Here is a 144,179-nt window from a genome sequence, read left to right as displayed (position 1 = left end):
GGGAAGGGTAGGATAATAAAAAGTTACAAAAATGCTTTTTACTGGGCTATAAACTATGGACACAAGAATAGGTGGATTTTTTTGAAAAGTAATTGGCTCCTCTTCATGTATAATAATTAAAAAAAGTTGTAATATAAGGGAATTATTTAGATGATAATATTAAGGAAGATTAACTTGGGAAAGGGAAAAAAGAGAGGGGGGGGGGTTGGGGAAGAGTAATTATTTTAGATTAATAAAGTAAAAAGTAATATTCATATTATACAAAGAGGATGTATATCTGATATAATACAAGATATACTAAAATTATAAAAAAAGAGGAGATGATACAAAGGTTAGCTTGTCATCTAAAATACGAGGGAAAAAGTATGTGACATTAAAGATTAATTTGTTGACTTACAGTATTGTGGTTATTTCTAATTCTTCGTTGATGCCTCCGGGTTTGAGAGTATCCAAAGAGTAAATCCAATAAGTCTCTCTCTCACAAAGTCTGTGAAACCTTTCGGCTTCCGAGAGTTTGTTGCAAATTTGTTCTACGACCCAAACTCTTATGCCGCGTACACACGATCATTTTTCGGCATGAAAAAAAACAAAGTTTTTCCACCTTCATCATTAAAACAACGTTGCCTACACACCATCGTTTTAAAAAAATGCTCTAGCAAAGCGCAGTGACATACAACACGTACGATGGGACTATAAAGGGGAAGTTCCATGCAGATGACGCCACCCTTGGGGCTACTTTAGCTGATTCCGTGTTAGTAAAAGACGATTCGCGCTTTTCTGTCCGTTACAGCGCGATGAATGTGCTTACTCCATTACGAATGGTAGTTTTACCAGAACAAGCGCTCCCGTCTCATAACTTGCTTCTGAGCATGCGCGGGTTTTTGACGTCATTTTAGCCCACACACGATCATTTTTTACAACCCGAAAAACGTTTTTTTTTAAAACGTCGTTAAAAAATGCAGCATGTTCTAAAAAATATGTCGTTTTTCAGAACCCGAAAAATTATCACGATCATTTTAAATGACATTTTTTAAAAACAACGTTTTTTTCATGCCGAAAAATGATCGTGTGTAGGCGGCATTAGGCCCTCAGTAGATTTGTTATGGCATTCAGCGAAGTGACGTGGCACACTGTGTTTATCCCTGCCACCCTCTATTTTTCTCCTGTGCTCCCCAAATCTTTGACGGAGTGGTCGTATCGTACGGCCTACATACAGGAGCTGGCAGGGACAGGTCAGGGCATAAACAACAAAATCAGAGCCACAATTGTAAAACTCGCCACATATGTACGTTTTACCTTTGGTGGTGAATTGTTTTTGCCCATGGTTTATAAAAGGAACATGTTTTACATGAAATCTTTTTACATTGGAACATCCCTTTTAGGGGAATCATAGGGACCTACTGTATTGAAGAAACTGATGATGTTTTTAATTTGCTAGGTGCTATTTTATTTTTCAGATTAGCGGCTCTTCTGTAAGTGGTTCTAGGAATGTTGGGAAGAATTGATTTAAGATGAGGGTCTTCTAGAAGTATAGGCCAGGTGTTTTTTAAGGATTCCTTCCATTTTTTTAAAATCAGTATGAACTTTTGTTATGAAGCGAGTAGATTGGTCAAATAATTTTTTTTTGATGGTTAGCAGTTACTTCTGGCTCCAGGTAATGGTCACATGCTTTATTGACCAAAGAAGCAGGATAGTCTTTGCCAAACAGTTTTTGTTTAAGAATAGTGCTCTGTCCTATGTAATCGTTTTTTTTAGTACAATTTTGCCTTAATTGGCAAAATTGGCCTCTAGGGATATTATTAATCCACTTTTTATAGTGGCAACTGTTATAATGCAGTAGAGAATTACCAGCAGTGGGTTTAAAATGTTTTTTTGCTTCAATATTCCCATCAAGATGGTATAAATCTAGGTCAAGAAAAGTAAGACTCTTGAGATCCTAGACATGGGTAAAGGACAGGCCGTAGGTGTTACTATTGCAGTGACCAACAAACTCAGCGATGACATCGACACCACCATCCCAGATGATGACAAAGTCATCGATGTATCTGCCATAGTACACAAGATGTTATTGGAAAGGGTTATTGGACCAGATGTGCCTGTGTTCCCACAGGCCCATGGCCAAGTTGGCATATGAAGGGGCAAAATTCGCGCCCATGGCAGTGCCCTGGATTTGTAGAAAAAATTGCTGGTCAAAATAAATAAAATAATTATGAGTGAGACAAAATCTGGTACAGTCCAATATGAACTCTGCTTGTCCATTGCTCATATATGGATTGTCAGACAAAAAATTATCTATGGCCGCCAGACCAAAATCATGAGGAATCGAGGTATAAAGTGAAGCAACGTCTAGTGACATCCAGACATAGCTGCTTTCCCACTTGTATGGCTTCAATAGGTCCAGAAGATGCGTTCCATCACGGATGTAGGATCGCAGTCCTTGCGCTAGAGGTTGTAAATGACAGTCAATATATTTGGATAGGCCTGAAATGACACTATCCATAGCGGCTCAAAGAACTTTATGGAAAATTATTTTATCATCTGTCAGTGTGCGCCATTATTGTAAATATTGCCTATGCTCCCTGCTGACCACTATTACTTGAAAACACAAAAGTCCAGATTCTATGCTTACAAGGGAGAGCTTGTTCCCCAACAGCTCCCACAGATCAGATCTCCTGAGTGGCTCCCAATAGGTGAAGTATGGGGACAAGGGAGATGCAGGTACACGGGGTGCAGTGCAAATGCCAACGTCACCACTGGATTATCTCCCTGCAAGTGAGAGAGGTGGAGCCAACTATAGTATGCAGGGAGGTACTAGAGCTTGTTTGATTCTTCAGCTCAATACAGAAACAAAAATAAGACATGTGGAAGATGGTGGAGCTTTTAGGGAGATGGGGAGAAGATGGGAGCAGTAGAGGGGGGTTGTATGCAGAGGTCAGATCTGAAGAAGTTGTGGATGGGGGGATGCAGAGGTAAGCAGCTGTGGAAGAAGGCTGAAAACTGCACTCTGTATGCAGCGCACCCCTGAACTCTGCACCATTTACATAGCACACCCTGAACTCTGCACTCCTGGTATTTAATGACCCTGTTAAGACCCTCCTACAGTTAGTAAAATTTGACCACACCCACTATTTAATGCGGTTTGGAGGGTATATGTAAGGGGGGGGTTGTGATTGAGTTCCTGTACCTATTTTTCTGAGGAAAAAAAGCTCTGATCATATCCAATGCTTCGCAAAGTAGATTTTTCAAATCTTATTTCAATTGAACATCTACAGGTTAGCTCGGCATGTTTCGAATGCTTTAACCACTATACTACCAGCAACCGTCAATTGACGACAGCAAGGTAGCTCAGTTATTCTGACAGGACGTGATATGACGTCCTCGTCTTTTAAAGCCCCTAGGGGGGTTGCGCGCTCCGGCGGCGCGCACGCACCCGTTGCATTACTGGGAACACGATGCGCATGCCCAGCGGCCGCGATGGCCGCCGGGCAACCGCTATTGCCCAGTAACTGAGCAGGACCGTGGATCTCTGTGTGTAAACACAGAGATCCACGTCCTGTCAGGGAGAGGAGACTGATGCTGTGTCCCTTTTACATAGGGACACAGATCGGTCACCTCCCCAGTATAAATGTGAATGGTCCCAAAAATTTGTCAAAAGTGTCCGATATAATGTTGCAGTCCCAATAAAAATTGCAGATCGCCGCTATTCCTAGTAAAAAAAAAAAAAAAAAAAAAAAAAAATCATAATTATGTCCCCTATTTTGTAGGCGCTATAACTTTTGCGCAAACCAGTCACTATACGGTTTTAACCATTCCCTTAGAACAGTGGCTAAGTGGTCCACCATGCAGCACTAGAGTTGTTGGGTTGAATCCCAAACACAACACTACCTGCCCGAAGTTTGCATGTTCTCCCTGTGCCTGCGTGGGTTTCCTCCCACACTCCAAAAATATGCTGGTAGGTTGACTCCTGTCCAAATAGGGCTAGCATATGTATGAATGTGAGTTAGAGACCTTCGAATTATAAGCTTCCTAAGGACAGGGACTGATGTGAATGAACATTATATATGTAAATTGTTGGTGCTATACAAGTACTTGTAATAAATAATATCCCTAGTTTATCTAAAAAAATAAATTGGTTTTAGTTATACTTTAAGTCCATCTGATGAATATACGCCACAGACAATAGAGCGGCTTTTTATAGTTCTAGCTTACATTTCTATGCCGCAGAGGCTGATAAGGCAAATTCAGAATTCCATTACAAGGCAAGTTAGCAAATCTGACATCACCTCTTTCTTCCGATATTCTAAGGATATATATCACCAGTGGGTCAAGTAACACTGAACCTAATAGTTATTTATGAAAGATTTTAGAGTTCCATCTATACATTACCGATACACACCACCCCCCCCCCTCCCCGCAGCTGTCTGGCAGCTTCTCAGTGAGGCTCCTATGTAAAAGGCACAGAGGACTATGTCACGCTCACCTATACACAAAGGTCTGTCAACACAACACATGTTTTTATTGGTTGCTTACAGCAGGTGAACCCTACCTCCCTTTCACATCACCTGCCAGTACCTGCAAAGCCTTTGTTTTACATCCTTCCGTGGACTGGCAGCTGAGACAACACCAGGCTACTTTCACTTAAATCCTTATTTCCTAAACTAAGGCTTTGAACAGCACATTTTAAAAGATGACATTAGAACATTACGAGTAGAGCTAAACATATATTGTAAATACAATAGTAAAAGTGATTGGAAAGCTGCTTGATAAAGCATTATAACAAAAAAGGAAAACGTTCTAAACATTGCAATCCTATATTCCCACAAATACAGACCAGCATGTGGGCACCACCAGACTTCTTGCTGGTTGGGTCTCCATGGCTTTCTTTCAACAGGTATGCCGCGTACACACGATCATTTTTCAGCATGAAAAAAACGTTGTTTAACAGCATGTCCAAAAAACAACGTTTTCCCAACTTCATCATTAAAACAACGTTGCCTACACACCATTGTTTAAAAAAAATTATCATTTTAAATGACGTTTTTGAAAAACAACGTTTTCTTCATGCCGAAAAATAATCGTGTGTACGCGGCAGTAGAGTTAAGGCAATAATGGCACTTTACAAAAAGCATTTCAGAAACTCTCCCTTTTATTATTTTCGGATCCTATCTGGATCTGAGAATAAAACAATTTCCATTGTGGAGGTAACACTTTTTCCCCAAACACAAACATACTAGAGAAAACCTAGTCAAGTAGTTGGCCAAACACTAAAATAAATAAATGAGAAAAGAAAAATCTTGGCACATAGCCCTTGGTAAATAATCCTAAAGGAAACGGAGGGTAGAAATATGGTCTGACACAGCGAATGTGTATGAAAATGGTACAGGATCCAGTACTGTTATTCTGCTCCTGTCTTCACTAATTAAGGGTCTGTTTATCAATGTTTTCATCCAAGAAAACCCAAACTTTCAGTCAAGATTCATAGATTTTCCTAATCAAATTCTACATCAAAAAGCATGCAAGACTTCCAGACTTCATGATTCTTCCAGGTCAGAATGGATAAAGTTAGTAATGACATTTCCCACATTTCAATTCCACTTTTTGGCACTCATATGAACTTTTATAGCAATGGCAACATTTAAGCACTGGTTCCTCTCCTTTTAAGTGGGGTCCTTTATTTTTTGGGAATTAGGCTATAGAAAATTTGCTAAATTAAACCTGGTAAGAGTCTTTCTCCTCTAAAAAAATGATGGATTTTGTCTGTTTATCTCAAAGAAATTGAAAAGTATTATAAATGTCTTGTAGCTGCTGTAAAAATGTTGTGCTTAAAGTGATTGTAAAGTCAGAAGTTTTTTTTATCTTAATGCATTAAGATAAAAAGCCTTCTGTGTGCAGAAGCCCCCCTAATACTTACCTGAGCCCGATCTATATCCAGCGATGTCCATGAGTAAATCGGCCGTCCAGGACTCTCCCTCATGATTGGTAGAAACACAGCAGTGGCATCATTGGCTCCCAATGCTGTCAAACTCAGTTAGCCAATCAGGGGAGGGGGGCAGGGCCAAACCACAGCTTCGTGTCTGAATGGATACATGGAGCTGCAGCTTGGCTTGGGTGCCCCCATAGCAAGCTTGCTGTGGGGGCACTTAACAGGAGGGAGGGGCCAGGAACTCCAGCCAGGGACCCGAGAAGAGGAGGATCCAGGCTGCTCTGTGCAAAACCACTGCACAGAGCAGGTAAGTATAACATGTTTGCTATTTTAATAGAAAAAAAAAGACTTTACAATCACTTTAACTCAAGTGGCCTTCACATACTCTTTAGCCCACAGAGCAAGACTGGTTGGAATTTGAAGATATGTATCATGGCTCAGTGATTTCTTCTCATGGCTCAGTGATTTCTTCTAAGGACAAAGTAATATAACTGAAACCGTTCCATCACGGCCACTATACATCTGCTAGATATCATGAAGTGTGTCTTCGTCCTTCCATAGTTTGCTTCTGAGGAGGTGGAGATACTGATATTTTTTTTTCACTGCTTCTGAACCTGTCAATACATCCAAAACATTTGGCTAAGGGTCAATTACTCTCTTAATCTCTTCAGCTCTTGGACATCCAAATGATTCCCATCCTGAAAATCATTTATTGGGTATGATTGGAAGCTTACCAATGTCTAAATATGCTATATCGCTATTACTTACATTTTATTTTTATGCTAGGAAGATGATTCTCCCAAAGTGGAAAGGATCCGCTCGCCCTTCAATTGAGATTTGGAAAAAAAATGATCAAGAACAACTTACCAGAAATTCACTTACGAACTTAAGAAAAAGTAATGTATTGGCTAAAATATGGTGTAGGCTGGTTTCAACCATATAGAGAGGGAACAAAGTATTTGATCCCCTGCTAAATTTGGACGTTTGCCCACTGACAAAGAAATGATCAGTCTATAATTTTACAGTAAGTTTATTTTAACAGTGAGACAGAATAACCAAAAATTAGTGACATTTTAATGAGTGAAATAAGCAGCCGTCAAAAATTCCACTCACCTGCTCGTATTTTGCGAGTGGATTTTGAGGGCTGGTGGGGGGGGGGTGAGCATCGTCGCCATGGAGGGTTGTATGGGAGTCCTTCTCCTAGCACTTGCGGAGAGGAAGAGAGGAGAGCAGGTGGCAGGATCAAAAGAGCACAGGGAACATTACTTGCTTTCATTCCAATTGCTGTGTGTTCCCCGCACTCGTTGTCACACACAGCCCCACCCCCTGGCCCCAGGACATTGATAGACAGATCACCCGTCCCATCACAAGTGATGTGTATCAAAGTTCCCTGGCCAGGGGGTGGGGCTGTGACACAGAGTGGCGGGAACACACTGCAATTGAAAGGAAAGCTGTGATGTTCCTCAGTGATTTCATCATCCACTCGGTAATCCACTTCCTCTCCTGTTCCCCTGCAGGAAGGACACAGATAGGCAGCATGGTGGGCACAGATTGGCAGCATGAAGGACACAGGCAGCATGATAGGCACAGATAGGCAGCATGAAGGACACAGGAAGCATGATGGGCACAGATAGGCAGCATGCTGGACAGGGGCAGTCTGCATGGGTGGACACACGGGCAGGCTGCATTGGTGGACACGGGTGAGGCTGCATTGGTGGACACGGGTGAGGCTGCATTAATATTAGGAGCACTCTCTTAAAGGGAGTGCTCCTGATCTCAGCTTGTTACCTGTACAAAATACACCTGTCCACAGAAGCAATCAGATTCAAATCTCTCCACCATGGCCAAGACCAAAGAGCTGTCCAAGGATGTCAGGGAAAAGATTGTAGACCTACACAAGGCTGGAATGGGCTAAAAGACAATCAGGAACCAGCTTGATGAGGGGGTGACAACAGTTGATGAGATTTTTCGCAAATGGAAGAAACACAAAAATAACTGTCAATCTTCCTCGGTCTGGGGCTTCATGCAAGCTCTCACCTCGTAGAGTTTCAATGATCATGAGAATGGTGAGGAATCAGTCCAGAACTACGGGAGAATCTTGTCAATGATCTCAAGGCAGCTGGGACCATAGTACCCAACAAAACAATTGGTAACACACTACGCCATGCAGGACTGAAATCCTGCAGCGCCCGCAAGGTCCCCCTGCTGTCTGAAGTTTTCTAATAAACATCCGAATGATGCAGAGGAGAACTGGGTGAAAGTGTTGTGGTCAGATGAGACCAAAATAAGGCTCCTTGGCATCAACTCAACTTGCAGTGTTTGGAGGTGGAAGAATGCTGCCTTTGACCCCAAAAACACCATCACCACGTCAAACATGGAAGTGGAAACATTATGCTTTGGGGGCATTTTTCTGACAAGGGGACAGGACAACTTTACCACATGAAAAAGGGATGATGGACGAGGCCATGCACCGTCAAATTTTGGTTGAGAATCTCCTTCCCTCAGCCAGGGCATTGAAAATGGATGGGTATTCCAGCATGACAATGACCCAAAACACACGGTCAATGAAACAAAGGAGTGGCTCAATAAGCAGCACATTAAGGTCCTAAAGTGGGCCTAGCCAGTCTCCAGCCCCCAGTCCCATAGAACATATGTGGAGGGAGCTGAAGGTTTTGAGTTGCCAAATGTCAGCCTTGAAACCTTAAAGTGTAACTCCACTTTTGATGAGAAAAAAGAAAACCAATCCCCCCTGGGTGATCCATGTACATTGCAAGGATTATAACCTCCTTTGTTGAAAATTCCTACCTTTTGTTATTCTGGAGAAATCCCTGTGTGTTTGTCTATGCCTCTGGGTCCAGTGGGTCCAATGGGAGTGGTTTCATAATTATCAGTCAGCTGTGGCAGCTCCAGGGCACTAATGAGGAAAGCTACTGAGCCTGCATCCCTTTAGACGTGTTTCTATTGGAAATATCTCACCAAAAAGGACATTTTGTTGCAGGGGATGCCCGAAATCTAACTTGCATTTATAGAAAATTACAGCAGCTTACTGATTGCAAAAGAAAGGTAATTTTTAATAACATTCAATTACAATATGACTTATATCGCAAATTGCACACGCTATATTATTTTTTCGTTATGGTTTTCCCCCACGAAAGTACAGTTACCCTTTAATGAGTGGGACAAAATCCCTCCTGAGATGTGTGCAAATCGGGTGGCCAACTACAAGAAACGTCTGTTCTCTGTAATTGTCAATAAGGGTTTTGCCACCAAGTACCAAGTCATGTTTTGCGAAGGGGTCAAATACTTATTTTACTCATTAAAATGCAAATCAATTTACAACTTTTTTGAAATGCGTTTAGTCCACGAAAATATAAAGATATGTGAATAAAAGTGTCCAATTTCAAAGATGGTTCAAAACAGTGATAAAGTGAAAGAACATTCCACCACCGATGCCCCAGTGAACCACTCAGGCTTTCACACTGGGGAGACAGTTTACAGGTGCTAATTTTAGCTCTAATACGCCTTAAAAGCGCCTTCAGCATGAAACACACAGCCGTTTTTCGGGTTGTAAAAGATGACATGTTTAATGGTCTAGAAAAAAACGTTTTTTTCAACCCGATCGTTAAAAACGGCCTTGCTACACACGATCGTGAAAAAAAATACTCTAGCAAAGCACGGTGATGTACAACGGCACTATAAAGGGGAAGTTCCATTCGGATGGCGCCACCCTTTGGGCTGCTTTTGCTGATTCCATGTTAGTAAAAGACGATTCACGCTTTTCAGTCTGTTACGCTAGTTTTACTAGAACGAGCGCTCCCGTCTCATAACTTGCTTCTGAGCATGCGTGTTTTTTTCACGTCGTTAAAGCCCACACACAACGTTTTTTTACGAAGTCTCTTTTTACTTATATTGAAAAAAAAAGAAAAAACCCAGCATCGATTAAATACCACCAAAAGAAAGCTCTGTTTGTGAGAATTTTTTTTTATAAAAATTTGGTTTGGGTATAGTGTAGCATGACTGAGTAATTGTCATTCAAAATGTGAGAGCGCTGAAAGCTAAAAATTGGTCTGGGAAGGAAGGGTGTATAAAAGCCCTGTATTTAAGTGGTTAAAGGGTCACTAAAGGAAAAAAAATTTTTAGCTGAAATGTTTACAGGGCATAGAGACATAATAGTTAACTGATTCCTTTTAAAAATGATTAAAAATAGATAAAAAAAACAATCATATAATGTGCCTGCAGTGTAGTTTCGTTTTTGCTGTTGTTTGCTGGTTCTCTGATGTACAGAGAGCCACTAGAGGGCAGTCAGCCAATAGAGAGCAGTGATACTTTGTCTAAAACTCCTCAGCACCAATCCAGTTTCGTTTTACACACAGTAATCACACCTCCTTGATTAGTGACCACCATGAGAAATCTCCCAGTACTGTGGTTATCAGGAAACAGGCAACCAGGAAGTGTCCAAAACAGAGAGGATTTACAGCAACATGAAAGCAAAAACGAACAATGAGGACATGAAACCAGGACTGCAGCAAGGTAAAGGAAGCTATTTAGCTGAAAAAAAAAATTCCTTTAGTGACCCTTTAAGGCCCAAAATTGGACGGACCCCGTCCTCCGGTACTACAAACAGATCCGAAAAAAATACCTAAAAACTTTCATCCTGCGGAACGGGTAAAATTACCCCGCAACTTAGCAAGTCCTGCACCGCCCCTAACAGGGCAAACCGACGAGCCGGAAGTAGAGGGAGACTTGAGGGAAATAATCTGTTCGGTGGAGAATAAAGAAACTATCTTGTACCCCGAAGAGATCACCTCGCAGACCCACTGGTCAGGGAGCAGAGAGGTCCACCGAGCAGTGAACCTGCAAAGCCTTCCCCCCCCACCCATGAGTCGGCGGGGGCAAGACTTCATGCCTTGGCGGATTTTTGGTGCCGGCTTGTTCGGCCTAAGCACCCAGGGACGTTTCTGTCCCCCAGCAGAGCCTTTATCGGCCTGGGAGGGTTTACCCGTGGGCCCTGACTGATGAAAAATACCACTTCCGAGTAGGAAAAGAAGGACCCAGTTAACAGCGAGGCTCCTTCCCCCTGGTGGACTGAGGGAGGAGGGTGCTCTTACCCCTAGTGTCATGAAAATGTCATCCAGCGAGGTACCAAAAAACCTCCCACCTTTGAAGGTTAAATCAGCCAGGGCTTCTTGGATGCTTGGTCAGCAGACCAGCATTCCAGCCAAATCAGGCGGTGCAAAACCACCACCAAAACAGATGCTCTGGATATCAAGGGGGCTGCATACAGTGTAGCATCACAGACATATACAAAGCCCTGGACGAACTGGTCGGTCAGTCTAACAAATTTGGGAGGGAGCTATTGCTCCTCCACAGTCTGGTGCAAAACCTTGCCCATTCAGTGAGTGTCTGAGACACCAAGGTTGCGGCCATAATAGGCCGCGATGCAAACCCCAGCATGGCAAACATGAAGCGGGTCAGCGACTTGGACCTCCTATTAGTATGGTCCTTGAAGGCAGGGGTCCCTTCTATAGGCAGAGTGGTCACCTTTTCAATCGGGAGGCCACTACCGGAGGAGAAGCCCATTTTTTTCAAGAGGCTCTCCTCAAGGGGGTACCGAACCGACAGGCGCTGAGGAACTACAAAGGACTTCTGCGGCCTTTCCCATTCCTTATCAATGAACTTGTCAAAAAAAAAAAAGGACATATAAAGGAAAAACCTTCACAGAGCGGTCTGATTTGTGCGACCCAAAAAAGACAGAGCCCTCAAAGGATACCTCAGCTGCACTACATAGCTTAAGGGAGTCCCTTACAGTAGGGTTGTCCCGATACCGATACTAGTATTGGTATCGGGACCGATACTGAGCATTTGCGCGAGTACTTGTACTCGCGCAAATGCTCCCGATACTTTTTTTTCTAGAGAGCGGGTGGAGAGGGAGCGGAGCAGAGCAGTCCTCAAAGAGAAAGACAAATCCCCCCCGCTGCCGTCTAGTTGATCAGCGCGGGGAACATTACAGCTTTCATTTGAATAGCTGTGTGTTCCCCGCTGCGCCTCGTCATATATAGCCCCTCCCCCTTGTCCAGGCACTTTCATAGACAGATCACCCATCCCAGGAAATGAAAGCTGTAATGTTCCCCTCGCTGATCAACTAAGCGGCGACGGGGGCTTGGCTTTCTTTGTGGGGACACATTTAAAAAAAAAAGTATCGACGAGTACATGAAACAGTATCGGTACTTGTACTCGGTCCTAAAAAAAAGTGGCATCGGGACAACCCTACCTTACAGCATTAATAAGTGCACTGACAAGTGCCCTGTTACTGACTCAAGTGAGGAGTCCTCCTCACAAGGAAGATCCTGGTCCACTACCACAGACAACACAGAACCAGGGACCTGACAGCCAGGTCCTGGTCCGAGTCAGAGCAGTCCCAAGGGGATGGGGGGGGGGGGGAGGGGGCACTTTTCACATTGAGGCGTTTTCCATGCGGTACAGCGCTAAAAATATATATACCGCATGAAAAAACCTGCCCTGTAGTGTTCAATGTGAAAGCCCGAAGGCTTTCACACTGAAGCGGTGCGCTAGCAGGAGCGCTCCAAAAGTCCTGCTAGCCGCATCTTTACCGCGGTATAGGAGCGGTGTGTTCACCGCTCCTATACCGTGCCCTCCCATTGAAATCAATGGGAAAGCGCAATGCGGGCGGTATTAACCCTTTTTCAGCCACTAACGGGGGTTAAAACCTCACCGTTAGCGCCCGAATATCGCGGTAAATACGACGATATACAAATAGCGTGGCTATACCCTCACCACGGCTCCACGCCTCGATGTGAAAGAGGTCTAGCGCCCGCACGCCGCTCCAACACAGTGTCAATGGGAACCGCAGGTGCAGGAGCACCAGATGCCACCTCTGGCATGTTTGGGGAAGAAGAACCAGACACTGACTCCATAACCAGACAGCTCTCAGGGACCCATTCCAGACCTGAATAAAGCCCACCCTCCTTGCTGCGCTGACCGGGGGTTACCCAGGGGACTCACCAACCACAGGAGACTGTTTAGTGACGCTGCCTGCCCTCAGAACACAGCATGTGTGTGAGGAAAAAAGCTGTGAGGTAAAGCTGTGAGCTAAAATAATGAGGAGATCTGTGCTGCGCGCTGTAGAAGCCAGTACCAGAGGCCAAAACCACCTCCAAAATGGCCGCCGGACACCTCAGAGCAGGGAACGGCTACAGTAAAATGGCCGACCGCAATGGTAAGCTCCGCCAAAGCGCGACCAAAACAAAATGGCCACCAATGGGAATTCACAATCATAACTGCAGACTACAAAAAAAATGGCACAGCCGCCGCCAAAATGGCTGCAAAACGCAGCAACGTGGATGAGAAGGCCTAATGAGGCCTTTCTGAGTCAAACACACCCCCACAGAAATACACAGGCCCAGACACCCCACAGGTCCACCCCGGTAGCAGTAGAGGGAAATATGACAGAGCAGGGAAGGGAGGATAGGAGGACCCCCTAACCCCAGGAGTGCTCAGCCGTACCGACCCGCCAAAGCGGGAAGGATTGTACTTACCCATCCATGCGAAAACCCACTGACGCATTCCTGACAGGAATACACCGCGTAGGAGTAGCTGTCGGCCCGGTCCACTGTGAGTGAGACAACACCACAGCCCAGTCATATGTTGACCCTGGAGCAAAAGCTCACCGGTCACCCTGGGAGCCATGGGGTATGTCATGAGACTGGTGGCAGACCCAGCCTCTTTGCAAAGATGTGCTCACGCTCGCTGGCTGGACTGAGGAGACTACAAGGATCTATATATTCAGCCCGTCTCTCAGGCCAACAGTTGATAGAAGATTCTTCAAGAATAAAATAAAAATAAAAATTTCCTCAGGGCGCTGGGCCCAAAAGGGAACCATACATCCTTCTCCTTTGCTAGGCAGAAAGAAACTGAAGTTGCAGGGAGGAGGGTTATGTCCAGAGGGACCACCCCCTGGGCGGGGCTGTTTCAACTGTTAAAGTAACATATATTTAATTATCTAACATGTTTCTGCCTGGTCCTCCCCCGTGAACAGGAACATAACCCACTTGTCAAGATTTAAGGAGCTGTGTCCGTCCATGGACGATAAGAGAAAGATAATTTTTAAGTTGAGGGAGTAAAAAATAAATTAAAAAAAAATTCCTTTTAGTTTATGATCACTGCCCCATCTTAGTAAGTGAATTTAGGTTGCCAAAAGACTTGGATGAGGTTTGGATAATAGGCGCAATACAACTGACCCTAGGAAAAGCACTCTTTGAAACGGTGCAGCACTACTTGTAAACTAAGTTGGAGGGTAGAAAATGGGAAGTGGTGCCGGCTTAATAGTGGGATGGACAATAGAGATCAGGTCAGATGCTGTTGCTTGATTTACCCAGAAACCATGGCCCAGATTCAAGAAGCACTTGCGCGGGAGCAAGTGTGATTTGCGCCGCACAAGTACTGATTTGCTCCCATGCAAATTTGTGGCTGATTCTGTAAACCAGTTAAGCCTGAAATGCGGCCATTTTCCCGCGCACGCAGCCTAGCTGCTCCGGCGCAATTATCGCGCAATTTTGCGCGGGGTGCAAGTTGCGCCTTCATGGAATTCCCTCAGCGAATATGCAAATTAGGTACTGCCGATGATTCAGAAACATGCGCGTGTGATGCGCATCTTGCGCTGGAAGCGCGCAAGCTTTTTTCCCCGGGCAAACTTGCTCCTGCTAAAAGCAGGGGCAAGTTAGCAAAAGATGGCCAAATGTCATCTGAAGGAGCGCGCAACTTCAGCAGCACCTAGACAGACGAGCTGAACAAGCAGAGCACCCACATTTTCGGAACCTCACATCTGTGCACCAACATGCCAGGGGCAGCTATGGTTCTTGATATTCTATTGACTGAGCCGACTCGTAGGAGGGCACGGGAGAGGATTTACAGAGGGCGCTACAACCTTTTTGAGATGAGTGATAATGAGGTGTATCGCATGTTTCGCTTCAGCCCTGAAGTCATCCTTGAGTTGGTAACAATCCTGCAGGATGACATCAGCAGCCCGACCCATCGGGGACAGGCAGTGCAGCCACTGGTGAAGGTAGTGGCAACCCTTCATTTTTTGGCAAGTGGCTCATTTCAGCGCACAGGTGGAGTGGTGGCGGGGATGTCCCAATCCAGCATGAGCAGGTGTGTGCACCAAGTGATCCCTGCAATACTCAGACGCATGGGCACACAATTTATCAAACCAACCACGGCTGACCTGCGGCAGAAGGCAATCAGTGATTTTTATGAAATAGCCAGATTTCCACGCACTGTGGGTGCAATAGATTGTACCCATGTGGCACTACGCCCCCCCCGACTCCTCGAGCATATCTACTGCAACAGGAAACATTGGCATTCGATAAATGTGCAGGTTATTGTGGATGCACATGGCCTCATATGGCATGTCCGTGCCAAACACCCAGGGTCAAGCCATGACAGTTTTATTTACCGACACAGCCCCATCCCAACCGAGTTTGACCAGAACATGTATGGAGACAGCTGGCTGATTGGTGAGTGACATGGGTGTCAGGTATGACTGCCCCCCCCCCCCCCATGATGCAGACATCACAAGGGGCACATGAACGACTAACATCCTCCTGTCTTTTCCCTTCCAGGTGACTCTGCATATGCCCTGGGACCTCACATGATGACCCCATATCGTAACCCTCAAACACCAGGAGAGGAAAGATTTAACGAAGCCCATGCACGTACCCGTGCGGTGGTGGAGCGCACATTTGGCATCCTTAAATCTCGATTCAGATGTCTGGATAAATCAGGGGGGACCCTGTTGTATTCACCCAACTTTGTGTGCCAAATCGTCGGGGCATGTTGTATTCTCCACAATTTTGCTGAGAGAAGGGGCATGCACATTGAGCTACGCAATGACCTTACCCCCGAACCACGCAACCCCCCCCCCCCCCCAAGAAACACTACCGGATCTTCTGAGGGAAGAGCAATCCGGAATGGTCTTGTGGAACGTCTCTTTGCACATTAAACACACCCTGATCTTGTCACAAGTATAATGCATGTATGCACACCACTGTAGTCCCTAGCACACACCCGACACATGCACCCCAAATTGGATTAGACCCAACAATACCCCATGGTATTAGGGAGCAGCAACGCCGCGTCAAGGCTCCAATTATGTTGCTGTCCATTCATACACCTTTCACATGGCAGAGGGTGACACCCCTTTTCCAGCAGGAGTGCCACCCCCCCCCCCATTCACACACCAGTCACACTGTAGTATACACTCCTCACCGTGTGTAGGGACTACAAATATAAAAGCTCATATCCTGAGCATATATCAAAAATAAAATAAACTCATATCCTGAGCATATATCAAAAATAAAATAAACTCATATTCTGATCATAAAATAAATGTAGAAATTAGATCATTTTTTGGATTTTTTCTTTGGGCCAAGGGTGCCCCGGCTCTGGCTCCTCAATCTCCGTGGTGCGGGGATTGAGGGGGGGAGGAGCATCAACCCCTACTTCCACACTCCTCGCAGGTGGTGGCTGCATGCCCTCCATGGCGTTGGCCAGGCGGACGAGGATGGTGTTGGTCTGGGCCAACATCCGCATTTGGCGGGTGGTGGTATCCCGCTGATGACGGCGGGTAACTCTCCCCTCCTCCCGCACTGCAGCGGTGTTGGCCTGCACAGCAGCGGTGTTGGCCTCCACCGCAGCTGCCATCCTGCTTAATAAAGCGGGGGCGTTCTCCTGAGCCACCAAGCAGGTGACTATAGCCTTGGAGTTGCCACTTATTTCCGCCAGGCTCTGTGAGACATGTTTGTCCCGGTCTGCATGCAGGGTGAGGGCATGCTGCACAGAGGTGGAGGTGGATGCCATGCTGTCCGCCAGACGGCGAACATCTCCCACCATGGCCCCTATATGGCGGGTCTGCTCCTCCAGCAGACCGTCACGGAGGCTGGAGGATATATGCCTCGTTTTGGACAGAGCCTTCCTGGGAGGAGAGGCTCGGGCACGGACAGAGGGAGAAGGGGAGGGGTCCACAATGGAGGGGCTTGCCCTGGAGGGGGATGACGTGCTGGGCGGGGGGGTGGTGGGTTGCTCAGGGATGGTGGTATCCTCCTGGAGGGAGCCAGAGTCCTCCTGGATGAGGAAAAAGGAATCCTCCTCCAAAACAACTTCCTCCACCATACTTGGCCCCGGTAGGATCTCCTCCTGGACCAGCATAGCCATAATGTCCATGTTCCTTTGGGAGGTGCCATCTCTTCAAAATGGGCTGAATTTCCTTGCTCAGGGGGGGTTGGAAAAAGCAGGATGAAATTCAGCAAAGAACCTGCGCAAGTCTGCTCCTATTTATTTGCTCAGTGCAAGCAGCGGAGCATGATTTGCCCTGAAAGTATGCTAGGCACAGTTTGACGCATGCGCAGACGGCAGCGCTATAACTGCGCATGCGCGCGCCCGGCGCAAACCTCTGCTGAGCCGAAAAATCCTCATTTACATAGGGGCACACCCACTTTGACTTGCACGGCCTTGCGCCCTCAGCTTTGCCTTAAACAAGAGCAAATTAAATGAACAAACGATTCCTGAATCAGGTGGCAATTTGGCAAAATTGCCCCAGCGCAGAGAAATTCAGCTGAGCAGCTCATGTGTAAGTAATGGGCAAATCTACCTGAATCTGGGCCCATGTATGCAGCATTAGATTACCTGGTGACACACACAAATGGGTTGAACAATTTATTTTTGCAGTAGATAATGGATGGGGAAAGTGGGACAACTGAAATAATCAGCAGGGTACAGTGGTCAGTCATTCCAAATTTCTCAATAAAACATTTGTGTTGCAGTAAACAAAACATTTAATTTAAAAAATCTTTAACACAGATAAAAAAAGAAAAGTTTGTACAATCTAGGCCTATGTGCATATAAAAAGGTTTTCAGGACATTACACATTTTTTGAAACAAAGAATACCACTTTCATTTATGTACAAAATAGAGTTAGAGAAGTCCAGAATGGCTTTGGTGGACCAGTCAAAGCTGCTACATGCTCTGGAGTGGTAGGGACATGGTGGGCACATAATAGGGAGGTACAGGGTGGAATAAGTGCGAGGCAGGTGTACAGTGTCATTTACTCAAGCACGATTACCGGTAAATATTTCAACACCTAGATCTACCCAGACGCCTGCAATATAATTGTTCCGCCTTCATTCTAATATAACGGTTATTCTGGATTCACAGCTAGCTTTCATGGATATACTGTGGCTGTCCGAGTTTGACCTACAAGCTACTGAGCGCTACATAATTTTCTGTACCCTCATGATCAAGATCTAGAACAGATGAAGAACAAAAAAAACGAATTTGGTACTCACTTTAAACTGCAGTGTAAGCATCCACCTCCTTTGGTTCCGCCAGTGCTCAGTTCAAACAAAATGTGGTATATAGAACATGGCCAGCACTGCCTGTGCACTTGCCATTTCTTGGCCCCATGAGCACAAGTTACATTTAAAAGATGCTCCATCAGATGTACTATACTGTATGCAATGAACTGAATTCTCCTTGAGCAGGAGAAGGTAATTCAGTAGTGCAAAGTGTATGATGTAATGTTCTCTTCTGACTGGCATGTAGAACTGTCAATCGGAAGCTCTTACACAATTCACTATGAAAAGTGTAGCGGTGCATTGTGTTAGTGGAGTATCAGTAGCTTATATATTGAATACTGCATTTTGGATAAATGTGGCCAGAGCTAAGAAAGTGTATCCTGGGAGTATTAAAAATTGGTCAGGGATGGAAAAGTTTAAGATATTTCCATATGCATAAGGACTTACCTGGGACAAGAAATGTTTACTGCTGGCAGCAAGTCGCCTCTAGGCTTTGATTTACATTGCAGCCATGGCGTTCGTATGGTAGCTCTCTACTTCTAAACACAATACCTTTCTAGTAAAATAGGAACGTTTGGATAACATGGAACTTTCAGGTTATAGGTGAGATTACATAATTATGGCAAAATTCTACTTTCCTGAAACACTGAATGTGTCCGATAATCTGATACACCACTGCCTTGACTCCGGTACACAGTAATGATGCCTCACTTCCAGGGTACATTTAAAGTATATGTAAACCCTCAGCTTATAAAACAAGCTATTTAGTTTAAAGTAGAAATGAAAGGCAAAATATTTGTGTATACATATATAAAAAATAATAATACCTTTTGTTAATAAGTGATCACGTACCCTCAGTTCTCAACTGCATTTGGATTTTAGAGAGCTGGAAAAGGGGAAACAGCAACACACTGGTATTCCTAGTGAATGGGGCTGTGTGTGTGTCAAGACAAGTCTAATCGTTGGACGAGAGAAGGCAGAGTTCTCAGCACAGCTAGAAAACTTACCACACTGTGCTCTCATGCCTGGTGTGGTCAGTTTCTAATAGAAAAGCGGAGGGACTGGCAGGAACACCAGGTATTTCACACATAGGAAGCAATACAAAAAGAGAATAGGATACTTTTTCAAGTACAAGGTACAGTAGGCACATATCAGGAATATGAACTGTTGGGTTTACATAATCTCTAAGCTGAGAGAGTGTGTAGAGGTTCAGTTGTCACTCTCTGAACTATTATGTGCAAATATTAGCTACCATTCCATCATCATACTTTTGTTATCAAAAATACTGCGTAGGAACAGTGTTTGCAGCATTTGTAACATGGTTAATTTTGAAAGAATGGAAGGTGTAGTGGGAGAGACTCCACTGATCTAAAGGACTCCTTTTACCATAAAGCCAGACCCAAGGTAAAATAGCCCTGAACATATACAGCTATGCCCGTGACAAAGGGTTTGGAGTTACAGTAGGCAATGAAGCTCAAGACATGGACCATTAGCATTTTGGCCAAATGTTGCACCCAAATAAAAGAAATAACATAGGGGTTGATTTACTAAAACTGTAGCATGCAAAATCTGGTGCAGTGCTACATAGAAACCAATCAACTTTTTTTTTTTTTTGTCATAACCCGAATTAAACAAGCCGTTCGGCTACCATACACAGCTATATCCACCCCACTGTTAACTAAAGCCTCATGCACACGATCAGAGTTACATCTGACAAATCCGTAAATTTTTGTCCGAAGGGCGTTGGCCGTGAACTTGTTCTGCATACAGACAGCAGAACTTTTTTAGCCAACATTCATGAAACTTTGTGGTTTTTCAGATTTTTAGTGCCACCCTTTGGGCAACTTCTGATATGTTGTCTTATGGTTAGCATTGGTTCGGAGCATGCATGTTTGTACTTTGGATTTTAGTCCGACCTACTTGAGTACATAAAATCGGATAATCCGACGAAACACATTTGTTGTCAGACAATTTGAGAGCATGACCATAAAACATTTGTCGGAAATTCCGACAATTGTCCGATTGAGCATACAGATGGTCGGATTATCGGACAAAATACGTCCTTCACACAATTGTTATTGGAATATCCAATCGTGTGTACGGGCCTTATACCGCGTACACACGACAGTTATTCATGTCATTGAAAAAAACAAGCCTGTCTTGCATACACATGATCGTGAAAAAAATGCTTGAGCAAAGCGCGGTGACGTACAACGGCACTATAAAGGTGAAGTTCCATTCGAATGGCGCCACCCTTTGGGCTGCTTTCGCGTTACCGCGTGTTAGTAAAAGTTTGGTGAGAGACGATTCGAGCTTTGCAGTCTGTTACAGCGTGACAAATCTCCATTACGAACGCTAGTTTTACAAGAACGAGTGCTCCCGTCCCATAACTCGCTTCTGAGCATGCACGTTTTTTTTCCCCCTCGTTAAAGCGTACGCATGATCATTTTTCACGACGTGAAATAGGACAATGTGAATAAAAAAAATAGAGCAGGTTCTAAATTTTTAACAGCCATTTTCTTCATCGAGAAAAATGCTCTGGAGCATACACACAACCGTTTTTCACGACCAATTAAAAAAAATGGCATTTTTTTCATCATGAAAAACGGTTGTGTGTATGCGGCATAAGAAGGAATGCGGAAATGTTGCGTGTCGTCCATTTTTCCCTTACAGCCTATATATACACACATACTTCTGTAAAAACACAGTTTTCTAATGACAAACTGAAATCTATGACATTTAAAATCAAATCAGGAGCAGAGCAAAGTAAACCAATTTGCTTAAAGCGGGAGTTCACCCGAAAAACTATTTTTAACATTAGATTGAGGCTCGTTTTGGGAAGGGGAATCGGGTGTTTTTTTTTAAATTGAAGCAGTACTTACCGTTTTAGAGATAGATCTTCTCCGCCGCTTCCGGGTATGGTCTTCGGGGCTGGGCGTCCCTTTTTGATTGACAGGCTTCCGACGGTCGCATACATCGCGTCATGAATAGCCGAAAGAAGCCTAACGTCGTTGCGGCTCTATACGGCGCATGCGCACCGACGTTCGGCTACTTTCGGAAAATCGTGACACGCTGTATGCGACCGTCGGAAGCCTGTCAATCAAATAGGAACGCCCAGTCCCGCAGCCCATACCCGGCGGAGAAGATCTATCTCTAAAACGGTAAGTACGGCTTCGATTTAAAAAAAAAACACCCGAGTCCCCTTCACAAAACGAGCATGAATCTAATGTTAAAAATTTAGTTTTTGGGTGAACCTCCACTTTAACAAAAGAAATACTCGTATTTACTGCCAAAACAGTGATCAGTATAAAAATATAATGATCCTCCTACTGCCTAAAAAAGCAGCATTTATAATATGATAAACATTCAAGGAATAATCTGTAAATCAAACTGCAACCCTGAAGTCACAAGACTTTTTAAGCAGGTATAAGGTCCGACATTCTTATTAACAGCGAAGTTATTCTCAGATCAAGCAAGATATCCAAGTGCTCATCATCAACACTTATAACAATGTACCATCCCCAATGAACTAGGAAACGTTTTCCTTTTTTTGATTTTGACTGAGAAAAAGGTTAAAGCTTGTGTTAGTAATTTTTTTTTGTAATTGCTAATAAATAAAAGTGTCAAGTAGGGCTACCACATCTGGGGTGTGACTTACCAAGTGATGAAATGACAGGTGGTGTGACCAATCAGGTAATACGGTAGTAGACGCGCTCTGGGGATTTCAGATTTATTTAAACAGTAATAATAGCAGTGTTCTCCCTGGCCATCAGTGTCACAGCATGAGCTTATCATTGATACATACACATTATTACATCTGTGTGTTTACATATTCTTTGGTGGAATACATTTTAAACTTGCTACACTATGTTGTATCAAATTTATTTATTTTTTACTGCCGTCTGTAGTTTACTATGAAAATTTCCCTTCATGTTCTGTCACAGTGATACAGGAAATTGTAATGACCAACTAAAGAAATTTCTATCATAGCAATGCCCTCATTTTCACCAGGAAACGGAGTGAGGGAACCCTCCCTCTAGGGCGGTAATATCCAGCAAAATAAAAACAAAAACAGGATTTTCTCTTTGGTTCCACCTTAACCCACAAAAATGTCACTACATTAAAGTGGATGTAAACCCAATTTTTTTTTTTTTTATGTCACAATATAGAGTATAAGATTTCCCATCTGTGCCCAGTCTTGCCACACAGAGTTAATCCAGCTCTGAGCAATCCTCTTTTATTGTTCAGTGAACTAAAACAGACTTGCAGAGAAAAATCTTAGTCCGTTCCGCCCCCTTGCTGTGAATGACAAGTTATTTACATATCTCCTGCACTAGCCTGGAGACAGGCGTTATTTTATAATTCCCACCCCTTTTCTGAAGTCATGTGGTTACTGTTCTGGATTTTGACTGGATGTTAGTGTAAGGAATACACAGGAAAAATGCATGTTGACAAGGGGAGTGTAAAGGTGGGCGGGGAGTCTACTAACATCACGACTCCACCCACAGAGCTCCAGACAACAGATCCACCCACAGAATCTGCAGTTTTTCAGTTCTTATAACAGACAGAGGGGAAACATTTGACAGGTAAGGATACATGCAGGAGGCATCTTTATCCATATAGATCAGCACTATGGCAGTAGTTTAGAAAGGAGGGTTTACATCCACTTTAAAGTTTATGTACTGTATAGCCAAAATGTAGTCTTAGGATAACATTTATATTAGAACCTCTGTCAATTATGAATGTGGTTTCTGTCCTGGTTAGGTGAATTCTCCCTTTTTATTGCTCTGGGTAACCACTGTCAGAGACCAGCAAGAAGGGAAATAAAAAGGTTTTGGCTGAACATGCACTTATCCGGTAAATCAAGCAAGGGTTTAGCTACCCATAGTCAAAACTTATTTTTCTTCAGGATAGACTAGGGAGTGGCTAAACAATTTTTTCCCCCCATCTTGATGTAGATCATTTGCTTCACTTTATTTTTAATAAAAAAGGTTTGGAGGAAAAATGGATGTAAATGGAGAAATGGTCCATTTTTGAATGAACAAATGGCTCCGGGACTCAAGTAATTAGGGACTGTGGGTGGAGGATGTAAAAAACAGATGTAAACTTTCCTTCACTAACAGATGTGACGGTTGGTGTGTCATATAAACAATATGTAGCATTAGCTACCTGAACACAGCACTGTATATAGCTGATGCTACATACAATTTACGAGGCGCACCAGCAGCCACATCTGTTAGTGAAGGCAATTTTATTAGTATTTTTTTCAAGTATGAACAGCGATCTGTCATCTCCCCTAGTAAGTTCAGTTAGAACATGCAGAGGGAACAGTGCTTACCCCTTAAATCGCCCGCCCAGTATTAACCCTTTCCCTGCCAGTGACCAAAAAATAAATAAAAAAAATCGCAGATCGCTGCCATTACTAGTAAAAAACAAAATACTAATAAAAATGCCATAATTCTATTCCCTATTTTTTAGACCCTATAAAACTTTTGCGCAAACCAATCAATATACGCTTATTGCGATTTTTTTTACCAAAAATATGTAGAATACATATGGGCCTAAACCGAGGGAAAAGAAAAGATAGTGTTTTTTTTAATTGTCGCTGTTCTTTTGTTTATAGCACAAAAAATTAAAACCGCAGAGGTGATCAAATACCACCAAAAGAAAGCTCTATTTGTGGGAAAAAAAGGGTACAGCGTCGCACGGCCACGCAATTGTCAGTTAAAGCGACGCAGTGCCAAATTGTAAAAAGTGCTCTGGTCAGGAAGGGGGTAAAACCTTCCAGGGCTAAAGTGGTTAAACAAAATACCCATTTGCTTAGTGATACATGTGGATCCACAATGTTCAACAATAAAGCAAATTATTGCATAGCAGCCTCCAAAATAGATGTGTACGCTGCTTATTTCCCCAATACGAGCCTATATATTTAATCTTCTGCAGTAAAATAACAGAACAGTAGAAAGACATTACCAGACCGACACCCGGTCTGGTAAAAAAAAATGTTTATAATATATATATATATATATATATTCAGTGTCAAAATTTGGACATGCTTTAGAACCCGTTTTTCCCCAAAAATAAGCCCGGGTCTTATAATAATTATGCCAACAAAAGACACAGTAGGGCTTATTTTCGGGGTAGGTCTTACCATGTAATGTGCTGTCTTCTCTCCCCCTCTCCCTCCCTGCCTGTCAGGAATCCCCAGTGTGAACCGAGTTAAAATGCTTGTACAATCCTATAATCCTCTCTTACAGTATTATATAATGTACAATGTGCGTTTCTGTAATATAAATGTGCCAAATACCTTCGTTACAGCGCCGCTCTGCACTTCTGTGACCCGCCAGAGCTCTCTTCCCCGCAATTATATTACAGAAACACACACATTGTACATTATAAACTACTGTAATAGAGTGGATTATAGGATTTTACAAGCATTTTTAACTAGGGCTTATATTGCAGCCCTTCTGGAAAATAACGCTAGGTCTTATTTTCAGGGTAGGTCTTATTTTTGGGGAAACAGGGTAAGTTACACAACGCAATGGTCTCACTGAAATTTATATGGAGCCAGAATTAATGTAGACAATTATGACTTTTTATTAGCTGTATGTCCTTTTACCCAAGCTCTGGCAGATAGATTGCAACTTTCTGTTGTTAATCTACAAGTTTCAGCAGTTAGCAATGTATGAAGGTGGCATTACAAATGCTTACTGGTTACTTTTATTACAGACATTTCACTGTCCTAAAGAGGACAAAAATGACAAATTTTCTAAAATTATAACCAAAAAAGTGTCCAGGTCTTAATTGCTAAAGTGTATGATGAATGCAACAGATAAACCTGAACTTCCAAATCATTATTACCATTTCAGTCCAAAAGTAGAATATTAAAACCACAAGAGTCTTTGCTTCCAAGGACGTCCGTTGTGTTGTCTTATCTTTGATGGCAAGAAGCTGCTCATTAACTTAAACATTATCAGTTCTCTTTTCCACAGTGCCCTTGATGTCCCACTGAGTCTTTAAGGGGTTAAAAAAGCTGACTGATGTAAGCGACGCTTGTTTTATTGAAATAAATTAAATGCTTAATGGAAAAAAAGACCAGTGTATGGGCAAAAACAAACTTTGGATAAAGGCTTGGCAATGAGTCTTGTCCACAGGAGATCCCTTCAGTGGCACAGGTCTCCCAACAACAGAGGATGCCTATAGATACTCCTGCTCAAAACACCGGGGAGACGAGCGGAAAAAGGAAATTATATCACACATTTCCTCCTTGTAACAGTCATTGCTCCAAAGTAACCACTTCCACGGCTTGCCCATCCACTGTAACTGTAGAATCAGATATCCTTGCAGTGACAGGAGCCATGGCAACTTGGACGGGTCCATTACCCTGCGTCAGGCTGGTCACCACCGTCTGATACATACTGACAGGGATCTGAACTAGACCTAAAAGGAACCAGAAATATGTTAGTACCAATAATATGAATGCATAGAAATTAAAAAATATATATAATTCAAACCAAAAAAACTAAGTTTTAAACACCAAATGCTATACAGCAACTTGTTTACAGCGAAGAAACTTCTACATACCCGGATTTACTCAAATACTCGAAGTTAAAAGGATAGAAAATCAACCAAAAAAGTTTAATTATATATATAAGAGGATATAGAAGAGAAATGCCCCAACCCCCCAAAAATAATCACATTTTGTAGCTTTGCAGCCTGAAATGAAAACAGACAAGTTTTTTGTTTTACCCAGCATTATTTACTAATGGAACTTATAACAGCCAAGTAAAAGATACAACACGAACATATCAGGAAAAAATAGAAACATTAAACAGAATCACCCCCTTGAGTCAGCATTTTGTTGGACCACCTTTTGCTTTAGTTACAGCCTTTAGTCTGTTGGGATATATCTCTACTAACTTTGCAATATTTGCTCACTCTTCTTTGCAGAACTGCTCAAGTTCAATTAAATGTGATGGTGACTGTTTGTGGACTGCAGTCTTCAAGTCATTCCACAGATTTTCAATGGGGTTCGAGTCTGACTAGGCCATGTACCCTCTAGCCTAGTCCAGAGCCCAGACTCAAACCCCATTGAAAAACTGTGGAATGACAAAGACTGCAGTCCAAAAAACGGTCACCATCACATTTAACTAAACTTGAGCAGTTCTGCAAAGAAGAGTGCGCAAATATTGCAAAGTCTAGATGTGCAAATTAGTAGAGATATATCCCAACAGACTAAAGGCTGCAATTAAAGCAAAATGTGGTCCAACAAAATACTGACTGACATAAGGGGGGGTGATCCTTTTTCCACCTCAGTGATTCCGTTTTTGAATGTTTATTTTTTTTTATGACATGCTGGCATTCGATCTTACACTTGGATTTTAAGTTGCACAAGTAAATACAGCTGGATAAACAAAAACAGTGTCCGTCTTCATTTCAGACTGCAAAGCAACAAAATGTGATTATTTTAAAAGGGGGGGGGTTATCCTTTCCTATATCCACTGTGCATAAAATATATATTTTTTTTATTATTCTGGCAATTTCGATTTAATATTTTATACCTGTCATAGTTGACCTATCTACTGAAATACTTGACTGTCAAATTAATCTTTTGACGAGAATTCTTTTTTTTTTTGTTACGGACCTGGAACAATTACGCCAAAGGAGGCATTCTGACTTCACTATTAAAGCCATAGAGTTGTATCATGGTTTTCTTTCATCCTCTCATAAAGTTGCTTTAAAAATACTAATGAAGTTATATACATACATACATACATAGATGTGTGTAACCGTGTAATAAGCCTTTGAAATTCTTCTAATTATCTTTCCTCTATAGATTCTGACAAGCTGGTACATTACACATTATAAAAAAGCTCATCTAGATTTTTATATTGCACGTTGTGAAAAAAACCACAGCAACAGGTAGTTTAGGATTTTTTTTTTTTATATCTTTTTAGTACCCAAGTACAGTACAAAGTTATATGGCATAGCGTCTACTAAACCAGTATGGTTGAAAAGCTCTTTAGAATAAGATGACACTGCAGCAGAATAAAGATGCATTGTGTACACCACAGATTACTGCAGTACCATAGGATATTGATGACATTGGGGGCGAGATTCAGTGCGCTGTAGAGGCGTGGCTGTCTTTTAATAAAACTGAAAGGGTCTTAATCCCCCACTTTGGATTATGGACATGTGCTGACTAGATTAGCCTAATCAAAGCCCCACGCCTGACCAGATGCTGTGTCGGGACAATCAGAAACCTGATTAATACTTGTCAAGGGCTTAATCGCTCTACTGTCTGTCCACTGAGCTTTAATACAGGGCACTCTTGCCCTATAGACTGTCATTGCTCCACTGTAGGAATGTGTTTCTTAAATACAAGGCAATAAAAGGACTCTTAGCTTCAGGCACATACTGGCAGAATGATTATAGATAGTAAACTTCCAGGTATCATTTGCAGCCAGTACCAGCTGCATTTATGCCCCGATTGGATCTGCATTTATGAAAGGATCACTTCACCATGCAGCCACAGAGCTCGTCAGACCTTACTTTTAAATTTAACCGCATTAGAGTGAGGTGGTTAAAGTAATAAGACAGATGACAATATGTGCGCCATATGAAAAGATGACCACAAAATGCAGACCACACATACATTTTTAAGTTGCAAAAACAAGGCAACTTACTTGCAACATATGCAATGTATATAACCACTTCAACCCCGGAAGGCCATTTTTTACGATACAGCACTGCGTTACTTTAAGTGACAATTGCGCAATGCTGTATACAAATAAAATTGAGATTTTTTTTTTTTTTTTGCGCTATAAACAAAAAAAGTCTAACAATTAAAAAATATATATATATATATATATATATTTTTTTTTACTTTTTGCTATAATACATATCCAAAAAAAATGTATTCCTTAGTTTAAGCCAATATGTATTCTTCAAATATTTTTGGTAAAAAAAAAAAAAAAAATATTGCAAAAAAAGTATGGTTTGTGCAAAAGTTGTAGCATCTACAAAATGTGAGATATATTTATGGCATTTTTATTGTTATTTTTTTTAAATAGTAACGGCGGTGATTAGCGATTTTTAGTGGGACTGCGGCGGACAGAGCGAACACTTTTGTGGGACAAGCGACATTATTACAGTGATCAGAGCTAAAAATATGCACAGATAACTGTATAAATGAAACTGGCAGGGAAGGGGTTAACACTAGGGGCGATCAGAGGCTTAAGTGTGTCCTAGGGAGGTGTTTTAAACTGTGGGGGGAGTGGACTGACTGGGAGATCGCTGTTCCTCACCACTAGGAACAGACTATCTCTCTGTACTCCCGTCAGAATGGGAATCTGCTTTGTTTACACTGACAGATCCCCGTTCTGCCTCTCTGAGGAGCAATCGCAGGTGGCCGGCGGACATCACGGCCACCGGATCAACACGCCCGCAGTGTCTCATGCAGGAAACAACGCACAGTACGTCGTTTCACAAAACAAGGCCGCCGTATATATGCGGTGGGCGGTCCTCAAGTTGTTAAAACGTAACTAAAGACAAAACGTTTTAACCCGTCAGTGAGGGAATCCTGGGGTGTCACCAAAACGTGTGTCCACATTGGAAGATTTCTCCTCTATTACAGTTCTGATGTCAACCCAAAATTGGGGATTTTCTTTCACTTTCAATCATAATGGTAAACAGGACAAATAGAGTAAGTGCCAGTTCACATATGTGCGCTCTGCGAGATCACATGCGATGTCCGTGCAATGCGATTTCAGCCATAAATTTGCATCGCACAGGACCCTTTTTTTGGTCCGCACCAGAATCGCATCGCAGGGGTGTTCACACAGTGCGATATGTGAGCTGAAATTGGGTGTCATTACCATTGTATCGACACTCCCAGCTGTTTGCATATGGCAGTTTGAACTGCCGTGCGAGTCGAGTGCGATGCGGGATTCGCAGTGTTCCTGCATCACACCTATGTGAAACGGCAGACGTGTGAAAACTATAGTCCTAGTCTAGCAACAAAATCACAAAAAAATAAGCATTATTAAGGCCAATTGTATGTATTCTGCTAAATATTTTTGGTAAAAAAAAAAAAAAAAAAAACTCAATAAGCGTATATTGATTGGTTTGTGCAAAAGTTATAGCTATAAACTATGGAATATATTCGTGAAATATTTTTTTTACTAGTAATGGCGGCGATCACCGACTTATTGGCGGGACTGCAATATTGAGGTGGTCACCATCTTACTTCTCATATCCCAGGGTGGCGCACAGGCGAGTTTGTTCCTGCCCATCTTTAAGCCTCCATTACTTACTTTTTGCACCCATCATAATATAAAAAAATGGAAAATACAATACACAAAGTGGTGGCATCTGTGTATATCCAGGAACCTAAACACTAAGATCTTAAAACTGGGGTCTTCAAAAGAAAACAACATAACTTCCCAGCATCTTACAAAACTGAAATCTTAATTTGGTATGCATAGACTCTAAAATGCAACTATGGCTTTCCAAAAAATCCAAAGTATTGCTATGCATTAGAAAACACAGAATACGTACCTCCTTTGGTGGTTGGAGAGTCTGAACGCCCTATTCAACCAGTGGAGTCGCCCCCTTACTGCATGCTGTTGCTTTTTGCCCACTAGCCCCTATAATCCAAGTTAACCAACCAGCAGTGAGGTAAGTAGTGTCTATCACAGAAGCAATGCTTTTCATTTTTTTGGGATGTGCAAAACTAGCTTTAGAGTATAACTACTAGTTTTTACTACTGTCAGCATCCCTGTTAGGGAAAATCATCCTCTCTATTGCCTTGTTTCCACTGAGCGGAACGGTTCGGTACAGTTTGGAAGGATTAGAATGGTCCGGCCTATTCAGGTGAGCGTTTCCACTGCAAATCGTCAGGGGCCATACAGGGTTTAGAAAAAATGACTAGCGTGTCCGCCAATCAGTGGAATGTATTGTAGCTCCGCCCTAACCAAACCGTACAATTTTCTATGGCCCCAAATCTGAAGCAGGACCCAGAATGGTGCGGTATGGTTCAGTTGTATGGGCCGCTTTCATAATGGAAACACTCAAAATAGCGTACCGTACTGATCCGCTCAGTGGAAACAAGGCATTAGGGTCCGGGTGATCGTTATCAAAGAACGAGTGAAAGAACACACCAAATTTTTTGTGGTCCCCAGGAGTAGAAGCTAATGGGGACATTAGTTCTGCTGACAACCAGGGATTTTACTTAACTTTCTGTCCCATAGCAATAACAAGAAGTGAGAGGAAATCCCTGCAAAATTTAAACAAAGGTAAAAAAAATGCCAGGGGAATAACCCTTCCCTACTCTATCCAAAATTTGAGGATTTTTTTTTTGGGGCTTTTGTCCAATTTTAACATAGACATGTAACAGAAGCAGAAGTCTGTTGTAAAGCATTTAAAGGAAGTAAAAAATTATATACATTTAGGTTGCCTGTGTCCCTGGATCTATGGATTGTTTTGCTATGAGGGGTTACACTGAAGGAAACTTCTCTCTGAAATGAAAAATCAACAAAGCATATTCTTATATTGCATATACTAGCCTCAGTCAATAACACCTAGTGTGGATCCTGGCTGCTCTCTCCTTCCTCTGCATGAATCACTTGACAGTTTTCCCAAAAATCCAGCAATCAATAGCGATGGCTCTACCCTCTCCAAAAGCAGCTGGGCAGTGCAATGTCAAATCCCTGCCCCATGCCTGCTGGAAGCTGAGAAATACCATCCAATCTGTCTACTTTGAAGGGCTGTGGAGGAGAGAGGGCTACAGATAAACAGGTAGAGTTTACGTGGGAGGATTTGCTTCATTATTGTGCATCACCTAAAGCCGGTCACTTCAGGGGGCTTATGCAAGTGTTTTCTTCTTTATCATTTTAAAGGGGAGTCTGCTAGTGCAGAAAAATAGAAATAGCTGGTGACTTATTGTTGACTTTGTTATTCGATTAGTCAACGACTATAAAAATGTACCAGCATCTGAAATGCACCTGGTAATTTCAGATCTGTTAATTCTCCAAGTAACAAATAAAGGAGGAGAACGCCTAAAACAAAACAGCAATTGTAATTTCTATTATTCTGTCATGACAGAATGCCTTTCAAGTAAAAGGCAATTTATATTGAGTAGTCTTTAGGTAAAATAAACTTCAGTTGTAATATTTAATTGGGTTTACATTCTAATGAAATATCCAATAAAACAAGTAGAACTTCAGGCAAACAGCTTAAAACACAGATTAACAACATACAGGAGTGAAAGATTTGTTTTTATCTCTGCTTAGTCAGTTCTGAGATTTACACCGCTCTGCCAAACAGCCCTTTCTGGCAGGGCTCTTAAGAGAGTGGCTATTTTTTTTCTCTACTGCAGTTTAGTCTACTTTAGGTTTGGTTCCTCCTTTAGCTTAAGACTTGACAGCGAGAGGAGAAGTAGCACACAACAGAGTTCATCTGTCACTCTGTTCTCTCTCTTTTAGCCCCTTGTTTTCACACGACTAAGGCAGTAAAACCGATTGGCTTTTTGTACTGCTTTTCCCTCGTTCAGTGTGAACCCTGCTGTACAGGGATTGAAAGAGGCTGATACCAAGTCAAATGTAGATAAACTGCACGGCTTGCTTAAAAGCAATGCTTAACGACTACATTAACGTACGTAAAAAAAAAAAAAAAATTATATATAAATATATAAATATAAAATAAAAAAAAGTCCTGCCCGGTTAAAAAGGGTTTTGCAGCTATTGCAGGTCCTTCTAATCTATTTATGACGAAAGGTGAGTAAAAATGAAATCCCTACTGCACCCTGGGCATGGTTCCAGTAGTAGTAACAATTGATCAGAAACCATTACACACAACCCACCCTCTACTAACTACAATCAAGCAAGGCACGGTGTTACAACAAAATGCATTAAAAGCACTGCCTAGCCGACACAGGTCTGCAGTGCGGAACAATAGGCTTGATTCATCCTGCTATGTTCTTGCACAGCTGTTTGCTGGCTCTGGATTACTGCAGTCACATGAGCTGCTTTACAGCACAGCAAGCTGTCAGGGGCTGGGAAGGTCATAGGGAGGAGAGGGGAATCAGGACAGAGACTTGCTCCATCCACTCCGCACTGCGGTATACTGGGAGGAGGACAGGAAGATGAAGGCCTGCTCCACACCCATTACAAAAGCCTGCAAGCCGAGCTGCAAAACACTACTCCAAAGTCAGATTAACCTATTGTAAACTGCACGGTCTATACAATCGGTATCTTTCGACACACTCTCTACAATGTACAGCATTAATGTGGCCTTGAATAATTCAAATTAACATTTTGCTAACTATTCTCAACTGCCTTCATTGCCTCATAATGTCCCATATAGAAATGTTAAAAAATAAGTTGATTTTAATAAAAATGTTGAAGGTAAAAAAAAATGTACACTTAGTCATTTTTGTTTTGGGAGCCTGTAAAGCATTGCGCCCACGATCAGCAGATCGCTGATCCTGTATGAACATCGCTTAACAGCACCGTGGTAGTTCATTGAGAACTACAAGCCAACAGCCACAAAGGCTGTCGGGACTTGTATTTTCTCATTCACAAACGACTGTAAATAAAATGACATGGCCGGGCCCCCACATGAACATTTTCATTTCAGAGAGTGGCAGTGGGCGCCCAGAAAAGATGCCGTTTGTCACTGGGGAGGTAAAAGGCTGCAGCTGCTGGTACATGTTACTTGTTCTACCCTAAATACAGATGTAACATGTTCCAAAAGATGAACTTATCCTTTGATCAATGATCAACCATTTACAAATAAGGTTTCACAACTATATGCATTCATAATGACCAGTAACAAAGTGGTATTTCTACATAATTGGTAATGTCATTCACTATAAAACAGACATATTCAATTGCATAGAAGAATTACTGTTACACTTTACCACAGCAACTATACTACCAAATCATTTTAAGTATATAGCTAACAAAATAGAAAAATAGGATTTTCGTATTTAAAATCTTTTTCTTTAAATCCACTGAGGGACACAGGAAGTCTTCACTAGGTTATACAGCTGTCTACAGGAAGATTGAGCATGGTCATAAAAAAATAAAAACCCAGGATAACCCCTCCTACTAATGGGATGCCTCAGTAAAGCAGTACAGAAATCGTGATCATAAATTTGAGGGGTGGGAAAATCAATATTGTTGGGATGTCCAAAACCAGTCCATTTAAGGCCCCGTACACACGACCAAACATGTATGCTGAAACTGGTCCGCGGGCCAGTTTCAGCATACATGTTCGGTCGTGTGTAGGCGCGAGCGGGCCGAATTCCAGCAAACATTTGCCCGCCGGGCCTTTTCCCAGCGGGCAAATATTCGTGGACGTGTTTTAAAACCGTCCGCTGGAATCCTGCCCGCTCGGACATGTACGGTCGTCAGTAAAGACCTATCGTACATGTCCAGGCGCCCGCCGTCCCTCGCATGCGTCTAATGACTTCGACGCATGCGTGGAAGCCTTTAAATGGCAGGCCCGCCCACGTCTCCACGTCATCGCCGCGGCGACGAAGCGGACACGCCCCGCGTATTGTTTACGCGTGGACTTCTGTATGATGGTTAGTACAACCATCGTACAGAAGCCCTCTGGCAGGCATGTACGGTGAAAATGGTCCGACGGACCGGTTTCACCGTACATGTTTGTTCGTGAGTACCCGGCCTAAGGGGTAACAGCAACAAATCACGAATAGGCCCAACAAAACAGAACTGGAGACTGCCTGCAACCCAACAGTCACCTCAACAACCAATGTCTGAATCTGACACTGAATGAGGCTGAACTCCCTGCCAAAATTACCAATGACACCAAGAATCAACCTCATGCCCAAGAACAAAAAAATAAATAAAAGAAAAAAAAAAGAAAAGAAAAAATGCCACCTACTTAACAGGAAACCATAGATCAGGCAAGAAGCTTGACAGCCTGAACCCACAAATGGGAGAAACAAAACAGCAAATCAAAATTTAGGCAAAGAAAAAATCCACAACCAAATGTGGTTAATGTGTATGTGAATGTAAAAGAGATAGATAGTTGATTCCTCCACCTGTCAATCAAACTGGTAAACTAGACGGAGGTCTGATAGCTAATCAGACTACAAGACTGTTGGCACAGTGTTTTGTAGCTCCTAAATAAGGATAAAAGATGCATACTGGCCATGTTAGGATGGATCTGCTTCCATGCCTAGCGTGGCTAGTTTGAAAAAACAAAAATGGCAAGATCACCAGGTATTTAGTAAAAACAAAGGTTACCTCCAGGGCAGGGGATTAGCTTAAGTAAAACTAAGACCCCTGGAACCAAACTACCTCTCCTGACGCATGAAGGACTCTTGTGGTTAAGTCACACCAGTACCTAAAAAGTGTTCAGCTGTGTCTGAAACAGTGGACTTGACTAAAGAAGGATCCGGAGACATAGAAGGAACCACCTGTTCTGGTATTCCAGGATATAGCTGCAATTCTTAACTGGGAGGAACCTCCGAGAAATGGGGGAGGGGTCTTTATCAACTGCTTGATGGAAGATTGGAGTGATCAGGTGTGAACAATAGAGATGGGTGAACCCCTGGCTGATCGTTTATGGTATTAGGTTAAACATGCCATAGGCTCCCTTACCATAGAACATTCCGATTGTCTCCTACATGTTTCCAGGGCAAATGCCTTTGGAAACCAGAAACAACTGGGAGAATGCTATATGTTCTTGTCCCAGGAGGTCGTCCGAGCTTCACACAATGGGAATGTCAGGCAAAGGTGCAAAGGAAAAAGACACTGGCTGGTCTACAGATTTTTTTGTTTGCCAATGTCCACTCCTCCTGTAGGTGGCATACTGACAGTGCATGGCTTCCTGTGTTCCTCAATGAATAAGAAAAAAAATCCTATTTTCTTTCTTGTCCATTAAGCGACAAAGGATGTTTTTCACCTTTGGGACATCCAAAGCAGTCCAACAGTGGGCAACTCAGCAAAAAACATTAACAGGCTCACCAAAACAAATTAAACCGGGCACTGTCTGCAGCTCAAAGAGCTGCCAGAGGGACCCTAATACCAAAGCTGGCATTTGAATCGACCTGAACATTCACCTGGTAGAACTTGTGATATGTGAACAGAAATCCAGAGGGGCAGCCTTTCAAATCTTGAAAAGAGTAGTCCGATACCAAAAAGCCCAAAAGGCATTCACAGATCTAATCAACTTTGGCTTGACAAGAAAAGGAAGGAACCCGATTCTTGAAACCGTAGGCCACTGAGAAATGGTGGAAAGAGTAGCTTGGTGCACCTCTTCAGGTACCATCTAGGATGACTGGCTTCACAGCTCGTTCCCTACTGCATATGCGCTAAACATGCTGCACTCTGAATAGGGCGGCTGCAGAGAAAAGAGGAGGAGGAGGTTGAAATTATTCAGTCATATTTTTGGCAAACTGGTCTCAAATATCAAGTGCAGGAGGGAGGCAAAAAACACAGCTGACAAATAGAAACACCCCTCATTGCCTATACAGTTCATGTGGCTTGGACAGCATATGAGTTCAATAGACTGTTAACATGGTGAGATTAATAGTGCAATAGTGACAAGGACCAAGAGAAGAAAAGAAATTGAGGAAAGGTAAAGATGAACATGAGAGAATGGAGGGGGAAGAGGGTGGGGGCGAAGGTAGTGAGGACCTCGGCCAGGCCACGCTCCTTCTAACAACTCCGAGAGAGAAGCAAACTATCCAAAACATGTTCTTTGAAGTGCAGAGAAAACCAGATTCAGATCCCTTGGGACTCGCATGAGAATGAACAGCATGAGTCACATGGGAGACTCCCTGAACAAAGGGTATTGGTCTCTGAAAAAAGGTTGTAACAGCAGGGACATGACCAATAATAGTGCTGGAAGCCAAATGATGGGCCCTTGTGCCTCACGCCAAGTTAAGTATGCCTTCAATGTATGAGGATAGACCTTGCAAGAAGCAGACTTCATAGCTTTTAGCATCACGGGAATAGCGGATTCAGAGGCCTTGGTCTCTCAAAACTGGGCTTCAATGGCCATGCCATTCATGCCAGTGACCATGAAGGAGGATGGTAAATTGTTCACTGAAACAGAATGACTAGACAACATGGACGATCTTATTGAGTGCCAGCAATTAGTCTTCGATTACTGGGCCAAATCAGGAGTTATTAGCATCACCCAAATGCCCTCCATCTTGTTTCTACGAAGCAGTTGAGATAGAAGTTTCAGGGGAGAAAAGGCATATATCAGGGTATACTGACCCCACAGTGCCACCAGAGCATACACTGCTTCTGCTAAAGAATCCTTGTACTTGGAAACCAACCTGCTCAGTTTGTTGTTGAACATGGAGATCCACATCTCTGGTAGTAGGGAGGACAGTCTTGGGTCAATACGTTGCTGGTTGAGGAAATTTGCCTGCCAACTGTCCCCACCTAGAATGTAAATGCTGGACAAGCCTGCAACAAAGCTCTGCTCAGGACAGGATCTGCTCTACTTCTCTTGCCATGGCAAAACTTCTGGCTCCCCCCATGGATTTAGGTATGCCACTGCCGTGGTGTTTATCATTTGATCCTGGATCGGATGACACTCCAACTTGACAATCCAGTGAACACGCTACAGGCACAGCCAAATCATTTAAAGCTTCAGGACTGTTGATCAGAAGATATACAAGTTCCCTGCGTAGACAAGGGTGCTAGGACCAATCCCCAGTTCGATAGGTTACAGTAGCAGGTATTGGGGTCTCTCCAGAAAAACTTCTGGCCCCTCATTCCCCTCCGTTCTGTCCTTTGCAGAATGGGATGAACACCACAATAGTGTGCGTGCAGTGCTTCCTCTACTGGCTTCAGCTGAGTATACTAGTGGCCGCTCAAACTGCGTGAATGCACAGTGTGTGGTCTTTTTCTCTAGATGAGCTCAGCTAGAAATAGAGATTGTGCATGAATGCAGTTTGAGTGGCTGGGAGTGGCCACTAGGTTAACGCAGCTGGGGCCGATAGAAGAAGCACTGTACATGCATGCAGTTTGAACAGCCTGGGGTTGCTGCTAGGGGGTGCATTGTTGTGATTTTGAGGCCGTCCTGCAAAATGCAGGGGCCAGCAGTTTTTCTGGAAAGGTCCCAAAACACCTGCATCTGTAATTTGAGCTCTGGTATGTACTATTCTTTAGACACATAATTGCATAGGGGAATTTTTGGAAAATTTTGCTGAAGATTAACTTACACCAACTACAAATGCATCCTCTACCAGAATGGGGGCTGCTTTGTTTTAATGCCAGAGTCACAGAGGGGATAGCCCACATTTTAACAAGGTCCTCTTCAAAGGTCAATAAGCTCTTGGTGGATAAAACTTATTTTCCAGGACATTTTCAATCTCCATATATGAAGACTTACAGTGGGTGCACTAGAAAGGTCTTGGCGTTCTCGGGAGCTGTAAACAACCCTAGACTGGAAATAGCGCTCCTCTAGCGAAAGAGAGAAAGAAAGAGAGAAAGAACCTTCAGTTTGGTAGTAATTGCAGAAGGACGTTCCTCAAAGCAAAGTTCAACCAGTAGGGCTGGAGGGACTCGAAATCAGAGCCCACAAACAGATCAAATACAGATTCTGCATGGGAGTGCACTTGCAGGCTCTTTGCTCAGAGTCAACAAATACCTGCGATTTGGGCCATAAATTCATGCATGACTGAAGGAAATACCTCCTATGGAAGACTCTGGAGATGACACAGACTCTAAGAACAGAGAGCACGTTTATTCCAGGTAGCATCAGTAGGCATGCTGCAGGCAGCACTGTAGTCAATGGTAGCATGCGAGCTGGAGGCACCTGGCATGGCGGTACTGTCCCCTATGTCTGTAATCAAAACAGGTTATAACATTGTGGTGGTGAAGAAATGTCGTTTAAAGTACAAGACAGGGTCTTGGGTACTTATGAATCCTAACTGCTGGCAGCAGGTGAGGTGGAATGGCTGGAGGTAACCAAATAATTGTAGGCAAGCAGTAGGAATGGACCATAGACCAGAATTTCACATGGCTCATTGCAATGCAATCAGGTAGATGCTTTGTTAATGCTGAATAGCAGGAAAGAGAGCATGAGATGCACAGGTTACACTCCACCCAGAGATGGAGCATTGAATCCGCAATGAATCCCTCAGTATGAAAGTAGTTTTAAAGGCTGAGGGTTTTTTCTATGCATGAAGGTTAAAAACCTTCTGTATGCAGCCCCCACCCTAGCGTCCCCTAATACCCGAGCTTGATATCAATCCAGTGCTGTGCACGAGAGGAGAGACTCCCTCCACTCTCTCTCCCCTCATTGACTCAGAGACAACAGCGGGAGTCATTGGCTTCCACTGCCGTCAATCAAAGCCAGTGAGGAGGAAGCTGGGGGTGGAGCTGAGCCTCGCTGTATGTGTCTATGGACACAGAGCCAGCTCAGGAAGGAGCACGCACAAGTGCCTCCAAAGCAAGCTGCTCGCTATAGTGGGAACTTGAAGGTGGGGAGGAGCCAGGAGCATCACCAGGGGACAGAAGAAGAGGAGAATCGGGTTGCTGCTCTGTACAAAACCTTTGAACAGAGCAGGTAAGTATTACATGTTTGTTTTTAAAAAATGTGTCCTTTACAATCACTTTAATATCTTCCACGGTGGCAAGGGGAACACCCAGTGGTCAACTTATTCAACCTACTGACAGAAGTAGCCATCAGAAATGGCAAGCACTGAAGCAATCTCAATAGTTCTGGCCTTGGAAGGAGCTCCGCAACTAACTTGTTACTAGACGGTCTGGAAAGTGCCTAAAAAATGAAAAAGGGTACACCCCTTCTGTAAGAGGCGGTATAACCTGAAGATGAAAGACACTGTGCCCCTCAATAGACAAGAAAAAGTTATTTTTTGGCTTCCTGCTGAGATTTCACAAGGTAATATGCAAATCTCTCACAACCTTAGTATTAGCTTCAAAGTTTAGGACCAATACAATATACCAGTTAAAAAAAAAGGTACCCATATTGTCATCTATCCACTTCCTCCAACAATGTCTTCATCGTCCAATAAACCCTTGCCCAGTGTAACACAGCAAAAACAGTACCAAAGCAAAACTCCAGGCAAAAACAAAAATATTGGTTGTTTTTCTGCTAAAGCATCAGTAATTTTGTGGAGTCATGCAATTTGCACAGCACTGTCATACTGCACAGTCATGTTACTTCCTGGACACAAGTGATTAGGTGAACTCTCTTCAATGAGTAGGCTGGAGGAAGAAACACAGGAAGATGAACTGCAGGGCCAGAAAATAAGCATGTCAACTGGCACAGGAGTATAAAATTGAAGATTGTCTTCAAGGTCCAATTCACAACTGAGCAATGCAGAATCATAAGATTCTGGATTGCACTATAATTATGGCAAAACACGCAACGCTCTTAGAGAGCCATACATTCTTAATGGCAACTAAAATGTGGTTAGCGGAAAGCATATTTGCGGAACAAACGCACATCAAACCATGTCTAAAGGAGGTGCAGTAGCATCTCTGGCGCATTGCAAAATAATGTTTTTATTCATTAATTATTGCATTTTTTTTATATACAAGCAGTGTAACCATCTGAATTTGACTTGGGATCAGTTTCCCTGTACAGCAGAGCTCAGACTAGGAGAGGAAGAAGCAACACAATGGGCCAATCAAATTGCTACTGTGTTCTCAAGGCACATGTTGACATGAGGAAAGAAAAGGCTGCCTGGGATAAGCTTGTCAGTCAGTTCCTTCTCCTTTTACTGTCCAATCTCAAACTAGGAGAGGGGACCAGACCTGTGTTATTTCAACTGCATCAGACAGAAATCTGAAGGTCTTGTATGACACTATAGCCATAAGCCCTGGTTCACATTGATGCGATTTGGCATACGATTTGACATGTCAAATTGGCGGCTATTGTCCGCAATGGAACCATCCGAATCAGTGCGACGCCGTTGGACTGACATAAGGGAATGAGATCGTGCGAGTTCAGCTGAACTTGCACAATTTCAATCCCGCAGCAGTGTGAACCTGGGCTTACTACAGGTAGGAAACTTCAGATGTGATTGGGTATATATTTCTCATATACTTTCTCTTATTACCGAAGCCAATGCAGCCATTTCTCTAATGTAGATTAAAATGAAAAGGAGGGCCTTATGTGCAACAAAAAAAAATCTTGCCATCAAAAAACCTAATGTCGCAGATCTTCTTCATCCAAGCAGAAAGAACTCTTTTACTGTGCAGGATTTTGTGTGATAAGGAAGCAGTCTTCTGGGATCACTGCCAACTTCCCTTTCATATCATATTACTTTTCCTCTATGATAGCTGCTATCTATTAATTGCTTACAGACATATGATGTTCCCATGTCTGGGGAAGGGGATTGTAAATTTTACAGATTTTTCTGAGAATCATGTTGTCCGTGCAGGCTAGGTTTGCTTATTTCGAATCTATAAGAAATATAAACTAATCACCTATCCCTTTACAAATTTGGAGGTGGGGGGAGAGAGAATAGCCTCTGTCTGCCAATACATTTAAAAATCTGGTTAAAAAAAAATGGATATGTTTGTACCGCTAGTTCACCCTACCCTAATGTGAGGCCCATGAATAGTACAACATACACATATATATATATATATATATATATATATATATATATATATATATATATATATACACACACACACACACACACACACACACATACATACACACATACATACACACACACTAGAGATAAAGATATCTATCTTTATATAGAGATAGATATAGATCTATATATCTGTGTGTGCAATACAAATAACATCGACAGCTGGTATTATGAAATCCCATGTGACTTGTGAAGGTGTAGGTTTTCAAGCCACCTGTCAAAAGTGTTGCGTGAGATGTGCAATATTTGAGGAGTTTAGAAAGGTATTTAACAAGAACATAAAAATCTAGTACTAGCAAAGTTTGTTCTGGTAAACACCAAGACTGCAATTAACCCATGAAAGCACTGAGAAGGCACCATCATCGGACACAATAACCAAAACATTGGAATGAAGAGTTAGAATGAAGAAAAAAAAAAAATACACGCCAAATTATTTGCTCACTTAAACAGAAAAGCCAAGCTACAAGACACATAATCTGTAACACATCGTGTGTATGATCTCTTAAACACTTAGGGTGATAATGCTGCTGAACTACATGTATCTTGTAGGAATATGGGTCAATATTAAAACTTGGCATTGTGCCCTTGCAGGACTAACTGAAATCCAGGGCAAGTTGAAACAACATCCCATCTCCCCCCAGCACCAAGGTCCATACTCTGTCATTCTACTGACAAACACCAAAGCCTAAAGGCTCCAGCATTCAACAATAAAAAAACAAACAAAAAAAGAGCTGCATGGCTCCATGTGAATATATAAACCGATTTGAAAACGAATGCGTGAACAAGCTGTGCCAGGTTAACTTGAATGCCAGTGGCCTTGCAGCATAGCCTGCTGTCATTTTTTGAAAAATAAACTACAAAATTAAAGATGTAAAAAACAGCTTTCCATCTTTCCTGCTCAGCTGAAGCAAGCTGCTCTTTTAGAGCGCCCTCTTCTGATCAGTTTGTATACTGAGCCAAGGCAACCAGAGCAGCATACTTACATCTGACTACCTGTGTGGACATTAGCTTAATGCTAAAAGCCAAAACAATGAAAAAAAAGACAAGAGCATTACATTTAAAGTGGACCACACCTCTACTAAGATAGATAGATACTAAATAGAAGTTCTCACGCTTAGAGCCATTTGCCCAATGTTATTATAGCCCACTAATACCAATTGTGAATAACGTATGCATCATCCATAAACTAAGTGGTTCAGTTACCTTATGCCATAAAAAAAAAAAAAAAAGACTCAGCTACTGGTCCTGCTGGGTTAATTCTGAGCCACACCTAGCCAAGGCTTCACAGACCCAGACACATGCCTTGTAATATGCCAGCTTTATACTAGCTGGTTTCCATTTTATGTGGCATCACACAGACAGCAGAGTGCTGTGCACTGATCTGCTTTGTGAACTATATTTAGTGTGAGTTGATGGGCAGAGAAGGACAAATCATTAGCAGAGCTGATCTAGTTGTTCTTTAGACAAAACGCAGCAGTGTTAACAAAACAAATATCATTCGTTTTGACAGAATGCTTTCATTTTTATGCTGGTAGATACTTTTACTAGTGCTTTGGTTTGATTACAGATCCCAAGGTTAATGCATCAGAATAGCAACAATTCTATCTCTTGAATTTAACATTTATGACAAAGAAAAAAAAAGAGTTCTGAATGCTCTGGACTTGGATCAAGAAACCTATGGTTAACTTTCTCTCTGCAAAAAATATTGAGGGATACCAAATTCCTAAACAGGCGGGCTATACCGCCCCCAGAGGAAAAGTTAGACAGCAGTATAACAGTTCAGATATTTCCTGTGTTCCTCAATAGACGATTCAAAATAAAATGTAAATTCCATATCTTAAAGTACAGTACAAGACACAAGAGATGATTCTTAGACAGTGTGCCGCTACCTTCAGGTCACTGGATACAGGCAAAAGCTTCCCCCTAGTGTCCCATTATAACCCAACCAACATGAGGCTCCAGATTTGTTCACAAGCAATAAAGAGATCAGAGCGAGCGAGAGATCAAACAGGGGAGGAACCATGTCCAGCAATATATGAAATTCACAGGCATGTCAAAATTCCACTCATCTTTACAGCACAGTACAGGACACAGGAGAGGATTCTTAGACTATTGGACATCCTTTAACAAAGGAATGGGCAACAATACAGATAAAAAGAAACACAGGGAAAAAAAACAAGAAGGGTCAACAGACAGACGCCTAGCAACCACTGGTTTTGGAAAAAACAAACAAAAAAAAACAGATTCAAGTGGTGGCTCTTTTTAAAGTAGGACTAATGATGCTAGCTAGGGTGCTGTATAGGTTTCAGAGCCTGACCTCATGAGCTCAAGCAGGGATGGGGTACTTCTTCCCAAAGGGCACAAGTTCAATAAAAAAAGGGGGCAAAAAGACCACCCCAGATGTTATGCTTGACCCATAAAAAAAAGACAAGAAAAAAAGTGTTGTGCCTACCAGTGGAACATTGGCAGAAAAAAATAAAAATGTATATATATATATATATATATATATATATATATATATATATATATATATATATATATATATATATATTCCTAGAAAACAAGATGCATTAGAGAAGAAAGGGGAGAACCCGCTCCAGGTTACCCTGTGCACGTGGAAGAAAAAGGAGGAAGAGTCCAAGGCACCACAAGTGGGAGCAGAACCAGTGACACCAATACAGTGATCAGTGCTAAAAATATGCAGCGTCACTATACTAAAGACACTGGCTGGGAAGGGGTTAAACATCGAGAACGATCAATGGGTTAAATGTGTGCCTAACCAATGTTTATGTGTACTGTTTTTACTAAGGTATGTGAAGGTTTTTCCTTCCCTGCTTTGGAGAAAGAAAATCCATCACATCCCCACTGACAGGAAGAAGCTCTGCATTGTTTATATAGGCAGACCTCCATCCTGTGCCTCTCAGCAGGTGCTGGCAGATATTCATTGGCTGGCACCCGCTGATTGACATCTGCAGCGCCGGCGGCAGAGCAGAGCTGCACACAATATATTATTACACACGTGATTCTTCACAGAACACCCGCCCTGTAGCAGTAAAGCTGCAGGACCAGGCAGAAGAATGCACAGAATAAGCAGGACCAGGCAGAAGGATGCACAGAATAAGCAGGACCAGGCAGAAGGATGCACAGAATAAGCAGGACCAGGCAGAAGGATGCACAGAATAAGCAGGACCAGGCAGAAGGATGCACAGAATAAGCAGGACCAGGCAGAAGGATGCACAGAATAAGCAGGACCAGGCAGAAGGATGCACAGAATAAGCAGGACCAGGCAGAAGGATGCACAGAATAAGCAGGACCAGGCAGAAGGGTGCACAGAATAAGCAGGACCAGGCAGAAGGGTGCACAGAATAAGCAGGACCAGGCAGAAGGATGCACAGAATAAGCAGGACCAGGCAGAAGGGTGCACAGAATAAGCAGGACCAGGCAGAAGAATGCACAGAATAAGCAGGACCAGGCAGAAGGGTGCACAGAATAAGCAGGACCAGGCAGAAGAATGCACAGAATAAGCAGGACGAGGCTGAAGGATGCACAGAATAAGCAGGACCAGGCAGAAGGATGCACAGAATAAGCAGGACCAGGCAGAAGGGTGCACAGAATAAGCAGGACCAGGCAGAAGAATGCACAGAATAAGCAGGACCAGGCAGAAGGATGCACAGAATAAGCAGGACCAGGCAGAAGGGTGCACAGAATAAGCAGGACCAGGCAGAAGGGTGCACAGAATAAGCAGGACCAGGCAGAAGAATGCACAGAATAAGCAGGACCAGGCAGAAGGATGCACAGAATAAGCAGGACCAGGCAGAAGGATGCACAGAATAAGCAGGACCAGGCAGAAGGGTGCACAGAATAAGCAGGACCAGGCAGAAGAATGCACAGAATAAGCAGGACCAGGCAGAAGGATGCACAGAATAAGCAGGACCAGGCAGAAGGGTGCACAGAATAAGCAGGACCAGGCAGAAGAATGCACAGAATAAGCAGGACCAGGCAGAAGGATGCACAGAATAAGCAGGACCAGGCAGAAGGATGCACAGAATAAGTAGGACCAGGCAGAAGAATGCACAGGATAAGCAGGACCAGGCAGAAGGATGCACAGAATAAGCAGGACCAGGCAGAAGGATGCACAGAATAAGCAGGACCAGGCAGAAGGATGCACAGAATAAGCAGGACCAGGCAGAAGGATGCACAGAATAAGCAGGACCAGGCAGAAGGGTGCACAGAATAAGCAGGACCAGGCAGAAGAATGCACAGAATAAGCAGGACCAGGCAGAAGGATGCACAGAATGAGTAGAGAACTCAGGACAAAGATCCCAATCATATCAATAGGTGGATTCGTCTTGGCAGAGACTAGAGTACAGGATCTACCTGCATGCATGCAAGGGTGACATCCAATTCAAAGGATGGCAATGTGACAATCTGTGACATCTTTCACAGATGTAGGCCAAGGAAGAAAGTTGAGCAAGGCAGACAAGTGCCAATGGTCTTATGGACAGACAGCAAATGCCATAGCAAGCAACAGGGGCTCTAGGTTTGTGGAACTAATCTCCTTAAGTAGAATGTTTAGGAACTGAGGGCCTGACAGCAATAATAAAATATAACCTGTTTACGAGGGGGGGGGGGGGGGGGTGTTACATGTTTCACGAGGAGTAACTGAATAGCGCCAACAAGAAAAACGCTTTTTTTGTAGTAGTATGAATCAGGCATAGACAAGAATGTTGTGCTGAAGAAAAGTGTCAGGAAAGGACTATGGCACATTACATTGGCAATGAAAGGTCAGGGGGGGGGGGGGGGGGGGGGAATGTTGTAAGCACAGTGTAAAGGGGATAGGTAGAGCAGTAGCTGTACAGCACTGGATGCAATAAAAACATTTCAGAGGCCTATAGTCACAAGTCACAGAAGAATCCCCCAGTTGCTTTAAGAGTGGATGGAAAACCCCTGACCAACCAGAGAAATTCTAACATTCTTAGTATCAAAAAGCTCACATGGATGCATGGTCAGGCAGGGAGAAGAACCCATCACGTTTCCTTTGCTAGAAGGGAAGAGAATTGCTGACATAATGGATCTAAAACAGGAGTTTTTGGTAAAGCCAACAATGGCTGGGTCAGAGGACAATTGGCCTGACTACTGAAATAGTTTATACCAATGCATCATGTGCTTGGTAGTATGTATGGCCTTTCAGGGCTAATTCACACCAGCTGTAGGGAAACTTATTGTAAGATGGTGGAAAAAATAAAATATGAATAGCTAAACGCAACAATAACGTTACCTATTAGGTGAAATAGTGAGATAATAAAGTTAGGTGAAAACACTACAAGTCTCCCAACACTTGCACCCTATGAACTGCTTGTGGGAAAATGATGCAGTGTATACGATAGAGCCATCAAGACATACGAGTCAGGAAACGGTATATATTAAATATATACATACACACACACACAATCTTACAAAAGTGAGTACACCCCTCACATTTTTGTAAATATTTTATTATATCTGTATTCTATCTTTTTATTTGACAACACTAAAAAAAATGTCACTTTGCTACAATATAAAGTAGCGAGTGTACAGCTTGTATGACAGTGTACTCACACAGCTGATAATGTCTAAACCACTGGCAACAAAAGTGAGTATAGCCATACATGAAAATGTCCAAATTGGGCCCAATTAGGCATTTTTCCTCCCTGGTGTCATGTGACTAGTTAGTGTTATAAGGTCTCAAGTGTGAATGGGGAGCAGGTGTGTTAAATTCGGTGTTATCACTCTCACTCTCTCATACTGGTCACTGGAACATCAACATGGCACCTCATGGCAAAGAAAGCCTGCAAACAGTTAGGACATGGATTACCGGAACCATGTCCTGTGGTCTGATAAGACCAACATAAACTCATTTGGTTCAGATGGGGTCAAGTGTGTGTGGCGGCAACCAGGTGAGGAGTACAAAAGACAAGCGTGTCTTGCCTACAGTCAAGCATGGTGGTGGGAGTGTAATGGTCTGGGGCTATATGAGTGCTGCCGGCACTGGGAAGCTACAGTTTATTGAGGGAACCATGAATGTCAACATGTATTGTGACATACTGAAGCAGAGCATGATCCCCTCCCTTCGGAGACTGGTGTACGTACAAGGAAACCGTCTCTTACCTTGCCCACATCACAGGTCCTATTCAGGGTCCAGGCTTCACCCGTCATGGTGGGCAAACCCCCAAAACATGTCTTCTGGGATTGGGTTACAATTAGAATGAAGCACAGCCCTGGGCCTTTTTGCACTTCGCACCAATTTATTTTCAGAGTCAGTTTTTTTTTTATGAAATGCTTTTTCTTTAGCTGGCGATCCACTGTTTAGTAAAAGTGATCTGGGCAACTCTACAGTTGCCTGATCACTTTTATGGTATTGAGAAGGGCCCGTCTATTTTCCCCCTGACCTGTGCTCGATTAGCACAGTGGAGACATCGGGGGCTGTCTAACTCTGACTTGGGTGTCCCTAAAGAAGGGAGGTCCAGTGGGACAGACATTTGGATCGCTCTAAGAAGTTTGATGGGGAGCTTGGCTTTGCCTGGTGACCATATTCCCTGAACTGTGAGAGATTGGACACTCCTCCCCTGCCTGAGAGACCCAAGAGACGGCATCTGTTGTTATTGGTAGTAACAACTTAACCATTGTCAAGGCTGGGTTGGAACACCATGAAGATCCTTACATAGAGCATGTTTGTTCCATGTATACAAAAATGGTGCGCTGTTCCTTTCAGTAATTGATTTAACAATATAAAAATTACTAAGTGAATCACAAATTACCACCATAAAAATGATGTATATACACAAGAATAAAGTGCAAAGAATAATTACAAGCAAGCGATTTTAAATCGTATACATCGTATACGGTAGTGAAGGGGTTAACCAGGAGGGGGCGCTGTAGGGGTTACGTGTGCCCTAATGTGTGATTCTTACTGTGGGGGGGTGTGGCTGGGCGTGTGACGTCAATGATCGTCGTTCCCTATGACAGGGAACAGACGATCAGCGACAGGCTCACTAGGAAGCACGGTCAGAGGTTTGTTTACACTCACCTCTCCCTGTTCTTCCTCTCTGAGACCCGATGGCGGGACATCGGTGGCGATCTTAAAGGGGACGTACATGTATGTCCTTGTGCCCAGCCGTGCCATTTTGTCTACGTATATCGTCGTGCGGCGGTTCTCAATCGGTTAATGGGTGACCAGAACTAAAGTCCATTAAAATCGACTCATGTGGTATAAATATATAAACACAGTCCAATATAGATGTGCCAAACACGTTTTACAAGCATGGTGACTTACGAGGCTTTGGGACACAAGTGTCTGCACATGTTAACACAAATCAGAGCATTTCCCGAGTGCCATAACTTGTTCTAGGGCATCCACACAAAAGAGCAAGGCAGAAGGTAATGGCTGGAATTGCTCAGCCAAGGTACGGTCCTGGAACAGAGGATCTGGTTGGTTGTTCATTGCCCTAGTTGAGTTAGCTGCAGTTTGACAAAGTTAATTGCAGCAATAGTTGTTTGCAGAGCTGGACCAGCTAGAGTGAAGAGAGCCTTTAAAGACCACCTCAAATTTTGTCAGCAGAATCTGGAGGAAAATCCTCAATAGGTATAGTAAGAGGTTTGTTCAAGGCTGGAATGCCAGGGTCTACTACCGGAATAGACCAGTTCTTTGTGAACATTTTTTTTTCACTGGATAGAGCTCCACAATGATCTCAAAGAGGTAAAAATCTTTTCTGGATTGGGCCAATCTTTATAGATTGCCCATTCGATTTGTTCATGAATGGGGCATCTCTTACTACCCAAAGGAGGCATTACAAAAAGGGTGAGAATCAGGTGCGTCAATGCAGAGGGTTTTGCAAAACAGCAGAGGTGAGCATATCAACATTGAAAAGCATATTGCTTTAAGCTGGAACATCAGTGGTATAGGGGCCTGGGGGTGAAAAATCTTCCATGGCCTCATGCCTACCTGCCTCTAGAGCAGGCATATCAGGCTCTGACTCAGGAAGAAGTGGTGGGAGTGGGGAAGGAGCCTGGTGCTTTTGAGCCCTGGATAGTGATAGCTGTATTAAAGCCATCCATTGCCTGAGGGATGGTGACAAATTTGCACAAAAATTTGCCTTAGTCAAGTAGGCTGTGTGTTGTATGCCTGAGATTAGGAATGGGCCCAGGAAGGTTCGGATCCTAGTTTCCACCCATCTGAGCAATCCCGCCAGGAAGCCGTCACTGCACACCGCCAATCATAGGCAGTGAGGCACTTCCCAATCCGCAGCTGCACATACATATACACATCCCTTGCTAGGCTGCTCATGATTGGCAGTGTGCAGTGATAGCTTCCTGGCGCGATTGCTGAGGTGGGTTGGAACTAGGATCTTAAACACACCTGAGCCAATCTCTACCTGAGATAATGCTAGAATCAGATGCAGAATAAGGTCCTTCTCTAGTCGAAGGGTGTCATAAGGCCTCCTGAACACTGTAGAATAAAAATTCTCAGTACAGCTTTTACTTAGATAAAAAAACAGCCTATTAATTGTAACGTGCCTATGCACACAGCAGTCACGTAAACAATTGCTGTGCATTCTTCAGTAAAAAAATTAATAAAAAAAATCTGCATTTTTGGGAAGTAATTTGCGCCCCATGCACGCAAATGCTCATTTACATATTGTGCAGAACAAAAACACGAGAATACGTTTTTGTTCATGCGCAAATGCATATGTGTGAAAATACGCGCAAGTACATACAAATAAAAATAGTAAATGCTCAAACAGGAGTATTGTGTGCAAGAGGCCTTAGTCTAAGCAATCTGAATGTTTTACATGCCTGAGAGAGAAAATGATTGCTTAAAAGCATTTGCCACGGTTTTCTTTTGCCTGGTTTCCGTCATTGCTATTAATGAGGGTATTCTGCTAAGGGCTATTCAACTGCTGAGGTGAGCGCCCATGCAGAATTCTGCACCCGAAGCAACATTACAGGCTGCCCCCCATGGTCTGGGGTCCAGGTACGGCTCCCAAGGTTGCACCGATCTGGATGCACTGCTTCTATTGTTGTATTAGAAGACAGTAAAGAGTTGAAGAGTTAATTGACGAATCTGAAGTTAAAATATTAAACTGATTGTTATAAGATGCAGGGCCCAGTGCGGTCCACGGAGAATACCGTGGATCACTTGTTGTTATGGTTAGGAACCAGGGTAATTACTCTCAGGAAAAAGTCGAAGTCTGCTAGATACCATTGAATCTGCGTTAATCTATGCAAGAGCTGTAACTGTTACTGTGCCTTTTTGATGATTGTATTTGCAGAAAACAAAGTAAAAAAAAAATAAAAAATTAAACTGATTAAAGGAGAATATCACCTGTTGAACATGTTACACCCATACACACGATCCGAATATTGGACGAAAGCGATCATCGGAGGAAGAATTGTACGATTTTCGGATCGTGTGTACACTATTTTTGAGAGCCGATCACGACAGTTCATCCAATATTATTAGATCGGACAAGCATGAACATTTTCCTCGTACGATGCCAGATCGTACAATTTTCATTTAGTCAGTACAGTTGTCGTCTGAAAATACAATACAAATACACTACAACACACTTCCGATTTTTTGTTCTGTCATATGAAAATTTGTGACTTTAGTAACCTATTTAATTTCTACTTGCGACTATTCAGCAAAAAAAGTCGTACAATATTCGGATCGTGTGTACTGTCCATTAGGGCAGTGGTCATCAACCCTGTCCTCAGGGGCCACTAACAGGCCAGGTTTGCAAGATAACTGAAATACATCACAGCTGATATCATTTGCTCCTCAGTGATTGCAGTATTCTAGTCTGCATCTCCCCAAGGTAATACATAAAACCTGGCCTGTTAGTGGGCCCTGCAGGACAGGGTTGATGACCACTGCATTAGGGCATAACATGTTCACGTTGCAAGTGTCCAATCATCTGAAGATACCAGCCTAAAACCCAGCGTCCATGAATATCAAGCCTGTGTCAGGTACTGTATGTTTAAGTACTTGATGATTTACATGAGCAGAAAGATTAATAAAATTAAGAAAAATCATAATGAGAAGCCTTAAGTAGTACTTGCATGCAATAATTAGGGGGAGGGGAGTTTAAGTGTTAAATTTAGAGGTCAAGTGTAGTTTTAAAGAGAAGCAAAATGCTGGAAACGGTGGCCAAAACAAAAAACAAAAAGTCAGGCAAAAGGCAAAGGACCAGTCACTAGTAATAGCATGAGGTCTCCATACAGCTGATCTCTCCCCCATTACCTATAATCCTGCCTTGTTCAGCACTGTATCTGTGTGGGGTCATGCAGCCACCTACAAAGAGGCCGAGATTTGCTTCCCAATACATATTCCCAACACTCAGCTAATCAATCAATCAATCAATCAGATATAACCAAATAGCACAGCATTACTTGAGACTAGAATTTAGAGGCAGCAGTACCTTAGATCTCATGAATTGTAAGGAAAAAAAAAAAGTAAGGATATTGGGTCGAGTGCTGGCCTATGCTTCCTATGGATTTTGGACACACCACAATTGGCCAAGCACCTTGAATGGCTCATGATGTGCGCGGGGATAGTTACATATGCACTTTAAAAGAAAATTCCCCTTACACTATGTCCCTTTGACCATTGTTGTCAATCACTTTAGCTACTTCTTTATACGTACCATCGTGTGCTTATATTACAATCTGCACAAAAAAGTATATATGTTTTCATGTTTGGTAACAACCGCCAGACCATCTAACATGGATATAAAAAAAAAAAAAATATGCTTTAATGGATATGACACAATTTGTTGAGGTGTCAGTCTACAGGGAAATACAATATCATTTTAGGCAGACATAACGAAGACACTAAATGATTTGTTTGAGATATAAGCATCCTGTTTTAGGTTTTGCACAGGGACTCTGCTACATTGTGCCTTAGAGAAGGATGTACATATATTAAGAGAATGGGAAAGAAGGCTTGCCAGGCACAGATTTATTTGGCCTTTCCTTATCTGAATATTAGAAAGGCACTACCATCTAGCTCGTAAATGCCAACATCTTTAATTACAAAAAAAGTTTAATTTTATGAAATTACTCAAAATTGCGGCATCTCTTAGTAGTGAAGAATTGTTAAGGGGTTCAGGGTTGTCAATAGACATTGCTGTGAGAAAATGCACCGTTTCCACATCAGTCTTGTGTAAATAACTCAACACTGTGGATAAGGGCGATAGAAATAATATATAGACTACTAGATGGAGTGTAGCTACATAACTGCACCACAGCCCGCAAAGCTGTAGTGATGTTAAAAAGCCTGAAATATCTTGCACACGTTTCTGTCTAGCTAATGAAAAGGAAGTGTTCTGTACAATAGCAGTTATACAATTCTGCAGGATGGCCTGCTCTTACCATTGGCATCTTGTACTCCAGTTAAAGCCCCAACAGCTGCAGCCGTTTCTCCTGACAAAACGATCTGCCCTCCTCCCTGAAGTGTGGCTTCTGCCAAGGTGGCTACTGCATGAGCCGCTGCTTCACTATAGCGAAACAAAAACAAAAATGACAGAAGCAGGAATTCTTTTATAGCGTAGAGATATTGTAAAACTCACCTTGTTAAACAACCCATTCAGTTTAAAATACAAATAAAAGGCAAACCATTTGTGTATAGATTAAATGGATAAAAACCTTATAAATAACTTTATTTTTTAACAAGTGATCAAATTCCCTCTGTTCTCAACTGTATAAGAGCTAGGGGTGGAGAGACATCGGTACACTAATCTTCCCAGTAAAAGTCTGGGGGAGGGGGGCATCAGACAAGTCTGATCATTGGAGGAGATCAGGCTGAACAGGATACTTTTTTAGTACATGCTACAGCAGGCACATATTAGGAATATGAAATGTTGGGCTTACATAGTCTAAGGGCTAGATTCATGTACGAGATACGACGGCGTATCTCCAGATACGCCATCGTATCTCTGATTTGCGGCGTCGTATCTATGCGCCCGATTCATAGAATCAGTTACGCATAGATTTCCCTAAGATTGGACTGGCGTAAGTGTCTTACGCCGACATATCTTAGGCTGCATATTTACGCTGGCCGCTAGGTGGCGCTTCCGTATATTTACACAAGGAATATGCAAATTAGGTTGTTACGCCGATTCAGAAACGTCCGTCCGCCCGGCGCTATTTTTTACGTCGTTTACGTTAGGCTTTTTCCGGCGTAAAGTTACCCCTGCTATATGAGGCGTATCTCCTATGTTAAGTATGGACGTCGTTTCCGCGTCGAATTTTGAAAATTTTACGTCGTTTGCGCAAGTCGTTCGCGAATAGGGCTGGACGTAATTTACGTTCACGTCGAAAGCAATGACGATTTGCGGCGGAATTTCGAGCATGCGCACTGGGATTCTTTCACGAACGGCGCAAAATACGCAAGGTCACCATTCATTTAGATAAAGCACGCCCACATCATCCCCATTTGAATTAGGCGTGCTTACGCCAGGCCACATACGTTACGCCGCGGTAACTTAGGGCGCAAGTTCTTTCTGAATACGGAACTTGCGCCCTAATTTACGGCGGCGTAACGTATCGGAGATACGTTATGCCCGCACAACATTACGCAGGGCTATCTGAATCTAGCCCTAAGTTTATTATAAACTAAAACTAACAACCTCACCGAACATTCTGAGGAATCTACCTACTACAATTCAATATTCTACAGCTAAAAACTGGGACCAATGTTATAGAATGGCTTGTGTCAGATAAATATCGAGGTGTTACACAAGCCGATATTATGCAAATACTTGAAACAACCATTGTAGCTATCCCTATCAGTGTTCTTCCACGTTTAAAATTGAACGTCCCAAAATGTATTTACTAGTTTTTTGTAAAGTGAGGAAAAGTAGAAACTGACAGATTTTAATTGTTGTGTCCCACTGAACACATTTCCAGAGAAGAAATCCTCAAACACAAACAGCAATAAAAACCTGACCAGGTTCGGTTTCACAACTATGCGAATTGTAAGCTGCTTATACTGCATCCATTTTGCAGAAACATTTTGAATCTATTAGTTTCAATGAATCTGGTGCACATATGTGCATTGCATTCGCACTCCACAATGTTCAAAAAACGTGTGTGTTTTCTAGGCGTCGCGGTGCGAATTGCAGGCACATATCCTTCTATGGGACCGCATCTGATTCGCAGATGTGTTCCCTTCTGAACATGAATTCTCTCCCCTCCTTACTACACCTCCTCCCTCTACCAAGTTACCTGATCCGCAGCTACAATGGAGAGGAACCGCTGAATAGCTGCTTTTTCTCTTTGCAGAGAAACCGGAGCTGGAATTCGCACCGCACATGTGTGACCCCAGCCTAAAAACAGTTTTATCTATAATGTCTCCAATAAAAGGATTTTCCCACAATTCCTTATTTTTGAGCCTGGTCATTATGGAAACAATTTTTATATTTTCCATATATATATATATATACACTTAATCGCATACTGCTATAATAGCATCTCATTTAAAGTCCCAACCCTCCATTTTTTATCCCCACAATTCCTTTCTTGGCAACAATATATTTCTTGTGGGGACAAATCCAAAAATGAAAAAAAATCTGACAGACAATAACATTTGGTCTACGAACTGTGGACGCCGACAACTATGGTGACTTGCATATAAATACAAGCTGTACAGTCTAGTATAGGTAAAATCACACCAGTGGCAAAAGATTGTATTACTACCATTGTTTACACTCTTCACCAGGACATACATTTTTTATTTTATACAACCCCACATATTTCATAAATCATCCGTGTTCTGCTCAAAGTCCCCAACCCTATATAAAGCTTGCCATAATTGTGGCGACTTTTCAAAAAATGTCAATACCTCTATGCTAGAGTGTAACTAAACATTGATGATATAGCACATTAAAATGGTTCGAAAGCCTAAACATTTTTTTACCTTAACCCCTTGACGCCCGCAGTACGCAAATATGCAGCTTCTTGGTGGGTCACATATTTGAGGCCCTGTGTAAACAACTTACCATGCTGAGAGCGCACTCCCTGCACACTCCCAGCGTGGTAGCCAGCGGGGATCAGTAAGCTCCCAATGCATACTTGCGATCAGGAGCTTTCAGCTCGCGTGATACTGATAGCCAATCACAGTGGTCACATGACTCGAATGCTTGCCTCCCAGCTTTTAGAAATCTTAAAGGGCCAGGAGGCAGTCAGTGGGAAAGGGTTAATGCATTCCCTGCATTAAAAAGGTAAAAAATGTTTAGGTAAATTATATTGAACAGAATCCAGTTACATCCCTTCACCCATAGAAGTACATTGCTATCCAATTTTCATCCATAGGAAGGATGAAAAATGGGCAGACAGAACACCCGTGTGAAAAGACCCTTTAAATGTATCATCTTACATTTGTCTATGTATGTCTCTCTTACAGTGGTATTAAACCCAAACATTTATTATATTGCAGCTTACCAATCATCAGATGTGGTGGCTGCATCAGGTTTTTTCTTTTGGCTTATTTCCAGTTTTCACCTGGTGATCTGGCCAGTAACACAACTCCTGTATTAGTGAGACACCACTCTGGATGAATGAAAACAGGAGGCACAGCAAGCAGCAGTATTATCAGTCCGGATGTATTAGCAGATTTAACTAATTGAAGCCAAACTCCAGCTAATACTTTTAAATCAGTTGCAGCAGTTTTTCTTTCTTCCCTTGGGATTTTACATGAATAAAAGCCGATTTTTAAGTACACCTGCCAGTGATAAATGGTTTGTCTCATCCGTGTAAAACTGATACATACTTTTGGAGAGCTTGAGCTTACGAAAAACAACATACTTGCTGGCTGGATTGACAGATGGAAATAGAACAAAGCCTAAAGCCTCGTACACACAATCGGATTTTCCACAGACAAAGCCTCGGACTTTTGTCTTGCATACAAACAGCACACAATTGTCAGCCAACAAACAAGAACATAGTGACGTACTACGTGTTTTTCAGCTCTTTAGCGCCACCCTTTGGGCACCTTCTGCTAATGTCGTGTTTGGTGAGCATTGCTTACGAGCATGCGTGTTTGTACTTTGGACTTTTGTCCGACGGACTTGCGTACACACGCTTGGAATTCGACAACCGACCGTTGTTCGCGGAAAATTTTAAATCCTGCCATCCAACATTTTTCCATGGACAACAATTGTCTGATAAAGCATACAAACGGTTGGATTTTCCGCCAACAGCCTGTCATCGCACAATTCCCGTCAGAAAACCCAATCGTGTGTGTACGAGGCTTAAAAATGAAATGCAGCCATCAAAGAATTGGTAAGCTGCAATTTAATAAAAGTTTGCTTTTGGGTTTAATACTGCTTTAAGTAACACAATCATTACGGTCTTTTAAGCATGAACACTGCTTTAAACAAAAATAAATAAAAAAAACAAAAATAAAATATGCACAAGGATACCTCTCAAACTAGAAATCAGTAAATGTATGTAATAACCCGTGTTCACTGCATGATTTTCAAAACTGTCTCAGTTAAAATTCAGCATGCAAGTATAACATTACAAATGATCAGCATGCAGAAGAATCCAAACCCAAATTACATTGCACATGGCAACATTTTTCTCAAGACAACTAGACTTTAAAGTTTGTTACATTGCAAAGAAAATGATTCATTTACATATTGTACATTGCAATACATATTTTCAAGACAGTAAAAAAATAACAGTTAACTTCGAGTACAGCTTACCCTAGTGTCCGACCGAAAAAATTGTTGTGGCAGGACCTATAGGATGTGTAAACACAAACTCAGAAGAAATAAAAATAACCATTCACATATCCAGCCATTTTCATGTAGAAAGTCTCACCGGCAGTGCAAGTCGAGTCATGGACTGCAGAATACTGGCATAATTACCTGTTTAGTGCCATGGTGACTGTAGCACCTTGTGCCATGTCATGTGATGCAGCAACGGCAGCTTCAGCTAGGGAAGCAACAGCTTGAGTGGCTTCAGATGCTTGTGTTGTCTGAATGGTCATCTCTCCACCTTGAAGCGTTGCCCAGTTTTGTTCTACCTGACAGAATAAATGTTGTACACTTCACTACACAATACATATATAGCATTTCATATTAAACAACATCATAAATTTACATTCAAAACTATTTCTCTGACCCAAGTGCACATTTCAGGTAAAGATCATAATGCAAATGTTGTACAAAGTGTATTTTTAACTGCAAATAATAGTTCTATCATGTGAATTGTTAACCTCTTAGGTAAAGAGCAAATTAATTTGTTTAAACATGGTATCATCGTCCTGAGAAGTATTGAATAGAGATAGGACTTATGGGACCCCCAACACCCGAAAGACCAGAACAAAAAAGGAGGGGCAGTAGGACTATTGCGGTACAAAGCTGAGTAGGTAAACTCACACAGAGTAGATATGATAAAGGTTTATAAATTTATTGACATGGTATCAAAAAAAATAAAAGACATCAAAACAACAACAACAAAAAACCTTGTATTGTTTATGTTGTTTTGAGGTCTTATTTTTTTGATACCATGTCAATAAATTTATAAACTTTTATTCCATCTACTCCTTCCATCTATTTTCCTTCTATCTACTGTGTGAGTTTACCTACTCAGCTTTGTACCACTATAGTCCTACTGCCCCTCTTTTTGTTCTGGTCTTTCGGGTGTTGGGGTCCTGTAAGTCCTATCTCTATTCAGTTCTATTATGTGATCAACGTGTTGACATTTTATTCTCAGTAGACACACACAAAGCTTCGCCATAGAAGTGTACTAATGACACTTTGGAATACCATTTCACTAGTCTGTTCTTTTTTATAGGCTTAAAATGCAGTATATTAATTTTTACATATATAATCACAACACAAAGAACATGCATATGCAGCTGCAAACTTTGTTCATTTCGCAAGAATAGTTTTTACATTACCAAACTTTGTGCTGTATGTTTCTGTACATATTGTATACAAAAGTGCATGTCTTACCTCACCATCACTGACTGTAGAATAATTAACTTGTGCAACAGTTACTGTAGTCGGTAGCTCTGAAGCATCTGCCAATGTGGCAACAGTAGCACCTGTGCCAACCTGGAAGGAATGAGCAAGATAGATATATTATTCAGATATACGGTTACCATAACAGCATATTACTAAAGTGGAGCCAGAGCTCTACTGTCATCTTTTATGAGCTCTGTGCCATGGGCCCAAAGGTCTTCAGAAATGTGGATGCGGTTTGCTCACAGACAATAGGTATATAACATGGCCCTCTAGACACCAACAGATAGGCTCCAATAATATGGCAACATTAGCACACAGCTCATTAAAGATGACTGTACTATTAAGGCTAAGCTGCAGCATTGCTTCAGATACATGGGATGAGTGTCCCAGAGGCAATATACATGTGTTAATACAAGATGCCATTCTTCTCGAATTCTTTGCATGTTGCTAATAAAATGTGCAGCCTGTGCTTACAACCACCGAATGTACAGAGAGAGCGCTCATCTATGCAGGTCAGTTTTGGGCACCAGTTCACCATAAGGATATTGGGGAAATGCAGAAGGGAAACCAAACTGATTAGCTAAAATGAATTTATTCTCTCTTGAAAAAAGCAATTAAGGGAAATATGAGCACCATATATCAATACATAAGTGGTCCACATAGTCATTCACTTTAAGGTCATTACAGAGAACAGGTGGGCACACTATGTCTGAAGCTGGAGGAACAGAGATTTAAACTTCACATATACAGAAAGGCTTCTTCACAGTATTAGCTGTGAAAATGTGGATTAGACTCCTTCGGGAACTGTAGACCGTTCAAAAAAATAAATAAAAGCGCTGGAAGCATTTTTAAATGTATAAATTATAGTTGGATATTAACAATGTATAGGTGATAACACCAGCAAAGGTTGATCAAGGGAAAAATACAAATTTTGTTCAGGGATCAAGAAGGGATTTTTTCCCACCACTGAAGCAAATTGGCCCAGTGATCAGGTGAGCCCAGAGTGATGACAGTAAAATCCAAGTAATATGGGGGGGAAAAAAACAATACTATGTAACAATGAATGATCAAGTACCACTAAAGCATCTTTGTGTGTCCTTTATGAAGGAATTTTCTTCATAACAGGGAAAATGATAGACACAAGGATGGAGAATGTGGGTATTGTGAAAGGCTCTTTATAGGGATTTTTTTTTGTTTAAACCCTGAGGATCAACTCTGGGTATATGGTTCTGTATATGACTTTTTTTGGGTTGAATTAGATGGACTTGTGTCTATGTAAGGCTGTTAAGTTCTGTTAAAAATCTTCCCAGCATCCTCTCACAGTCAGAGTGTGTGACAGAGTGCACTGTAGCTTACTGCTACAGAGGAAAGTTGTGCCACCTGCCCCTTTCTGCCATTCACAGAACTCTTATTACACTCCCACAATGCATCACGTTCCTGCAAATGGGCAGTGAAATCCTGCCATGCAACTGTTCCACCACCTATTCAGTCGAGCTAAAAATTATTTATACTGCTAAATTTATGCCAAGACTAGTTTATATGCACAGACAACAAACCTGAATAAGGGATACTGTGCCATCTGGATTGCTGATAGTCTGTACCACAGTCTGTGATGGCACAAGGTGAGCAATGCCATGTGCTGTTGCCATGTGGTGTGGCTGCTGATCCTCAAACGCATATAACAGATCTTCCCTTCCGTGCTGCTTGTAACAGTTCTTTACTATCGTTCTTAGTGCTTGTGTCCAAGATACCTGTAAAAGAAGCACTCTAATCATTAGAATCACCGACCAATATCAATCAGCATCAAAGACTAATATTAAATCCATTTTTAAGCATCCAATAGCTGGCATATTAAAGAGGAAGTAAACCTTCTGTAATATTGCTTTTAACAAATACACCTGCAAGAGAAAGGCATAATGAGCTAGTATGCACAGCATACTAGCTCATTATGTGTCACTTACCTGAGAACGAAGCCCCCGAAGTCCGCCTCGGTGCCGTCCACCGCCGCTGCCATGCCCCCCCCTGGAGCTTCTTCCTGGTTTTCGCCGCTCCGGCGCTGCGATTGGCCGGAGCGACGATGACGTCACTCCCCCGCGCATTCGTGAAAACACTGCATTAACCCAGTTAATGCCATTCACAAAAACGGCACCGCCCAGTGCACCATTGTCTACGATGCGCATGCGCCGTAAACAGAGGTGCCCGTTTCTGTGAAAATATCTCCTTAACCGTGTAGGTCAAGGAGATATTTCTTGCACCTACAGGTAAGCCTTAATCTAGATTTACCTGTAGGTGCAAGTTGCAAGAGAGTGTGTGTGTGTGTGTGTGTGTATGTATATATGTGTATGTGTATATATATATATATATATATATATATATATATATATATATATATATATATATATATATATATATATATATATATATATATATATATATATATATATATATATATATATATATATATATATATATATATATATATATAGCACTCTGATTGGCAAACTGATTGCAGAGTGTCGTTAACATACACTCCGCAATCGGTTTGCATGAATGGGTTGCGAATTCGCACTGCATCTAGTGTGAAATGAGGTTGAAGGCAAGAGAAAGTCTGTTTTTCGGACAGAGCTTGTGACTTTCAGGTAAACAATGACAGCTCTGACTATGTCCAGACAGAGGAGAGCAATTTCTTTGTGAAACTTAGGAGAAGAGCAAGGAAAGACAATGTCTTTGAGGTGGATGGCTAATACCATCTTAGGTAGAAAAGAGGGTCTTGGATGCAAGGCCACCTTATCTTTGTGAATTAGGAGATAGATGCCAACTCAAACATATCAGACAGACGCAATAGCCACCAAGAAGGCTATTTTGCAAGCAATAAACCCAAGGGGAGTTCCACAGTACGTTCAAAGGTTGGCAGGGGCAGAGAGAACCAAATTAAGATACCAAGAAAGCACATGGTGCTGTAATGGGGGATCTGATTTGTGAGACATCTTAAGTATATTACAAGGGAAATTAAGCTAGAGGTTTATGGAATAAATAAGACAAGGCTGAAACCTGTTCCTTAGGAGTACCTAGAGACAGATTCTGGTCAGGTCCTGATTGTAGGAATGTCAGAACGAGACATCCAGAGTAATCCCAGGGGTTCAAATGCCTGTGTTTTGTGAAGTGGCTTTTCTTCAAGACATGGGTTTTAACAGCCATACCAGTAAAGAAAGCGACTGGGTAGCAAGGTGGAATAGGAGGCCTTAAGACAGTAGGTCTGGTCTGTTTGGAAGAGGACACGGGTGGTCTCAATATTTTGAGTAGGTCTGTGTACCGGGTTCTTCTGAGCCAGGTTGGTCCAATAAAAAAAAAAAAAAAATTTTTATTGCACCAAATCTCGCAAACATTAACCTGAACAAGGTCCAGGAAGTTACCAGGAGTATCTGATGCCAGTAATAGAGGACCCTTGGTGCATGCCATAAACAGGGGTACTTTGTTGTTGAACCTGGAGGCCAAGATGTTCACATCTGGGAGTTCCCCACAGCCAACATAGGAGATTGAACATGTTGGGATGAAGAGAGAAATCTGTAAACACACAGCTCCCGGTCCTGTCAGGGGAGAAATGCCTGACCGTCTGTTCATACAATGTATGAACAGCGATCAGTCATTTCCCCTAGTGAGGCCACCCCCCCTACAGTTAGAACACACCCAGGGAACATACTTAACCCCTTCCCCGCCCCTAGTGTTAACCCCTTCCCTGCCAGTGGCATTTTTATAGTAATCCAATGCATTTTTATAGCACTGATCGCTATAAAAATGCCAATGGTCCCAAAAATGTGTCAAAAGTGTCCGAAGTGTCCGCCTTAATGTAGCAGTACCGGAAAAAAAAAAAACAAAAAAAAATGATCGCCGCCATTACTAGTAAAATAAAAATATTAATAAAAATGCCATAAAACTATCCCCTATTTTGTAAACGCTATTACTTTTGCACAAACCAATCAATAAACGTTTATTGCAATTTTTTTTTTACGAGAAATATGTAGAAGACGACGTATCGGCCTAAACTGAGGAAAAAAAATGTTTTTTTATATATTTTTGGGGGATATTTGTTAGCGCAAAAACTAAAAACCGCAGAGGTGATCAAATACCACCAAAAGAAAGCTCCATTTGTGTGAAAAAAAGGATGCCAATTTTGTTTGGGAGCCACGTCGCACGACCGCGCAATTGTCAGTTAAAGCAACGCAGTGCCGAATCGCAAAAAGTGCCCTGGTCTTTGACCAGCAATATGGTCCAGGGGTTAAGTACTGGCTCACGTACACGTAAAATGCATTGGATTACTATAAAAATGCCACTGGCAGGGAAGGGGTTAACACTAGGGGCGGGGAAGGGGTTAAGTATGTTCCCTGGGTGTGTTCTAACTGTAGGGGGGGTGGCCTCACTAGGGGAAATGACTGATCGCTGTTCATACATTGTATGAACAGACGGTCAGGCATTTCTCCCCTGACAGGACCGGGAGCTGTGTGTTTACAGATTTCTCTCTTCATCCCAACATGTTCAATCTCCTATGTTGGCTGTGGGGAACTCCCAGATGTGAACATCTTGGCCTCCAGGTTCAACAACAAAGTACCCCTGTTTATGGCATGCACCAAGGGTCCTCTATTACTGGCATCAGATACTCCTGGTAACTTCCTGGACCTTGTTCAGGTTAATGTTTGCGAGATTTGGTGCAATAAAAAAAATGATTTTTTTTTATTGGACCAACCTGGCTCAGAAGAACCCGGTACACAGACCTACTCAAAATATTGAGACCACCAGTGTCCTCTTCCAAACAGACCAGACCTACTGTCTTAAGGCCTCCTGTTCCACCTTGCTACACAGTCGCTTGCTTTACTGGTATGGCTGTTAAAACCCATGTCTTGAAGAAAAGCCACTTCACAAAACACAGGCATTTGAACCCCTGGGATTACTCTGGATGTCTCGTTCTGACATTCCTACAATCAGGACCTGACCAGAATCTGTCTCTAGGTACTCCTAAGGAACAGGTTTCAGCCTTGTCTTATTTATTCCATAAACCTCTAGCTTAATTTCCCTTGTAATATTCTCAAGATGTCTCACAAATCAGATCCCCCATTACAGCACCCTGTGCTTTCTTGGTATCTTAATTTGGTTCTCTCTGCCCCTGCCAACCTTTGAACGTACTGTGGAACTCCCCTTGGGTTTATTGCTTGCAAAATAGCCTTCTTGGTGGCTATTGCCTCTGTCTGATATGTTTGAGTTGGCATCTATCTCCTAATTCACAAAGATAAGGTGGCCTTGCATCCAAGACCCTCTTTTCTACCTAAGATGTTATTAGCCATCCACCTCAAAGACATCACTTTAAAGATGAATATCTCTGCAACGGCGGCAGCAGCTGCTGCCACAACCGAGATATCCATCTTTTCCGTGGCCGGTCCTGTAAACGATAATAGTGGTCTCCGCGGCGGATTCGCCGCAAGATCAGTTATTGGCTCCGGTAAGCGGTGGGAGGGAGGGCCCTCTCCCGCCGCTTACCGGAGCCAATCGGGTCCTTCTTGCTGCTTGCCATGGATACGAGTGTGGGCAAGATGGCCCCCACCCATCTCCATAGCATTGCAGAGCGGAAGCGACGCCAAAACTTTACTTCCGCCCATACGTCTTCATTCTTTTGTTGTAATTTTTTCAAATGACAATTTTTTTTTTTTTTATTTATTGCATTTTAGTCTAAATATGAGATCTGAGGTGTTTTTGACCCCAGATCCCATATTTAAGAGGACCTGTCATGCTTTTTTCTATTACAAGGAAAGTTTACATTCCTTGTAATAGGAATAAAAGTGACACTTTTTTTTTTTTTAAACAGTGTAAAAATAAATAAAATCAAATAAAATATATAAGAAAACAAACAAAATTTTTTTTTAAAGCGCCCCGTCCCGACGAGGTCGCACGCAGAAGTGAACGCAAACGTGAGCATCGCCCACATATGAAAACGGTGTTTAAACAGCACAAGTGAGATATCGGCGCAATCGTTCGAGCGAGAGCAATAATTCTAGCCCTAGACCACCTCTGTAACTCAAAAGATGTAACCTATAGAATTTTTAAGCGTCGCCTATGGAGATTTTTTAAGGGTATAAATTTGACGCCATTCCACGAACGGGGGCAATTTTGAAGCATGACATGTTGGGTATCATTTTACTCGGCGTAACATTATCTTTCACAACATAAAAAAAAATGGTCCAACTTTACTGTTGTCTTATTTTTTAATTCAAAAACGTGATTTTTTTTCCAAAAAAGTGCGCTTGTAAGACCGCTGCGCAAATACAGTGTGACAAAAACTATTGCAATGTCCGCCATTTTATTCTCTAGGGTGTTAGAAAAAAAACATATATAATGTTTGGGGGTTCCAAGTAATTTTCTAGCAAAAAAAAACATGTTTTAAACTTGTAAACACTAAATCTGAAAAACAGGCTTGGTCCTTAAGTGGTTAAGCATCATGGCCATTAAACAGTCCCTCACTTCCTGGAAAGAGACTATAGGTTTCTTCCAGGCTTGGTCAATCGTCTTTTTGGCTGCTATGAATAAATAAGATGCCAATTTATGTTGAGGAGTGAAAAGACCTGGAATAGGGCAATGCAGCAAAGCACATTTAGCCTCTTTTCGGACATTCAAATGAAACAGGGAATACAGCCGACCAAACATTTAGGACAAGGTTTGTGTGTTTTTCAACCTAGCGGCAGAGTGAAAGTTTGCTGGAGATTTTGCTGCAGCTCCCTTGCGCCTGACTTTTGCCACTGCTATAAGGGAGGGTATTCTCAAATGGGGTAATCACAAAGTAGTGTTTGGAAATGGGGTTAAACATATCCATAAAAGGATTAAAAAATAATCTAGTTGTTGACTGTCCTGTAGCAAAGTCCTTGTAGAAAAAGGGGTTTTCGGGGCCTGGGAACCATTTGAATGAATTACACTCAGTGCCAAGGTCAGCTCCCAAGCAGGATCCAGTGCCTGAAAAACACATTACAGGCCTTCCCTACAACATGGGGCCAGGGTACAGTTCCAAGTCATTACTAAGGTTACACCGATTTGCATGCACTGCTTCTCTTGTTATAGTAGAAGTCAGTGAAAATTGATTAAAGAATTTGAAGTAAAATAATAAACTAGTTAGGCATAGAAGAACTTCTTCATAAATCACCTAAAAACACTAGCAAGAGTGGGGTGGCATTATAGATGTACACCTAGGGGGCATGCCCAACAAAGCTTTGCCAGTATCCAATCACCATAAGGCAGCAGCTTATAAACCCCAAGGTCTATAAATATTCAAGCCTGTGTCTTGTACTGTACGATGAAGATTACAAAAAGAAAAAAAAGGAGGAACGGGGTTGGGTGGGTAGAGTTGAACTGTGTTGTACTGTGTCATCTAATAAATTGCAATTCTTGGAACAGTATAGTTATATTATAGGTAAATATTTTACCCTCTGTTTTTGTTCTTCGGTTCGGACATCACTACGAACATTAGCCCAAGGTATGTCATCGGGCCACCAGATAGGTTTACAGCTTTCTTTGCCCCAGCCTGGTTTACCTCGACCCGTAGAATACTTCAGCATCTCTGGAATGAATGCTCGTAACTGGGCCTGGAAGCAAAAAAAAAAAAAATGGAAGCGTAAGAGGTTAGGAATAATGACGTCTCTAGCTGTATATACTAACTCAACACATTTCAGTTTGCTAAAACACTCTGTAAAAGCATTAAAATTGCAATTTTTTCAACCTTTGTTGCATCTTAGTGCTGCTGGTCTCCTGCAGCCACTCCTGTTCACATGCATGCACCCTTGATGCATGAAATTTCTTTTGGAAAATTCCCAGATAGTGACAACCCGTGACAATACTTGTGTAAAATGTTGAAACAGCTACTTGTCACAGTAATATTTTCTATAAGCAGCCATAAAATAAATATCACCAAAATGTGAGGAGAAACACCTAGAGAGAAGAAATGCACACAGGTATTCATAGGAGGAAAGATCAGATCTTAATAGAAAACGGTCATAGGCCATTGGGCTCACATACATTAATTAAAAATAACACCACATAGATAGCCCCATATTATTAAGGAACGCCCCTAAACAACAGTAATGTTATACCGCGTACACACGCTCAGAATTTCCGACAACAAATGTTCAATGGGAGCTTGTTGTCGGAAATTCCGACCGTGTGTAGGCTCCATCGGAGATATTTTCTGTCGGAATTTCCGACTACAAAGATTTGAGAGCTGGTCATTCTGCCGACTTATATCTGCAGGAGGCGGTCCTTAAGTGGTTAAAAACAAAAACATGAGATAAGTATATCCCAGGACAGCACCTAAGAGCAGGACCTCAGAACTTTCTCTGCAGTGTCTCCACTTTAGGCTGGGTGGAAGCACTAAAACGATGGAGTCTGGCTGGAAGCAGTCTTTAAAAGACCATGTGATACAGTGCTTCCTGGGAAAAGGGGAGGATCTTCTCTTAAGGTGCTGTCCTGAAAGACGTTTGTGAAAAACAATTGCTTGTACCGTTTACCATTGCACAAGAAAAAAAAAAAAGGAAAAAAGAAAACCAAAAAACACAAACACCTGTGGTCTTATTATGTTTGTTATTGAAGAGGTGATGCAACACGCCGCCCATGCCCCTGGACGACGTGAATCACGAAAAGCGTAGGGAGGAGCGATGCGCTGACGTCACCTCTAGCTGTATCGCCATCGTACCTTGTAAGGACGGGTCTGGATGTGCGCCGGCAGCACACCAGACTTAAGGCTGTCTATCTTTTTGGATGCTGTAAGTGAAATTTTATTTAATCAAATAAAAGTTTTTACACTATATGGAGCCTTTATCTTTTATGCACTACTTACACACTGGTTCGAGTGGAATCATCGGATGTAAGCCGATTGGATGCTAGATGCACGATTTGAGTTCTGGCTAAAGACTAAAGGTTTTATGGCCCTCTGGGGGGGGTCATCTCCATCTGGTAAGGAGACATCTATTTTCATGTGGTGGTGGAACTCACTCGCGGAATTGGTGGATGGATCCTATGATTAAACCCTTAGTTATGAACACTGGTGGACTTTATGAACTGCTGAGCTAGGACTATGCCGAGTTTTTAGCGCGATTCTATTTTTTATAATTACGCCTCTCTACCCTGCCTCTTGCTGGCCTGAACACCATTCCAGCTTACCACCAATAAATATACCAGCAGGTTGGTTGTAAAATTTAGATGTGCTCTGCCTGCTATCCATTTTCAGCAGCTTTGACATCTCAAGTTATAACACACAAATATTACCCAATTTTGTAATCTTTCTTTATAGAAGGTATTTTAAAAACATTACAAAAAAAAAAATCAAAAGGGGCTGTGAGAACAAGGTATGTGACTTGGCCACAAAATATTGGCTTATAATACAAACCCAGTCATATTTAAGTGCACCATTACCATTCCATGTTATATACACGCCTGCCAGATGCACATTATTCCCTGGTTCTGGCTGGTGTAACCTTCCTCCCTAAGGTAACTGAGGAAATGCAAGACTGTGGAAAGATTGCACAACGGCATCATCTGGTACATGGCATATGTGCACATTTTATATTTGTATTTTGTTATCTGCTTCTCATATATAAATGTTGTGGAATTTATGCACAGTGGTGTTCAAATTACAAAACTGCAAAAAAATGCCCAGCAGCATAGGAAGCCATTACATATAGTCATATACACACACACATACATGTTTACAAAAGTTTAATCAATGTTCACTTTTGGTGGTGTATGGATCGTACTGCAATATCTTTTTCACACTTGCATGTACGTATGAATGGTGTGCAACAAGATATACTCAGTACGCCAATTACCACATACTCAAGAACTTAAATATACCTTATATACTCTAAAGCAGGGATATGCAATTAGCGGACCTCCAGCTGTTGTAAAACTACACGTCCCATCGTGCCTCTGCCTCTGGGTATCATGCTTGTGGCTGTCAGAGTCTTGCTATGCCACATGGGACTTGTAGTTCTGCAACAGCTGGAGGTCCGCTAATTGCATATCCCTGCTCTAAATTATAATCTACATTCAATAGGCCAGTGATGGCGAACTTTGGCACCCCAGATGTTTTGGAACTACATTTACCATGATGCTCAACTACACTGGAGAGTGCATGAGCATCATGGGAAATGTAGCTCCAAAACATCTGGGGTGCCAAGGTTTGCCATCACTGCAATAGGCAATATAAACAGAAATACCACAAGAAAATGAACATGATATATACTATATAATATAGACTAACATTATAAATAATATGCACTATAACACCATCTGTGGTTTATAAAAAGAAAGTACGTCAGTCAATGCTCACCATTAAGGATAAGTTCAGGCGTATTCGCAACTCCATGTGCCAGCCAGGAAGCCGACACTCTGCAGCCCCTAATTTTCTACTTCTTAAGTAATTAAACAGTACCGACTGGCATATTCAAGGCTTTGGATATCTTTTTACCCCCTTTTCCATCTTTGTAAAGTTTCAATACCTTGTTATACAGGTCTTTTGACTGTTCTTTTCTACCTCCTCATGGCTCAGTGTCTAGCCTGCTTAGTGCAGCCATGTGAGAGCTAACAAACTCATTGACTATATACACACAGACATCAAATGTGATTTAGGTCAGGTTCACACCGTAGCTGCATGCGGTTTACAGCAGGGGTCCGGTGTGCGTGCTGGTTCACCAGTTCAGGACCCTGAAACGCACCAAAAAAAAGCACGTGTTTTTCCGGCACACCGCACCAGACCCGCTGCGGAGATATGTAAACAGGCTCCATAGAGAGCCAGTCACATTCTCCTGCTATTCTAATTGAATCTGGAGAAACGCGCATTCAATTTCGCATAGTGTGACCCGGCCTGAAAAAGCCACATATGTGGGAAATTAAACTTTAATTGCAATTTTAACCTGTGTGTGCCACCCTCTGTGTCTGTACCAAGGTCAAACATTCCAGGGTATGTAAACTTTTTACCTGGGCCATTTGGGCGATTTCTGTTATTATGATTTTAAAAGGATCCAAAAAACTAACAGAAATCATCCAAATGGCCTAGATAAAAAGTTTACATAGCCTGGAAATGTTTGGCCTTGGTACAGACACAGAAGGTGGCACACACAGGAGACAGAGCCAAAGCTCTGTAAAGAGCCGATCATGCGGCTCTTTAACCATGTGATCGGCTGTGTCAGTCACATGTAAACACGGAAGTGGCGGTGATTGGCTCTCATTGCCTTACACTGACAGTGTGTGGGGTGAGGAGAGCCAATCAGCGTCATCTCCTCGCAGGGAACACCAAGACATGTAATCAGGGCACTGATCATCAGTGCCCTAACAGTAAAACCCCCCAGTGCCACCAATCAGTGCCCATCAGTGATGCCAGTCACTGCTGCCTTTCAGTGTCCACCAGTGCCACCTCATCAGCGCCACCTCAGTGCAGGCTCATCAGTGAAGGAAAACAATTACTTATTTACAAAATTTACTGACAGAAATATTTGGTCTTTTTTTTTGTAAAAAAACCCAGCAGTGATTAAATACCACCAATTTTTTTTTTAGCTCTACTTGCGTGAAGAAAATGATAAAAAAAAAAAAATTGGGTACAGTGTTTGACCACGCAATTGTCAAAGTGTGACAGCGCTGAAAGATGAAAATTGGCCTGGGCAGGAAGGGGGTGAAAGTGCCCTGTAGGCAAGTGGTTAGAAAACATAAAAACAAAATGCACAGCAAGGGGGAGAGGGGCACAGGGGAGGTGGTTCCTGGATTTGGGCCTTAAAGTGGAGGTTCACCCGGAAATGAAAATTTTTAACCTTAGATACGGATGCGACCGTCGGAAGCCTGTCAATCAAGAAGGAACGCCCAGTCCCGAAGACCATACCCGTAAGCGGCAGAGAAGAGCCCTCTCTAAAACGGTAAGTACAGCTTCGATTTAAAAAAAAAAAAACTAGCCGATTCCCCTAAAACAAAATGAGCATCAATCTAAGGTTAAACATTTTTTTTAGGGTGAACTCCCGCTTTAACTCATATAAACCAATCCTTTTCATTAGTCATGTTGCATCCAGAACCCACACATAAATCTATTTTTCTGTTGTTAATATTGTATGTGCCTTTATATTTTACACATGTACATATAATATACACTCACTTATAACCTTGCCAATAATTACAGATTACCCTTACTGATACCACTACACCAAGATTGCAAAGTAGCAATTACTGGGCCTCTGTAGTTCACAGTCTTCTTGTTAACTACAACCCCTGGAGACATGATCAGCAGCAGACGCAGACATACTAAAGCCTGTTCACCTGCAAGAACCTCTCTAATTAATAGGATGGACGGTTCACATATCAGTAAGTAGGGAAATATGTAGTGTGCAAATACAAAAATTACCGTATTCTACGCACAAACACTTTACAGCACACAACATTCTCTAAACAAACTGCTGCAAGAGAGGAAAATGGCTAATGTGCCATCAGAGAAAGCAGACTGGATATGGACCGGGTCACATGTGTTGTTAATATCACACACCCTTTTTACCAGTTTAAAATCCCAAACTAAACTGCACTTCGAGGGACAGGTGTACACATATAGCATGAATATTCAACTCAACCTGAGATTGTTACTTTCCCACCTACCTAATGTAAAGCAGACTCACAAAATACCCAGAGTTTTTCGCACTTTCCAGGCATCTCGCCCTATGCAAGTCTCTACTTCCAGGTTATGATATTCTGCAATTCCTCCTGCATGCTCTATGCCTGAAGAGGATATTTTAAGCACACCAGTGGTTGAGCGATATGATTTTGAAAGCAGGTAAAAGTCTGATCTAGGTCAGCGATTTCAGTCTTTAAAACCATTTTCATAAGAAAAACATTCCAGGGGTTAATACTGTAAAAGATCTAATGTTTTAGGCATACAAACACATTGGATTTACAAACCTGTGACACCCTGACAGCTCTGTCTCCCTTAAGACAAGGACAGAAAATAGAGCAATTAAGGTTGTGTCACCTACAGCCAGAATAGTGAACTGCACACCTGAGCTCAGCTTCACTTGTCCCTTCTAATGAATCGCACTGATGAAAGGTTACTGGCAGCTCTAAAGTTGCTGAGTAATCCCAAAGGAAACTACACTCCACTTCAACCCATTCATGGTTTATTTAATCCAGACTGCACTGAAAAAATCCAAATGTAATACTGCTAATCTCAACTCAGAAACCAACGGTAGAATTCATCACACTGGCAATACAGAATACAAACTACCGGTCTGCGTATGGCCCATTATTGTTTTGTTATCACAAAAATAGGGCTTAGGAACTAAAGCTGTTAAAAGCAGAACTTTACCCATAACAACTTGATAAAGGATATTGTTCTTTCGCAAGCAACATACATTCCACGTCATTATTTATGCTACCAAAATTATTGAGTGCTGTAAATTGCCTCCAGCATTCTTACGGTTTCTTCTTGCTGGAGGCAGCCATTTTGCTGAAAACCAGAGCCCCTGTACAGCAGTAAATCTTTAGTCTGTCAGCAGAGCTTGGCCTCTACAAATTCAGCACAGCGCCTAAAAATTGAGAGCAACGGAGCATGTGCAGTAAAATCCACAGTGTATTACTGGATTTTAAACAGCATAGGCACTTATTTCTAATGTTTTACAGTCGTTACTGCAAAAGGGGCCAGACTGAAGTCATCTAGCAGGACTTCATTTTCTGACTGGGGTTCAACTGTAAGGACAGGTTACAGAAATGATAACTGATTTTTCACAAACGAGGGTTTAAATAAGAAGAAATCCACAACAGAAAAAGTAATATCTTCCTTTCTGTCACATGGTAATAACCATCTCTCAGACAAAATTCCTTTGTTTTTTTTAACCATTACTACCTTCAGTGAAGCTTAAGTGAAACTACTCAATAGTTACCCTAGGCCAGTGATGGCGAACGCGTGGCACGCGTGCCGCTCCCGGCACGGCAAGCCGTTTCGGTGGGCACGCCACACGCCATGAAAAATTGATAAACACACACTAAAATCAATTCGTCCCCACCGCACCGCAAACTACAACTCCCACAGTTCTCTACTGCTATTGATGACATGTCCGTGTGGGAGTGACAAAGAAGAAACTCCCTGGGTGACGTTCGTGCGTGCGTGTGCACGCACGCTGATCCAATCAAAGAAGCTGTCTCATCCACACCGCATCCACCATCAAACAAATCAGCGGTGATGTGACTGGGAGCACACGCGGCTGGAATCAGAGGAGCCTTTCGGCGGGAATGAGCTGCTGGAGCAAGGTCAGACACTGGGAGACAGGAGTTAATGTGGTTATCTTGTTAGTCCTAAGCCTGCCCCACTCTCAGATATCAGGTGCTAGCTCAAACAATCAATTGTGCAAAAAGAACAGCCTCATTGGTGTCATTGGGAAATATTGTGCCCCATCATTGGTGTTATGCAGCCTCATTGTTGGTTTCATTAGGAAACCTTGTGCCCCATCATTGTTGTCATCATTGTGCCTCATTATTGGTGTCCTTAGGGAACATTGTGCCTCATTATTGGTGTCCTTAGGGAACATTGTGCCTCATTATTGGTGTCATTGGGAAACATTGTGCCCCATTTTTTGTCATCATTGGTGTCATTGTGCCTCATTATTGGTGTCCTTAGGTAACATTGTGCCTCATTATTGGTGTCATTGTGCCTCATTATTGGTGTCATTGCATGTGTCAAGTAGGTGAGTGTAATGGTCAGGTAGGTGAGTGTAATGGTCAGGTAAGTGAGTGTAATGGTCAGGTAGGTGAGTGTAATGGTCAGGTAGGTGAGTGTAATGGTCAGGTAGGTGAGTGTAATGGTCAGGTAAGTGAGTGTAATGGTCAGATAAGTGAGTGTAATGGTCAGGTAGGTGAGTGTAATGGTCAGGTAGGTGAGTGTAATGGTCAGGTAGGTGAGTGTAATGGTCAGGTAAGTGAGTGTAATGGTCAGGTAAGTGAGTGTAATGGTCAGATAAGTGAGTGTAATGGTCAGGTAGGTGAGTGTAATGGTCAGGTAGGTGAGTGTAATGGTCAGGTAGGTGAGTGTAATGGTCAGGTAAGTGAGTGTAATGGTCAGGTAAGTGAGTGTAATGGTCAGGTAAGTGAGTGTAATGGTCAGGTAAGTGAGTGTAATGGTCAGGTAAGTGAGTGTAATGGTCAGTGTATGTTGCACAATGCATTCTGAGCACAATGCATTCCTGATCCCTGCAGTCTGAGCGAATCTGGCAGAATCGTACATTTCTAGTCCCTTAGGGCTCATTTAGATCAGTCCCATCCTCTGTACAGAGACGCTGGCAGGTTTAATTCTGTGTTGGCACTTTGCACGAAATAAATTGCTCTTGTGTCGCGGTTTGGGCACTCGGGCTCAAAAAGGTTCGCCATCACTGCCCTAGGCCATTGGATGTGGCCCTCGCACCTCTCCTGCAGCTGCGGAACCCCCCCCATATATCCGCCCTAACCCCCCTTCTCATCAGTCTATGGCAGAGATGACGACAGGGCTCCTCCCACAGATTCAGCGCCTCTCTGTGCAGCCGCAGCACCACCACGTCTCTGCCTTCCCAGTCTCGGCATGCAGCGGACTCTGGTCACCATTGGGTCCTCCTCTAGACCCTGCACTTTCTGCTTCCCAGCTCCACCCCAGCTTCTTCCCGGCAGTAGCATAGGGTAAGAGGGGCGCACTGTGATGCAAGGCATACAGACAACAAATCTTTCTCAGCCAACAAATACAAAACTACGTGGTTTTTCAGCTCTTTAGCGCCACACTTTGGGCAACCTCTACTAATGTTGTGCTATGGTTAGCATCGGTTCGAAGCATGCACGTTTATACTTTGGATTTTTGTACTTGTGTACACACGATTGTATAATCCGTCAAGACACATTTGTTGTCTGAAGATTTGAAAGCATGCTATAAAACAGTTGTCCAATGGAGCGTACAAACGGTCAGATTATCCGACAAAACCCTGCCATCCCACATTTGTTGTTGGAAAATCCGATGTGTGTATGAGGCTTTATAGATACAACCGGCCCTTTGAGAGCAACCATAATGCTGATGCGGCCCGTGCTGAAATTGAGTTTGACATCCCTGCCCTAAGCCCATACTTATGCAAAAGCATTTAAATCTGCCTATGAATCAGCTATAGGCTGCAACGACAAAAACCTACTACTTTTTATGTGGCTTTACAAAATGGCATGCTTTTACATGATTCTATAAGTAAACACAAATCACCAGAATCATCTTCGAGCCGCTGAATTATTCTGATAATGGCACCTTCAATTACTTCCAAACAATTTTCATCTACATCTTATGAGGTGCACACTGTATTCATGTGTGATAAGCAACACAGGGGGAAGTGGTATTCTGGTGAGAATGGCCAAGTGTTTTGAAATGACAGAGCTGTTGTGGACAGATAATAAATTAAAGAATTCTTTCAGTTGTCATGAAGGAGTGCATTTCCTCACTGTACAGAAGTAAAAACACATGGAATCAATATTTTAGGATTTTAATATACCAGCAGCCATCTCACCTGTGTCATCTTATCCACAGATACCGGAATGCCATCTATAGTCAGGGGGGGCAGGTCAGAGTTGATGTCTTGCTGCACAGGCGCATGCTCCGCTAATGCAGTTTCCAGGTCCTCCAGGATCATACTCTTATACTTGCGTACCTAAGGGAATACAGAGGTGGTAAACAGAGATGACAGCAGCTCTCCTCTTCTCAGCGCTTAGCTACATGGCTGCCCCAGGGTTTAAAGACACCTCTGGTAACACAGCTGCCAGCTAAAAATATATATTATTCTGTGTCTCTGATGGTAGAATAGGCAAGAAATTATGATGAAACTTTAAGTAATACTATTCTACATTATAGCTGCAAGATAAGAGTTGTATAAGGAAAAATAATTATGAAAAAAAAAAAAGATTTTCAAGTGTTTTCACTTTACAATCAATTTGTTTATATATAATTCTACTTACAATTAGAAAATGACAGAGAAACCAGTGGTAGTGCGGTCAGTGCTTCTTCCCACTGGTCATTAAAATGGGGGACCTAATCTCCGGTCCAGTTTTTTTCTAGTTTGTACTATGTCCTTTGAAATTTGGTGTGGAGCATAGCATATATTTGGTAAATAATCCCCTTTTTAGAGTCACTAATTGATAGTAAAGCAGGAACAAAAATTGTCTCTGGACAGCCGCACTCTGAACAAATTGTAGCCTTTTATTAAAAAGGACAGCACTACAAGTCACAGCAAAATAAAACCTGACTGCTGACGCATTTGGCACTGAAACTAGTGCTCAGTCACCGTGCACTCCTCTTTCACAAGACCATTGTCATACAGTTGAGAGACATACTTGCCCCTTTGGCATCTAGATTCTAGGAGAGCCAAGAGGGGGTATTTTGTAGTACACCTGGTATTCGATCTAATAAGTCTTCCTTATCCCATCCCAATAAATGCTGGAGCTGTGAGGCCAAGGAGGAGGACCTGGAGTGGGGGATGCTTTTTTTCTCTAGATCAGATAACGTCAAATAATAATTTGTGAATAAGAGCTGTGCACACTACACCTTGATTAATCCTTCATGCAAAAGATATCAGACAGTGTGGGGTACAGTAAAAGTTGACGCGTTTCACACTGTGACTAGCACTTACTCCTAACCAATTTGGTATGAGGTTATGAGTAAGCGCTAGTCACAGCGCAAAACACGTTAACTTGTACTGTACCCCACACTGTCTGATATCTTTTGCATAAAAGATCAATAAGACCCCTTTCACACTGGAGGTATTTTTCAGGCACTTAAAAAAAAAAGCGACTGAAAGAAGCCTCATCTGCAATCCCAATGTGAAAGCCTGAGCGCTTTAATAAGGTGAACAGTTGCAGTGAATTCCAGATTCCTTTTGATTGCGTATCTGCAGAAGAGCTGTGTTAACACCTTTACCTTAGGCTGGGTTCACACTACTACACTACTTTCATCCTACTTTGTTCTGTGTTCAATGTTTCCCTATGAGAGCGTCTTGTAGCGTCCTACACAAGTCGGTCCGACTTTGAAAATGCTCCCTGTACTACTTTTGGTCCTACATTGATCCTACTTCAGGCCCATTGAATATCATTGAAGTCGGACCAAAGTAGTATCCTGTTCATGAAAGTAGGATGGATGTAGGACCAATGTAGGATAAATGTAGGACCGATGTAGCAGAGCAAAGTAGGATGAAAGTAGTGTAGTAGTGTGAACCCAGCCTAAACCCTGGCTATGCTGTGGATGGATGGATAATGTGTTCACCTGGAGCAGCTTTCTCTTCAGTGGAGGAACCAGGTAGCAGAGAGAAATGATTCTTAGGCCCGCACTGGTGCCACATACGCTCCGACTTTGGGAGCACATGTCGCATGACGCGTAAAAAAAATCAATTGTTTCCTATGAGAGCCGTCTTAACTGGTCCAACACAAATCGGTCAGACTTTAAAAAAGGTTCCTGTACTATTTTGGTCCGACTTTGGTCCGTTTTCAGGCCATTCAATTTCACTGAAGTTGGATCCTCGTCCTAAGCATCTGACTTATGACATCCGACATGGTGATTACATCAGCAGGAAATTGAATTTATGTCACACTGGAATTGTTTCGATTGGTCAAATGACAAGTTGGATTTTCTCTGAGCAAAATTGTATCCTGTTCATTCAAGGTGGATGGAAGTAGGACCGATGTCGCAGGGCAAAGTAGGATGACAGTCATACAACAGTTGTGTCGTACCAGTGTGAACCCGGCCTTGGTGCTTTGGAGAGACACAAGTACAATGTATAGCAGGATATGCTTTTTTTTATTATTTATTTATTTCATGCCTGAGGGTTTACAACCACTTAAGTGTCACATAATCGCGCACATCCCTGGATATTCGCCAATAATATTAATATAAGCTTTGTACCGTATGGAAGTGGGGAGCCTCCTTCAGTAAAGGGTCCTGTAAAGAATCTATGGGCAAAAAAAAATGACTTGCCCCAATTAATACAAAAGTCCAAATATATTCCAAAGTGTGAGATTAACTGCTATTATTGAGCATTGTGCATCACCAAGAAACAGGAGGAGGGACTCGTCAGCATAAAGTGCCACCTTGTCCTCTATTGTTCCCCCTCACCTTCCCCTTCTGAAGCTACGTCTCAATTTGCCTTTTAAAAATATATGTTACAGGCACCATAGACCTATTGCTTAAACCACCTTAAGCCAGCAATGTTAGCCACTTTTTTGGTTTACCGAGTAATTGTCAGTCGATTTTATCACAGCACTGAAAGCTGAAAAATGGCTTGGACAGTAAGTCCAAGCCATTTTTCAGCTTTCAGTGCTGTGATAAAATCGACTGACAATTACCGTATTTATAGGCGTATACCGCACACTTTTTTCCCCTTAAAATAAGGGGAAATCGTGGGTGCACGATATACGCCGATACCCGCGCTGTGTTTGAACGCCGCCGCCGACATATACCGAGCGCAGTACACTCGGGTACAATCGGCTCCCCTCGCGGTCATGCCCTGTGCCGCCTTCTATGTGAGAGGAGCCGAGCGTGGCCGTGCGTGCCCAAGTGTTCTGCGCTCGGTATATGTTGGCGGCGTTGTTCAAACACAGCGCAGGAAGCGGGGATCACACCACCGAGGCCGCAGACGGACGCCGGAATGGACAAGGCCGCCGATGAACGCCGGGCAAGACACCGACAAGGGGCATTCAAACTGTAAGCATTTTATTTTTTTCAGGAAATTTCCCTTCCAGGTTGGGGGTGCGCGCTATACCCCGGTAAATACGGTACTCGGTAAACCAAAAAACTGTACTTAAATGAATTTCATACTGATTGAGCTTTTTTTTTTTTTGGTGGTATTTAATCACAACTTTTTTTTCCACCCTATGGACACAGTGATGACCATGTCCTGCTTGAGCATGCACCAAAGAGCATGAGCAAATAAACGTGTAACCACTTCCATACTAGGCCTATTCTGTCACTCCTCTCCTATTTTTTTGCTAGAAAATTTTCATCAGTTTAGGCCAATATGTATTCTTCTACATGCTGTATTTATCGGCGTATATCACGCACTTTTTTCCCTGAAAATCAGGGCAAAATCATTGGTGTGCTATATACGCTGATACCCGCGCCGTGTTTGAATGCCTGCGCCGACATATACCGAGCGCAGTACACTCAGGTACATTCGGCCAGGTTCGGCTTCGCTCGTAGTCACGCTCTGTGACGTTTATGCGTGAGAAGCCGAGCCTGGCCGAATATACCCGAGTGTACTGCGCTCGGTATACGTCGGCGGAGGCTTCAAACTGAGCGCGGGAATTCGACATGAAGACAGCGTGGGAGAAGCCGGGAGGACACCACCGAGGCCGCAGACGGACGCCGGACCGGACGAGGCTGCCGGGCAAGACACCAAAACTGTAAGTAGTAAAATGTAATAAAATGTTTTTTTACAGGATTTTAGGGTCAAAATTAGGGGTGCGCGCTATACGCCGGAGCGCGCAATACCCACGATAAATACGGTATTTTTGGTAAAAAACAAAACAAAAAACGCAATAAACATATATTGATTGGTTTGCGCAAAAGTTATAGCATCTACAAACTATGGTAAAGATTTATAGCATTTTTATTATTTATTACTGGTAATGGTGGTGATCAGCGATTTTTTGCGGTATTGCGGCTGACAGATTGGACACTTTTGACAAATTTTTGGGACCATGGACATTTATAGAGCGATCAGTGCTATAAATACGCACGATTACTGTATTGGCAGAGAAGCAGTTAGGCGATCAAGGGGTTAAGTGCTTGTTCCTTCACTGTGTTCTAACTGTGTGGGGAGGGGAGTGACTAGGAGAGATAACAGATCGCTGTTTCTATTTTGTAGAAACACACGACCCGTCTCCTCTGACAGCACAGAGATTTGTGTGTTTACACACAAAAATCCCCATTCTGATCCTCGTGCATGCGATTGCGCGTGGCGCTTGAGCGCCCTCTGGTGGCTCTCCTGGGCAAAGCCGTATATGTACAGGATTTTGCCCAGGATAGCCATTCTGCCGCAGTATATCTGCGTGAGCCAGTCAAGAACTGGTTAAAATTGCGCACACTTGTGGAATGGCACCAAACTTTGGTACTTAAAAATCTCCATAGGCGACACTTTCAATATATTTTTTTTGCTGGTTACATGTATAGCATTACAGAGGAGGTCTAGTGCTAGAATTGAGTCTCTAACGCATGCGGCAATACCTCACGAGTGGTTTGAACAGCGTTTATGCGTGCGGTCGCTTCTGTGCGCAAGCACACGGCAGCTCTTTAAAAAATAAAATACATTTTTTTATTGTTTCCTCTTTGTAATTTTTTTATTTTTAAATTTTCTTTTTGAAAACAATGTTTTATTACTTTATTCCTATTACAAGTACTGTAAACATCCCTTGTAATAGGAATGGTGTGCGACAGGTCCTCTTTATGGAGCGATATGGGGTCTATAAGACCCCCACATCTATCCCCCAGGCTGGAAAGCATCAGTTCGAAAAAAAAAAAAAAAAAAAAAAAAAAAAAAAGACAGATCTGATGCTTTTCAGCTGAGATCAAAGTATTGTTGACATCCGCTATCCGGACGTGATGTCATAACTTTGTGCCCTTCGACGGTCAGAGATGACTGGTGACCATCTGGTCACCAGAAATCTCTATGCTCTTCATCTGGGAGCGGAGGATTCTTTCTACGGGTCCCCGACAGCACGGGAGAGCCTGGAGAAGCATCTAAGGGCGGCGGGGGATGTCGCCCCCATCGCCTGTAAGAACGATCAATCGGCGGAACAGCCATTATGATCTTTCTTACGGTGCACAGAAAAAAAAAATCGCCGGAAGAAAAGAATAATATCTGAATAATGCCTGCAGCTGCAGGCATCATTCAGATATCCCCACTGAAAGTCAAGGACTTCATATGACGTCCTGAGGGCGGGAAGTGGTTAAATAGGCTCTAGCCCCCGGGAGTGCAAAAAATAAAAAAGTATGGGACTTTAAATGTCCCCAGGAGTGCACCGCCCATCCGCTTATCTACAATGGGTGGATGGCAAGTGATTAAAGAAACTGGGAAAATAATCCTGATCCTAGCTTCATTATCCTACAGCAGTGTTTTCTCAACCCTTTTTTCAGCCAAGGTACCCTTTCTTTATTTTTCCAAAGTAAATACACTTTTGAAACTGGCACTGACTAGCATTCCAGTATTTCTCTTCTCCCTCAGTTTTTCACCATCACTCAGCTAATGTGACCCCTACGCTGATAGAGGGGGCAGAGGAGGGTCAAACAAGGTTACTATGCAGGCGACCGACATCCTCCTTACCAAATGATGATGCCATTGGTCGTTAGGACCCTGGCAGCTAGAAGGTTGTAATGGTGCACAATTAAAACCTGTGGCTTAGTGTAACTAAACAGCAGGCTTTATCCATCCGTTGGCTTGTACACAATTTTTGGGCAATTTTTAGGTATTTTACAAAGGCTCCCCTGAAGAAACTTCAAGGCATCCCAGGATGCCTGGTTAAAAAAGGCTGCCTTAGAGCAAGCATGTAGGCAGTGAAGTCTTAAATGTCAATTACTCAATAGTGGGAGGACAACCTCGATGTCTGCAAATTTGAAAACCAATGGTAATGTAGCTCACATATTTTTAACCTTACAAAATACAAAACAAATCTTGGAGCAGGAAAAAAAAGTGCTTGTGCTTACACTGCAAATCAATGTTATAACGGTGAATTCAAAAGAACAAATTACAGGTCATGCAACTTTTTTTTTTTTATAATTAATGCCCAATTAGACAACACTGGTAAAATTGGTAAAAACACTCACAACATTCTCCAGTGGAGCCGCTCCAAACACTTTGAAGACTGGATTGGGTTTGGAAGGAGAAATGCACAAGACAATGGCTTGCTGCCCTACTCTGGTAGTATACTCATCCAACGTTGCTCTCAGTTTCCTGCCAACAAAACCAAAGCATGAGAAAAGTCAAACAGGAGGCTGCAACACAGAAGAAAAGGTACTCGATGGAACTTATATGCATAAAGAATTACTACTAGCAAAAGTGTGCCTGCTCCAGAATGGGCAAGGTGGGTGATATTGCAAAGTTGCAAACAATGCTAAAGAAGTGTCTTTGTAGGCAGTACGTGCAAGGAGGAAAACAGAGGGCATGATGGCGGGTAGTGTATGCCAGAGGGAAGTGTAGGGTGAGAAGGACAGTTTTTGCAGGAGCGCAGTGGGAAGGGTATGATGGCACTGCATGCAGAAGAAAAAATATACGACATGCAGGACAGAAGTGCGGAGAGTATCACAGTGGGTAGTATGTGCAGGAAGGGTATGATAGTAGGCAGTATGTGCAGCAGATGAGTGTAGAGAGTATGACAGCAGGCAGTACTTGCAGAAAGAAATTCATTTTTGTCACCAGGGTCATCAGAACTAGTGTAGCTCTTAGAAGATTCTCCCTCTATTTGGGTCTGGTGACTATGCAAAATTTGGTATTGCCTTTTACATTCACTCAGTGATAACAGTAAACAGGACAAATAGAGAGGGCAGAGCAATAAAAACCTGACAGGTGTTTTAATCCTGCTTCCTCTTTTATAACTTTAGTTATACTTTTAGGCCTCATGCACACTGGTTTTTACAGCAGCTGTTTATGGCAGTAGACGTTTTTTTTATACAGTCAATAAACTCTCCATCATGTTATCCTATGTGTCCATGCACACATAGGCTTTAATCGGCAGTTTTGGGCAGTGGCGTTTTTGAGCAGTAAAAAAAACCCAAAACTAGTGGGTTCTGAGAGACGTTTTTCAGCTGTAAAAACGCTCCAACGCTGATAAACGTCCATAAAACGCTGATCAACGCTCAAAAACTTCACTCACCAGCATTTAATGTTTTTGATTAATTGAAAAAAAATATATATATATATTCAACCAAAAAACACGGAAAAACGATAATAAAACGCTAAAAACCACTATTGGAAAAAGAACGTTGAAAAAAGCTGAAAAAAACTCACTGCAAAGCTACTGGCGTTTTTATAACGTTATTTTAACGTCCAGTGTGCATGAGGCCTAACGGTCATTCAGGTTAAACAATTCTAAACCAAAATTATTTATGAAAGAGGCAAGAGCACCCAGATTTGATATACTATAGATTAGGGTTTCTCAACCTTTTTCATGTCAGGACACTCTTTAGCAGACACACAGGGGTGTCATTAATTCTTAATGGTACATCCATGCAAACAGTGCATTTTCGGTGTGGCACAAAAAAAAAAAAAGAAGGATAAAGAAGGACTGGGGTTGGTTCACACCAGAATATGGTGCGGCAGAGGTGTGCTCTGTGTGCATTTCCTTTGCGATTGCCCTTGCCATCTGCATGTGGGTGGCAATGCATAGTTATCGGCACACCAATCGCAGATTGTACATGAAGTGAATTGAAGAGCACATGAGTTCCAGTGCAATTTGCAGCCCATTCAAATGAATAGGTTGCAAAATCACATTGCATGTTCCCCTCTCTGCTGACCTCTGCACACCTTTGTATCCCAACCCCCCAGCTAATCTCTGCACCCCAAAACCCTACCGATAACCTTTGCACCACAACCCACCTCTCTCCCCCAAACCCACCTCTCTGCTCACTTCTGTAGCCCAAGCCTGCTCTCCTCTGTACTCCAAATCCCCCTTCTCTGCTACTCACCGAAGAAGTCTTGTTTGCTGTCTTTTACGTATTGAAGGGTTGGACTCGAAGATATGAGGCCTCTTGCGCTTTTTCCCTGTGGCTACAGCCGCTGCAGCAGCCATTCCCACAGGCCCTACAAAATACATAAAATACAGAATTACCACAGAGTACAATTATAACCAACAGAAAAAAAAAATCCATTAAGAGAAAGGTTTCAAACCACAAGGGCCAAGATGTAGGGGAGACATTTAGCATTAAAGGGAACCTGTATTGAGAACATACATAGGCTGCCACTGATAAACATTCTTTTTGAAAACATTAATGATATTGCGGTTATATTAATGCAAAGGATGCTATATTTCCAGAGTCCTGACTCAGAACAAGCATGCCGACTAAGATTTCTGATATTCCTCTACTTTTTGCAAGCTTGTTCCAGGTCAGTACCTTAAAATATTGAAATAGGAAAAAACCCACAGGGGGTGCAGCGCTGTGTGACCAACCGTAAGGCCCTATGTACTTGGGACGCTGTGCAAACTCTGCTGAACACACGTTTTTAAATGCTGAAACCGCCGCAACTTGTGGCAGGTGATGTGGCCAGTGGACACCTGGCCACGTCACCTGGCCCAAGTTGTGGATTGTCCACTTGCCAAATCACCTGGCCACGTCACCTGCCACAAGTGGCGGATTGTCCACTGGCCACGTCACCTGCCACAAGTGGCCGAAACAACTAATCGATTAATCGACAACTAATCGATTTCAATTTTCATAATCGATTAATCGGGCAGTAACATAATGGGGTTAAAAAAACTAAAATTGGCTCTTTATAATACAAAAAAGCAAATCGCTACAGTAAATATTACTTTCACTGTCCCACAGTAAAAAAATGAACCCCTTACAAAGTAGCGATTATTTGCTTATTTTGTACTTATTTTTGTTTTTTTAACCCCATTATGTTACTAAACATCTCAGGCCTGGGGTCACAACTGTTTTTTGGTGCTTTTTGCAGAAACATACTACAGTTCATTTACATGTTTTCCTATGGGACACGTTCACATCCATGATTGATTTTTTTTCAGTTGCTGCGTACTTGGAAAGGGCGAGGACTTTTTAACGCAAAACGGTGCCATTTTGTTTTTTTGGTACAATAAACTTCAATGGAGAAGCTGCAGAAAAGCATGTAATGTGTTTTTGTGGCAATTTGTGTTTTGTAATCTGCCCAACAACAAATTAGCCCAAACATTTTTAAAAATGCAATTTTTTTTTTTTAAGGCTATTATCCGATTAAATTGAAACAATAAATCAGCCAACTAATCGATTATGAAAAAAATCGTTAGTGCAATTAACAGGGCGGTTGATTTACTGTGAGCCCATTCACACCTAGGCGTATATACGCCTGAAGCACGACGGTCGTGCCGCTGGAGGGGCGAATTTACATTGATGTATATGAGATGGTTCACATCTCACGCCGAAACGCCGTACGCCTGCCACCTGGAAACAAGTCCCGGACCCTTTTTTTCAGGCGGCTTTCGGCGTTCGGCATAGACATCAATGTAAAATGTTTTGTCAAAAAAAAAAAAAAAAGTTTACAAATCGCGGCAAAATACGCTGCGTTATAGTAAATGCAGCCTAAAGGCAAATATACTGGGCACTGCAGGGGAATTTCTGAAATGAGGGGACGCTTTGCTGATTTCTATCCGATCACGTGCATATTTTCCTTGCATGTGATTGAGTATTCTTTGCAAAGTAAATCTTTACCTTAATTTTCCTAATTTACTAAGCTCTGGAGCAAGTGCACTTGCAGTGTACAGTACATTTGCCTTTAGTAAATCAACCCCAATGTGTTACCCATAAAACTTTGTAATTGCAATGTGTCTTTAGTAGAAAAGCATTGCCGACGAGACTATTAAGCATGTTTGTGTTCCATCTGCGCCCTCTGCTGGCAAAAATTGTATTGAACAGTGTAATAGGTTGCACTTTCTAAAGGGTGCAACAGCATTTAATCTAAAGAGCCTTCATAAAATGAGAGATGTTATATATATTGCAGTCACTGTATATGCTCTTTGGTCAAATAAATGTCATTGCCGCAAATTCAGGTTATCCAACTGCATCAGAAATTGACGGGGATATAGTAAGTTATGCATTTGTTATGTTTTTGCATTCAGAAGTTAGCCAACGGTAAGCAGAAAAAAAACATTGCAAGTCTGTGTCCGTTTTTTGGAGGAAGCAGAACACAGAGCCAAGACACGGAGGGATGGGACTTGTATCCCTAAGAAAAAAAAAAAAACTTCACGGTAAGTACAAAAAAAAAATTTTTTTCCTTTAAAGCCCATTGAGGGACACAAGGACAAATCTTATAACCCAACTGAGGGGTGGGCAAAACTGAAAGATCCCATGGATGTGGAAATATTAAAATTCAATATTGAATGCAGCAGGTCCTGTTGAGATAAATTTGCACTGCAGAAAAGCGGGTCAAATGCCTTTTGCTGCATTTTGAATTTAAACGTATTGGCTTTAGCAGCACTTTCAATGCAAAAGGCAACATTTGACAGCAAAACTCATCCACACAACTAAAACAATGGTATGACTAGGCAGAACTGGCAGTTATCACTACTTGGCACCTACCAGCAGCTGCCAGATGGGCAGTTATCTCATCGGCTGCAGTAGAGTTGAGGATGTCCGAGTCATCGTAAGATGTGTCTTCTGGAGAGGATGGAGAATCTTCATCAGCACTTAACATACTGTGTTCTGTGTATGTAGCAACATGGACTTGCTGGACTTGTTGGGCTACAGAATGAGCCACAGTGTGAGCCACTGTATGCGCTTCAATGGTCGTCAGGTTATCCGTCTGTGTAACAGTATGATCCTCCATGGTTGCCAAACTGTCAACATAGATCATAAGATTCTATAATGAAACAATATCACAATCAAAAGAAAGTCCATTATGAAACTCCATGCGATCTAAAAAAATAAAAAAACACTGCTAGAACGTGATCTTTTTAACATATGGTTTAAGGTATTGGAGATTATATATATATATATATATATATATATATATATATATATATATATATATATATATATACATATACACACACACACACACACATACATATACATACAAACATATACACACACACACACACACACAGTGGGGCAAATAAGTATTTAGTCAGCCACCGATTGCGCAAGTTCTCCCACTTAAAAAGATGAGAGGCCTGGAATTGTCATTATAGGTATACCTCAACTATAAGAGACAAAATGTGAAAACAAATCCAATCACATTGTCCAATTTGGGAAGAATTAATTTGCAAATTATGGTGGAATATAAGTATTTGATCCTCTACAAACAAGCAAGATTTCTGGCTCTCAAATACCTGTATCTTCTTCTTTAAGAGGCTCCTCTGTCCTCCACTCATTACCTGTATTAATGGCACCTGTATGAAGTTGTTATCAGTATAAAAGACACCTGTCCACAACCTCAAACAGTCACACTCCAAACTCCACTATGGTGAAGACCAAAGAGCTGTCAAAGGACTCCAGAAACAAAATTGTAGACCTGCACCAGGCTGGGAAGACTGAATCTGCAATAGGCAAGCAGCTTGGTGTGAAGAAATCAACCGTGAGAGCAATAATTAGAAAATGGAAGACATACAAGACCACTGATAATCTCCCTCGATCTGGGGCTCCACGCAAGATCTCACCCCGTGGGGTCAAAATGATCACAAGAACGGTGAGCAAAAATCCCGGAACCACACGTCGCGGGGGGGGGGGGGGGAGGGCGCTGGGCCTAGGGAATGACCTGCAGAGAGCTGGGACCAACGTAACAAAGGCTACCATCAGTAACACACTACGCCGCCAGGGACTCAGATCCTGCAGTGCCAGACGTGTCCCCCTGCTTAAGCCAGTACGGGCCCATGTCTGGGCCCGTCAGAGGTTTGCTAGAGAGCATTTGGACAATCCAGAAGAGGATTGGAAGAATGTCATATGGTCAGATGAAACCAAAGTAGAACTGTTTGGTAGAAACACAACCCGTCGTGTTTGGAGGAGAGAGAATGCCGAGTTGCAACCAAAGAACACCATACCTACTGTGAAGCATGGGGGTGGCAACATCATGCTTTGGGGCTGTTTCTCTGCAAAGGGAACAGGACGACCGATCCGTGTACATGAAAGAATGAATGGGGCCATGTATCGGGAGATTTTGAGTGCAAAACTCCTCCCATCAGCAAGGGCATTGAAGATGAAATGTGGCTGGGTTTTTCAGTATAACAATGATCCCAAAAACACAGCCCGGGCAATGAAGGAGTGGCTTCATAAGAAGCATTTCAAGGTCCTGGAGTGGCCTAGCCAGTCTCTAGATCTCAACGCTATAGAAAACCTTTGGAGAGAGTTGAAAGTCCGTGTTGCCCAGCGACAGCCCCAAAACATCACTGCTCTAGAGGAGATCTGCATGGAGGAATGGGCCAACATACCAGCAACAGTGTGCGACAACCTTGTGAAGACTTACAGAAAACGTTTGACCTCTGTCATTGCCAACAAAGGATATATAACAAAAGTATCAAGATGAACTTTTGATATTGACAAAATACTTATTTTCCACCATAATTTGCAAATAAATTCTTTCCAAATCAGACAGACAATGCGATTGTCTGGATTTGTTTCCACATTTTGTCTCTCATAGTTGAGGTGTACCTACGATGACAATTACAGGCCTCTCTCATCTTTTTAAGTGGGAGAACTTGCACAATTGGTGGCTGACTAAATACTTTTTTGCCCCACTGTATATATAAATAAATAAAGTTTGGGGGGGCTCCAAGACATTTTCTAGCAAAAAAACACAAATCAAAACAAAAAAACATTACAAGTGTAAATTTGCCATAAGATCCCTTTAATTTTTAAAAGACATTCCTAAAAGCACCTCTGCCTAATACAAAACATCAACCCCTCATATTTTCCATCCTGGGAAAAAAATAAGTTTCAGGACAAGTAGATTGGGAGTCTGATTTAGTCCCTTGGGCAAGTATTTTTGATACGATATCGGCACAAGCAGAGGACAGGGGATCATGCAGGTTTAGAAGATATCCTGGGTAGCTACATGCAAGCCTTATTATAGCGTTACCTGTAACATAAAGTGGTTGTAAAGGGGTTTACAACCACTTTAACATAAGAAGGCAAAAACTTTAAAATTATCTTCTGCAGAAAGACTAGTGTTGATATTGTAGGCACATGCTCATCAATTTTTTGCAGTACTGTAGGAAGGGGCAGACTGACCACTCGGGCACTGCCCGAGGGCCCCATGTCACTAGGGGGCCCCCTCATCAGGGTTGCCAGCGCTGAAATGTCCCTTACCGACATCCTTTAGGTCTAAAAACCCCAAGATTATAGCTGCCCCGCCTCTCCGGTACCTTTTCAGTGTGTGTAGTGTGTAGTGTGTGTACTGTGTGGCCTCATAATCTATTGCCCGGGGGCCCCATAATCTCCTATTGCTCGGGGGCCCCATGAGTTGTCAGTCCGCCCCTGGGCAGGGGTTTTTAATGGAGTTTGTTCGAATTGCTTTTAAACGTGTATAAATATATGCCAAGCTATGAGGCCCGGTTCTCACTGGTGCGACTTACACTCTGACTTTGGGAGCACATGTCGAATGAGGTTTACAAACCAATGGTTCCCTACGAGTGCCGACTTCTTAAGTCGGATCTTCATCCTAAGCATCCGACTTGGTGATTACAGCAGCAGTAAAAGGAATTTAAGTCTCACTGGGATTGCTTTGATTAGTTAAAGGCCAAGTCGGGCTAGTATCTCAAAGTCAGAGCAAAATCTTATCCTGTTTATTCAAGTTGGATGGAAGGAGGACCGAAGTAGTAGGACTCATTGTGCAGGGCAAAGCAGGTTGAGTGTCGTACAACAGTCATGTCGTACCAGTATGAACCCGGCCTTAAGGCTGTTTCTGGATTTAGCTTCTACTAGTTTAAAAAAAAAAAAAAAAAAATTGCAGTTTTGACTAGAAGCCTATATGAAAATCCCATCAATGAACTACAAAATAGGTTACAACAGCTCTCTGTGAGCTACAAAAACACCTCCCCCTTGGGTTATGGGGGAAGAGGTTGGAAGGGGTCTTAATCTCAAAACACTTGCCACTGTGACAATGCTCCCCACCATAGAGGTTGTACAGTGAGTTATTTGTCACCCAGGACATGAAGTTGGCTACTGGCAGCACCATTAGGTGAAATGTGTTAAAAAGAATACTAAACAGCCACCACACTGAAGGACAGGTAATCTGCATTATATTAACATTTTGGTTCTTGGGTTTGGATTCATTTTACCACTTAAGGACCGGAAGGATTTGCCCCTTAATGACCAGGCCATTTTTTGCGATACGGCACTGTCATTTTAACTCATAATTGCGCAGTTGTACACAAACAAAATTGATGTCCCCCCCCCCACAAATAGAGCTTTCTTTTGGTGGTATTTGATCACCTCTGCAAATTTCTTCATCAGTTTAGACCAATATGTATTTTACATTTCTTTTACCAAAAATATTGCAATAAGCATATATTGATTGGTTTGCGCAAAAGTTATAATGTTTACAAAATAGGGGATATATTTATGGCATTATTATTATTTTTTTTTCATATACTAGTAATGGTGATGGGCTACGATGTTTAGCGGGACTGCGACATTGCGGTGAACAGATCGGACACTTTTGACACATTGTTGGGACCATTGAGATTTATACAGCGATCAGTGCTATAAAAATTAGCCGATTACTCTGTAAACATCACTGGCAGGGAAGCGGTTAACACTAGGGGGCAAGCAAGGGGTTAAATGTGTTCCCTGGGAGGTGTTTCTAACTGTGGGGGGGACTGACTGGAGGAGGAGAGATATTGCTGTTCCTAAACACTAGGAAGAGGAGATCTGTCTCTCCTCCCCTGTCATAACAAGGATCTGTCTGTTAACATTGACAGATCCCCCGTTCTGTTGAGCGATCGCAGGCCGGACACGTGCATTGGCTTTGGCATCGCGCGTGCCCCCTATCGCTCTGAAAACGGCTTATGTATACCTACAGCGATTTGCCCAGGAGAGCCAACCTGCCACAGTATGGCGGCGGCTGGTCCTTAAGCGGTTAAAGTGCATCCTACTCCAAGAATGAAAATATAATAGGATTGCAGCCTACCAGACCGTTAGATGCTGTGGCTGCATTCCCTTTTCCAGGCTTTTTTCCCTTTATTTTTATTAGGTGGTCCTGCCAGGAACACACTGCTATCAAAGTCAGTCAGCCAATGAGAAGAAAATGGGGGCAGGGGTCGGGCTGCAGCTCCATGTCTTAATGGATACACTGAGCTGTGGCTCAGCTCGGGTGCCCCAATAGCAAGCCGCTTGCTGCGGGGGCACTCAACAGGAGGGAGGGGCCAGGAGCACCAAAGAGGGACCAGAAAAGAGGAGGATCTGGGCTGCTCTGTGCAAATCCATTTTACAGAGCAGGCAAGTATAACATGTTTGGTATTTTTAAAGACAAAAAAAAAGACTTTACAATTAATCACTTTAAGAGTTTATATACACTTTATCAGTTCCTGTCTAGAGCAATATTTTCCCAAACATGTTTGCCTGTCAGATTGTGCTGGAACTGGGCCACGTCAGGAAGATTTTGGGAGGTTGCTTTGGATTGGGGGGGGGGGGGGGGGTCGACCGATATTGTTTTTTTCAAGGCCAATACCGATTAGAAGATATTTACTGTATATTGCGCCGATGTTGTCAACGGAGCATGCGTTCTGAAGTCACATGGTTCAAGCCACACAGCCAGTCCACAGCCCTGGAAGGAAGATGGGCGAAAATGAATGCAGCCTGCAGCGGGGATGACGCGTGCTTCGTTTGCAGGGAAGTGTCACATAATATGCTAGTATGCCATGCATACTAAACACATTATGCCTTTACTTTGCAGGCAAGGAAAACCCACCAGGGCTTACTTCCTCTTTAAGGCCGATATTCTGTAGCCATCATTTTTATACTGTCCTTTTACTTTTTTTAAATCACTTTTTTTTTCTGTCACAAGGAATGTAAACATCCCTTGTGACAGTAATGGGCAATGACAGGTACTCTTTATGGAGGAATCTCACTTAAGTATTCAAAACGCCAAGATCTGCATTTTTGAATACTTTCCATTTTTTAAAACTGGCACCTGTAGGAGGAGAGTAATTCGGAAGTGTTGTCATTATAGCGCCTCCGGGTTACTACATCTGAGACCCGGAAAAAAGCAATCCCCTCCCGCTGTTTTTGAAAACGGCCAAGTGGTTGCTTAGCTGCATCAGTTGTTATTACAAGAAAGCTGACCGTCTGCCCTAAAGAATGGATCCCGGGGCGATGCGTACAGCTGCAGGCATCACCCCAGTACAACCACTTGAAGCAATATTGGTAAGTTTGTTACCAACTCTTCAAAAAAAGTTAAATATTGTCCGCACCGATAATAGTCAATCCCTACTTTGGATATGTTCAGATAACTCTTGTAGCACGTGGAGCAGGAGCACAAGGTCTTTATTCAGATAATGCATTAGTAAAGCAAGCTTGTGATGCTGCTCTGAAGAACCAACACTGAATCTGCTTACGTACACTATGTGTGGGTTTTATCACTAAGTTTGTGCAACATATCTGAAACTACCTTTTGTTCAATAATAAAAAAGTTAGCAAAAAATAAATAAAAAAAATCACACATCTGTTGATCACATAGGCAACACCCCCCCCCCCCCCTCAGCTTTCTGAGTCAATACCAGAAAACTGCAATCGGCTCTTACTCCACTCTGAGCCCAGGATGAATGCAGGGGAGTGATGGACAAGGAGAGGAGGTAGTTACCTCCTAGGGTAACTAGGCACTTTTGGGTTTAGAACTCTCAAGTTCCAGCGGCAGCATCCAGGAGGACAATTGTACAATGTCTGTCACGGCTGGGCTTCCACACTTACAATGGCGGCGCTGCCGAGAGGCTTCGGGCGACGGTATCGCTGGACTGTGGGACAGGCGAGTATATTTATTAAAAGTCAGCAGCTAGATTTTTTGCAGCTGACTTTTAAATGGGTGGAACTCCGCTTTAATTCACAGGAATCTGTGAATAAATGACACGGTTGTATGGACAGAACCCTGCACAGCCTTAAAAAGTGACAACGGCTGCAGGGAGAAGAAACTCCACTTGTTGTCACAGGGAGAGGGGGGGATTAAGGAGGCAGTAGCTGGAACATGTTACGTGTTCCAAAGGTTAAAGCAGGGGTTCACCCAAAAAAAAAATTTTTAACATTACATTCAGCCGAGTTGTTAGAATGACAATCGGCTGTTGTTTTTAATCTCCTTGCCGTACATACCATTTTATATATACATTTTCACCGCGGCTTCCGAGTATGGAATCTGCGGGACTGGGCGTTCCTAATTGATTGACATGCTTCCGACCGTCGCATACAGCGCGTCACGAGTTGCCGAAAGAAGCCGGACTGCGAGTCGGCTCTATACGGCGCCTGCGCACCGACGTTTGGCTTCTTTCGGTAACTCGTGACGCTCTGTATGCGCCGGTCGGAAGCATGTCAATCAATTCGGAACGCCCAGTCCCGCAGATTCCATACCCAGAAGCCGCGGTGAACACATATATATATATATATATATATATATATATATATATATATATATATATATATATATATATATATATATATATATATATATATATATATATATATATATATATATATATATATATATATAAAGATAAAGGTATGTACGGCAAGGAGATTACAAAAAAAAACAGCCGATTGTCATTCTAACAACTCGGCTGAATGTAATGTTAAAAAATTTTTTTGGGTGAACCCCCGCTTTAACTTACTTTAACCATCTGTCGACCACCTCGCATAGGAGTACATCGGCAGAGCAGTTCTCCTGAGCTGGATCACATATCTAGTACATGATCCAGCACTTCCAGGTAGGGGCCGCATGCGGCCATGCTGTGATTAGTCACTGGTTCCCACAAAGCATCATATCGCCCACCATACTATCACAGTACCACTATAAGTCGCTGATTGCCACCGTTACTAGTATATAAAAATAAATAAATATTCCAGGACCAGTATATATTCACACCATAGTTTGTAGACGTGCAAACCAATTAATATACGCTTATTGAGAAAAAAAAATTACCAAACATATGTAGCAGAATACATTTTGGCCTAAATTTATGAAGAATTTTTTTTTATTGGATGTTTTATAGCAGAAAGTAATATTTTTTTTTTAAACGTTTTGGTCTTCTTTCGCTTAGAGCCCATTCACACAGGGGCAACACGACTTCTAGCATGACTTTGGGAGGCAACTTGGACACGACTTGAGTATGAATCATCAGGCAACTTACAAGGCAACTTCAAGTCGCCTCCAGGACAGGAGGCTTTCCAGTGGCCAATCAAACAACAATCAGCTCTGTGGGAGGGAGGGGTTTGCCTGAGAAATGTATGTTATCTTCCTGTATTGTTGCTTCAGTTAAGACAGTGATCCGACTACTGAGGCGACTTCCATTGAAATCAATGGGTATAAGTTGCCTACAAGTCGCCTAGAAGTAGTACAGGAACCTATTCTGAAGTCGGAGCGACTTCAGTAGTGTACATTAAGACAGCTCCCATTCACTTCCATTCATTTTCTCGACCGCGTGACTTGGGGCAACTTGAAGTCGGATCCCAGGTTGCCCCAGTGTGAACCGGTTCAAATAGCGCAAAAAAAACAAACAAACACAAAACAGTAGTGATCAGATACCACTAAAAGAAAGATTTGGGTACAGCGTAATTGTACAATTGTCAGTTAAAGTAACAGTGGCAAAAAGCAAAAAATGGGCCGGTGTCTAGTGGATAAAAGTCTTCGGCCTGCCAAATCTTGCCCAGTACACTTCCCTTTGCAGCCCATTTTGTAGAGTGACTGGCTTAATCCTGAGAGACCCCCAAGTGCTTTATTCAGCAATATTCTTTTGAGGGCAGCTTCCTAAGAATGTGAACTGGCCCTACTGTTGGTCCAGCCACTACCGGTCTCAATAAGACTTTACCCATCCCTGTGGGGAGCAAATCAATCTTTAATAAAAGGACCTGTGGATAAATGAATGGGTGGCCTTTCCAAGGCCTTGTTTTCACTTGCAGGTCCTGCCATGTCTGCCAGACATCAGCCACCTGGTCCAAGGACATGTCTCAAACCTTTGCAGTGAATGCTTCTATAAAATTTGATCTATACCCTTCCTCCTCTAAAGCTCCTTCCTCATCTACTTGGATCAGAGATGGAGGGAGTTTTAGTGATTCTTTACACATCCAACTCATACAGAAGGTGATTCTCTACACATCCAGAAGGACTTGGCACTCAGACCTCAGACTCCTGGCAGACTATGGTGTGGACCCTCCTGGTCATCTGAATCTTCTGTCCCAAGGACAGATTTGCCACCCTGCTCCTCATTCGCTGGTTTTGACAGCCTGGCAGACATTGATGATTTGGGCAGCCATGTCATTTGCTGGCGTTGGCCCACTATGTTTTATCAAGTCCAACGTCAGCGCAAACCACTACGAGGAAATTCTAGAGCACTTCACGCTTCCCTCTGCTGATCAGCTTTATGGAGATGGCGATTTCATTTTCCAGCAGGACTAGGCACCTGCCCACACTGCTAAAAGCACCAACACCTACAAATACTGCAGCTGATGACTTATTAGGACACTTACCTGTCCAGGGTGCACGCATTGTCCTTACCTGAACTGTCCCTCAGCTCCCTGGTGCGTGCGCCGGCATCTTTGTTAAGGGGATCAGAAAGAGAAGCCTTGGGGCTTCACAGCCTGGTTCCCTACAGCGCATGGGCGAGTCCCGCTGCATGTCCACACTGGTCCCTGCCATCTTCTGGGACCTGTGTGTCACCCAGATTACAGCAGAGGGGAGGGGCCAGACATGGCGTAGATTGCCGTGTAAACTGTGGCAATCTATTGTCAGAAGTGGGAGCAAATACCTGTATTAGACAGGTATCTCCTCCCCCCTGAAAGGTGCCAAATGTGACACCGGAGGGTGGAGGAACCAGAAAAGCTAAGTTCCATTTTTGGGTGGAACTCCGCTTTAAATTGAATTACTAAAATAAATTAACTTTTTGATATGCTAGTTAATGTGATGCACCTGTATGTACAGTACATGCACATAGAGTATGTTTATATGCACGTACAGTATCTCACAAGAGTGAGTAAACCCCTCACATTTTTGTAAATATTTTAATGTGACTACATTGTAGCAGAGTGTAATTTCTTCAGTGTAAAGTAGTGAGTGTGCAGCTTGTATAACAGTGTAAATTTGCTGTCCCCTCAAAATAACTCAACACACAGCCATTAATGTCTAAACCGCTGGCAACAAAAGTGAGTACACCCCTAAGTGAAAATGTCCAAATTGGGGCCAAAGTGTCAATATTTTGTGTGGCCACCATTATTTTCCAGCACTGCCCTAACCCTTTTGGGCATGGAGTTCACCAGAGCTTCACAGGTTGCCACTGGAGTCCTCTTCCACTCCTCCATGATGACATCACGGAGCTGGTGGATGTTAGAGACCTTGCTCTCCTCCACCTTCCATTTGAGGATGCCCCACAGATGCTCAATAGGGTTTAGGTCTGGAGACATGCTTGGCAGTCCATCACCTTTACCCTCAGATTCTTTAGCAAGCCAGTGGTCATGTTGGAGGTGTGTTTGGGGTCGTTATGTTGAAATACTGCCCTGCGGCCCAGTCTCTGAAGGGAGGGGATCATGCTCTGCTTCAGTATGTGACAGTACATGTTGGCATTCTTGTTTCCTTCAATGAACTGTAGCTCCCTAGTGCCGGCAACACTCATGCAGCCACAGACCACGGCACCTCCACCATCATGCTTCACTGTAGGCAAGACACACTTGTATTTGTACTCCTCACGTGGTCGCCACCACACACGCTCGATAGCATCGGAACCAAATACGTTTATCTTGGTCTCATCAGACCACAGACCTTAGTCTGCTTGTCTTCAGAAAGGCGGTTTGTGGGCTTTCTTGAGCATCATCTTTAGAAACTTCCTTCTGGGACGACAGCCATGCAGACCAAGTTAATGCAGTGTGCGGCGTATTGTCTGAGCACTGACAGGCTGACCTCCCCACCCCTTCAAACTCTGCAGCAATGCTGGCAGCACTCATACGTCTTTCCCAAAGACAACCTCTGCATATGACACAGAGTACGCACACATAACTTCTTTGGTCGACCATTAGCGAGGCCTGTTCCGAGTGGATCCTGTCCTGTTAAACTGTTGTATGGTCTTGGGCATCGTGCTGCAGCTCAGTTTCAAGGTCCTGGCAATCTTCTTATAGCCTAGGCCATCCTTATGTACAGCAAGAGTTCTTTTTGTTCAGATCCTCAGAGAGTTCTTTTCCATGAGGTGCCATGTTGAACTTCCAGTGACCAGTAAGAGAGTGAGCGCAATAACACCAAATTTAACACACCTGCTCCCTATTCAAACCTGAGACCTTGTAACACTAACGAATCACATGACACTGGGGAGGGAAATTGGCTAATTGGGCACAATTTAGACATTTTCACTTTTGGTGTACTCCCTTTTGTTGCCAGCAGTTTAGACATTATGTTGAGTTATTCTGAGGGGACAGAAAATGTACACTGTTATACAAGCTGTACACTAAACTACTACAGTGTAGCAAAGTGTAATTTCTTCAGTGTTGTCACATGTACTCACTCTTGTATGCATGTTACATTTATTTTTTACCTTTAATCCTGTATGATCAGAATTGTTTTTTTAGGGCTCATTCACAGTGGCAGCAAGAACTGAATTTTGACAGACTGTGCCTGCGCAGTGCCTGGTTCAATCCCTTAAATGCAGAGTCACCATACCACAAGTACGTGCAGTGCAGGTGGTAGCAGGGAAGTTTCAGCGTGGTCCCCATCACTTCATGCCACAGCATGTATACGACCATGGCTGCCTCCTGATCAAAAATACTTTTCAATGGCGCCCAGACTGGAAAAAGGTTGAGGAAACACTGCCCTAGAGAATAAAATGGTGGGTTTGGCAATTTTTTGTGTCACATGGTATTTGCACAGCGGTTTTTCAAACACAAATTTGGAGGTGGGGATGGCCTGGGCACTCTATATATTTTAATGATTTATTTTTACACTGGTGCTTTACTTTTATTTTTTTGATCACTTACTGCTGTCACAAGGAATGTAAACATCCCTTGTGACAGCAAATGACATGTACTCTTTATTGAGAGATCTAGGTCATCCCTTCTCTGACCTTAAAAGAGTTCGATCAAACCAAGATCAGGGTTCTTGAATGCTTTTGATTTTTTGAAAATGGTGCTGTTGACATACAGCTAAACATGATGTCAGGTCATCGCTTCCAGGTTACCATAGTCAATCCAGTCTTTGTTCAGCTCTCTGATCAGCCAGCCGAAGCGCTAGATGGTTGCTCGGGTCTCCCAATGGGACTGGAGGCTATTTAGCCGCTAGGATAGCTTTTACAAGAGAGCCGATTGCCAGCTCAAAAAAAAAAAAATGGATGATGCATCCCAGTATAACCACTTGAAGTCTATCGATTTATGGGTACATTGCTGGTGGGCAAGTGGTTAAGATTATATATATGTATACACACACACACGTTTTTTTTTTTGTTTGTTTAATCGGGAGGGCTGAATGAAAAGAAAAAAGAAAAAAAAAAAAAAACTGACAGATCTCCACATCAAACACAAGTGATGTTAATGCAGGGATCTTTCCCGCTGTGTCTTTGTATTCTGACGGGGGAGGGGGCTCCCTCCCCCCACCCTGCGGCAGAATGCACTGATCAGCATTTGCAGCCATTGGCTGCTAGCGCTGATTGAATGCTGATCTTCCAGCATGACCATTCGACAGAAGCCAGTTGGTAGACCGACTTCTGTGGAACAGAGAAGAGTACGCACATAGCGAATATCAGTTGGTTCCTGCTGAACCTATCCTATCCTTTTCAGCCATGGAAGCTGCCATCTAGGCCTCTGTTTAATCTGCAACGACCATGGTGTTGCACATGTGATCAGTTATGACACCAGACGTTTGACAGGTTAGTTGAGAGCCGGTAAGTGCCAGTGTCACTAATCCCATCCCTCTGGAGAAAAAATGTTTTTCTGACTGCTTGAATTTTTGGATAAAATGTTTTTAACCAAGCGCACTTGCGCAGTAATTGCGATGCAATTGAATTGATTTGAGACCAGTGAAGATGTGCACCCCTAGTAGCTCATTGATTCTTCCTGTCAGTGTGAAACTGCCTGCCTGTATGATGTATGGGAAAACGTCTCACACCGACAGTCTGCAGAGACCTGTATGGCATCAGCGATCTGCTGATCAATACCGCAATGCTGTAGATGTACAAGTTCCTACAGAATAAAAAAAAAATTACTTGCAAAAAAAAACAAAAAACGTGAACGTATCCTTTAACCCGTTCATCGCCAGGCTCCGCTGCCTCCCAATCGCTCTCGCACCCCCGGTACTGGTGCCACGCCCCACCATGCTTACCGGGCTCCGCTTGCCCATCGGCGGGCCCGTGATCTCCATGGAGGGTGAAAAAGAGCGGACACACGTCTGCTCTCCTCCCCTTCTTCTTCTGACCTGGAAAGCGACATCTCTGATGTCACTTTTGGGTCAAGCTCTGTGTCCCTGGCTAGTTCAACTGGGAAATGTTTTGCAATGCCATCTGCAAAGCAAAACATTTAGTGGCGCACAGGGGAGACATGCTCAATAAAGGAGGACCTGTCACCAAAAAATCATCACATAGTGGACTTTTTGTCCCCTATGTGATGAAAAAATAAAATTACACCAATGCAACGGAGTGAGAGCAATTCTAACACAAGACCTCCTCCGTAACACTAAACTGATACACCTATAGGGGGCTTTTGAAGCCTCGCCTATAGAAAATTTAGGGTACGGGCGCACAAAAATGTTAAGGTATGGCATGTTGGGTATCTATTAACTCAGCGCAACCTCGTCTTTTATATTTTACTAAACATTTGGGTAATTTATTGCATTAGTTTGCCCTAAAATAATGGAACTACCACTTTTTTTTTATTAAAAAAATATATATGTTTGTGGGTTTTGTGTAATCTTCAGGCCTAAAATTATTTTTTTTAAATGTGTGCAAAAAACGGCTCTGGCAGCAAAAGGGTTAACGGTTGGTTCACACCACTCCAGATCCAATTCTGAATGCGTATAATTAAAGCTGCGTTCCAGGCAAAAATTAAACACCTTCGAAACCGAAAGCACACCCCTTGTTTTTGGATTTTTTTTTTCATACCTTTTTCTTGCATTTTTGTACAGGGGCGCAGCTCCAAACATAATTTCCACTTTTTTTTTTTGCCCTCTTTCCCCCGTAGCCTTTTGGGCCTGTGTGTGTCCCAGAAAATGACAGGACCATTTAGAAAGCGATGCGCGACTAGTGCCGTAGGAAACAGGCTGTGAAGCCGCAAGGCTTCACTTCCTGTTTCCCTTAGTAAGGATGCCTGCACCGAGAGCCAACGGATGGGACATTTCCGGCTCCCTGGATAGGTAGGTGTCCTTATATAAAAAGTTAGAAAATTAAAGAAAGTTTTTCCTCTAAATGGGACTTTTGGAGGGGCAGTATTCATCTACTGGCCAAACCAAAATCGTAAAAATTATTGGACTCTGGACTGCACATGGTGGGAACTGGCCCTGAATGAATGTAGTAAGGAGAGGCGGAGAGGCTGCTCCCCATAACCAGATTCCAGCTGTCTCTTCCTTCCAGAGGATAGTAAACAGAAGCCCCATTACACACAAACAAGCCAATCTATAGAACACAATAGTAAATATGCTTTCTATATTTCTTCAGGTGACTGCACTCCACTGAAATCAATGAGAAATAAGATTGCCACATACATAGGAAATGTCATTTCTCAACCACAGAAGAATAAAGCAATAGGATGCAGAGCGCCGCCATGCATTGTGTGACTACATTTCAGGAGGCCGCTACATACTAGAACAAGATATAGGAGACCTAAAGCACACCTCTACATGGGACCCCACTCATCCAACATATGGATCATACACTGTATATGGGGGACGGGGGCACAGTGAGGTCAGGATCTGAGCCCCCCCCCCCCCATTCATGACATGGAGGAGACAAGTGACACTTCAGCTGGGGGTGCAGCAAAGCCTGTGTCTGTATACAGTACAATATACAAAGGTGTCTGCATACAGTGCAGTATACACAGAGGTGTCTGCATACAGTGCGATATACACACGGGGGCGTATGCATACAGTACAATATACACAGAGGCATCTGTATACAGTGCGATGCACACAGAGGTTTATGTATACAGTACGATGCACACAGAGGTGTATGTATACAGTACAATATACACAGAGGTGTATGTATACAGTACAATATACACAGAGGTGTATGTATACAGTGCGATGCACACAGAGGTGTATGTATACAGTACAATATACACAGGGGTGTATGTATACAGTGCGATGCACACAGAGGTGTATGTATACAGTGCGATGCACACAGAGGTGTATGTATACAGTGCGATGCACACAGAGGCGTATGTATACAGTGCGATGCACACAGAGGCGTATGTATACAGTACAATATACACAGAGGCGTATGTATACAGTACAACATACACAGAGGTGTATGTATACAGTACAACATACACAGAGGTGTATGTATACAGTACAACATACACAGAGGTGTGTGTATACAGTACAACATACACAGAGGTGTCTGTATACAGTACGATATACACAGAGGTGTATGTATACAGTGCGATGCACACAGAGGCGTATGTATACAGTACGACATACACAGAGGCGTATGTATACAGTACGACATACACAGAGGCGTATGTATACAGTACGACATACACAGAGGTGTATGTATACAGTACGATATACACAGAGGCGTATGTATACAGTACGATACACACAGAGGCGTCTGTATACAGTACGATACACACAGAGGCGTCTGTATACAGTACGATATACACAGAGGTGTATGTATACAGTACGATATACACAGAGGTGTATGTATACAGTACGATATACACAGAGGTGTATGTATACAGTACGATATACACAGAGGTGTCTGTATACAGTACGATATACACAGAGGTGTATGTATACAGTACGATGCACACAGAGGCGTATGTATACAGTGCGATGCACACAGAGGCGTATGTATACAGTACAATATACACAGAGGTGTACGTATACAGTGCGATATACACAGAGGTGTATGTATACAGTGCGATGCACACAGAGGCGAGAGGCCTTCTCCGCTCATAGTAAACACTGAGGCCGTCCACACTCTCTCACACACAGGACTCAGGCCGCTGGCTCCCATCCTCCACGCCCCAGCACAGTACAGTATAGCATGTACACGGGCCTAGCGCGGCCTGCAGCCTCCTCCCCGCCTTTTCTGAAGCCCCCCACACGCCTCCCCGGCTTCCGAACTCCCGCTGCGCTCCCCGGCCAGCACTATGCTGGGCGGAGCTGCTGGCAGAGCCCCGGAGCCCGAGCTCCGTGTTGCGGCTGCGCCAGCAGGGCTGAGATAGCTGGAGATTGCGCGGTAGGGCACTCACCTCAGAGCGGCTGCGCTACACCGAGCCTGCGCCGTGACACTCTGACTGGGACCTCTCTGAGCTGCAATGGCTGCGGGAGCCCACGCTGCACACGGCCGAGGCTGGAGGAGCTTGCGTCACCGCCGTCATGACGACACCGGCCTTCTGGTGTGCGTGACGTCCGCTCCCGGCAGCCATGTTAGGAAGGTCTAATGTTCTGTGATTGGAATGTGAGTGTCTTGTTACCATAATTATTAAACCCGGACATATAAAATATAAGTCTTTCTGCTATAAGCATTCTCTGACCTAATATATCCTGATACACAAAGCTCACAGAGCTGATTATTACAGGGGAGCCGCATCCATCCCATCCCACCCTTTATCATCTAATCGGTCCTTCTGATTTGTTCGAAAGTTCCTGGAGGCGGGGCATCCGCCGTCACCATAGCAACCACTGCAACACTGTATCCTCAGCAACACGACATGCAGCGAGGAGAACGGCTCCAGCAGTGATAACATCGTATGTATTCATAGTATGAGCGAGGGGAGATCTGCACACTGCTGGGTGGTGATGAGGAATAATAATGAATAATAATAATGAATGATGATGATAATGATGATGAATGATGATGATCTCAATTCTCTCCATTAAAGCGTTATGAAGTATTATATCGCAGCCTACCAATGTGCTGAACTGGAGATCTGCAATGGCAAAACGCATGTTCAGGCGCCATTCATTTTCAATAGCACCTAAATGCGTTGCAGTTTTTTTGCGATTATCATGCAGCAAACCGCAATACTTTGTGCACTGCAAGTTGCTGCAATTGCCAGGGGATAATCGCATAAAAAACACACCGCATTTAGGTGTCATTGAAAATGCTTGGCACCCCCCCCCCCCAACATGTCTTTTGCGATTGCAGTGCGATTTGGACACAGTCACAGCTATTTTGCCTGCGATCCCAAAACTCCAAATGGAGCCTTATTATAGGCAGTTACAGCAGCAGTTTATATTCTTCATTTTGGGATGAAGGTTTTCATAGATTAAAGTGTCTGTAAAAATCTTTTTTTTTTTTTTTAAATAACAAACATGTCATACTTACCTGTTCTGGACGATCCTCCCATGCAATCCGATTCCAGTGCAAAAAAATAAATAAAAGGTGCCAGCACCTTTTTATTTTGTGTGGATGCCCATCGCTTTGTATGTCTCAAATTACACAGAAACGCATTGCGGTGCATTTCCTGTGCAAATTACATGCAATGTAATGCATGGCATCAGTGTAAACCCAGCCTTAGTTTCTCTGCTTTTGTTAAAGCGGAGGTTCACCCTAAAAAACATCTATGTACCATTACATGCAGCATACTTGCGTCAGCTACAGTATGCTGGTATTTTTTTTTTTTTTATCGCTGTACATACTGTTATATAGTTTCTTTTCTTTTCTTCCTCCCGCGGGGAATAGGCGGTCCTATGAAGAGGAGTAGATGATCGACATGCAGATAAGGTGGGTCACGCGTTCCGAAAATAGCCTGACTAGGACTCGGCTCTTCACGGCGCTATACGGCGCCTGCGCACAGACTAGGAGCTGACTGCGCAGGCACCGTATATAGCCGAGTCCTAGTCTGGCTATTTTCGGAATGCGTGACGCGCCTTAGCCGCACGTCAATCATCTACGCCTTTTCATAGGAACGCCTATTCCCCGCGGGAGGAAGAAAAGAAAATGAACGATTAAACGGTAAGTACAGCGAAAAAAAAAGCATACTGTACATGTCGGCAGTATGCTGGATGGGATGGTATATAATTGTTTTAGGGTGAACCTCCGCTTTAATACAATCACCTCCACTACTCCTTTCGTGCAAACAGAAAAACACTGTACTGGGAAGCCCTACAATATAAATAGAAGAGAGATAATCACAAAAAAGGGCTTACTGTTCCCAGGATACTGTAGTCCAGTGTTGGGCTGCAACACTGTATTATTTCCACAACTCAGATTTTTTTTTTTACAGGCATTTGAGCTTTTATTTTAGCTTGAAGAAGCTTGTGATTTTTTTCTTTTTTTGTGCTCTTTTGCACGCTTCTTTGAGCATAAGCATTTTTTTTTCCCACACATTTTTGGCCACTTAGGCGTCTTTTCTGCTCGCAAGCTCCTCTCAAAAACATACGTTTGGTGGATTTTTTTTTTTTGCCTGTAAGTGCATATGCTTGTAAAATCCTGAAAAAGTATTTGGTTTTGATTTACTAAAGGCAAATCCACTTTGGAATACAACTGCGCTGCTAATGCACTTGGAAGACCAGTCTCTGTGGGCCAGATTCACGTAGAATCGCGGCGGCGTAACTTATCCTAGATAAGTTACACCGCCGCAATTTTTCATCGCAAGTGCCTGATTCACCAAGCACTTGCGATGAAAACCTACGCCCGCGGCCTCTGGCGCAAGGAGGGCCAATTCAAATGGGCGTGTGCCATTTAAATTAGGCGCATGCTCCGTTTCCTAACTCCCGCCGTGCTTTGCGCGCCGTGACGTCATTTTTTTGAACGGCGACACGCGTAGCGTACTTCCGTATTCCCGGATGGCTTACGCAAACGACGCTGATTTTTAAATTTCAACGCGGGAACGACGGCCATACTTTAGACAGCAATACACTTGCTGACTAAAGTTAAGGCACCAAAAAAAAAGTGTAACTTAGCGACGGGAAACTATACTAGCGGCGACGTAGCAAACGCGAAAAACTGTTGTGGATCGGCCGTAACTCCTAATTTGCATACCCGACGCTGGTTTACGACGCAAACTCCCCCCAGCGGCGGCCGCGTTACTGCATCCTAAGATCCGACAGTGTAAAACAATTACACCTGTCGGATCTTCTGGCTATCTATGCGTAACTGATTCTATGAATCAGTCGCATAGATAGAAACAGAGATACGACGGCGTATCAGGAGAAACGCCGTCGTATCTCATTTGTGAATCTGGCCCTGTAAATCTGAGGGGTAGATCTGAAATGAGGGGAAGCTCTGAAATGAGGGGAAGCTCTGCTGATTTTATTATCCAATCATGTGCAAGAAAAAAATTCTGTTTTTTATTTTCCTTGCATGTCCCCCTCAGATCTACAGCGAGTGTACTTGTAGTGCAAAAGGTGGATTTGCCTTTAGTAAATAAACCCCATTGATTAACAGTTTCCAGGCAGAAAAAATGAGAGCTCAGAAAAGCTCAAAGGCCGCTTCTTTGAGCTGCAGTGTACATGAGCCCCAATGCAAATTTATCATAATATGATAAGAGCACATTGCAAGTAGTGCTTCAGCATATGCAGACACAACAGTTTATTTGTAATCACTTGTACCAGCTTGGAACATCTCCCCAAAGAAAACCATTTTCAGTATTGCTTCTGGAATCTATTATACCAACTGCTCAGTTATCTCAGACAGATAATTGATGTGTATGTAATATCCACAATACAGCGAGTATTCACTATGGAGTCCCAAGCTGGATACATCAACATACAATGTTTGTCAAGAGACGCCAACCTGCTTCAATGCAGTATGACAGATGGAGCGAGTCTGCCTAGGAGACGCCAGAAAAGGAAACGCAACAAATGTATCATGGAAATTTGCTACAATTCTGGAAAGATAAGAAACCATTTGTTGCAAAATCGAATACTTTGGGCCAGACCACAGTTATTAAAGCGGAGCTCCACCCTAAAGTGGAACTTCCGCTCATCGGAACCCTCCCCCTCCAGAGTCACATTTGACACCTTTCAGGGGGGAGGGGGGTGCAGATACCTATCTAAAGACAGGTATTTTCACCAACTTCCGGCCACACAGTCTGCGGGTAGACTGCGGGCAGGACATCAGACCCCCCCCCCCCTGTTGTGTTCTGGGAAACACACAGCTCCCAGAACACAGCGGGAACCAGTCAGCGTGGCAAAGCGTGACTCGCGCATGCGCCGTAGGGAACCGGGCAGTGAAGCCGGAGCGCTTTACTTCCTGGTTCCCTTACCAAGGATGGCGGTGGGAGCAGCAGAGTGATGAGGGATCGCTCGTCCTCTGCTGCGGACAGCGCTGGACCTCAGGACAGGTAAGTGTGCTGATATTAAAAGTCAACAGATGCAATATTTGTAGCTGCTGGCTTTTAATATTTTTTTTTTCGGCGGACATCCCCTTTAAGCATGGCCTGGGGAACAAGTACAACTAAAACCTTAGAGCAGGGGTCTCCAAACTTTCTAAACTAAGGGCCAGTTTACTGTCCTTAAGACTTTAGGGGGGGCCGGACCATCAGTACAAAAATGTCCCTGCATCAGTGGGAGTAAACAATTCCCCATTATTGGTCTCAGCGGGAGGAACCGTACCACTTTACTGGTGTAATTTAGAGGACGTGCGTCCCATTGTTAGTGTCTTTGGGAGGACTTGTGCACCATCATTGGTGTCATTGGGAGGATCACTAAAGGAAAAAAATGTTTTTGCTGAAATGACTGTTTACAGGGTATAGAGACATAATATTGTGATTCCTTTTAAAAACGATTACAAATAGATAACAATCAATCATATAATGTGCCTCTAGATGCAAAAACGAAAGTGAAACTAGTTTAGTCTTTGCATGTTATTTTATGCCTCTGTGCTGGACAGTTCCATAGAGTGTCATGGCTAGGAAAACGAAACTAAACTCTCCCATGACTTTTTTCATAAGGAGCCAGACAACCAGGAAGTGTCCAGAACAGAGCAGAATTACAGCAACATAGGAGCAAAAACGAGCAATGAGGACATGAAACCAGGACTGCAGTAAGGTAAAGGAAGCTATTTAGCTAAAAAAAAAAAAAAAAAAAAAAAATCCTTTAGTGATCCTTTAAGCCCCATCATAGGGGTGATTGGGAGAAATTGAGCCACATCATTGGAAGGAATTGTGCCCCATCATTGGTGTCATTGGGAGAAATTGAGCCCCATCATTGGGAGGAATTGTGCCCCATCATTGGTGTCATTGGGAGAAATTGAGCCCCATCATTGGGAGGAATTGTGCCCCATCATTGGGAGGAATTGTGCCCCATCATTGGTGTCATTGGGAGAAATTTAGCCCCATCATTGGGAGGAATTGTGCCCCATCATTGGGAGGAATTGTGCCCCATCATTGGTGTCATTGGGAGAAATTGATCCCCATCATTGGGGGAAATTGAGCCCCATCATTGGTGTAATTGGTGTCAGTGAATAAAATAGTGCCCCAAGGGCCGGATAAAAGCCAGCAAATGGGCCACATATGGCCCCAGGGCCGCAGTTTGGAGACCACTGCCTAAAGCCTCATACACACGATCGGACATCAAACCTTCCCTTGGATTTTTGTCCGAAGGGAGTTGTCCGGTCACACCCATAGCATACACACACTCTGACTTTTTCGGCAACAAACACGAACGTAGAGACGTTTCAACGTACTGGCGAGAGTTTAAAGAGGAAGTTCAATTCTCCGGCGTCACCCTTTGGGCTCCTTCTGCTAATTGAGAGTTAGTAGAGGTTTCGTCTGTGTGCATTCGCGATTTTCAGTTTCGTGCAATTTTGTTCGTTATTGAACGTCCGTTCGTCAAGCAGACGTGTTGCGCAATGGGGTTGTGCTAACTTGACCCACAAAAAAAAATAGAAATATGTTTGATTCATATAACCAAAATACACTAATTCAAAGTAAAGACATTTGTTTTTATTCCGTCAGTATCACCAGCAAAGCAGCTTTTAATATTATCACATTATAAAGAAGAAAAGGATGTGCGCTGCTTTTCTTGATTTCAGAACTTGAATGTGTTCTTTCAAATACGAACGCTAGTTTTACCAGACAGAACGCTTCCGGCTGGTCTTTGCTTCTGAGCATGCGCGTTTGTACAAAAGTCCGATTGCTTGCTGTACACACGGTCGGACTAGGCACCATCGGACTCTTGTTGACGTAAAGTTTGTCCGTTTGCAGACCAAACTTTTTGTCCGATGAAACCCGAAAAAGTTTGACAACTGCATATGTAACTCCACAGGCTCCTTTCAGTATAGGGTGAAGGCCTGTGGCTTATTAAACACCATCCAGGGGTGGCCACATCTTTCCAATAAGAGGCAGGTTTGGGCCTTTTTATGTATTGCAGTGCACAGAATATTTACAGACTGTGTAATGATTAAGTGCAGAGCAGCCATTTGTACACAGCCAGTGTTATATTCTACTGATTATTATGTATTGTCGGGAGTAACTAATGCCTCAGATGTTGGTTTGGGGTGATATTGTCCTATGTACAGAATGGAGAACATTATTCCATAATCATTTTGAGTAGAAAACTAAAAAAGCACGAGAGAAATTATGTAGTCATTGTAAAGAATGCTAATCCATCAAAGGGTGTTGGATTCTATCTTCTAGGAAGATAGTTTAACCACCTCAATACTGGCCACTTTTACCCCCTTCCTGCCCAGGCCAAATTTCAGCACTTTCAATGACAATTGCACAGTCATGCAACACTGTACCCAAATAACATTTTTATATTTTTTTGAAAGCGGGGGTTCACCCAAAACATTTTTTTAACATTGCATTCAGCCGAGTTGTCAGAATGACATTAGGCAGTTTTTTTTATTTCATTGCCGTACATACCGTATTTTCACCGCCGCTTCCGGGTATGTAAGCTGCGGGACTGGGCGTTCCTAATTGATTGACATCCTTCCGACCGGTGCATACAGCGCGTCACGAGTTGCCGAAAGAAGCCGGACTGCGAGTCGGCTCTATACGGCGCCTGCGCACAGACGTTTGGCTTCTTTCGGCAACTCGTGACGCGCTGTATGCGGAAGGATGTCAATCAATTAGTAACGCCCAGTCCCGCAGATTACATACCTAGAAGCGGTGGTAAAAATAGGCATATACGGCAATGAAATAATAAAAAAAAAAAAAAACAGCCTAATGTCATTCTGACAACTCGACTGAATGTAATGTTGAAAAAAAAATTTGGGGTGAACCCCCGCTTTAAGACAGAGCTTTTTATTTTTTTGGTGGTATTCAATTGCTACTGAGTTTTTCATTTTGTGCAAATTGCAATTATAAATAAAAAAAAAAAGTAATTCTACGCCTTCACTGATGTGCGATGATGAGATGGCACTGATAAGGTGGCAATGATGAGGAGGCACCAATATGCAGCACTGATGGGCACAGAAAGGCAGCACTAATGGGCTACACTGATATTCCATGCAGGTGTCTCCTATGAGGAAATGCCGTTGATCAGCTTTCCTCACCTCACACACTCAGGCGGGAGCTTGTTTTTTTTTTTTTTATCTCAATGCATAGAACATAATACAGCTAATGTATTTTTGCTGGGAAAAAGCCTCCTCTTTCTAGGGATTGAAGAGTAAATATAAATCACAAACAAAATGCACTAAAGGGACTTTTATTAAAGTGGTTGTAAAGGCAATAGTTTTTGTTTTTTTTACCTTAATGCATTCTCTGTATTATGATAAAAAAAATAAAAAAAACTTCCAATATTAGTATCTTGCAATGGGAGCACACAGAGAAGAAGAGACAAGAGCACCAGCAGAGGAGGTCCAGGGCTGTTCTGTGCAATAAATTGCACAGAGCAGGTGAGTCTAACATGTTTGTTATTTTTATTTATATATATATATATATATATAAAAACTTTTACAACCACTTTAAGGCTTAGTCAAGTCTAGCCTCCCCTCACAGCCACATAGAGTGACACTGGCATCAACTGGTGAAGTTCTCTCTTTTTATTCCTCACTAACATGAATTAGTTCTTTGAAATGTGTTTCTCATTTTAATTCATGATTATTTTCTTCTAAAATGTTCAGTGCACAGACATACTGTACACATTAATTTGATGAGGAATTTGGTTATTTTTTTAATTTCACTATTGAAAAACACTTTTTCTTTTTTTATAAATTACTTATTTTTTGGTCAATAAGCATATCTTTATCACCACCTCAACAGGCTAATTTTCCTGCTTTCCTTAGTAGACTCGCTGAAGCTCACAAATACCAACAGGCTGAATCTACCCTGTTTCTCCGAAAATAAGCCCTACCCCAAAAATAGTGAGTTTCTGGGATGGCTGCAATATAGCCCTTACCCCAAAAATAAGCCCTAGTTAAAGTCCTAGTGTAATCCGTTCTGTAAAAAGATTATATTATGTGCAGTGTCTCCCTTTTGTAACTTTATTGTGGAAAATACCTTATTAACAGCACTGCTGGGTGCTCACGTGACCCGCCGGAGCTCTTCTCCTCTCCTCCCAACTGATGTCAGCTGTTTGGTTTTTCTTTTCAATAAAACTTTATTAAGCCCCTCCCCACTGCAGTACTCAGAGTGGGGCTGACGTCATTGGGGATCTTGGCCCCTCCCTCTGCAGTATTTGGAGTAGGGAAGAAGAGCTCCAGCGGATCACGTGAGCAGCAATCGGCACTGTAAATAAGGTATTTTCCACAATAATGTTACACAAGGAGACACACTGCACATGATATCATCTTTTTACAGAACGGATTACATCATTTTATAAGGTCTTTAAACAAAGGTTTATTTTTGGGATTACAGAATTTCACAATGCTGACTCCAGAGCTGACAGGGGGAGAAACTTTTTTGTACACACCATAAATAAATAAGACATCCCCTGAAAATAAGCCCTAGTGTGTTTTTTGTAGCCAGAATTAATATAAGACCCGGTCTTATTTTCGGGGAAACACGGTAGCTACATCTTAAAGTGGTAGTAAACCCAGGATTTAAATTTTTATTTTAGTGTATAATAAAGCTTACCTGTAGGTTAAATGAATATCTCCTAAACGTCCGTGGTTTAGGAGATATTTGCCCGGTTGGCAGCCAGTGACATCACCAACGCATGAGCTCTGAAGGCACGGCCTACCCGTGCCGTTCTTCCTTCTGGTGTGGACGCGAACCCAGAAGCAAGACCAGGTGAAGACGGAAGCCTCAGCAGCTGTGATAGTGAACAGCTGGAGAGCTTCATTTCAGGGCAAGTCTTTCATAATGTGCTAGTATGCGGTGCATACTGGCACATTATGCCTTTTAGCTTTTTTTTTTTTACAAGTTCACTACTGCTTTAAAGTGTATGTAAAAGCTAAACTGCTCTGCAGTGCTTTCACATTTCCCCATTGTTTTCCAGTGTGCTCCTGACTTCCTGTTAGGGCTGACAACACAGTGCTGCACTGAAATCCCGAACATCGCTGTCAGCCCTGCCTGCTGTACTACAGAACTCTGCCTATCCCCTCGCCTGTCTCTTTCCCTATCCAAATGCATGCATTTCTTTCCCAGCAAAACAATGTTGCTGACATGGCTTCAAAACACCTGAGTACACACTATGTATAGGGAAAGGGCTCTCGGGAGTTATAGTTCTCTGAATGTCAATAAGAACTGAGCTCAGCAGCTGCCCCTCCACAAAGCCTGGTAATGAAATCACAGCGAGTAATGAGGGCAGATTCTTGCTTCAGGAACCAGGCAAAATAAAAAAATAATAATGCTGGGGCATGCTCTAGTGTGGGGAGGGAGACAAATTGGGTAATGGCCATATATACACTTTAAAACGTGATAAACCACACAATAGCTTAAGCGAAGGTGACCAGATTTTTAAAATGAAATTCGGGGACATATTTTTTTACTAATAATGGCGGCAATCAGCGACTCTCTACCTGTCATCGCCGCCCGCCTCACAGCCTGTCAAGTCTTACTCTCCGGGCCCCGGCTAATACTGGGTGGGGAGCGAAGGAAGATGCCTTCGCTGGCGGAGTGAAGGAGATAAGCAGGCAGGCAACTGGCCGGGACTTGAGCCAAGGCAGAAGAACATGCGAGTGGAGATGGATGGGCATGCACCCGAAACTGCAGAAATATTCCCTCCGCTCTGACCAGCACATGATCATCAGAAAGGGGCATGGATAATGGGAAACAAATATACCCCCCTTAGCTAGTAGGAGCGGGGGGTGTGTAATTCAGATTTTTTTATTAATTCTGCACTGACTGTCTTTAAAATTGCCCCAGCCCCTGTTCAAATCCAATCCAGGGACAGACTTGGTCCAGGGACAGTGTCCTCAAACCGGGGACTGTCCCCAGAAACGGGCATATCACCCTAGCTTAAGCCCCCATTCACACCGGGGAGACTTTCATGCGATTTGACAGTTCCAAATCGCATGACAAGTCACACCTCATTTGCGGCAATGAAACCATTCACATCACCGCGACTTATGTCGCAGCAATTATGAAAAAGGTTCCTGCACTACTTTTTACCGATTTCATGAAAAGAAAGTGCATGAAAATCGGCACTGCAAATCTCACGGATGCGCAGCTTTGAAATCGCACTGAATTGGCGCAATTTCAAAACCGCACCAGTGTGAACTAGGGCTAAATCAGGTTTTCTCTATACTTTTTAGCATTTAATCGTTGTATAAATGTATCTTTGTGCCAGGTGGTCTATAAAAAAAAAAACACCAACATCTTTATCATCTGTACTTTACAATATATGTATTTACTATCCACACATCATTTTTCTTATTTTTTGCAGGAAGTGGGATCATAGAAATGTAAAACTTTGCTCACAGTGTCTTCAGTGTGCTCAACATGGTAATACATACAATATAGTGACTTTATATGTTGTTATTGTTTTATGTCATAATTCAACCGTAGGCTACCATCATACTGGGGCGGGGGCGTTGGCCGTAAAGCGCCGCTCGTTTTAGTCGCATTGTTTTAGCGGCCGAAGATAGGGTTAAAAGCGCGGAGTTGCTTTTCAGGTGCTTTGGCAGCGCTGCCCATTCATTTCATTTCAAGTGCGGCGTATATACTGCTCCCTCACCACCCCAAAGATGCTGTTTGCAGGACTTTTTTTCCCCATCCCGCAAGCACACTGTCCCAGTGTGAAAGAACACAGGCTTTCACACTGGGGAGGCATGAGAGGCGCTTTTCAGGCGATATTGTTAGTGCTAATACACCTGAAAAGCACCCCAGTGTGAACAGGGTCTCACTGCCACTAATAGTAAGAACTAAATTAGCCAGTACTACAGTCCCCCCCCCCCACCCAAAATAGAGCTTTTTTTTTTTTTTTTTAATTTCTGCTATAAAAAACAAATTCCAAAAGTTTTCATAAATTTATACAATATGTATTGTGCTACATATTTTTGGTAAAAAAAAATCCCAGTAAGCGTATATTGATTGGTTTGGGCAAAAGGTGTAGCATCTACAAACTATGGGGTATATACTGGACTTATTCTATCCAAAATGAAAAAAAGAGGAACTAAACAGTGCACGCAGGAGCCGTCGGTCATGGCACAGGGCTCTGAAGAAATGACATGGGCGGCCATTCCTTCAGAGCACTTGTGTCGATTACATCAGCAGCAGCAGCATATACAGTAAATATCTCCTAAACGGTGAAAGTTTAGGAGATATTGACAGTACCTATAGGTAAGCCTTTTTACAGGCTTACCTATAGGTGCATACAATCAAAGGGAGTTTACTTACTCTTTAAGTTTTGCTTTAAAGTGGATTTAAACCTGATTCATGAAATTTGAGCTGGGCACATACATCTGCAGTGGTTTTGTTTCTCTCTCCAAAGCTCTAAGTCCTGTGGACCAAGTCCTGTTCCGTTCTTCTTTTATCAGCATGATAACTTCTGACAAGTTCTCAGACTAGCACGTTAAATAGTTTGTTTGGGCCAAGCAGGTCCAAACCAACTATTTCCTTTATTAATACATGTGCCCACTGTCAGCACTCTATAAACCGTATGCATCAGCTACATCAGGGCTCGAAATTTCAAGTCCTGAGCTACTAGCCAGGCCTCAAGGCGTACACGCCACCAGTTGCCCCGCCCAACCCCTATCTTGTCCTGCCCCCTAACCCCACCCCTAGACACCCTCATAAATTATCTCATGCAATGACACTTAAATGTTTTATGCAGAATTGAGTTATAAAAATAAATATTAATGTAGCGCCCCTTTACTTTCAGAAAGGACGCTATGTTAAATTTAGTGGGGAATGAGAGAGTTATGTTGCTCTCATTCTTGATTTTTGTCAAATTTGGCTGTCGCCAAATCTGGATCGTTATGTGGGTCAGTCTACGTTCCAGGAATGAAGTTTCATCTCTGGGCGGCAGGTGGCGCCAGAGAGGTTCAGGCGGAGCCGCTTCTTCCCAGCAACCAATTGGAGGAGTTTTCCCTTGCGGGGCATGCTGGGGAGGGGTATTTCTGTGGCGGAGGCCGTTGTTCTGGGTTCTTCGTGGGTTCCTGGTTCCAGGTGCGGCACCCACCTTTAGGGTGTGCGCACATCACGGGCCCCACCACTATGGCCTTCCCGGCCTGGGGTCACGGAGTTCCCGACTCTGGGCCCTCCTGGCCTGGAGCGACTGATGCTGCCAAGGGGCCCCAGGGACTTACTGGGTCCCCACTTCTTTTGAGAAGATTCCAGGCTGTATGCTGTTCGGTGGGGGATCGGCTTGAGGAAAACCCGGAGGCAGGTTATCCAAAAGGGCTTGAACGAACCATCAGGAATCTGGTGACCGGTACTGGCATTGACAGGTACACTTACACTGTCAACCAGTGACCCCAAAGTGATTTGCTGGGAGGCTTGGCTCTACTATTCAATTTAATCTTGCACTAGGCCTGTGGCAGAGGTTTCTACATTTAATCAGAGCCAAGTCTGTGGCAGAGACTTGTTCCTCCCAGAACCTTTAAGTGACGCTCTGGCTGCCAGGCCTGTGGCAGGGGTCTGTCCAGAGGCACTTCACCCACTCAGATTAGAGTGGCGACGTACTGACACAACTACAGAAGGCAGGACTGCTTTCTTTATCCAAAGCCGGATACTGTAAAGTTGTTCTATTTTCATCAACCTATCCTGTCTACCTCAAGTTGATGTGTTTGGTCAAGAAACATAGCATTCAGAAAACTTCATCTACAGATTGGACATTCGATTACTGCTCTACTCACTACCTTCACCCCTAGACACTACATAGAGGTAACTTAATACGCCGATCCCAAATCAAATCAGCAGCTCCTGAGGGGGTAGCGCTACATTAACAACAACTTTATCCGTGCCCAAAAATGCAGCCTTCCCACGTCTACCAGTGCAGCCAGTGTCCCCAGTGCAGCCTACCTATGCTGGGTAAGAGAGAGGAGCCAGAGCCGCCGCCTGGTTGTTCAAAGCGCGGGGAACATAACAGCTTTCAATTCAATAGAGGTGTTCCCCACCGCGAACCATCATATAAAGCCCCCCCCTCGCTTGTCCAGGAAACATTGATAGACAGATCACCCGTCCAATCCTGGGATGGGTGATATGTCTATCAAAGCGCCCGGACAAGGGGGAGGGGCTGTATATGACGGCGGGCGGCGGGGAACACCTCTATTGAATTGAAAGCCGCTATGTTCCCCGCGCTCTGAACAACCAGACAGCGGCGGCGTCTCGACTCTCCTCATTCGCCCCCCCCCCGCTCCCAGGCAGCCCACACTCGCCAGCCCTCAAAATTTACTCGCAAAATGCGTGCAGGCGAGTATAAATTTTGAGGGCTGAGCTACATACAATATAGAGCGATGTGTTTCAGCAGCTGACCGGGGGGGACTTCCTGTCCTGTTCCAAAAAACAAAGACTGGCGACGCACTACTCTGCCATTCACGGAAAGATTTGTATTTTATCGATGAATACAAAGCTTCTTTTGAATGACTAAGGTGCAATCGTGACATCATCTGCCCGCCTCTCTACCTCAGCAATTCAGAAGATTTGTATTCATTGATAAAGTTGAACTGACTTGATTTTGTTCTGGGAATTGGACAGGAAGTCCCCATATCATCGTGGGAACACTGTATGTAGCGGAGTTCCCTTAGTACATTAAATATATAAATATATATATATATATATATATATAGCTATTTGCTTGAAAATCAAGTACCGTCCATTTTCAGTGTACTTTATATCACACAAGTAAGAATACTGCAAGACTTTTAACAAATAGATTATTATTTTTTTAGCCAACTAAAAGTGCCAAATCCAAGGGGTCTGCCAGTTCAAAGAAAACAAAGAGAAAGAAGTCAAAGAAAACAAAGAAAAGTAAAGAGCCCAAACCTGAAGTGGACATACTCAGCCCTGCCGCCATGACGAATGCTTACTATATCTCTCACAATGCTGTGGACTGTTTAGAATTTCGAGGCTTTAATTGGCCCGGAGCTTCAAAAAAGAAAGGGAGAAAAGGAAAGAAAGGAAAGAAAAAGAAATAGTTGTTTTGCATTCAGTCGCAACAGTTTAGTATTTGTGCCAAAATGATAAAAACTGGGTGAATTGTCAAGACATATAATCTTCCTAAATATTATTAGATGCCACTACGGCTTCTTTGACTTTAGAACAATAAATTGTAGTACCAATGTAACTATCTGGCGTATTTTGATAATTTTCAGCTATTTTATTCTCAAAGAATTGTTGTATATTTAAATTTGTCACTCGCCATTTATTAAATCCATCTCCAATCCAAGGACTGGTTGCATCCTTCTCATCTAAATAATTTCCCCTCTTATGTTATTACAAGAAATTTCACTCCCACAGACAGAAAAATACATATAGACTAGTAGGCAGCTGGTCCAATTCTGATTAAAGGATCTGCTTTTTATCAATTTTTAATCATTTTTATAAGGAATCAGTTAACTATTATGTCTCTATACCCTGTAAACAGTCATTTCAGCAAAAAAAATGTTTTCCTTTAGTGATCCTTTAAAGGGTCACTAAAAGGAAAACATTTTTTTTGCTGAAATGACAGTTTACAGGGTATAGAGACATAATAGTTAACTGATTCCTTTTAAAAATTATTACAAATAGATAAAAACATCAATCATATAATGTGCCTGTAGGTTAGTTTAACTTTTAAACTGTTTTCATGTTCCTGTGAACTAGAGAGACACACAGAACAAAAACAAATCCAGGGCAGTGTTTTGTTTTTAAAAAGAATCTGATTGGTTCTGTTAAGTTTTAGACACACGGTAATGACAGCTTAGACCTACAGTGAAAAGCTCCCAGTATGATGGTTATAAGGAAAAAGACAACCAGGAAGTGTGGAGATCACAGCAGAATTACAGCCACTTCAAAGCAAAAACGAACAATAAGGACATGAAACCAGTACTGCAGTAAGGTAAAGGAAGCCATTTAGCTAAAAAAAAAAAATTCCTTTAGTGATCCTTTAAGTAGGCCTTGCTTATTATCATTTCCCAGTTAAGGTATATGTAAACCCAATCACTGGAATCTCATATTAGCTTTAATATATTTATAATATACAGTACTGTACAAAAGTATATGGAATCAAGGCAAAGTGACTCAACTACTGTATGCATGAAAACATAGGAACTGGGATGCAGAAAAATTGCAGCAGGTGTTGTGGACCGATGAGTTCAAATTTGAACTATTTGAATGTAGCCAGTTTGTTCATGAAGGGCTGGAGAGCGGTATAATGAGCGTCTGCAGGCAACAGCGAAGCATGGTGGAGGTGCCTTGCAAGTTTGGGGCTGCATCTCTATAAATGGAGTTGGCAATTTGATCAGGATCAATGGTGTTCTCAGGACTAATACAGGCAGATATTTGTCCCTCATGCCATACCATTAGGGAAGAGTGTGATTGGCCCCAAATTTATTCTGCAGCAAAACAGAAAAGCCCTGATCTCAATATCATTAAGTCGGTCAGGGATTACATGACAGAAGAATTTGAGGCAGCGTACAGCCACAGAAGATCTGTGGTTAGTTCTCCAAGATGTTTGGGACAACCTACCTGCAGAGTTCCTTCAAAAACTGTGTGCAAATGTACCTCGAAGAATTTATGCCAATATGAAGCCAAAGGATAGTCACACCAAATATTGGATTTGACTTGGATAACTCTTCTGTTCGCTCACTCGATAAAAATATACAATTAAAAAAATAGGATTTTTTGTACTCACCGTAAAATCCTTTTCTCTGAAGTCCATGGACGGACACAGCTCCTTAAATCTTGACAAGTGGGTTATGTTCCCTGTTTACAGGAGAGGACTAGGCAGAAACATGTTAAATAGTTAAATACATGTTACATTAACAGAGTTGAACAGCCCCGCCCAGGGGGCGGTCCCTCCAGACATAACCCTCCTCACTGCAGCTTGCAGCCTCAGTTCGTAACAAGCAGTACAAACCTAAAAAGGAGGGGTGGGAGCTGTGTCCGTCCATGGACTTCAGAGAAAAGGATTTTACGGTGAGTACAAAAAATCCTATTTTCTCTTATCGTCCATGGACGGACACAGCTCCTTAAATCTTGACAAGTGGGACGTCCCCAAGCAGTGTCAAAAAACGAGGGGTGGGAAATATATCAGTAAAAACAATTTTAACTTCACCCCAAAACAAGCAGAGCTCCTCAACGGAGGAGGTGCAACTTTAAACAGCCGCCGGCAAAAACTAGCGGCTGAAAAAAACATCATAAGATGCACTCACAGCAACCATGTAAATTCTGGAAAAAGCGTGAACGGACGAGCAAATCGCCGCCTCGCACACCTGTGAGACCGACGCATGATGTCGGGGAAAAAAAAAAAACCCAGGAAGCACCAATTGCCCTGGTCGAAAGTGCCGGGACCGGAAAGGGGGGCCCGCCCTTAGGAGCATAGGCCTGTATGACGGCCTGCCCGATCCACCGAGAAATGGTGGTCGACGAGACCGCCAGGCCCTTTTGTGGACCAGACACCGACACAAAAGAGAGTCAGAAGCTCCGAAATGGAGCCGTAGTAGGCTGGTATACCCGCAAAGCGCGTACCACGCCTAAAGTATGAAAGGCCGAAACCTCCTTCGGAAGAAGGGAAGGTCGCGGGCGCACCATCACCTAATCCTTATGGGGGATCAAGCATGGCGGCTTGCAAGACAAGACCGCCAACTCAGAAACCCCTCTAACAGAGGTAAAGGCCACTAAAGGGGCCACCTTCTGAGATAGTGTCAAGAGAAAATCTCTCTGATGTTTCCAAAAGGAAGGTTCCTGAAGAACCGAGAGCACCAGAGTCAAAACTCATGGGGGAAGAGATGGGCCAAGAGGGGAAAGTATATGACAAACCCCTTGCACACAAAAAAAGGGGACCCACCAGGGAACGGGCCGCAAAAAGGCCACTAAAAGAACACAGCCAAGGCTGAAATCTGCCCCCAAACGGTGCTTTAAGCAATTTTTAGATCCAATCCAAGCTTTAAAAACAGCAGGACCCTGGACATTGAAAGTACGCCCGTGGACGTCACTCCATCCCTTCGCACCAAGAGAGGTGCGACGGTAGATCCTCCGGAAGAAGACTACGGTGCCCTGTTGAGATGACCGAGTCAGACAGACCCTGGTCACCTAAAGTCTGGCTTCCAATAACCATGTTAAGCAAGTCAGTGACTATACAACAGGAGGAAGTATGGGACCTTGAGACAGGAACCTCCTGCCCTGGCAATGGCCAGGGTGCCTCCGCTACCAGGCGCCCGATATCAGCGTACCAAGGACGCCGAGATTAATCTGGAGCGATTAGAATCATCGGGATCTCCTCAGCATCCACTCTGTGGAGCGGCCAAGGAAGCAACTACCATGGAGGAATGGCAAAAAATCACCGATACAGACAACACAGGGCCACCAGCGCGACTGACGCGTCTGTACAAGATCACTAGACCTGGCCACTAACTGACACCCTTGCGGCGGAGACAAGCTGCCAGGAGATCCATGCCATGTGAGGCTCACCTCCTGCAAGGGAGCCGAAACACCCCAAGCACAAAGACCAGTCGCCCTGGTCCAGCATCTGGCGACTCCAGTAGTCTGCCTGCCGGCATACCTGATGGTAGACTGAAGCCACGGCCGTGGCGTTGTCCGGCTGAAACCAGATTGGTCGACCACAAGGAGAAGCATAGCCTGATCGCCTAAAATAGTAGGACAATGAACAGTAGACAGCACCTGGTATTCCCAGGCGGTCTTCCACCAGGCACTAGCCAGGCCCGACCCTGGGTAGCTACCGAGACCAGACACATTCAAGGAGGTGTGGTCATAGGTCCACGCAAGTCCAGCGACTCAGGGCCGACTGGACCCCCCGGTTTTGTGAACCTCCAGGTTCACAACCCGTGAGCTGGCATTCATCGTAAACACCGACCACTGGAAGGAAGGAACAACTTCCCGGACCGAAGAGTCGGGAATCTCTGTCACCAACTCAGAGAGACTCTGACTAGGTGGCGCACAGGAATCTAATGATTTCAGAGACAAGAGATTTTTACCACCTGGACAGTAGTTCCACTGGAAAACCAGGGTGTGGAACTGGGCATACAGTACCACCTTGAAGGAGGCTACCCACAGACCCTGAACCAGCAGGCGCCCGGAGAGAAGACCGATTGCGTGATGCCAATACCTTCTCCGCAGACTGAAGAGTCTGCAATTTCTCCAGGGGAAGAAGGACCTTTGCCACTGAGGAGTCTGGATCAACACTAGATACTCCTACGCTGAGTCGGAACCTAGCATGCCCATAATTTGAACCCTGGGTCGCACACATGTAGGGCAGGCTTGCTGCCACTGAGCTACACTTTCTGGCCTAAACGTTTAACATCCACCCGAATCTTCGGAAGGGTCTGAATGGGAATAACCCATCCACTAGGTCGGAGACAGAAGCTGCTCTCAGAAGAAAGTCGTCAAAGTAGCCAATGAGGCAAAGCCTCGCTGTCCCAACAAAATTCAAATAAGTGCGAGCTCCTAGCTGAAAACCCATGGTGCTGACGCCAGATCAAAAGGGAGGGCCACAGGCTGACAGAGACCCTTCTCTCATCACGAAGCACAGAAAAAAACACTGTGACATGTGCAAAACGGGACATGCATGTATGCGTCCCTGATGTCCGAGGACGTCAGGACATCCCCCGGATGAAGCGCAGCTACCACCGAACAAATGGATTCCATGCGGAACTACCCGACGTTCACAAAGGTATTTAGGGCCTGAGGCCCATAGAAAACCCCAAAACTCTCGTCCTGCAGGAAAGGTAAAATTACCTTGCAGCTTAGCAAATCCCACACTGCCCAAGGCAGACCGACGTGCCGGGAGGGGAAGACACAAGGACAGAACTTTGTTCTGTGGATAGGAGGAAACCCTATCTAGTACTCCGAAGAGACCACCTCGCAGACCCACTAGTCGGAGAGCAGGGAGGTTTCACTGAATTGTGAACCTGCAAGCCGCCCCTCCCACCTAGAGACAGGGAGGGAAGGCTATATACATTGGCAGGATTTGGGTGCCGGCGTGATCGGCTTATGCACCCAGGGACAGATTAGTCCCCCAGCTGGGCCTTTGACGGCCTGGGAGGGTTGCCCCTAAATAATACACACACATAGTGTGTATGTATATTATGTAGGTGTATGCACACATGTCTTTGGAGGAAACCGGAGTACCCGGAGGAAACCCACACAGACACAGGGAGCGACAATGCAAGCTCCAGGCAGATTGGCGTCAGTGTGCAGATTCGAACCAATGACTCTTTTGCTGCCAAGTAATGGAGTTAAGCACTACACCACCGTTTGCATAAAACCATTCTGAAACAGACGCCCAGGATAACAAGGGCGCAGCATTCAATGAAGCGTCACAGACCTATATGAGATGAGGCCCTGGACCAGCTGGTCCGCTAGGCTAATAACCTCAGGAGAGAGTCGGTGCTCCTCCACTGTCTGGTGCAAAATGCTCACTCTGTGAGTTGTATACAGCACTAGGGGTCAGGACTACTCCAAGATGGCCGCCGAGCGTTCAGAACGCGGCCACAGGAAAAAGGCCAGCACAATGTAAGCTGCGCAATAGCGTGGCTACGACAAAATGGGCGCCAATGGGAGTTTTCAATGTAATTGAAAAATCTCCCAAAAAATAGCGCCAGCGACCACTGAGACCCCAGTGTAGTGGCCACAATAGGCCGCAAGCCAGACCCCAGCATGGTAAACATGGAACGGGTCAGTACTTCGGATCTTCTATCAGTCAGATCCAGACAAGTAGGGGTTCCCGCCCGGCGGTGAGGGACTACAAAAGCCCTTAGTGGCTTTTCTCATTCCGCATCTCAGAAATTATCAAAGAAGGGCACAGAAGGAAAAACCTACACAGCGGTCTGATTTGTGTGATCCAAAAAAGACCGAGCCCTCAGCGGAAACCCAGCTGCACTATGCAGCTTAGGAGAGTCCCTTGCAGCAGTAAAAAGCGCACCCATAAATGCCTTATTCTGCCTTTTTTTTTTTTTTTTTTTAAACTAGGTACCTAGTCCATGGCTCCATAACAGAGCATTCCCCAGGGGATAACGGGGGAAGGGGGCACTCTTTTACCGCCCGCCCGCAGTCCACCCCCACCCTGGCACAAACTGTGTCCAGGACTAACAATAAAAACTCTGTGGGAATCACAGGTGCCAACACCTGCTGCCACCACCAGCATGTGGGGAAGGACCCAGATACTGACTCCAATATTTACATATAGTGTGTATTATAATATGCACACCTGTCCATACAAATAGACAAAAGCTCCTAGAGCCCTATTCAGGGCCTCTCACCCACTTGCTGCGCTGACCAGGTGTAACCAGGGGACTAGGAGGAGACTGCACAGCGCTGCCTGTGAGGAAAAGAACCGTGAGGTAACTTTTGCAGGGACCTGTGTTTAAACAGGAAAAGCCTCATAGGGCTGTTTTATTTAAGGACAAGTCACAGATACAGCATAAAAAGCAAAACCATTACAGGTGTCACCAATCAGTCAGCGTCTGCTGAAGTATAATCATAAACATCTGTGCTCATCACAGGGCTTTTTACCTCACAGGAAAGCCCAATACAAAAAAGAAAAAACACAGGCCAGATAACAGTCCCCTCAGGAAGGCCCCCTCCCCCCTGACAGCGGCAATGTTAGCAATGCAGCAAGGGAAAGGAGCAGGGAAGTAAGGGGAAGGGACCCCCGAACCCCAGGAATGCCCAGCTGTACCAACCCACCGAAGCAGGAGGGACTGTACTTACCCGTCCGAGCGAGGACTCGCTGACGCATTCCTGACAGACCTACAACCGCAATGGAGGTAGCTGTCGGCCCGGTCCACTGTGATTGAGGCAACACCACAGCTCAGTCATATGTGGACCTCGGAGCAAAGCTCACCGGCCACCTCAGGAGTCATGAGGTATGGCGTGGCAGACCAAGCCTCTTTGCAAAGGTGTGCCCACGCTTGCTGGTCGGACTGAGTAGACTACAAGGATCTATAATATCCAGCCTGTCTCTCAGCCAACAGTTGAAAGAAGATTCTTCAAGAAAAAGTAAAGTAAAATAAAATAAAATTTCTCCTCAGGGCGCTGGGCCCAAAGGGAGCCATACGTCCTTCTCCTTTGCTAGGCAGAACGAAACTGAGGCTGCAAGCTGCAGTGAGGAGGGTTATGTCTGGAGGGACCGCCCCCTGGGCGGGGCTGTTCAACTCTGTTAATGTAACATGTATTTAACTATTTAACATGTTTCTGCCTAGTCCTCTCCTGTAAACAGGGAACATAACCCACTTGTCAAGATTTAAGGAGCTGTGTCCGTCCATGGACGATAAGAGAAATATATTTTGAAAGCTTTCTTACAGCATTTCTTGTGCCTAAAACGTTTGCACAGTATTGAATATTAAATCACACAGATCTGATTGCCCGATGTGGAAATAAGGGATAACTTAGGAAACAGTGATCACAGAGTAATTGCATTCAGCATTAAAAGGAGTACAGCCAAAGCTTGTTTGGCTATACTTCTGCGGATCACAGGAGTCCAGATAATTTTGCAGCTCTGTGACCCGAGTCCAGGCTCGTGAAAGATCGTGACTATATGGTTGGGATCCGCCCACATGCCTGGACAGGCACCCGGCTCAGCATCTCAGCAAACCTCTGAAAGCCTGAGCCCGCCTCTCCCGCCCCCTCCACAGCCCAGGGTTCCAGCAATAGAAGTATGCACCAATAACCGGCATCATGTGTATTGGTCATAGCGATCACATTTAAAAGCCTGCAATGACAGTCAGTGCCGGAAAGAGAGGGAGCCTGTGCATACCGCTCTTCTGTCCCTCTTCTTGCACATGCTGCGCCCACCCCAAAGAGGACCTGTCATGTATATGCCATCATATAGGGGACAAAAATGCAATCGTTGGGATGCCTAAATAAAAGAAAAAAACGGCAATTGTGCTACACATGTTACATGTCACCGCACACGCCAGAGTGAGATCAATAATTTTAGCACCAGTGCTCATGGAAAACGTTAAACTGTAGGGGCTGTTAAAGCATCACCTATGGAAAATATAAAAGGTATCAACGTTTTTTTCACCATTTCACAGGTACATGCAATTTTAATGCTCGATATGTTGGGTGTTGGAAGGCAATATGGTTTAACCACATCAGTACTGGGCACTTTCGCCCCCCTTTCTTCCCAGACCAATTTTTAGCATTCAGAGACCAGCTGTCACTGAAGGATGACCCGGGTCAAATAGCGGCGATACATGGGCAAATGCTGCACCTAGTGGACACTACAGCATGCTTCTTGGAAGATGAACTGGAGAAGAATATACTTCTTGGTGATTAGGAAGGACTGTCTCTCATGGATTTTTAATTAGACAGTGGGCGGAGTCTAAGTGGGCTTTAAAAGTACCGACCGGCTGGAGTTAACGCCTCCTTTCCATTGAGCTCAGCGGAGACAGAATTTCGAGGAGGACCTCATGTAAAGTATAATTTATGTTCTTTTGCATTATATGCTCTATAAAATTTTCCTTTAGTGTTTTTACGTTAGCATTCCTACCTTCTTTGGAAATAAATGAGACCCTTGCTTTGTTAAAGCAGTGCGTTTATTTTTATAGCCAACCTTGTTATTATACCATCACCATTAAAGCGGTGGTTCACCCTTAGAGGGCACTTTTTAGCCTTAGATTTCTGCTAGTTTTGTCTAGGGGAATCGGCTATTTGTTTTAAAATATGAGCATTACTTACCCGTTTACGAGATGCATCCTCTCCGTCGCTTCCGGGTATGGGATGCGGGAATGGGCGTTCCTTCTTGATTGACAGTCTTCCGAGAGGCTTCCGACGGTCGCATCCATCGCGTCACGATTTTCCGAAAGAAGCCGAACGTCGGTGCGCAGGCGCAGTATAGAGCCGCACCGACGTTCGGCTTCTTTCGGCTACGAGTGACGCGATGGATGCGACCGTCGGAAGCCTCTCGGAAGACTGTCAATCAAGAAGGAACGCCCGCTTCCGAAGACCCATACCCGGAAGCGACGGAAGAAGATGCATCTCGAAAACGGGTAAGTACGGATCATATTTTAATACAAATAGCCGATTCCCCTAGACCGAACGAGCAGGAATCTAAGGGGAAAAATTTAATAAATGGGTGAACTCCCGCTTTAAGTGCCGGTTCACACTACAACGACTTGGGATCTGACTTGTGTCGCCCCAAGTCGTGCAACATGAGAAATTCCATTGAAGTGAATGAGAGCCGTCTTGATGTACACTACTGAAGTCGCTTCGACTTCACAAAAGATTCCTGTACTACTTCAAGGCGACGTCTAGGCAACTTGTACCCATTGATTTCAATGGACGTTGCCTCCAAAGTCAGATCACGGTCTTAACTGAAGCAACTTTACAGGAAGAGAAAATAGTTTACTCAGGTAAACCTTTCCCTCCCACAGAGCTGATTATTCTGTGATTGGCCACAGCCAAAGTCGACTGTCTTGGAGGCAACTTTAAGTCGCGTTGCAAGTTGCTCCAAGTCACCTTGCAAAGTCGCACTGTAAGTTAGGTTGCCCCTGTGTGAGCTGCACTAACATTATCAGAGCTTTGATAACTTGTCTATTTCTATAATTAGCTAGTCTAATAGATATTTATAATAAACAGGGGGAATCCAAAAAACTCCCAATATTTATTTCATTGGGTATCTATTTACTTGGTACATCTTTTATATTTTACAAATAAATGGGTAAACTATTGTGTTTGTGTGCCCTAAAATTAACTTAAGTGTTTTTCTACTCAAATTTTGTATTTTATAAACCGTTCTGCCAATATCATGCAACATAAAAATTTGGAACTACCGTAAATTTATTCTCTAGGTGATGTCCGTTTGCAGAAAATATATAATGGTTGGGGGTTTTAAGTAATCTTCAGGAATAAAATATTTTTTTAAATCATGTAAACTAAAGAGTGGATGTAAAAACAGATTTTTTTTCCTTTGAGAAAAACGTGACTAAGCGATGAAATAAATGGAAGGCCCGTGTGAAAGGGGCCTAAGAATGCTGCAGTTTGTCATTGGTGGGCATGTTTTTCAAGTATACACAAGTATTTTAACACCGTTTTCAACAGCCCGTGTATGGTCACTTCTTTTTATCTATTCCAACTGTACTCCAACCTCTCCCTCCAAAGAAAATCGCCTTGCTATTTGGATGTGATTTGTGCAACATGTTAGGCTTTTGAGAAAAAATAAAAACAGACTTTAAAATCACTTTTATATTAAATCAAAACTTCACATTGCTAGAGTTCCTTTACACACACAAAAGACAAGTTTACCCATCTGAAAAACTGCTATAAACCAAAAGCTTTACACCAATATTGGCACTAATTACCCGACTAGTATGACATCATATTAATGCTGGCCATACACTGTTTTTCGCACAAACATTCAGCTGTGGGAACAAAGGATAGTGCCATCATGTAATGACCTATAAATCTTTTAGTGGACATAAATGAATACATTTTTTGTTCATTTTTTTCACATATACCTAGTGCAAACAGTTTGGAAAGCCATTACCCTTTCAATTTATCATTTATTCGGCAGAAAATTTCCAAACTTGTCCTTTTTTTTGCTTAAAAACATCCCAACCGATTTGTGCACATTAACTGGGCAAAAAACAAACAAAACTTCTGCTGATTTTTCATACAGTGTATGGTCAGCATTAGTCTAGGCACTTGAATCAAAGGCATCAGATAATTGGAACCTGTGGACGGGATGCATGGCAAACAGATCTGTTCCCACTAAAACAAAGCACCGGCAAAAACCAAAGTGGTTCCACTTCCGTGCAAATAGAAAACGACTCTGACCTTTCCAAAGCACTCTTTTCATCAAGACCCATAGCAGAGAAAATGCCTGCAGGTTATTCATAGAACTCTGGGTTTCCCCTTTTGTGCAGTGTCAGAATAGCACCATATAGTACACAAGATGTGACCGAATGGCTACATTTGGTAGTCAGGAATACTGCAGCAGTTCTTCCCATTGGATTGGCCTGGAGAACACTTCTCTTTCCAGCCAGAGCTCGTAGGTGTAATGAAAATCCTCCGGGAGCTCAATCCTCTGGCCCAACACACTTTGCAGACAGTTGTCTACAGGGGCAAACTCCGAGTTGGGGTTTTTCTCATATCTTCGGCTGTTAAAGCTCTCTATGTTACCCCGTAATGTGCACTCCTCTGCCTGGAAGTCCCAAGGTCGGGCATCAAGATCTAAAAAAAAAAAAATATAGTCAAACAAAACACTGCTTTAAAAACCTTATTAAAAGATAACAAATCAGGTTTATGGCAGGAAACCTGTACTGATTATTTACTATGGCAGCCAGTTCACATTACAATGTTACGCCAGCACTGTAGTTTCCATTGATGACTAATCTAATCATCAACCACTGAGGTAGGGAATCATATCTTATAAATTGTTAGGGCCTCCAATAAGACCTACATGGCTTTATGCATACTTATGTCATTACAGTGGTGCCTGTTCTGCAACAGGTGATTAAATTGGTAAGGTACAAAAAAAAAAAAAAAAATCATTTAACAAAATACATTTATTTATTTTTGTTATTTAAAGCGGAGGTCCAGCTAAAAAAATAAAGTATTTCATATTATAAGACAAATTACGGGTTGTAATATACATCAGTCTCCAGCGATTGCTTTACTGAATGGATTTATACCTCAGATTCATAAGGTTACCAGAAGACTAATATTATTTATTTATGAGCCAGAATTTCTATAGCAGCTGCCTGGAAAAAACCGACAGTTTCTATATTATATATGAAAAAGAAAGTCACATGCATAATGGAACAAGAAAAAAGGATTGGCTTAATGTTGGATAAGGATAATCAGTTTAATGAGATTTGGGAACCATGGTTGAAGTACTTAGGAATCTCAAATACCATACAAATTTAGAAACGCAGTTCGAGGCTTACTGATGTATAAAATTTGGCAGGTAGGCTGTCTTTCTTTCTACCCTTTCATCCCCACCTCCTCTCTCTTTTCCTTCCTCTTTTTTGTTTTGTTTATTTATTTTTATTTTTTTCTGTTATATAGATACATGAGTAACTTTCTTTATATGTATGTTATATATAGGGTTGTCCCGATACTAGTATCGGGACCAATACCAAGCATTTGCCCGAGTACTTGTACTCGGGCAAATGCTCCCGATGCTTCACCCGATACTTGTACTGTCGGCGGTGATCAGTGCATGGGGAAGTTACAAGCACTGATCACCGCTGTATAGATTTAAAATTAATTTCTCCTCTTCTCTCTACACCCCTCCCCCAGCGTGGCTTTCAGCCGCTTTAAAATCAGCGGTGATCAGTGCTTTTAACCCCCCCAAACACGATCACCGCTGACTGTCCCGTGTCCTCCTCCAGCCCCCCTCCATTTTGCTGCAGTCTGTCTCCCTCCCTCCATGTATCCCTCCCCTTCCGTGCTCCTCCTCCACCCCCTGGAAATGTCAGGATGGAGAGTGGGGTAGGAGCCGGTAAATCCGGCTCCTTACTGCTCCGAATGGACATAGTCAGTGATCACTGATTTTGTCCATTCACATAACTGAAACATCGTAACCCGTGTTTACAAATGTTTCAGTTTATGAATGAAGAGAAGACGCTGTCTGCTCTACTTTCATTTTCAGCGCAGCTGATGCTGCTGAGAAAGGGACAGGGGGAACATGTGTCCCTAGTCCCTTTATCTGTCTCAGAGTGGAGATGTCAGAGGTCTGTCAAGACCCCCGATATCTCACCAAAGCCCCCCCAACAGGGCTGAAAAAATAAATAAAAAAAATTATTGTAGAAAATAAAAACATTTTAAGAAAAAAACACACCGACACTCCCCTTAAAAAAAAGAAAGCATTATAAATTAAAAAAAAAAAAAAATGTACAAAAATTTAAAACAAATTGTTAAAGATAAACATAAAAAAAATACTGACACATGTGCCACTGTCACATGAGATTAAAAAAAAAATAATAATAAAAAAAAAAAAAAAAAAAAAAAGTGTATCAGTATTGGCGAGTACTTGAAAAAAAAAAGTATCGGTACTTGTACTCGGTCTTAAAAAAAGTGGTATTGGGACAACCCATATATATATATATATATATATATATATATATATATATATATATATATATATATATATATATATATATATATATATATATATATATATATATATATATATATATTTTTTTTTATTGTTAGGTTTTATCCATATGGATGCATTCTTAGTGAATATAGATATATTGAAATTTCTAATAGAAGTATTTTTGACTCCTTGATTCTAGGGAAAAAATATTGGAGTTGGCGTCAACTCCTCGAATGAGTTTTAAAATTAAATGTTTGAAAATATTTTAGGTTATCTCATTATTCTTTCCCTAAATCGAAAGTTTAGAAATAACATGGTTTACGATTAGTTTTTTATTTTTTCCTCTAATTCGCCATAAGAGATAGTTTCCGAATTGGGGGAAGAATGGATGGAGGAGATGCTCTGCATCCCTTGACACGGCATGGTGTCGGGAAAGGTGGAGGGTACTTTAACAGTTTACCACATTCATAGATTTGAGAGATACAGCTCTTGTTATGATTCATAATGTAAGATAATGTGAATTTAGACAGGAGTTAGAGGATAACCAGGGATAAGAAGGTTGGAGAAACCATTCCATTTCAGTTGGGTTGATTTACAGAAACTTATGATTTATTGTTGTATTCATTATCTCTTGCTAAGAATTCTTCGATTAAGACGAAGATGACACTAGAAGGAGTATACTACGATATATGAAGTTATGTAATGCAATATAATGGATTTTTTGTTATGTTTTTTCAAATGTAATGTCTCTATTTTGAAAATAAACTTGAATGAAATTTTTTTTAAAAAAAAACTCATTAGCTACAAACACTGTAGCTGCTGACTTTTAATAAGCACACCTACCTGTCTAGGTTGCTAGCGATAGAGGCCGATCTGTTGATCGTGGCTGGTCCCGGCACCACCATCCTCACTAAGGGAAATGGGCAGTGAAGCCTTACGGCTTCACTACCCATTTCCTACTGCGCATGCGTGAGTCGTGCAGCCATTTGTGAATGGGAACACCATCCCGTGTGTCTCAGATGGCAGCGCGCTTCCATTTCCCAGGAGGCTTTGTGAGGAGAACACAGAACCTCACCGCGGAAAAGGCAGATTAGGACGATCTGCCTAGTAACAGCAATTACTGGTAAGTATCGCTTTTTTTTGTCTTTTTAGACTTTTTTTTTTTTTTTGACTGGACCTCCACTTTAAAGTGGTTCTACAGGCTGAAGGTAAAAAAACATGTGTGCAGCAGTCCCCCAAAATCCTTACCTGAGCTCCTTCTGATTCAGCGATGTTTACAATAGCCTCTTCCTCCTCATTGGCTCCCACTGCTGTCAATCACAGCCAGCGGGCCATGAGGAGAGAGCGGGGGGGGGGGGGGGGGGGCGCTCTATGTCTCCTATTGACACATAGAGCAGCGGCTCAGGGGCGAGTGGGCAAGCAACTTTCTCTGGGGGCACTGCTCAAGGAGGGAGGAGCCAGAAGCACTGGCAAGAGGACACGAAGAGAAGAAGATCGGAAATCGTTAAAACCATTATATAAAACCATGTCAGGTGATTGGACACTCACCAAAAATATATATATCACACACTCTCATCAGCCACTTAATATTGGGTACAACCAGACCCCCTTTTGCCTTCAGAACTACCTTAATTCTTCATAGCATAGATTGAACAAGGTGTTAGAAACATTCCTCCGAGATTTTGGTCCATATTGACATGACAGCGTCACGCAGTTGCTGCAGATTTGTCGACTGCGCATCCATGATGCAAATCTCCTGTTCCAACACATCCCAAAAGTGCTCTATTGGATTAAGATTTGGTGACAGTGGAGGCCATTCGAGTACAGTGACCTCATTGTCATGTTCAAGAAACCAGTGGTGAGATTTGAGCTTTGTGACATGGTGCATTATCCGTCTGTAAGTAGCCACCAGAAGATGGGTACACTGAAGTCATAAAGGGATGGACATGGTCAGCAATAATGCTCAGGTGGGCCGTGGTGTTTAAATTATGCTCAATTGATACTAAGGGGCCCAAAGTGCGACAAGAAAACATCCCCCACCCCCAGCCTGAACCATTGATACAAGGTAGGATGGATCCATGCTTTCATGTTGTTTACGCCAAATTCTGACCCTACCATCTGAATGTCGCAACTGAAATTGAGACTCATCCGACCAGGCAACATTTGTACAATCTTCTATTGTCCAATACTGGTGAGCCTGTGCAAATTGTAGCCTCAGTTTCCAGTTCTGATACCCTGTACACACAAGCAGAATTTCCATCGGAAAAAAGGTGATGGTTTTTCCGACAGAATTCCGCTCAATCTTGGCTTGCATACACACGGTCACACAAAAGTTCTCTGAACTTTTAGCGTTAAGAACGCGGTGACGTACAACACTATGACGAGGCGCGAAAAATAAGTTCAATTCTTCCGAACATGTGTCAAATTGTTTCCGAGCGTGCAGGTTTTTTCCCCGTCGGAATTCCATACGGACGAATGGATTTTCCATCTGAAAAATTGAGCACCTACTCTCAAACTTTTGCTGGTGGAAATTCCGACAGCAAAAGTCTGATGGAGCATACACATGGTCGGAATTTCCGATGAAAAGCTCACATCATACTTTTGCTGGCGGAAATTCCGGTCGTGTTAATGGGGCATGAGCTGACAGGAGTGGCACCCGGTCTATCTACTTGAAGGTTTGATGTGTTGTGCGTTCAGAGATGGTATTCTGCATACCTTGGTTGTAATGAGTGGTTATTTGAGTTACTGTTGACTATCATCTCAAACCAGTCTGCCCATCCTCCTCTGACAAAGGCATTTTCCCCACACAACTGCTGCTCACTGGAAATGTTCTTTTTGGGACCATTCTCTGTAAACCCTAGCGATGGTTGTGCGTGAAAATCCCAGTAGATCAGCAGTTTTTGAAATGCTCAGACGAGCCTGTCTGACACCAACCACCATGACACGTTCAAAGTCACTTAAATCCCCTTTCTGATGCTCAGTTTGAACTTTAGCAAGTCAAGTTCACTACATCTAGATGCCTAAATACATGGAGTTGCTGCCATGTGATTGGCTGGTTAGCAATTTGTGTTACCGAGCAATTATTGAACAGGTGTACGTAATATAGTGGCCAGTGAGAGTATGATAGAGATATATATCTCTATCTATCAGACCAAAGTAGTGCATAAACTACATTGAGGTTGACCAGTACTCATTGGATGCATAGGAAAACAGAAAACCTTTGTCAACTTCCAATATACTGCAATGGTGTGTACATTTATGCTTGATATTAAATTCTGAAGGTACAATTCATTCACAAAGGTAAATGGATGATGTATTGTGGGTTTTACTCACCGTTGCCATAGGCCCAGTCATCATTCATTCTATGCCGCACCATTTGGTAGATAGCAGACATGGTTTTCATATTGCTCTTTCTCCACTGTCTGCCCAGGTACTTAGTCTGGAGCTTCAGCAGCCTCAGCACATATAACTGCATCATGGCCTGTTTAACCTTTAATGCTCGTTTTAAGATGGGAGCAGACTTAAACACGACCAGCATCTGTAACCAAAGAAACATATCTTGTTACACTTTAAAATACAGTAAAAGTGACAAGAAAGTTGTAGCCAATACACAAGAAATTGCATCAAAAGCCAATTTTTTTTTTTCTTACGACAAGGTATGGATGGGTAAGAACTTCTGAAAGGATTTTATTGCAGCCTGTGTCCCCTCTAAGGAGATTCACGGTCATTTTTGGTCACAGGGAGAGACAATGATGGAAAAGTCAAAATGTCACTATGCCCAGCTCTACCACCTTCCCTACATGCTACCTGGCTCTACTCTCTGGCTCGTTTCCCACTTGTAATAAAATGAGGCAGGGGTGTCCCTCCTCATTTTTGTCCTTGAATCCCAATATTAACCACTTAGGGTTGTAAAGGTAAAATTTTTTTTCTCTAAATAGCTTCCTTTACCTTAGTGCAGTCCTCCTTCACTTACCTCATCCTAATGAGGTAAGTGTACACACGGTCGTTTGTGATGAAATAAAACGACGTTTTTCATCATGAAAAAAAACAAAGTTTTTCTAACTTCATCATAAAAAACGACGTTGCCCACACACCATCGTTTTCTGAAAATGCTCTAGCAAAGCGCGGTGACGTACAACACGTACGACGGCACTCTGTTCCATTCAAGCTCCCGTCTCATAACTTGCTTCTGAGCAAGCGCGGGTTTAAAACGTCGTTTAAAATGTCGTTTTAGCCCACACACAATCATTTTTTATGACACAAAAAACGACATTTTGAAAAACGCCAAAAAATTTAAGCATGTCCGAATTTTTTTTTGGTAGTTTTTTAGAAGACAAAACCGATGTGAAGCCCACACACGATCATTTTAAATTACATTTTTAAAAACGTTTTATTTCAATCACAAAAAACGACCGTGTGTACGCGGCATTAGATTTTGCTTTTAAATGTCCTTATTTCTTCTGAAAAATCCTCACTTCCTGTTCCTCTGTCTGTAACTCCACACAGTAATGCAAGGCTTTCTCCCTGGTGTGGAGTGTCGTTTCAGCCTCAAGCTGCAACCCTACTGGCAAGACATTAGATCCCAAATGTAATTGATCATGGACACCAACTTGCCCCCTGTAGCTTTTGCTTAATGTCCTCTCAAGCCATTACTGCCAGTCAGTGTTGGCCTACCTTCTAAATGGGGCTAGGCAATTTCAACTATATCATGGCTGCAGAGGAATGGCTGGCAACATGTAAGGATCGTTACGATAAGTTGTATAGTTTCTGCGTCACATGGATTTATTACATTGGTAAAGCCCTACCGGGATCTCAAACAGCCCCATCTGACTCATCCCCTATGGCAAACACTGTCAGCACCAAGGCCATTGATCTCAAAAGAAGGTTGACTGTAAAAAGACAGATTAGACCAGATCCTCAGAGTGCTATTTTGTGACCTTCTGTCCTCCCCTTTTTCGTCTCCTTTCTCCTGCCCTCCATTCTTCACCTCTATCCCTCACATTACTTTTTCCCACTGCTATCTTTGCCTATTTCCAAGTTTTGGGGATGTTGGTTTATCTGAGGCAGTATATTATTGTAAGTAATCATATGTTATAGAGCTAGTTATTTTGCTCTTGCTGCCTTAATATGCCTTAATACCCTCCATGTAGGATGGTTAACTGGACTTTATTTTGTGTTACATGATGTGTTCTAGCTATTTAGACTGGTTTTATCCCTCTCCATTCGTTTGTTTTGTGATTTTTGCATACAAAATTATGAAAATCACAAATAAAGATTACAAAAAAAATAAAATAAACAGCATGTTGGGAAAATGTTCTAATTGAAATGCTAGCATCAGTGACAATTAAGAGGGGACTTCCCCCTCAAAAACACATAACGTATAAGGAGGTTCTGATTTGGCAACCAATTATCTAAGCTATTTAAAAAAAAAAAAAAAAAAAAAAAAAAAAAAAAGTTAAAGTTTTGCTTTCAGATGCACTTTAAAGCTTTATAGCCACAGTCCAGAGCTAAAAACACTGTGGCTGAGGAACAACCCTAGCAAACACCCATATAGATGATATGCAGTATTTTACATCATCATTTATTTCTGCGTGCAGATGGATACAATGAGCAGGTATTTTGTTGTGTTTATCAGTAGGATTTGTACATGTATAGCACATGTGCAATCATTTTACAGCTTCTTTGAATCTAGGAGGTACATCATATAAATGCTCAGCATGATATCTATCTTTTGGTTAGACACTTACCATGGTCCGGGAATGTTTCCACTTGGTGAGCTTGTTAAGGATTCTTAGTAAGTTGATGCAGGAGAAAAGATTCCTCCAACAAAATTGGTTATGGTCTCCCGACTCCTGAAAACAAAATTACAAAAAGATGTTCACACAGTCCATGTAATGTTAGAGCTGCACAGTTCTGGCTAAAATGAGAATCACAATTTTTTTGCTTAGAAGATAAATCACGATTCTCACATCTTTCACATTAAAACAAAAAATTGGGCTAACTTTACTGTTTCGTGTTTTGTTATGTTATTATTGAAGTGCATTTTTTCCCCAAAAATTGCATTTGAAAGACCGCTGGGCAAATACAGTGTGACATAAAATATTGCAGCAATTGCCATTTTATTCACTAGGGTCTCTGCTAAAATATATATAATGTTTGGGGGTTGTAAATGATGAAAATAAAATTAACTTTTTTTGACATATTATAGGAATGTCTAATCTGCAATTTGATGCCTTTTGGAGATTTTTCCATCTTTCCTTGGCTTCGTTATGCACATTAATACAAATTTTTACCTGGGGTGCCCAAACTTTCGATCCCCACTGTATATGACATGGTGGTGCCAAAGAGGTATACAAATCCATCTTGCAGAGAATTCACAAAGATGTCTGCCATCACACCACAACCCAACGACACCTCAAAGCAGATAATTTCCTCTACATCACTTTCCCTTTAAGCATTTCCCACTACAATCATAAATGCCATCGTCTCGTTAATAAGCATTTCTCCACGATCAACAAATGTGTGTACGAGCACTTACAGATCATTTTTGTCCATGTAATCATTTTGTTTACAAGTTCATAGACTATTAATGGTCCTCTTTTATTGCCTTCTACTGTGCCAAACAACCCACTATGAATACAGCAGGTCAAACAAGTCTTTCCCCAATTCCAACACCAAGATACAATTTAGTATTGTAGTTTGAATATTGTAAGTTCTTAATCACACTACTTTCCTGAATCTCCTTAAAGCGATTGCACACACACACACACACACACACACACACACATATATATACACACAACATTTTTTACAAACATGTTATACTTACCTGCTCAGTGCAGAGAATTTGCACAGAGCAGCCCGGATCCTCCTCTTCTTGGGTACCTCCCTCCTGTCAAGTGCCCCCACTCAAGCAGCTTGCTATGGGGCACCCGTCCATTAAGACATGGAGCCGCTGCCTGGCCCCCTCTCTCATGATTGGAGAACTCACTTTTATTGACAGCAGAGGGAGCCAATGGCTGTATTTCAGCCAATAAGGAGGGAGAGTCTCGGACAGCCAAGACACTCGTGGACATCGCTGGACAGAGATGGGACTCAGGTAAGTATTAGTGGGGCCGAGGAGGGCTTCTGATGCACACTGAGGGATTTTTATCTTAATGCAAAGAATGCATCAAGAGAAAAAAACCCCTTCTGACTTTACAACCCCTTTAAGTTTGGATAAATGCAAACCTTTGCTCTGCAACCACACCGGTCTCTTTTTCCCCACAGGTCACCACATCTCCCGACCGTCTCTCATACTGCTTTATCGCTTTGGAAATCTATTCTATGGGGGAGATTTACTAAAACCGGAGCGTGCAAAATCTGGTTCAGTCCTGCATAGAAATCTCTCTCTCTCCCTCTCATAACACAACAGTATATAAGTGACGTGCAAAATAAAAAAATTACTGGCAGTGGAGTGGGTGAAGACGTTTCACAATACAGTAACAGTTTTCCTGCAAGGTCAGCCTTGCACAGACGACTGACTGCAGTACACCAAAATGACCACTTGATGTCAGCATAATGCAGCCGATTGCAACATTCTGCTTTTGAACTGGGAGGAACACCATGTTATTAGGTTGGCCATAGACTAATATTTTTCTTTTGATCAGCGGGTGTGGGCTGATAAAAAAAAAAAAAAAATGTACTATCTGCACAAGCGAGGTGGACGGAGGAAATCAGCTGCTATCAGAATACACTGATCAGCAATTGGCTGCAGACAAATGACTGAGAAATGTTTTCCAACATTCCCCTTTGACAGAAGTCAATCGTTCTATCAAGAGACTGGCCATACAAGGATTGAAATGTGTCTGGCTCCAGCGGAATCAGACAAATTTCAATCCATCTATGGCCAATTATTGGGTTTCAAGTGAATTTACCGCTTGTGTAGAATTATAGTTATATCTGTACTTATATTTACTGCACTGTGTATGGTACAGTCACCAACCCAGATAAAGTGTGTGGCCGTTGCCCAGTTCCTACAAATCACGTGACCCGAGTCGTGTCTATGACATCTATGCCATACAAGACAAGCACAGGTTAAAAAAAAAAAAAGGAAAAGAAGAAGTAGTGGAAGATTTCTGGCATAGATCAGATCGTTGATCATACCTTACCCTCAGAAAGTTAATCATTGTCTCCCATATCTTTCTAAGCAATAAGAGAACTATCTGCCATAGATTGCTAGCCATATTTTACGTCAAATACTCAGAAGATAAGATAATTAAAGAAATCTTAAAAAAGGTCACCTGACACAGATAGCACTTGCAGCTCCCTGCATCTCCAGATAATATTCATTAAGAAAAAAAAAGTGCCTAGGTCACATCTCTAATCCATCACCTACATTTCAGATCAGATGATATCAGCTTTTTAAGTCGCAACCCAAGCACAACACACCACTGCCAAATATTTTTAAGCAGATACCGTAAGAGTTATAGGCACAACGGCCACTTCCCTGTTTTTTAAATATATATATAAATGTTTATGGAAAGTATGGCTTATTTAAAAAAAGAAGCAGAGCTGCACGATTAATAGTTAAAAAAAATAAAAATAATAATCGTCATCTCGATTCAACCACCCTCACGATGCTCATCAGCCATTTCCATGATTCTATGTAAACCATGCAAAGCCGAGCTGTCAAAAACAAAAAAGCCGACAAATGTTTATCAACAGTCCTCAGTGCTTAGTGATAGAGAAGAGATACAATTTATTTTTTAGTTATTTTTTGATCAAAGGCATGAACTTTGGTCTGTAAAATAGGTCAGTTTAACCACTTGAAAAGACTAAACCTTTTTCTGACACTAAAACTCAGTATTTTTTTGCTAGAAAATCACTTAGAACCCCCAAAAACATATAATTATATATATATATATATATATATATATATATATATATATATATATATATATATATATATATATATATATATATATACATACACAGACATATATATATATATACACACATACATACATACATACATACACACACACACACACATAACATTTTAGCAGAGACCCAAGAGAATAAAATGGTGGGCGTTGTAATATTTTTTGTCACACTGTATTTGCTCAGCGGTCTTTCAAACACAATTTTGTGGGAAAAAATACACTTCAATGAATTAAACAAAAAAAATAAAAAAAACAAAACCGTAAAGTTAGCCAATTTTTTTTTGTATAAATGTGAAAGATGTTACGGCACAAGAATCGTGATCTTTATTCCAAGCAAAAAAAATAAAAAATAGGATTCTCATTGTATGCAGTATCGTACAGCTCTGGCATACACTGTAGCCTAAATGAATGAAAGGTAGCCCCTATACTAGGGCTGAAATATACTGAAATCTACAAATTTCTTACCAGACTTTCAGCAGTCAGCTCTGGCAATTCATGGACGACACAGGATGGAAAGTCAAGAAGACAGATGCTAAAGGAAGACCAGAGATTCAAGTAAGACATGGAATAAATCTAAACTATAAATAAGACACATATGTCAAGAGATTTTACCATGCCCTAATCTATCCAAAACTAAAAAGAAAATGGGTTGGATACACCATCATTACAAAAGACACAGATTGTAATAGGAGCACTTCTGCCTAGCAGCAATAGGGTCATAGGTTCGAACGCCAACGACGGAACTACCTTGCATGTTCTCCCTGTGCCTGCATGGGTTTCCTCCCACACCCCAAAGACATGTTGGTAGATTAATGTGGTTCTAAATGCATGAAGGTAAAAAAAAAAAAAAAACTTGCTTATCAAAAGTATGATGCCGATTTAAGGCAGAAGGTAGGGACTGGTCATCTGATAGCCTGACAGTAGATGGTGAAATATGGCAGTCTATTTTAGAACAGGTCCCATTTATCTCAATATCCCCCACTCAGCGTTTGTCACAATTTTTTGTTACTTATCGGGTTCATAGAACCCCCCTCAAGCTGTTTAAAATGGCATTGTAGAGAGTACCCAGACTGTCCCAGATGTGGGGGTACTCCAGCTGACCATCTGCATATGTTCTGGAGGGGCCCTAAGCTTGTAAGATATTGGAACAAAATAATATTAGGTATTAATCAAGCTTTTCAAAATGACCCTCTGACTTGTGTTCTAGAGTTTCTTGATGAAGAACTATTTACACCCCATGTTCGTATTACTCGCCTGTCGTATTTGGCACGTAAATTAAATGGATAGCCCCAGTGGAAGGAATCATGCTCCATCATTGGTTTCAGTCGAAGGAATAGTGTCCCATCTTTGGTTTCAGTGGGGGGGATAAAGTGCCCCATCTTTGATGTCAGAGGGAGGAATAGTGCCCCCATCATTCATGTAAGAGGGAGAAATCGTGACCCATCATTGGTGTCAGTGAAAAGAATTGTGCCCTATCATTGTGTCAGTAGGAGAAATAAGGTCTTGTATCCATGAGAAGATTAGTGCCCCAAGGGCCAGAAAAAGAAACCAAAGCGCCACATCCAGCCCCCGGACCACAGTTTGAAGACCATCGCATTAGTAGGTGGTCATATAAATCTGGTGAGTTCTCGGTGTTGGTGGTTGAGAATCACTGTAGCACTGCGTTATTCGTCTACATCAGGGATCCTCAAACTACGCCCCTCCAGCTGTTGTCGAACTACACATCCCATGAGGCATTGTAACACACTGACATTCACAGACATAACTAGGCATGATGGGAATTGTAGTTCCTGAACAACTGGAGTGCCGTAGTTTGAAGACCAATGGTCTACATGTATTCAAGAAGTGAACACGAGAGCACTTTTATGGGATCCACGATACGAACACTGTATTAAGGGCATAGAGCCTGAATTTGTCGGAGATATCTGCATCGTTTGTGGAATTTTATTAAATGGACACTTTATTTTTGCAATATTATACAAGCTATTTTTTATTGAACGCATATAGATTTTTTATACACTGACCAACAGCACTGTATAGAGTTGATTAAAATATGTTCTAATGCCGCGTACACACCATCACTTTATGTGATGAAAAAAAAATGAAGTTTTTAAAAACGTCACTTTAATTGACCGTGTGTGGGGGAAAACATCGTTTTATGTCTTGTAAAAAACGACCAAATAAAATTGAAGCATGCTTCAATTTTATGTGTCGTTTTTCAAAACGTCGTTTTTTACTTCACAGAAATTGACCGTGTGTAGCAAAAACGTAGTTTAAAACAACGTTTTTTCATCCACGCATGCCCAGAAGCTACTTATGAAGCGAGCTTCAATGGAAAAAGTGGTGAGAACGTAACCTCGCTTTGCTAGAACATTGTGAGAAAAACGATGGTGTGTAGGCAACTTCGTCTTTGAAAATTGAAGTTTCAAAAACGTCATTTTTTACTTCACAGAAAATGTCGTTTTTTTTCATCACATAAAGTGATGGTGTGTACGGGGCATTAGTGTTCATATTGAATTTTGGACACAGCAGCTTTGGTCATTTTTATAGATCCAAACACTGGTGGATGGTATTAAGAGTACACAGAACCATATGTCACTTAAAACGTTGAATTAAATTTGGATAAAAGACCCAACACCGTCGCTCAGCGGCAAATCGTGTTACAACTCAGACAGTATGTTATTCAAGTCACTAAATAAGATCTTGGTAAAAACAAAATTGATAAAAATTCTGCTCTCACCTGTTCTTGGCACAGATGTAGGACATAATGTTCTGGTTGAAGAATTTCAGGATCAGAGGGATGCAGTTAGCAAACACCAGGTGCTGGGAGACGTATTCAAACTACAAAAACAGAAGGAAGGATAGCTGAGCAAGGCTATGTACTGCTGGGCAACACACAGACAGAAGGATTTAAAGTGAAACGACTTCAAAAATTATCCAGAGGATTTCTTATAAAGAAACTTTATTTTTATTTTTGACAAATGAATTTCCAAAGTCTAACAGTTGTAGTCTTATCACCTTGTAAATGACATTGCTCCGTGAAACGAGGTACATTAACAAAAAAGACCACTCAAAGTGCTAAATGCCAGAGCATCTCTCCTGCTTTTTGCATACATCAAGGCAATGTACATTTACTGTATATGTATATACACATTCTTTCCTGTGTTACATGTTAACATGGACTATAGCTAGTAACCGCTGTGGAACCTCTTCCTTTGTTGCGGTTGTATTATCCTTCTGCAGTGTGAACAGGGGTAAACTGAATATTCATTATTGCAGAAGAGCAGCAGCCATCAATAAAGGGTTAGTTCACTTTCAGGCCTCATGTACAATGGACATTTTTGCAGCTGCCTCTAAACTTCCCTGCATGTTAGTCCATGCACCCATAATTTTTTATCAGCATTTACTGGCAGAAAAAAAAAAAAAACACTGCCAGTGTGCAGGAGCAGCACAGTTTTGGCATAAAAAAAAAAAAAACGTTTGACGCTTGTAATTGCTTATAAATGAGCATCGTTTAGCCCTTGAGCGTTAATTTATTTCAATTGCCAGAATTATGATTCTGGCCAATTAAATTAACACCCAGGCAATTGACACCTGTAAATGCGCCTAAACCAGGGGTCTCAAACTGGCGGCCCTCCAGCTGTTGTGAAACTACAAGTCCCATCATGCTTCTGCCTGTGGGAGTCATGCTTGTAACTGTCAGCCTTGCAATGCCTCATGGGACTTGTAGTTTCGCAACATCTGGAGGGCCGCCAGTTTGAGACCCCCGGCCTAAACGCTTGAAAAGGCGTTAACAAGTGTCAGGATTTTTTCTGCAAAAATGCTGCTTTCAGGAGGAAAGGCTTCAAGGAGAATTTTCAAAATGTCCTGTGTGTATGAGGCCTTGCCAAAAAAAAAACTGCCTATGCAGATAAGGGGTGTCTGTCGATAAAAAAAAAAAAATTGTGCAGCTTTGACCAAAGTTAAAATAAAAATCCCCTTACTATAGGTGAGGGTGAATGGTAACAGCTGGATCCCACTTACCAATGTCCTGGGAGTTTTCAGGGCAGGTCTCATGGGATACATAAAATGGTCTACACCTACAGAAGGGATATTCTTTACATTTTGCTTAAAAGCTGCACAGATGTTTTGATCTACAGACATCCCTTATCTGCATAGTTTTTGGTAAAAGGTGAATTAACCTTTTTGGAGACCACTTTGCTTATCTATGGGGTCTCTAAAGTGCAGGGGCAGCCATCTTGGATGGGTCTGGAAAACGGCGATTGGCTGATGTGATGTGGAAGGGGGTGGTGAACTGGGCTGCTAAAAAGACTAAACTCTGTTGTGTCATCAGCCTGCAGAGTGCATGGAGGAATCCACTGTGGCAACCATGTGATGCTAACACAATTTTCCTGTGCTGAGCAGCTGAGAGAGGGCACCACAAGAATGTAGTGTAGGGGGAACAGTGGTGTGTGGCCAGAGTCTGTTGGAGTTATCTGATGTTGTGCTGCCCTGGAGAAGACAGTTGATCAGAGATTGCTGCCGACATACTTTGTGCAATGATACATGTGATGGTATTGTTCTAGAAGCAAGCAGGTGTGTGAAAAAGGAACCAACCTGCTGCTGGATGAATGGATCCCTGTCATAGCTGACCACAATTGGGTGAGAACTCAGAAGCAAACAAACTAAGAACCTTCTCACTGGAAGGGCATTATTTGAGTGCCTGGTGAGATCAGACTGTACTAAAGAGCACTCCCATCACTTGTAATGAAGGAAAAGAGGGACTGTCTAAGTGGGATTAAAAGAGAGATCATCAGCAACTTCAATCCCTGTCTGACTTGAACTGGGACTTACTGAATCAGTGTAAGTGTCCAAAGACCCAGAAAAGGGTGCCCTAGGACTGGTAAGAGACTAATCTCATACAAGTTAATCTGTTTTCTTCTAGGAATTGTTGAGCTTTCTTCAAGGGCCCCAACTTTGCCAGCCAATGCTTTGGGCCACTAGGATAAAACTGGGACTGTTCTAGTTAGGACTCTTTATACTGTTGCTAGGTAAATGCAGTTCAGTACTGTGCGCAAGTCAGAATACGGCAGGTGTTTAACCAGATCTCTCAGAGTAACATTATTACCTTAATGATTGTTAATGATTGTTAGTGCAAGTACACTTGCTAATCATTTCTTTAAAGCTACACTTGATTCTTTGAAATACCTCAAAAGGGTGTTTGGTAAGGCTGCCCATATGTTATACAATCTTCCTTTAGATTTACCAAAACATATAATATGGAGGTCAAACCTAAATAATTTCAATTTGTAGGCAGTCAGGCATGCCCTTGCACTACATAGTTTGAGGCAGAAATGTAACTAGAATCTTCAGGGCCCTGGTGCAAAAAAGACATGAAGGGCCCTCCGACCCACTGGTCCTGAAGCCCTTCCCTCTGTGCCCAGGCCCCTTTACTCCCACCGTGGAGCCCTTTATTATGACCTTGCAGTGGGTCTCTTTCACAAATTCTGCAACAGGCCGTCTTGGAGAACAAATGGTGGTGGAACGCCAGGGCTTGGAAACAAGAGCGATATTTAAGACCAAGGTAGTAACACCACCGAGTGACATACTCTGCAGTGTCATGGGATGGGTGGAATGCCCTGCACACAGATATAAAAAACACACCTTTCATAAAATCAGCAGTACAGCATCTGATGCACAATAGGGAGTTTGATCTGACAGCCTCTCTCTACAAGCCACATGGGCCCCCTTGAGCAGGGGCCTCATTGCGACCTCTGTAGCTACGCCACTGGTTTAAGGTAAATCTAAAGAAATTAAAAACAAGACATTTGTATAATGTATGGCCAGCTTTAGTGCTGGGTGAGCGAGGGGTGTCATCTTCAGGTGTGCAAAGAAATTACAAAACAATTCAGCGGCTCCTACGGGGGTAGCACTTCATACATATGTGGAGTAAACATTACACACAATTGCAGACTCTTGCCATCAACTAGTGATGTAAATTAATTGAGTGTATGATTCTGTGAGCGCCTTTCCCTTAAAAATAATGAGGTTTCTAGCATGTGCAAAAAAAACGAGCATTTTATATTATACTTCTAAAACCGAATTAAATGAAAAATAGGCAATGCTATGGTTTGTAATGGGGAGAAGTAGAAAAGAGAAATTTGTATTGCTTTCACACATTTCTGGGCGCTATACCTGGTAAATGTGGTTGAGCTTGAAGTGTTTGAGCATCAGTACCAGCAGCACTGATACACTCTTCACAATGATCTCTTTGTGGCGGTTCACGTCGATCCCCAGTTTCATGCTTTGCAGCACAGTGACCCTAGGGGATGAAAATATAAAGTGAAAGCAGCCAACATGAAAATATAGGAAACACAAATGTCCACCCCCCAACAAAGGGTGTACAAATTATGATTGTATTTAAAATTTTACTAAACCCACAACAGTACAATCAGTCTGTATATGCAGTAAAGCATGTTTGTTATACTCACTTTCTTGGGGGAGTGCATGTGATCAGCACAGGCCAATCAGCATTGTTCAGACAAAGGGTCAGGGGTCCTGCAGCCTTTAGAGCAGTCAGAATACAGCTGACAAGGCTTAGCTGGATAATCAGTCAGTGTCAGTTCAGTGAGGGAGTAGGACGCTTCCCGACGAGTCTGCTCTCTCCAGGGACCAGACAGATAGCCAGCTAGACACCGCAGACAGGCAGGCACCTACAATCTTTGCTGCATGAATCAACTTGCAGCCCATAGGACCGGCTCCTTCCTTCCCTTCGTGGGCCCCTCTCTTCAGGCAAGACCCCGTCTTTCAG

At 42.7% G+C, this 144,179-nt stretch overlaps 2 protein-coding genes across 7 annotated transcripts in view; both read right to left on the bottom strand.

The window, feature by feature from the left end:
• Positions 1–24,845: 24,845 nt before the first annotated feature.
• NRF1 (nuclear respiratory factor 1) lies at positions 24,846–101,342 on the bottom strand. Of its 6 annotated transcripts, none has more exons than XM_040343253.1 (13): positions 101,234–101,342; positions 85,244–85,523; positions 82,640–82,754; positions 80,783–80,909; positions 74,487–74,627; positions 65,391–65,549; positions 59,487–59,681; positions 57,919–58,020; positions 56,827–56,984; positions 56,662–56,697; positions 52,328–52,452; positions 30,741–30,812; positions 25,645–25,734 (listed from the first exon to the last, which is right to left on the bottom strand). In XM_040343253.1, exons 2-12 carry the CDS (start codon positions 85,515–85,517, stop codon positions 30,781–30,783), a joined length of 1,464 nt encoding a protein of 487 aa, XP_040199187.1. In that variant the 5' UTR covers positions 85,518–85,523; positions 101,234–101,342; the 3' UTR covers positions 25,645–25,734; positions 30,741–30,780. The 6 variants fall into 6 exon arrangements, with proteins under 6 accessions (XP_040199182.1, XP_040199183.1, XP_040199184.1 ...); XM_040343251.1 differs by lacking the exon at positions 30,741–30,812 and adding an exon at positions 51,601–51,674 and having other exon boundaries at positions 25,651–25,734; XM_040343252.1 differs by lacking the exon at positions 25,645–25,734 and adding an exon at positions 51,601–51,674 and having other exon boundaries at positions 30,791–30,812.
• A 24,248-nt stretch (positions 101,343–125,590) lies between these two features.
• STRIP2 (striatin interacting protein 2) overlaps positions 125,591–144,179 on the bottom strand; it is a 90,976-nt gene continuing 72,387 nt past the window's right edge. Inside the window, exons 16-21 of the mRNA XM_040343247.1 lie at positions 143,564–143,690; positions 140,130–140,230; positions 137,855–137,921; positions 134,213–134,317; positions 131,799–132,003; positions 125,591–126,595 (exon numbers count right to left, since the gene is read on the bottom strand). Of these exons, the coding sequence (XP_040199181.1) occupies positions 126,345–126,595; positions 131,799–132,003; positions 134,213–134,317; positions 137,855–137,921; positions 140,130–140,230; positions 143,564–143,690 (856 nt within the window). The 3' untranslated portion in view covers positions 125,591–126,344. The remainder of the gene's footprint in view (positions 126,596–131,798; positions 132,004–134,212; positions 134,318–137,854; positions 137,922–140,129; positions 140,231–143,563; positions 143,691–144,179) is intronic.

The sequence above is a fragment of the Rana temporaria genome, chromosome 3, assembly GCF_905171775.1.
Source record: "Rana temporaria chromosome 3, aRanTem1.1, whole genome shotgun sequence".
NCBI classification, from domain to species: domain Eukaryota; kingdom Metazoa; phylum Chordata; class Amphibia; order Anura; family Ranidae; genus Rana; species Rana temporaria.
Note: the sequence above shows the minus strand (reverse complement) of the source record. Positions and strands in the feature narration are given on the sequence as shown.

What these genes read in the sequence shown, in the direction of transcription:
- NRF1 (XM_040343248.1), bottom strand. Translation starts at nt 85,517, where the DNA reads ATGATCTATGTTGACAGTTTGGCAACCATGGAGGATCATACTGTTACA. An exon ending in CCGAAGAACAAAAACAGAGG is followed by an intron (nt 59,682 to 65,390) that starts GTAAAATATTTA and finishes CTTCTTTTACAG; the next exon opens with GTATCTTGGACACAAGCACT. An exon ending in TGGAGTACAAGATGCCAATG is followed by an intron (nt 25,735 to 52,327) that starts GTAAGAGCAGGC and finishes GGTTCCTTTTAG; the next exon opens with GTCTAGTTCAGATCCCTGTC.